Raw genomic sequence first — 121,896 nt, forward strand, 5'->3', positions numbered from 1 at the left:
TTTGTTTTTCTGTGATCAAATATCTGAGAAAAGAGGCTTAAAAGAGGAAAGATGTGTTTGGCTTACAGTTCTAGAGACATCAGTTCTTCATGGTGGGGAGGGTATGGCAGTATAGGACAGTTTATGTCATAGTGGCCAGGAAGCAGAGCCAATGAATGCAGAAAGGGGCCAGGACAAGAAATAGCACAAAAGGGTATACCCCCAGTGACCATTAGGTCCAACTAGGTCCTATCTCCTAGCTGTCAGCAACTACCAGTGATTCCATTACATTATGAATTAATTTGGGGAGCCCTGATCTAACCATCTTCAGAAACTCTCAAAAGCACAGACACTAATCTCTTAGGCACTTCTTAAGCCTACCCAGGTTGGCCATAGTAGCACACCCCTTTAATCCCAGCATTTAGGAGGCAGAGACAGAGGGATCTCTTTGAGTTTGAGGCCAGCCTGGTCTACAGAGTGAGTTCCAAGACAGCTAGGAGAAACCTTGTCTCATAAAACAAAAAGGAAAAAAAAGTCTACTCTAGGTTGACAAAACTATGACATATTAAAAAGGAAGTTAAAGAATCAGAAACCACACAAACTGAACCCCTGAAAAGTTCAATAATAACTTATTAGTGCCAGTCTGCAAAGAAACTCTACCTTGGGAAAACAATTATGACAGAAGATTAGGAATTCAGCAATGTGCAACCCACAGGTAGGACAGCAGAGAAACCTTCCAGAAGCAGTTTCTCTCCAGCTTAAGAAGGAAGAAGACCTATTGCTTTACAAAGCCACTGTGAAGGACCTCTAGTTTTTAAACCAAATGGAAGGGACATACTGCTCTGGTAGTCCTACTACATTCAGATAAAAATACTGGAGCGTCTTCATGAAGCAAATGAAGCAGGTTTGGTAAGATGGAGAAAAGAAAGAAGACTGGCGGGGTGTGTGGAGAGCTGGGGTAATGGGCAGGTTGTAACCCTAACATGGTAACAGACAGACCAAAATATCCCCCTGCAGGAGAGGGCTGGGTTTCAAGTCTCAGCTCCTCACATTAGCTGGGCTGGTGAAGTTGTAAGTGGGACTGTCATTTTCCCTGTGCTAGTTGGCTAGTGGATGGTTGTGTTCCAAGAGGGTTGTGTCACTGTATGCAATCTCTTTTGAGGTCTTTTAGCTAAAGAAAGAAAACGTTTCAAGGCAAATGGTGGTCAACACATGTAACCCTCACATTTAGGCGGCTAAGGCAGAAGGCAGCCTAGACTATAAGTTCAAGGCCAGGCTGCACTATATGTTGAGACCCTGTCTCAAGAAAGTTTTGAAGTTGGGATTTCCTAGTTTAAAAAGACATCTACCAGGCTAGGGAGACAGCTCAGTTGAGAAAACACTTGCCACACCAGCATGAGGACCTGGGTTATATATCCAATGACCATGTACAGAAGCACAGGCCTGGAATCTCAGCACTGAGGAGGGAGAGACAGGTACTCAGTAAGGCTTACTGGCTAGCCAGTCTGGCTGAATTGGTGAGTTCTAGGTTTAGTGAGAGAGATTGCTTCACAAAACAAGATATATGTGGTGAAGAGATGGCTCACCTGTTAAGAGTAATGGCTACTCTTCCAGAGAACACAGGTTTGATTACCAGCGCCCAAATGGCTGGTTTGCAACTATCTGTATCTCCATTTCCAGGGCATACAATGCCCTCTTTTAGCCTCCATGGACATCATGCATGCATGTGGTATACAGACACACATACAGGTAAAACACCTATGTTACTAAAATAAAAATAAATCTTTAGAAATTAAAATAGTAAAATGGAAAATACTTGACATTGACCTCTGGTCTCCATATATCTGCATGCACACCAACCCATATACATACATATGCAAATATGTGAGCATGTACACACAATCAATCAATCAATTTAACAAGCATATATATGCATTTCTTCAAGTGCCTCCCACTTTTTGCTGTTCCCTGGAGCTCCTACCATAGTCTCTCCAGATCGCTGAGCACACAATGCTTGGATGAGCACAGCATTGTTAGATAACAGCTTCTCTTCCTTTACTTATCAGAGGTTGGAAACCTCTTGCCACACTCTGCTCTCCTCATGACCTGGTGTGAACTTTGACGTCTTAGTCTTGTCTGCCTCCCAGTAGACCACATTTGCTTTGGTCCATGGCCCCCTTCCTCCAGGCATCTACCTGGACTCAAATCTTCCTGGGAGGTTCTCTCTGGCTATCTGTGCTCTGGGTCCTGTTGTGCCCTGTCTGTTGCTCCCAGGGCCCACCCAAATGGCGCTTCACTACCTCTGAAGTTGTGATTCCCAGGAAGGTTCCCCAAAAGAATGGGTGGAAGTGATAGGCCAGACCAACTCACCTACAGCATGTGCTTCAGAGGACAAAGATACGTGGTCCACATGAAACTCAAGAAGAACATGATTCCTGAAAATCTTCCGGTATACACTACTAATGATCAAGCAGGAGGACTATCCATTTGCTCTGTGAAACTGTTTCTGCAGTGATGTGTCCTGAACCCTTCCACCAAAATTTCATCTGTACACATCATATGGTTATATATAATTGTTTATACACACTATTTATGTAATTTTGAGAATTGATGTATGAGGTCCTATGATTTCAAACACAAGAAGTTTCACGAAGTAATTAAATAATTGAAAATTATAGCTGCTGGTCCCTTCTGTGCTGACTTAGCAGTAAAGACATCAAAGACTGAGCATGGAATTGACCACATTTAGCACAATCCAGGCATGAGGATGAGAAAATAGACTAGAAGCTAGTATATGTTCAGTCCCTAGAATGTCCCATCTTTTTCTTATGCTGTCTTCAATGTTAATATTAATATTTCAACATAAGCCATTACATAACTTTACAAGTCCCAATCTTTAAAAAGTTCAGTCTCTTTAAATATTTAAAGCCCCTTTCAAAATTCACAACAAGGAAGAGGAGGAGAAAGATTATTTTAGACCAATCTAATCTCCCTGATGAACATAGATTCAAAAACTGTCCATAAAATACAGGCAAACTGAAATCTGAATTCAATAGTACATTAAAAAGATTATTCATCATGATAAAGTTAGTTTCATTCCAGTGATACAGGAATGGTACAGCATATATAAATTAGTAGATGTAATCCACCACACAAGTAGATTCAAAAACAGAAATCACATGATCATTTCATTAGATGCAGAAAGGTTGTTTACAAAACCTACATTCCTTTCCTGATTATTAGAGGTAGAGGGTGCATACAGGCTGTATACAATAAACCTATAGCTAACAGCATGCTAAGTAGAGAAAAACTCAATGTTCCCAAGATGACCAGGAAAGACAAAGGTGTCCACCTTCTTCATTCCTATTCAATAGCTTGAAGTCTTAGCCAGAACAATAATCTTTGTTTATTTATTGTGTACACAGAAGAGGGTGCCAGATCTCATTACAGATGATTGATGAGCCACCATGTGGGTGCTGGGAATTGAACTCAGGACCTTTGGAAGTGCAGTCAGTGCTCTTAACCTCTGAGTCATCTCTCCAGCCCAACATCATTCTATATATAAGAAGCCCTAAAGATAAAGAAACCCTTAGAGCTGATAAATACTTCCAGTAGAGTATGAGGATTCAAAATGAACACACAAAAATCCAGAGATTCCCTATATGCTAATGACAATCATACTGAAAAATACATCAGGTAGATATTCTCTTTCATAATAGATACACAGACAATAAGTAAATAATAAATAAATAGATAAATACTTGGGGGAAATCTAACCAACCCCTCCCCCCCCAAAAAAAAACAAAAAAAGGAAAGGCCTCTACAATGAAAACTTTAAGATACTGAAAAAGAAATAAGGAAGATATTAGAAGATAGAAAGACTTCCCATGCTCACCAAGACTCCTCCAACTGAATGTCTCCCCCGTCTGCTTCCTGTTCGTCCCTCTATCCATCCTCCTGATTCCCTCCTACTTACTATGGTTTTTTCTTAATAATCCTATGTTCACTTCCTGTCAGCTGGTTGATTGCTTCATCTCCTAACCTATAGTTGACTTTATTTAATCCTGCTTACAATATTCAAGCAGAAAGATCTTGGATTAAAAGTGTGTGCTAGGGATGAGCCACACACAGCCAGAAACAGGTTTTTCCAGTAAATGACACAATCTCAGGGTTTAGTGTGATCAAATATTCTGCAACATTTCCCCTTTTTTGGCTAAATGAAAAGGAAAGGTGTTTATTGGTTTTTGTTTTTTCGAGACAGGGTTTCTCTGTGGAGCTTTGCACCTTTCCTGGAACCCACTCTGTAGACCAGGCTGGCCTTGAACTCACAGAGATCAGCCTGGCTCTGCTTCCCGAGTGCTGGGATTAAAGGTATGTGCCACCACCGCCTGGCAAAAGGAAAGGTTTTAACTCTAACACAGTAAAGCTATTTCTGCCAAGCTTTCCACAGTGTCCAGCTTGGTTGTATTTGGCAGTGTTAGGAGTAAGTATTTTTCACTTCAATGTTGTGTAAAATGTTCATGTCTGTCTCATATGAACTAAGCAATTTGAATGTCCTGAGCAGTTTGTAGTCCAAAGTTGAACTTTGGATGGTATTCATCAGCTTAGTAGCAAACCTGGCCAGGTGAAACATAGCAGTCAACCCAAAAGTGTACACCATTTGTGCAGAACCTGGAGGCAGAAAGGGCCTGGGGCAGTTTGCCTAGTGGTTAGTGTTACCACAATCCAGATGGATTCATCCTTGCAGGGCCCCATCATCTTCTTGGAGACCTCAAAGGTTACTGTTAGAAATGGTCATGGTTCATTGTAGAAAACTGAAACTATTTAAATGCCATATTCAGCAGATCTCCAAAAGGTTTGAGGACCACAATCTATTAAGTACATCTGAGGTACACAAACTTAGTTCCTAGTTACCTGCTTCAGTCTCAAACCCAAAAACATGTACAGGAAGCTAGATGAAGCTTATTTCTAGAATTAGGTAGTACTCTTTGTGACTACTAGTATCAGACAGAATGTTTATATATATATATATATATATATATATATATATATATATATATATATATATATATAATCTTATTGATTTTGAGATAATATTTAAACCATAAGAAAAGTTTTAGAGAGTCAACTGAAAACAAAATGATTATGGGATAGTAGCAGTAGACTAGCCTCTTTTTTTATTTTCCTCTGTCCCATACCATGTGGATCTTCCAATATGAGACAGAGATTTTGGATTTTCCTTAACCAGCATGCATAGGTTTAGAGAAGGAAAGGGCCAAACTCCAATCCCAAAGCCAGCTGTAATTTTTAACTGCATTGGGACCACATAAAAACCATTTGCCACTTATATCTGAAGAGGGCACCATTTGGAAACATGAGCCTGGGCTGTCCTGCCCCTGGCCCACATTGGGTGTTTGTCCTGCAGGAAGAGACAGCCACTTGGGCAAGAAGGTGGCATGGGTGCCAGTGTTTGTTGGTGCTCTGAGCTGAGATTTCAGCCTGGTCAGCTGGAGGTGGATCATGCCACTTGGCCAATTTACTCTTTTTCTTGGGACATTTTTCTCTTGATTATCATCCTTTTTCTTCAGATGTTTCACCTTCCCATTGTTCTCTAGATTCCTTAGTTGGATGCTTTTATTCTCCTGGAAAGATAAAAGCAAAACATCACCCTGACCCTAACTCTGGGTTCCTATTTGGGCAGGTTATATCTTTCCTAGGGCAAAATGTTTTTTGTCAACAGAAAAAAGTATTATCTTTCAATTAAAAAATTCTTTTGAAAATTTAAAACTAATATACCTTAGTATGTGTAGATAAATACATCTATATTTCTCTTTATATATAAATTCAAAGTTTACATGTATTTACTTTTAGACTACAAAGTACATTCACTTTTAATTTCAGCCTGCCTTTTGCAAGCAGCTTTTAAATTTAAAATTAAAATTTAAAATTCTTATGTGCCTGCCTCTGCCTCCCAAAGTGCTGGGATTAAAGGCATGTGCTTCCCAAGTGCTGGGAATAAAGGCATGTGCCTCCCAAATGCTGGGATAAGGTGTGAACCACTGCCTGGCTATGGATTCCTTACCATTGTTATTCTCGTGGGGTTATCCTTGTTTAATTTGGTTCTCCTTTTCCCCTTAATTTTTAGTGTGAGGACTAAACTTTCAAGCTTTTAGAATGTGTAATTTATTATTCTTGCTGATTTTATTCTGAATTTGTTCCCAGGCAAATTTTAATATCCTAGTCTTAATTAAACATAATGCCAATTTGTCCATTATTTCATTATTTTCCAATGTTTTGTCTGTCTTGCCTGTATGGGCTACATAAAATTTGATGTCTTTCCTAAGTTTTTCTAGGTTTTACCATTTCCATTCATGCCTCCCATATTTGTCATTTATCTGTCAGTCAATGGTTTTCCATTTTGATGACTACATAACTATACCATTGCACATGTGCCATGAATTGGAGAAGATAGCAAATTTCCTTTTGCTTTCCTGGTTGTTTTTCTTATAGCCAACAGTGCTGCTCTGACTTTGTGGTTCCTTTTGCAGTACTGGCCATTCTATCACCTGCTCTGTAGGCTGCTGCTTTCCATTAGTTTGGGATCTATCAGTGGTTGTTGATGAACCATCAGTAAACCTTGCATTAGCCAAATGTGACCATTCCATTGGTCCTCACAGTTCAATGCATCTCTTGGGGGAAGGGTGAGCAGTTTAGGCAACTGAGCTATTTCCTCAGTGTGGAAAGGCACAGACCCCTTTGCTACCACATCCTGGTCATGAAGGATTTCAGATCAGTACTAGTTCCATTGGAAAACCTTTCCTTCCATGGCTAAGCCTGAAAGGACTCTGCCTTTGAACAGATCCAATCCATCACTGTAAGGGGTGCCCTTATGATCACAGGGTGATTAGTATGTGTTGTTAAAATCATAAATAGTCTTGTAATTAAAAACAAAACAAAACAAAACAAAAAAACAGAGCCAGATATCAGGGTGAAAGCTGAAAGACCAGAGAAGCAGAGCAAGCCACAGCTCGCCAACTCCTTAGCCAATCCTGTTTCCTTAGACTGAAAACCTCTGAGTCCTCACCTGAAAGGGTCTCAGCTGAACTGCTTATTTCCTGTTTCCTCACGCCTTATAATCTCTCCTGATTTGTACCTTCTGTGGTCGAATTTTCTGTAAACCTATCTTATATCCTAGATAGTTGATAGAATATCCTCTTAGTATTTTTTTTATTTTTTCAGGAGCAGTTGTAATCACCAACATGGTAAAATTCTCTTTACTTCATCAAACATTTTTTCTAAAGTATCTGTGTCTGAATCAGCCAGTAAGATATCATCCATTTAATGATGAATTTTAGATTTAGCAAACTATTTACAAATTATTTCTAACATCTGTTGTAGAAAATGTTGACACAAGGTGGGGCTGTTTAACATTACTTGTGGAATAATTTTCCAGTGATACCTTTGAACAGGTTAAGCATTATTATACACAGGCACCATGAAGGCAAATTTTTCTTTATTACATTCTTGTAGAGGTATAGTAAAAAGATAGATTTTTAAATCAATCACTATAATAGACCATTCTCCAAATAATAAAAAAAGCAAGGGAATTCCAGATTGTAAAGAGCCCATTAGCTGAATCACCTTATTTATGGCTCTTAAATCTGTTACCATTCTCCATCTTCTAGATTTATTTATTTATTTGTTTGTTTTAGTTTTTTTGAGACAGGGTTTCTCTGTAGCTTTGGAGGCTGTCCTGGAACTCACTTGGTAGCCCAGGCTGGCTTCGAACTCACAGAGATCCACCTGCCTCTGCCTCCCAAGTGCTGGGATTACAGGCGTGCGCCACCACCGCCCAGCTAGATTTATTTTTAATGACAGATAGGAGACTTCCAAGGGCTGGGCAGTTCTGCAGTATGTTGAGCACTCAGCTGCTCCTGCTCTGGCTGTTCTAGTAGCTGTCATTTGTCTGATGTCAAAGGCCATTGTCCACCCACATGGGTATGTCACTTAACCATTTTTTAGGTAGGGCTGTTGGTAACTTTTAAATACCAACAGCTGTTGTGTCCTGCTTATGTGCAACCTGAACAGTCTGTGTCTTCTCTTGATACTAACTTTTAATATTTTTATCAGAAGTATTCTTTATTTTCTGGTTTGTTTCTGATATTGGAAGAACTTTAATCTCTTTATCCAAATCACATCCCCATAAATTCATGACTATATTAGCCCATATGGTTTTAATCTTCCTATTTGTCCTTATGGCTCTATATACTCTACCCATCTTGAACTTTGTTTTACCTGAGATAAAGTTCCAATCCCTAGAAGCTGAATATTTACCTCTTGAAGATGCCAATCTGGATGCCAAGATTTTGGTGAAATTATTGCTATATATCCTATGTGTACTAAACCTTCAGTTTGACTGCCATTTATTTGTGTTTTTACCTTAGGTCTATGATAATTTATAGCAGTTTGCCCAAATACGTGTTCTCTGGTCTCTCCTGAATTTTTTGTTTTATCTGCAAAGCTGTCTGTCCTTGATTACATCTAGAGGAGTGCTGTTTTTAACAACGGTCATTAAATTTTTTTATTGCTCTCTAACTTGGAGTTTCTCTAACTTGGAGAGGGAATGATCAGACTGAATTTGATATCTGGGTCTGTGGGAGCCCACCTTGGGCATTTCCCAATGCCGAAGGGTTACCTTGACTCTACCTGATTGATCTGCATTAGTCCTGTGTCAGTCTTTGTCACTCCAGAAGGCTGGAGCCTTCTCTTTTGATTATCTCTAGAAAAAACATTGTTTCTAGGAATGTCTTGCCTACAAGCCCTTTTCAAATGACCTTACTTACTGCTGTTAAAACATCCAACATTTTTATTTTTCTTATTTTTAGAATTTACTTCTTTTAGAAATTACTTCTCCTATCAGAGTAACACCATAAATGTGAGATCTAATTTCAGCTGTATTTCTCATCCATTCATCTCTTGGTACTGACCTGGCCTTTAAAGGTCTAATCACACTTTGCATTCTGAATCAGCATTAGTCAGGGTTCTCTAGAGTCACAGAACTTATAGAACTAATATATATATTATACAGATAGATATGGGAAATATATGGAAATTCATTGGAATGACTTACAGGCTGCAGACCAACAATGGCTACCTGTGAATGGAAAGTCCAAGAATCTAGAGTTGCTCAGTCTCATGAGGTTGGGTGTCTCAGCTAGTCTTCTGTATATGCTGGAATCCCAAAGTAGGTTCCAATGCCAGTGAAGGAATGGATGTGTTGACAAGGCGAGGGCAAGCAGGCACAGAACAAAGGAAACTTTCCTTCTTCCACTGTTCTTATATAGGCTTCCAGCAGAAAGTATGGCCCAGACTAAAGGTATGCCTTCCAGCCTGGAGATTTGATCACAGGTGTGCCTTCCATTTCTGGAGTATAGTTCATTCCAGATATAGTCAAGTTGACAACCAAGAATAGCCATCAAATCCCCTAAACTAAAAAAAAAAAAAAAAAAAAAAAAAAAAAAAAAAAAAAAAAAGGAGGACACACTCCAGGAATGGAGGCTGAGTCTGGGGAAAGGAACAGGCTTCTCAAGGTGCTGAGAATAAATGACAGCTCAGTGCTAAGCCATTAACACAACATTTAAACTACCCCTCAAAGACTCAGGAAACATCACAGAAAAATGAGAAGGGTGGTGAAACATTATTTTCTGGGCCTGATACAACCATGTCATAGCATCTATGGCTGTGTGCAATGGGGCCTATACAAGATTGTGTCTATCAATCGTCAATCATGGATCTGGGAGGGGCTTGCTAGGCCCTACCCCTATTTGTTGAAGTAATGGCTACTATTGGATTCTGGGGCAAACAAAGATATTTTCTTTAATTACACACCCACCCATAGGCCTACCAGGCTTTAAAAAAATAACTAGTTACAATCAGTGCCATGATCAGAAATGGCCCTGATTAGCCAGGCAGTGGTGGCGCACACCTTTAATCCCAGCACTCGGGAGGCAGAGCCAGGCAGATCTCTGTGAGTTCGAGGCCAGCCTGATCTCCAAAGCAAGTTCCAGGAAAGGCGCAAAGCTACACAGAGAAACCCTGTCTCAAAAAAAAAAAAAAAGGCCCTGGTTAAATTCAGCAAGACTCAAAAGAAAAGTTATAAATGTAGGAAAGGGAAATGGAGAGGAAGGAATAGAAGATAAGGGGTCAGGAAGGGTAGTGGGTGACAATAATTGGAATGTACTACTTTATACATGTATAAAATTGTCAACAAACAATTAAAAGGAAAAGGTAGCTAATTAAACTATAAGACAGCAATTAAACTTTAAAAGTAAAGGAAAAAGCAAATAGAACAAAATAATTACATTAAAAAAGCGAATTTTAAGGCTGGGCTCATGGGGTCACACATCTTTAATCCCAGCAGGAGGATCTCTGAGTTCCAGACCAGTCTGGTCTTCATAATGAAACGCTGTCTCAAAAGACAAACAAACAAATTAAAAGAAAATCATAAAATAAGAAATCCTAGTCCATTATAAAGAAAAAAAATTGAAAACACCTAAAATATTTACCAAAAACTAAATTTAGGCACTGGTGATGTGGCTTAATGGTAAAATTCTTGCTAAGCATATGCAAGGCCCTAGGTTTAATCACAAGTTAAATTAATAAATAATTTAATTAATCAACGAGTGTTAAAACTGCAAGGGTAGGCTGGGCAGTGGTGGCGCACGCCTTTACTCCCAGAACTCAGGAGACAGAGCCAGGCTGATCTCTGTGAGTTCAAGGCCAGCCTGGTCTACAGAGTGAGTTCCAGGACAAGCTATACAGAAAATACCTGTCTCAAAACAAAACAAAACACACACACACACACACACACACACACACACACGCACACACGCACACGCACACGCACAGAGAAAACTATAAAAATTAATTCAATAAAACAATGGCTGAAAACCTCTTAATCTTGGAAACAATATTGACATACAGGTCCACCAAACCCATCAAGCCATAGCAAAACTGCTGAGCATGTGCAACAGAGAGAAATGTCTCATAGCAAGAATGCTATCCACATTTAAGGCAACTGCCACTACACGAACAGCAAATCTCTCAGCAGACACTTAGACCAGAAAGGAATGGATAGCATATTCAAAAACTCTGAAACAACCCAGCAAAAACCTGCTAGTCCAAAATATACACTTAAAAACTTAAAAACTATTGTGACGAAATAAAAATTTTCAAAATAAAGAGCTTTTCTGCATCTAATGAGATGATCATGCGGTTTCTGTTGTTTAGTCTGTTTGTGTGATAGAGTCATTTATTGACTTATGTGTGTTGATCAATCCCTCTTTCACTGGAATGAAGCCCATTTGTTCATGGTGAATCTTTTTGATGTGTTCCTGGATTGAGTTGGCAAGTATTTTATTGAAAATTTTTGCATCTATGTTCACTGGAGCTATTGGCATATAATTTTGTGTTGGGCTGAGGGCAGGTATTTTTCTGGTTTTGCTATCAGGGTAACCCTAGTGACCAAGCCTTTACATATGGGCCTTTGAGAGAACATGCATCTTGATATGGTTGGTTTTAAAATCTAGTCACCAAAAATTACAATCACCTGAGCAGGGAGCCTCATTTGAAGAACTGTCCTGGCTGCCTTGATTGACATGGGAAGGCCCACCTTCTGTTAGCAGCCCAGATAAAAAGGGTATGTCAGTAGACTGGCCATCTTTTGTTCATTTAGCTTTCCTCTAGCCATGAAGTTGATTTTGTCTTGTTGCTATTGCTGCTGCTGATTTCATCACTGACAGAACCAGCACTTCCAAGCTTCCATCTTGGACTAGGGATCAGCAACTCTCTAAGAAACTTCCAGGCTTCTGGTGCCAGATTAGTACTGAAGCACCCTGCCTTGTGGGTGGAGTAACTATCTGTTGTTACCTTCTCCCCACCCAAATCCCTGGTAACACAGCTATTGTAGGACTACTCTGACTGTCGAGGTGCTCAGCCTCAAGGACCAAGTAACTACAGGTTTCTCAGTGATTTAGCTGTGATCACTTTAAAGCAGACACTACATATATGAATGTGTTTATATATATGTATATATAATATGTTCCTCTACAGAACCCTGATTAAAACACTAATCATAAGACTTCTGTTAGGTTAGTAGGGTGAGGTGAGGTAAAAGGATAAAAATGCATGAGACTGGAAAGAAGTATGGTAAAAATCTTTTGGACAATTCTGGTATTGAGAACTATGTTGACATTCCACACACAAACCCCAAAACAAGATAGTAATCTGTAAGAATGAAGGAAAGAAGTTGAAAAGTAAATGATCAAAAGTAACCCATTGAAGAATTAACCCAGTCCCCGTACTCAACAGCTGTGGGTCTTTATATTCATCTCCATCTACTGTAAAAAGAAGTTTCCCTGACAAGAATTGGGAGATCCAGCCACGGTTTTTTGTTTTGTTTTATTTTCCAAGACAGGGTTTTTCTGTGTAGTTTTGTGCCTTTCCTGGAACTCGCTATGTAGACCAGGCTGGCCTCGAACTCACAGAGATCCACCTGCCTCTGCCTCCCCAGTGCTGGGATTACAGGCGTGCACCACCACCACCTGGCCTTTTTTTTTTTTCCAGCCATGGGGTTTTGACCCAGTTAGTAATTCTAAGCATGAGTTCTATCTTGTGGAGTAGGCTTTAAATCCACACATGAAGTTGTAAAGGAAAAGAGGGAGATGGGAGGTAGGAGAGGACTTAGAAGGAAAGAAGGAAGGAAGGAAGGAAGGAAGGAAGGAAGGAAGGAAGGAAGGAAGGAAGGAAAGGTGGATGTGATCAAACCATATGCAGGTGTGAAAGATTGTTTTTTTGTTTTGTTTTCATCCTGTCGTGATCAGACACAGAACAACCTGGGAATTGAACCCAGTTCCTCTGGAACATCAGTGCTCTTAACCACTGAGCCATCTCTCTCCTCAAGATGAAGTGAAAAACTGTTTTTGCAGGTGTGGAATTCTCAAATAAAAAAATTGAAAATTTTGGGCAATTAATTAACCCAGATAGATTTCTTCGCACAGCACTGAACTATGTTAAAGAGCAAAATCACGGTAAGCCACTAGTGAACTCCAGTTGGAGGCTTTTTACAGAGGCAGATTCCCTATCCGCTGTAAAACCTTCTAGAGTTAGGTAAATAAATGTATCATACTTCATGGCAGCCAGAGCTCTCATCAATACCAGAGATGCAGATCCCGGGTGGTACAATGTCATCTTTAGCTGGTCTGAAGCCAGTCTGTGATGCATGAGGCATTTAAAATAAACAAACAACAAAACAACAACAAAAAATAAGAGTGAAGTAAGTCTTGAGGCAATGTACTAAATCTGGAAGGTATCAGTGTGAACTGATGGTAGCTTTTAATCCACACAAAATAGACATCAATGTGCAGACAAATTTCTAAATGGTCATATTAAATACAAAAACATGAAGTCAAATATAGGGGTGAAAGCCTTAGAGATCAGGGAAATAGGAAAAGCTACCAGCCAACCTTACCTCACCAACTCTGCAGCTTCCAAATGCAAGCTACTTCCTGTCTTACCCACACCATTATATGCCTTGCTTTTCTGCTCTCTCATTGGCTCTTAGCCCAGCTACCTTACTTCCTTGTCACTGTCTGTCTGTACAGACCTCTAGGTCTCTATGGTTGACACTGGGATTAAAGGCATGTGTTACCACGCTTGGCTCTGTTCTTTAGTGTGGCCTTGAACACACAGAGACCCTGCCTGCTAAGTGATCAGAATTAAGGGCGTGTGCTGCCTGATTTTGTTTACTTAAAATGGCTGGCCTTTTCCCCTTGATCTCCAGGCAAAAATATCTCCAAAGCACAAATAAAATATCACATCAATGTATGTAGAAATATGCTTTTTTAAAAATGTATCTCATGTGTGTATGTGTGCACTGTGTTGTCACCTGTCAGCTGAGGCCTAAAAAATGACAGCCCAGTAGCAACAAACATCATGATTTCCAAATGTTACTCTCCAAACAGAATATATATTCTTAGAGAAATGGCTGTTCTCAAGATTGGGATGACTCTAAAATAACATCTTACTATGCTGAAAAGTGAAGAGTTCCCACTGGGAACTTACACAGCAAAAATCTCAGGGATCAGCTCCCAGTGGCTAAACTGACACTTTAGCAGCAATGGTCTCCAAAAGATCCCCAATGATAAAATAGCATAGAGATGAAGAGGCTATTTATAGCAGAAAACCAAGAACAACAGAATCACAAAGTCATTAGGTACCATCCTAGTAACATAGATAAGAACTTCAATTGGCGGCTAACTAATGGCTAAATGTTTAAGGAATAACAAGATCTACAAAACCCCTCAATATAACTTAAAGGAGTTGGTGTAGATGTAACGGTCTTATTAAATAAACACAGAGCCAAATGCAGAGATCAAGAGAGCAGTAGCTAAGAGCTGAGACCAAGACCACCTTCTTACCACCCGCTGCCGCTGCCATCCTTCCCCTGAGAAAGAGACCTACTTCCTGTACGTCTGTCTTTTTATTGACTTCCTGTTCTGCCTTCTCATTGGTTGCAAACCCAACCACATGACCTCCTCATCACTGCTTGTCTATACAGACCTCCAGGTCTTCTATGGTTGGTATTAAGATTAACGGTGTGTGTCTCCATGCTGGTGGTGTCCTTGAACACACAGACTTTGCCTGCCATGTGACTGGATTAAAGGCGTGTGCTACCACTGCCAAAATTCTGCTATGGCTTGCTATTAGCTCTGACCCCCAGGCAACTTTATTTATTAACATACAAATAAAATCACATTTCAGCACAAATGAAATATCACCATAGGCTGGAAAGATGGCTCTGTGGATAGAACACTTGCTTATCAAATATGAAGGCCTGAGTTGAAACCCCCAGCACCCACGTAAAAGTTTGGTATGGCTGGACATGGGTATATGCCTGTAACCCCAGCATTGTGGGGGAAGGGAGATGGTAGTTCCTGGAGTTTGAGTTTCAGTCCACTTAGCCAAAACAGCCAGCAAGCTTCCAGTTCAGTGAGAGACCATGTCTCAAGGGAACGACAAAGAATACTAGAGAAGACAGACTCTGTTTGCATAGGTAAACTTACTTAAACACCCAAGTGCACACACATGCAGACACCAACACACAACACACACCAATTCAAACATAAATAAAAATATAATGTATAAAAGGAAATGTGGCTGGCAGTGGTGGCACATGCCTTTAATCCCAGTACTCTGGAGGCAGAGGCAGGTGGATCTCTGTGAGTTCGAGGCCAGCCTGGTCTACAGAGTGAGATCCAGGAAAGCTACACAGAGAAGCCCTGTCTCGAAAAAACCAAAAAGAAAAAAGGAAATGTGTATCGGAATAACCTGATGAACACACCCTTAGCTAAGGGATCAACATTATTGTGAGAAAGTTGATGGCATATGGCACAAGCATCCTTCCAGTGGAATTTCTGTAAAACAGGTATGAACTGAATAGGAGTATATTAAACACAATGACATTCAACAAAATAACTGGCCTACACTCTTTAAATATGGAGCTCAAGAAAAACAAAACAGAGGGCTGGAAAGCAGACTGTGGCAGAGTGCTTATCCAGCATTCAGGAGGTCTAGACTCAATCCCCATCACCACCAACCTAAAAAAAGAAAGAAAAAGAAAGCTTAAAGGATGAGTCAAGATGGAAGGAGTAGGCAACTAAAGAGATAGGGCAATTCAATCAGGACTTTGTTTTGCTGTAAATAGCTCTAATGGCGCTTGTGGGCAATCAGGATAAGACCTACAGATCAGCTGGCTGAATTTGTTAATGTAAGTTCAATTTTCATAATTGGACTATAGACACATAAAATAGTGATTTTAGGAAACAGACTAAAGTACTTAGGGAAATGGACATATACATTCACTATTTTTCTCACTGCTGTACCCAAAGTACTTAAAGAGAACTGTACAAGAGATGGAAATAAACAGAGGAAAAGCACCTTTATCTCAGGGTAGATGGGAAACAAGTAAGGGGAATACAGAAGTGCTGGAGCAAGTAGATCCCTGAAGGACTTGCCCCCAGAGACCTATTCCTTCCATCTAGACCTCACCTCAAGCTTTTTTGGTTTGTTTTGTTTTTTCCCAGAACTTTCCAATACAATACCATGAGTTAGGGACAAACTTTCAATCCATGACACTTTGGGGAGGTCACTTCTTATCCAGCTATAGCAGCATGACCATAAATGAGTGAAAAACCAAAGGATGTACACGTGCACACACACCACACAGGCACACAGAGATGCAACAACAGACAGAGAGGGACAGAAAACACGGACAGGTGTTACACGTGAGGAGTTGTATATAAAGGAGCTCTGTGCTTGTTTTACAATTTCCCTAGACATCTGAAACTAAAACTAAAACTAGAAGAACAAGTCAGGCAGTGGTGGCACACGCCTGTAATCCCAGCACTCGGGAGGCAGAGGCAGGCGGATCTCTGTGAGTTCAAGGCCAGCCTGGGCTACAAAGCGAGTTCCAGGACAGCCTCCAAAGCTACAGAGAAACCGGGTCTCAAAAAACAAAACAAAACAAAACAAAACAACAATAACAACAACAACAACAACAAAAAAAAAACTAGAAGAACAAACATCTCATAGAAAACCAAATGCTTTATAAAAGTAGAAACAAAGAAATTTGTCTTGCCACTTGAAATAATAAAATACTTTCTGCTGCTTAACTAGCAGCAGAACATGTAAGTGACAGCCTTGGTGACAGAGACCCTGAAAAGCACAGTACCTTCACACTCTGTACTTAAATGATGAACCAGAGTCCACACAGTTGGAGTACAACCACCTGACCATACAGAGTAAGAGCCCCAGGATGTGGAGGCTGCAGTGACCCAGCCCTACAGACCATGTTTACGGCACTATACACAAAGGAGGTCACTGCAGCCTTATTTAAAATACGGCAAACTGGGGAATCTCCAAAATAACACAGGAAGCATTTTAAAAAACTGAGCTCCAAATCTTGGTAATGATATTCCATACACTAGTAAACACCAGCAAGTGCTCACAACAGACTAACATGATAAAGAAAACGTGCGTAAAGAATGATTTAAAAACTGTTATTTAAAAAAGAAAACAAACTGACAAGAGTCCATGGGATGATGACATCAATGAGTGAAGGTTTTCCTTTACCTTTCAATTACTCAATAAAAATGTTATTGTAATAAAGAGGAATATCCAAATACTACAAGACATGCTTAGTTATTGCATTAACATTTATCCTCTCAGAGAAAGGAAAAGGCGTGATGAGTAATATATACAAATAACTTTATTGTTTTTAAAGATATATACTAGCATATCTATGAGTTAGGTGCACTGCCCATGTCCAGTAGAGGCAAGGTTACAAAAGATACATAAGAAATATTCACATAGAAATCATGGTAGGGAGAATGTCCTTTTGTAAGGAACCAGTGCATTCCATACAAACCAGAGGGCTGTGATAGTGTTTTAAGACTCAAGAGCCTCCCACGGTGCTGAGGTATAGTGACTGACAAGGAGCTTGCCGGCTTCTTCTTGTCTACTATTCACTGGAGCCTCATTCGTTTCTCAGGGGGACCTTTAGTGCTCACAGTCTGCTGAACGTTCTTTGCGCTCTCCTTCTCCTCCGATTTCACAGTTTCTGGTAGAGGCTCTGCCTCTTTCTTTGTCTGATCCACTAGACATTAAAAGCAGGTATTTTGTTAAAACAAATGAAGGTAGAAGGAAGACATAAATTTAAACACTGGTTAGTATCAATGGTTGACTCTTTTAAATTCATTTTTAATTGCTTATGAAGTTGAATATTTAGTTGTTTCCCCAGGCAGACATGTTTTAAAATTCATTTATAAACCTAAAAATTTATTAACTCAAAGAAATTTAGGGAAACACATGATATTAAAATAAGACATCCTGTGTGAACAAGCCACAAAAAAAGATCCTACAGTAACTGAGTAGCCAGCTCAACACCTGTTCTCCATGATGAAACCCAGCATCAAGTCACCATGGCTTCTTTGCTCTTCCTGTTCTCTTTACCTAAACCCCACTTTTAAATGCTAGTATCACTACTACAAAAACACTAAGTATTGGCAACTCAAAAGTGTTCAAAGGTTAGGAGTGACAAACTATAATGGGACAGCCTAAAAGGACTAAATAACCACAGTTCATCTCACATGCCGTTGCTTTAGAACATTAAACAGGCTGCTTTATCTGACTTCAAGGTTAATAAGAATAGCAGATGAACCATACCTGGGACAGGCTTTTCTCCAGACTTTTGCTAGGATTTGAAAAACAGGAAGTGGGGGAAGGAAAAGGTAAAGTCAAGTTAATAATGTTTCTTCTGGGTTTCACAGTCTTAAATGACATACTTACATAACTGCATTGTAAAATGACTTCATAAAGGACAATTACCATTCATGTACCATAAAAAGTAAGCTTGTCATTTTCTACTCTTTACACCCTTCATTCCAGGAAAAAAAAAAAGACACAAATCTAAAACCAGAAGTCACCTATAAAAATGCTGTACAGCTAACAAGCTATGTGTTCTCCCACAAAGGCTACAATAAAAAAGCAGGTCATGTGGAGTCCAATGAGAAGAAGGAAGAGAACCACCAGCCTTCAGAGACTTACTTGCTTAGAGGATATGAACCATAAAAAAAGTAGAATGAAGCCAGGAGTGATTTAATCTCAGCACTTGGGAGGTAGAGACAAGTGGTCCTCTGTGAATGAGGCCAGCCTGGTCTACATAGTGAGTTCCATGGATAAATCACCCTTTGATTTTAAGTACGGTAGACATGGGAACTAAGAAAGAAAAAGATTTCTTTCACCCAAAGATTTATTTATTTTTATACGTATGGGTATGTTGCCTGCATATATGTCGGTGTACCGTGTACATGCCTGGTGCCCAAGAAAGCCAGAAGAGGAGGTCAAATCCTTTGGAACTAGAGTTACAGATAGTTGTGAGCTGTTTAAGTGGGTGATGGGAATAAAACCCAGATCCTCTAAAAAACAAGTGTTCTTTTGTTTTTGTTTTTGTTTTTGTTTTTTTGTTTTTTTTCGAGACAGGGTCTCTCTGTAGCTTTGGAGCCTGTTCTAGAACTTGCTCTGTAGCCCAGGCTGGCCTCGAACTCACAGAGATCCACCTGTCTCTGCCTCCAGAGTGCTGGGATTACAGGCATTTGCCACCACTGCCCGGCTGCAACAAGTGTTCTTAACTGCTGGCTCAGTGGTTTCAGATCATGTATTGCCCTTGCCGAGGACCTAAATTTGCCTGGGCGATTTAATGAGACCATGTCACAAAGATTAACAGGGCCAGTAAAACGGCTAAGTGAGTAAAGTAAAACCCACCCACCACCAAGCCTGACCTGAGTTTGACCCCTGTGACCCACATGAGAAAGGGAGAAAAACCCACTCCCCAAGTTCTCCTGTAACTTCCACGTCCATGTATCATGGCACATGCACGTCCCCTTCCCCAAGAACCACCCTGCCAGTAAACTAATACTAACTTTACTCCCCTTAGGAAAATAATGGGGAGGAGATATGCTGAGGATGTAGCACCTCCAAAGCCTTGGGTTCGACCCACAACACTGAAAAAAGAAAAAAAACAAAGAGGCCTATTTTCAAGGTTGGCCCTTGGGTGGCTGGTATACATAAACTTGAATTGTGGGAGGTTTCCACCATTCTGTACCTGATAACACTGATTCACTGTCTCTAGGCTACACAAATAATATGGTTTATAGCAAAGATCTGCTTTCCTTCAGAGATTGTGGGATTTTGTTATGTGCTTAAGAGAAGCATCAATATATGATGAACTACCTCTAAAAGACTTAGTTCGAAATTCTAATAAATTTCCCAGGCAGAAATATTCATATGTTGGTGCATTATTATTGTTATTAGAGGTTAAAATGCATACTCTATATAACCTGTTACAAGGAAGGGAAAAGGACAAGGAAACCTATATGCATACCACAGACCTCTCCAGACTCTGTTGTGTCTTTTCCCCTAGAATCTGACTATATATTCTTTAATGCATAGGAATGTTTTGCCTGAATGTAATCTTTGCACTACATGCATACCTGGTGCCTGAAGAATCAAAAAGAGGACACTGAAGCCTCTGGAACTAGAGTTACAGACAGTTGTGACCTACCACATGGGTACTCGGAATCCAAGCTGATCCTGTGTGAAAGGAGTCAGTACTCTTAACCACTGAGCCATCTCTCCACCCCTTGACTATATATTCTTATTATATCACATAGTAATAAATCTTTACCAAGTAAAACCACATAAATACCTTTCTAACAAATTAGCAAATACAGGGGTAGTCACAGACATCCCCCAACACAGCCATATATCATGAATATATCAAGATTTAAATATGTCTAAAGTAATTATTCCTTATTTTACAACAGAAGGGAGAATAGATAGAGTAACAGTGAGGGGAATGGAATCTTAAGATTTTTGCACTGCTAGTTCTGAACCACTTGAACTGATGTCCCATGTACCAGCACACACTGACTCATCTTTCCTAGTGAATACTGCCAACCAACTAACAGAATGTGCTATGAGATGGGTAAACACAACAGGAATGCCTTTAATCAAATTTAATCAAATAGTCTTAAGGTAAACCTAACTGGAGCCATATCCTATATAGTGCCCTAGCAGCTTCCAGATTAAAAACTAAAACCACCGAAAAGAAATTCATCATAAAAGATATAAGGACCTGAACCACCCAGGCTCACATTAGTATCAGCGTAACATCCAGCAGTAACAAGAATTAAAACATGGAGAAGAGGTTTAAAGACTCATGAAGACTTCTCAAAGATTCTCCTGTGCTAATACTACTACTGAAAAAACACTTAGGCATCAGAAGCCCGAATGTTCAATACTGTCTAAGTAGAAGTACATCCTGAGTTGCAAGCAGCTGAACAACTCTAGGTAGCAGTTCCAGAGAAGCCATTTTTCCTGCATCTACTACAGAGCTAGATGTACTCTCTTGACTATTTACCTTTTGGTCCTTATGGCTAAAGGAAATATTGGGTTCAAAAAACCAGCAATTCTCATGTATCTATTGCTACCTTTAAAAGAAAAACAACACTGAAATTATATGAAGGGTATAGTCATTTTGATCACATACCAGAGAGGTAGGAGATACAAAAGATGAGCACTGGGTTCATGTGTATTTGCTTTTAAATTATTCCATTTTTATGTATTTATTTTAATTGCCATAACTTTCTACAAGGTAAAGTTTTTTTTGTCAAGGCTGTCTTTAAACTTCTACATTGTCTAGCCTCTCTCACTAGATGGCTTAGCAGCTATGACCACTGGCTGCTCTTCCAGAGGACCTGGGTTTGATTCTCAGCACCTACTCAGAGGCTCCAACTGTCTGTACCAGAGCACTCAATGCCCTCTTCTGTCCTCCAAGAAGACATGTGGTACACAGACATATATGCAGGCAAAACCATACACATTAAATAAATAAATATAAATGAATGAATGGTTTTAAAGGGAACCTTCGGGCTTATCTATAGACAATATAATTAATACTTTAAAAATTAATCTTACTTTTTTGGTGCAAGGTTTTTTCTTTTTAATTATATGTGTGTTTTGTCTGCATGTATGTCTATGCACCACATGTATGTATGGTACTTGCAGAGGCCACAAGAGGGTACCGGATATTTGTGAGCTGCCACATGGGTGCTGGGAATCAATCCCAAGTCCTTTGGAAGAGCAGCCAGTACTCTTAACTTTGTTGAGCCATCTCTCTAGCCCTAAGTTTGTTTTAAGATTTATTTTCACTGGAAGCTGGAGAGATGGCTCAGAGGTTAAGAGCACTGGCTGTTCTTCCTGAGGACCTGAGTTCAATTCCCAACAACCACATGACAGCTCACAACCATCTATAATGAGAAGATCTGGTGCCCTGTTCTGGCAAGTGTATATATAATAGTAATAATAATAATTATTATTATTATTAATATATATATATATAAAGATTTATTTTTACTTATGTGTGTATGTACATGTATGGATACTCATGGAGGCCGAAAGATAGTATCTAATAGTATCTAGCCCCATGGGACTGGAGTTACAGGCAGTTATGAACTGCCTGATGTGGGTGTTAGAAACCAAGCTTGGATCATCTGAAAGAGCAGCAAAGACTCTTTAATCATTGAGCCATCTCTCCAATACCTGGTACAAGTTTAAGACTGAGTATGTATTATACACTTACATCACAACTCAGCCTGAATGAGCTGTGTTTGCAGTACCCAAGAGTCATGTGTGTCTCGTGGTTAATGTACAGCACAGATCTAGATGCCCTTCCTCAGGCGATGCAGTAGAGATGGTGTGTACTCACTGAATAAATGACCAGCACACCTCATCTCAAGCAGTCTAGAGCAGTTTCCCAGCACACAGCTCTAACTCATGTTTCCCCTTGTTCTACCTTCAAGAACAGTTCATGAAATTTCTCTAAACTACCTTTCTCATCTCATGTTCCAACCTTCGTCTCTTCACTACCACATAACCATTACAGTAACATCTCTCACTATTTTAGAGTCAGACAGGGGAAGAAGCCTGTTCTAAAGTCATTTTATGGTGTTAAAAACAAAACAAAACAAAACCTCAATTAACTTAAAACTATCTTTAAAATCCCCTCAAATCCTTCCTACAAACCAGAAAAAATGCCTGTGAGAGTACACCAGAATAACTGACACTAACGTGCCACGAACTCCATCTCTCAGCTGCTTCACTTCAAAAGCTCGCTCGTAGGGCAGAATGGTAGGCAGATCTGCTGCTAGACTTCTTCTCAATCACTAGATGGCACCATAACCCTCTAACAGAGTTAATGACACTGCCAAGGAGTCTCTGCTTCCTCTCTTGACCATGCCAAGCCCTCTAGCACTTTCTGTTTGTTAATAGTAGTGACCTGCCCCACAGACGAGCCCACATGGTGCACACCCGGCTGGGAGCGCAGCAGGTGGAACAGAAGAAGGCATGCGCTTCACAGTCTGGGTGTTAGAACCTACTACGCTTTCAGCAGCCTTCCAGGTGAGGACAGTACCCAACACAGAGCTCAGTGTTCACACACTCAATAAGGAACAGAGAGCAATGCTGACTCCATTCTTTTCATTCATTACCTCCATTCAGCCTTTTTAAACCTTTCCTCTCATTCAGGGATAATTCTTCAGCTAAGAAGGAAAACCAGTATTTCTAAATCATACGTAAAAGACTTTCCAATTAAAATGTATCAAATCAAAATTCCCAACATTCTCATTACCTGAACAAACCTGGGTGGGAATTTTTGTCTGAGGTCTATGAGTAAAGCATCCACACGCTGTCTCTGAAAAATAGAGCTTGGTTCTTCTTTCCTTTTGGCTTTAGGTTTGACTTTATCTATTAAAATAAAAAATCCAAATCAACAAGCTGAAATCATTATTTTAATAACATCTTTACTAAGACAATTCTTCAAATAAAACGGCAAATATGAAAAGGAGTTCCTACCTATCCTTCACAAAGGACGTAAAAGTCTAACATTTCAAAAGCTGACATACCTGTCTCTTCAAGATGTTTCAGTTTCAGTGTGGGACCCTGATAGACAGACATTCTAAGACTAACATTCTTCTTAATCACCTAAATCACAGTCCATATTACAGGTCTGAGATTACTTTTGAGTATTTTAAGTGCAATTCAATAGTCCTTTTCTGTACTAAGGACACCTAGAAAAAAAAGGCTTTAGTTACTATGCTGCATTATATAGTAATTAAACCAGGCAAGAAAATCAGGAGTTCAAGGTCATCTTTGGCTACATAGCAAACTCAAGGTTAACCTGCCTAGCCTACACAAGATCGGTCTCAAAAGACTGAAATTAGCTGGGAATGGTGATCCATATCTCTGTTGATCTTAGCATTTGGGAGGATGAGGCCAAGAGAATTAAGGGCACAAGGACAGCCTAGGCTCCATATGGAGAGATTTTCTAAAACACGTTCATTTATTCATTCCCATTCTCTCTCTCTCTCTGAAAAAGGCTAAACATTGTATTGAGGAGGAAAAATACAAAACAAGATCATGAAGGCAAGAATAAAAAAGGATATGAGGGCTGGCTCAGCAGTTAAGAGCACTGGCTGCTCTTCCAGAGGTCCTGAGTTCAATTCCCAGCAACCACATGGTGGCCCACAACCATCTGTAATGAGATCTGACATGTGGTATACATAACAAATAAATAAATCTTTTTAAAAAAGGATATGAAAGGGAAATTCTAAAGTTACTCACATGTAGGATTTGCTCTGGCAGGGGGAACAGAGGTAGGGAATGGGTGTTGGGACTGTCTCTAAATGAAGGATTCCAAGTGATCATGCTCTAGACATCATAAGGTGGGGACAACTGCCCCGGGTCAATTTTACTCCACTAAGGTACACTTTCTGACATCAAACATTACTGCCTGGACCCAATATTAAGAATCAAAGTAAATTTATCTGAAAGGTCATCTTCCCTATGCTTAATTATTCTCAAAAAAATAAAAAGAAAAAAGAAAATACACTGATATAGACACATTTCTGGACATAGGTTTTTGGTAAAACATGCCAAAAGAACAGCCATCAATCAGCATCCATGGAAACTAAAGAACCTAGTGTCATGACAGGTGCTAACAACAGAGAGTTAGAAAGTGACCTAGGTCCAGTGAGAGGTATAGTAGACAAAGCAGTGGCCATGCAAGCCTGGAGAACTGAGTTTAATCCCCAAACACACATTAAAGGTAGATGCAGAAAACCAACTCCAGAGCTGTCCTCTGACATCCACACATATTCTGTGGCACACAAGCTTATATGCACATCACACACACACACACACACACACACACACACACACACACACACACACACACACACTTTCAAAAGACAGCCAGCAAACAACCTAATCTACTAGGGATATAACCTGCGAGTAAAGTGCTTGCCTAGCATGCCTAAGGCCCTGGGCTTAACCCTTAACACAACAGGAGGGGGTGAAAATGAAAATGAAAGGGAGGGAGAGAAAGGAAGGGAACACAGTCTGGCCATCTGAAGAAAGGGCACCAAGAGTATTATATCATCTCCTGACTTTGAAGACTAGAAGGCTGAATGGTTCCAAATTCCAAGATAGCCCAAGAAGTAAGAAATACCTTTGCTCATTCATCGCCAATGTTTCTCCTCTTATGTTCCATCTTTATGTTTACATCTTCTTTACAAAACTTATGGACATGTAACCTCATAGACAAAACTAACAACTGTTCTGATGTTACTATTACTGCACCTATGACATGAACACAGGGGCAGTAATGCCATCATCTGAGAAATTAAAACCTATCTCGGGAACATAACAAGCCTTTGAGCTGCATCTTCAGAGTATCAAACCATTCTGGGAGGGCCTAGGCACTCTACTTACCTTGCTCTTCATGATCTTTAAAGTGCCACCAATACCCTTTGGAAGGATGATATCGACAGTATGACATAGCTTCATCAAAAGCTGACTGAATACCATGCACTGCAGTAAGCTTGCAAAACAAAACAAAAACCAACAAATTATAAATCTCTCATGTCCTAAGTAAATATAAAATATTACATATGCAAAGATAATTTCCTGTTTTCAGAATCTAGATTGTCATTTGACTGGAGTTGTATTCACCGCCAGTATCTGCAAGGGATGAGTTCCACACTCACAACCCTTATATAAAATAATTAGCATTTCTGTGTAACCTATGAATTCTCCAATATTCCTTTAATCATCTCTAAATTACTTGCAAGACCTAACACAATATAAGCACTATATAGACAGACAGCTAATACAATGTATTGTTTAGGGCAACAAAAACACAGTACAGGTACAGTTCTTTTTCCAAGTGCTTTTATGCATATTACTAATGATGTGGAGCCTGTGACTCTTCAGACTCCATTAGCATGGACTTGACCCACAGTAACAGTCAACATTTTACACCAGCTTACACAAAGCAGAAGAGCTCCTACTTGATTCTCAGAGAAGGGGCTCTCAATTAGAAGTTTGCTTTAATGTTCTAAGAATGTAAAAAAAACTAGGTGTAAAAGCACACATCTGGAATCTCAGGACTTGGGAGATGGAGGCAGGAGGACTGGGGTTCAAGGCCATCTTTGGATATGTAATGAGTCCAAGGCTACTGTCTAAAGAAATAAAAAGGGAAGGGAAGGGAGAGGGAGGGAAAGGAAGGAGGGAGGGAGGGAGGGAGGGCGAGCAAGCAGGTAGGCAAGTAGATGTGTAGGTGGGTGAAGAGACGTACCACTCTGGAGTTTATAACTGATCCCAAGTCTGGTGCCTGATAGATGACTCCAGCAATGATATAGTAATCGGCCAGTGGAATAACTAAAGCAGCAGGAAAAAATGCTTATGAACACATTTTGGACACAGACTGCTAAAAAATGACTTTTTCATAGAACAAACAACTAAACTCTGGCACTTTAGTGTATGAAACTTTAAGGGATGGTCTGGCAATTTCTATACATGTAGGCAGTGTGAGAAAGCAGCCACACTGTTCATTTATGCTATCTCGGGTTGTTAACAGCTGAGTAGTTCCATGATTTCAATCCACAAAGCCTGAAGAGTTTACTCTCTGCCCTCCACAGAAAATATACACCAATTCTTACCCACAAGCAAGGCTTCTCAAACACCAGGCACATCTGAATCAAGTGTAATCAATTCAATGCATCTTAAAATTATTAAAATGAGATCTTACTAGGTACATGTATAGGTATATATAGCACATTTCAATAGACTAAACAATGCCAATGCTGTCAATCAACTAAACCGGGAAGTAAGACTGAAGAAAATAAGACACTTAGAGATCAGAGTGAAGAAGATATGTGATGCACTATACTTTCCTCTGAGTCCCAGGACTGAGCCCTCAGGACAAAGATAACTATTATTGAGCCTCAATACCATCTGTGTCATTACTATATCCTGAATGTTCTCAAGCAGCCTTGCTTATTATCTACAATTCTCTTTTTCTCTGCAGAGACTCTAGACCTTCCATTCTGAAATAAGACTTGAATTCCGAGCTATAACTTCTTTAACAAGTGATTTTCTGATATTGAAAGGTTCCAGGGAAAAGAGTGTCGCCAGGTGTCTTTATGTAGAGCATCTATTTGAGATGTGTCTCAGCAATACCATTCTGCTTTTCTACTTTGAATAACCTTTTCTTCAATGAGACTCTACAAAATCTTAGCTTGATCCCACAGTGTCTTGAAGTGCCAGTCATTGCTAAAATATATGCTTTAGCTCTCTGATTCAAAATCAAATCTGAATGCATTTACGCTTCAATGTTGTTTCTTAAGCAAATATTCATTTGATAGTAAAACCCAGGTAAGATTTTTGGTTGAATCATTTGAAGATACTCAGTGGATTCTCTACAAATTTAATAAAAAGCATTAACTCAAAGACTGAGAGGAGATGAATATTATTCAGGAGGCTCAAGGTCCAGTGGGAACTCAACAACTATGCTCATAGGAAGAGGTGAACCATCTGGGTTTTTGATATACTTCTTAAGTGGAGCTATACCTGCCTGCCCAACCGAAATGCATACCGAGAATACGGTGGGAAACTGGTTCCTACTTGGAGCCTTCAATTCTAGTGAATAGAAAATGCCTATGTGACCAGTCCTCAAAAAAAAAAAAAAAAAAAGGAGTGTGTGTGGGTGTGGGTGTGTGTGCGCGCGTGCGCACGCGCGCATGTGTGTTGCTTCATCTTATGCTAACTAGAAAGCACATTTGGTATGGATCCTCAGAAGATGTCGATTCCTACAATGGCTTTTCCTGTTATTTGTCTAGCTGGGTGTCCTTACCAGGCAGCATAACAAATTCTGGCCATGAGTACAGTGGATGCTGACTCTGATGAGTACACCCCTAACAAGTACTGGACATATATGTAGTTTGTGGGGCCTATAGAAACAGAACTCGATGCAAAACAAAACAATCATAACATACCAGTTCCTGAATGGTACACCAAAAAAAAAAAAAAAAAGAATCCCTATTTAAACCAAAAGAGAGCACGCAGATCAAGAAGTCAGCAAACTGTGGTGTTTGGGACATTTCACCTTGTGCAGGGGACTGCCGCTGTTGCTTTCGAATGATGAAAAGGATGGGCTCTTGAGCATGTAAAAGGATGTATTCAACTCCAACCATCTGACTGAAACGGAAACATGGGGAGATCTGTGAATGACTCCTAAAACTCTGTGGGCACTTAAATTACCAAATAAACTGCAACGTTGATTAATGTTAAAAGTTGGCTATTGAATAAACCAGCTATCTTCCCAGACAGTTGGTGCACATATTAAAATGTGGTTTTTAAACAAATTTATGAAAATTCATGAATTTAACCGTAAGTTACCTTAATAGCTAAAATTAACTCATAGCAAAAGCTATTTAAAATACGGAAACTAAACTTTATAAAAACAGTGAGCCATCTCCTCAGCCTAAAGCTCAGGGTTTTCCTTCCAAAGATTCAACTGTATCTGTCACTAATCACCATACATAGGCAAAATGACCAATCACTGCAAAATCTCTAGTTGGCAAAGGTGCTACCTTCTTAAAACAACTTACTTCAAGTGCTCTAATGTTAGCCTCTGCATCTTGACCACTTCATTATTACATGTCCTATCATAAAAAGGATTGCTTCTTTCTGAAAAGTAATCCAGGACACTACCACTGTTCAAAATGGGGATCCAAGAGCTGTCAACCCAAGAGATTCCCAGCAGATTATCTATAGGAAAGAAATAAAAGAATTAAAAACATTAAATAGTCCAACGAATACCTACTATGTGCTGTGAATTAATGACATAGATTCTGCCCTATGTACTCATATTTTGATTCTGAGCCTAGTATTTCCAGCCCAGCCCTATGTACTGTTAACAGTCTAACAGAAGAGAGAAATCTGAAAAAGGAACACAGTAAGGGCTATAGTAAAGTTAGGGATAAATTAGTTATAAAAGCATAAATGGGGTAACAAAACAGTTTACAGAGAAAATGGAAATTATATCTCATGGGGCAAGAGTTAGTTTCTGCATTACTAAAGGAAAGGTCCACCATGAAGAAAAGCAGAGAGAACTCACACACAAAGGTACACAAAGATAAAATACATTGTTTCTGTATTTTGATTTTGAATAGTTTGACTGGGTAAAGAAGTATTAAGATTTGAAATCTAGAAAGATCTTTTTAAAGACTAGAAATCCAAAGTTTTCTGTTTGGTTGGTTGGTTGGTTTTGTTTTGTTTTGTTTTTTTGTTTGTTTGTTTTGTTTTGTTTTTCAAGACAGGGTTTCTCTGTGTAGTTTTGGTGCCTATCCTGGATCTCGCTCTGTAGACCAGGATGACCTCGAACTCACAGAGATCCGCCTGCCTCTGCCTCCCGAGTGCTGGGATCAAAGGCAAAGGTGTGCCCTGCCACTGCCCAGCTGAAATCCAAAGTTTTTTGTTTTGTTTTGTTTTTGTTTTTCGAGGCAGGGTTTCTCTGTGTAGCTTTGGAGCCTGTCCTGGACTAGCTCTGTAGCCCAGGCTGGCCTCGAACTCACAGAGATCCACCCGGCCGTCTGCCTCCCGAAGGTATGCTGACAACTGATTCAAACATTTCCAAACACACCCACAACCACCAGTTTAAAGATCCTGCTATTGGCAGGCAAAGAATATTAGGGAGTCTCTACTACAGACAAGAGAATAGTGATAAAAAGTTAAGGGGCAAATGGTAAGTAAAATCCCCTTTCTACAGCCATAATGTTTCAGATTCAGAGTAGTTTTTTTTTTTTTTTTTTTTTTTTTTTTTTCCCCAGACAGGGTTTCTCTGTGTAGCTTTGCACCTTTCCTGGAACTCACTTTGTAGCCCAGGCTGGCCTCGAACTCACAGAGATCCACCGGCGTCTGCCTCCCGAGTGCTGGGATTAAAGGCGTGTGCCACCACCTGCCAGGCTTAAATCTTAATTTTTAAAAAGACATGGTAAAGCCAGGAACAGTGATCAAGACCTACAGTCCATAGCACCCTGGGAGGTTAAGACAGGAGGATCAAGAGATTGAGGCCAGCTTGAACTACATGTGATCCTGTCTCAAAAACATGGTAAATTAGTTTTCTGTAACTAATGAGTTTCATTGTGCACTGACTATGATGATGATGTTTCATATCAGTGCCTACTAAACACCACTAGAGTTAAGTTATAAATATCATAATGCTAATAGTATATTGATTGAAAAGTTTCACCTCTTCTATACAGCTACTTTGGGCATCTCTGAAGAAGTCAAATCTTGCTGGGTGTTGGTGGCACACACCTTTAATCCCAGCACTTGGGAGGCAGAGGCAGGCAGATCTCTGTGAGTTCGAGGCCAGCCTGGTCTACAGAGTGATATCCAGGACAGGCTCCAAAAATTCAGAGAAACCCTGTCTCGAAAAAAAAAAAAAAAAAAAAATAAAGTCAAATCTAACTCAAGGTAACAAGTAATTTCCAGCAAAAAAAAAAAAGTTATTAAAAAAAAATTATATATATATATATATATATATATATATATATATATATATATATATGGGGCTAGAGATTTAGCTCAGTGGTAGAGCACAAGGCCCTGGGTTCAGTCCTCAGCTCTGACAAAATAATAATAATAATAATAATAAATTGTGCTTTATGTGATCTAAAATAAAGGAGACAAACAGATGAAGTATGTTAACAAAAATAATACCGACCATCTCTCTCTTTGTATGTGTATCCAAAAATATATGGATAAAGTCATAGTCAAAATATTCAAAAACAGGAAATGTTTTCAGAAAAAGATATCTTTTCTAATAAAAAGCAACAAACGGAAACCACAGGCAGGCGGTGGGGCATACGCCTTTAATCCACCACCACCCCAAGAAAGGGAAACCACAGCTAAGATTTAAGTTCTCTAGTCCTACTAACAACCTTATTTACCGAGAGACATGCATTCCTTTCAGCTATTTTAGGAAACTGACGTTTTTCCTTAAAAAATGTTTCTCATGCCTTATCTTTATATCATTTCTCATGCCTTATCTTTATATCATTTACCAGGCATAATCATTTCATGCCCATATCTATTAACTAAAGGTAGGTAGGTAAGATCTTTATTTACATATACAACATTATATGTGTTAAATGCTTGGTAAACTTGTAACCCAATAAATGTTAACTGTGACAGTGGTAGTGGTGGTCTTTTCTCTGCTGTCATGGCAATTTTAATATACTGTTATTACTAATCCTCATATCATAACCAAAAACACAGAAATGTGCTCCCATTAAGTTGTGAGTTTTTATTTGTCAGGAAATTACTCATCAAATGCTTACAATTCATGACTGAAAGCCAAGGCAAGTATGATTTACTCTATTAATCACAGATCTTAATCAATTTAAACAGCCTCATGTATTCAAGGGCATTCATCTACAAAATACTTAACTGGAATGAAAAGTATAGTCTCTGGCTGAAAAAAAAATGTATTTGTCTCACTTCAAGATAACCTCTGGTCTCAACTTCATAACTAGAACCTACCAAATCAAGCAGATTCTCACTAATGTAGTTATCACCCTTTTCCAAGCAATCTGCAATTTCCATCCATTCCAGAAGAGTCCTCCTAGTTTTTCAAACTCTTCCCTTGTCTCCCTACACTATTCTCAGAAGTGAAAATGATCTAATACATAAATATAGAAATTAAAAGAAAGACAGTCAGAACATGCCATCTCCATTGATCAAAACTCTGCAGTGGCTCTCTGTCTTACTCTGAGGAAATAAACTTTACCCTAGCCTACAAGTCTTCTCTAATTTATCTTCCCACATCTTCTCACTCCACTTTTGTCTTCTCTGCCATTCCTCTAAACAGCAAACACATTTACAACGATGCTAACAAATCTAAATAATAAGTAAAACACTGAAAATGCTAAACAATCAAACATGGTATCCTGGACTAAATTTTCCTTTTTACTTATTAGCAAGACTGCATGCTGAACAGCTGTCAGGGTAGCACTCAGCAATCTTCAACTGATGAACTTAGAAACTCCTCACAATGGATGACAGCAGGTAAAAATGTGATCCAGAAATACTGACAACCGATACTTAAGTAACTATACATAAGCTACCTGGAACCTCAATTCACCTAAGATAGCAAAAGATATCTCAAACACTTTAAAAAAAAATATGAAACATGTTCATTCAAGTAACCCTAATTAATTAAACTCAACACACACACACACACACACACACACACACACACACACACACACAATGGAAGTAGGCGGTGAACTTGTTGGGAATAAAGGGTTCACAAGGAGTGGGTAAGATAAAAGAGGGTAATGGGCGGAGTGGGTAAGATAAAAGAGGGTAATGGGCGGTAGATATGATCAAAATGCATTATATGCATGTAAAAAATTGTCAAGAAAAAAGAACTGGAACAGATACAAACAAACATGCTACCCGTGACCAAGAAGCAATGAAGAGGTGGCATCTCCATTTATTTATTCTCTGATTCAACGAAAATGACAATACCGCTACAGCGATAACCTGCCAAAGGTTATGAAAGGCATTATAGACTAAAAATTAAAACATTAATACGAAGACTTAGGGACTTCTGTCCGGGGACCCGTAGGATAGGATCAGTCCTTATTTTATTCTCTCTTCCCAAAAGCCATCCCCTCACCCGGATATAACGCCCCAGCATCGTGGTAGAAAAGGCCAAAACTGCTTCTAACTCTTCCGTTTCGATTTTTTCCCCCGGTTCTTCGAGACAGGGTTTCTCTGTGTAGCTTTGTGCCTTTCCTGGATCTCGCGCTGTAGACCAGGCTGGCCTCGAACTCACAGAGACCCGCCTGCCTCTGCCTCCCGAGTGCTGGGATTAACGGCGTGCGCCACCAACGCCCGGCCCGTTTCGACTCTTTTAAAACGAGACTCGTCAGAATACGGAAAAACTCTACAACTTTTCGTCAAATTGGAGCCTTCGGTTGTCCAGAAGCCACTCAAAAGAGCTTGAGAGAGACCTCACAAAAGGGTATGAGGCTGACCTCGGCGAGCTATAAACCCCTAACAGACCACAATCTGGGGGTGAGCGTAACACACATTACCTCGGATGTCTACCGCCGCCATAATTCTAAAAGCGCCCCGTAGAGCCTCCTTCCGGCGCACAGAGAAGGTAATGACTACCGCGACGGAAGCTGCGGGCTGCCGACCGTACGGGAAGCAAGGAGGGCCAAAGTATTCTGGAGGAGCGCGCGGGGTGGGGAAGGGAGGGAGGCGTAGAGTGTTTGCAGGTGGAGGGATAAAATCGTGGGAACCGGGTTGAATTTTTGCGGTTGGACACCTGCGAAGTGGAAAAAGGCGAGGCACAGGATGGCGAACAGGAGGTCGAAGAGGTGGGACCCGCAGAAGAAAGCCGGGAGGAGGGGACGGGCGGGACCTGTAAACTGTGGTGTAGGAGAAGGGAGGGCCACATCGCAGTGGATTCCGAGCTGGAGCTAGCCGAGGCTGGAGGGACAGAGTCAGAACAACAACAACAAGAAAGCAGGACCGAACAGTAGAAGAAGTTAAGTCTATTTACAGGTAAAGAGGTTGAACAGAGTCCTGCCTCATGCACACCACTGACATTCTAAAATTCTCCTCTAAACCGAGTCTAAGACTCTCACTTGTAATCCCAGCTCTCAGGAGGCAGAACCAAGTGGATAGCGAATTTAGGGCCAGCCTGGATTACATAGAGAGACAGTATTTTCAAAATAATAAAAATACCTCATGAGTATACAAACGAGCTGTTATTTAGCAGAGAATTCAAAAGTCATTGCCTTGCTTGTTGACTGAGCCCATTAAAAACCTTAACCAGGACTGGAGAGATGGCTCAGAGGTTAAGAGCACTGGCTGGTCCTGAGTTCAATTCCCAGTAACCACATGGTGGCTCACAACCATCTGTAATGAGGTCTGGTGCCCTCTTCTGGCCTGTATGTAGTCATACATGCTGTGTACAAAATAAATAAATCTTTTAGCCAGGCGGCGGTGGTGGCGCACGCCTTTAATCCCAGCACTTGGGAGGCAGAGGCAGGCGATCTCTGAGTTCGAGGCCAGCCTGGGCTACAAAGTGAGTTCCAGGAAAGGCTCCAAAGCTACCCAGAGAAACCCTGTCTCAAAAAAAAAAAAAAAAAAAAAAAAAAAAAAAAAAAAAGATGAAGAGATCTATGCTATGCTCAGTGGTAGGTGCTTCCCTAGTGTGCACAAGACCCTGGGCTGCATCTCTAGCATTCGAAAGAAGTTATAGCCAGGTGTGGTGACTCACCTTTGTAATCCCAGCACTTGTGAGACAGAGGCAGGAAGATCATTTCAAGTTCAAAGTCAGTCTGCTTGCTCTACAGAGTGAGTTTCAGGCCAGCCAGGGCCTCATAGTGGGATACTGTATCAACAACCCCCTTCCATGAAACTCCCTAGATTTTATTAATAATACAATCAACTGATCCTGGTTTCTTTTTCTTTTCTTTTCTTTTTTTTTTTTTTTTTTTCTCGAGACAGGGTTTCTCTGTGTAGCTTTGCGCCTTTCCTGGAACTCACTCTGTAGCCCAGGCTGGCCTCGAACTCACAGAGATCCGCCTGCCTCTGCCTCCCGAGTGCTGGGATTAAAGGCGTGCGCCACCACCGCCCGGCGATCCTGGTTTCCTATTGCCATTTTAATCTGATCCTTATCTACATGTGGGTCGCATTGTTAGTAATATTTGTTTCATCTTTTTTTGTGATTAAATCACCAAAGATTTATCCAGTTTGATTGCTTTTCTTTAAAAATCAACTCTTACCTTAATGAATTCTAGTGTGTCTTTTTCACTTTCATTTATTTTTGCTCTTAATCCTGTTCTTTCTTTCTACTTCTTGTGGCTTTCCCCCAATTAAAAAAAAAATAACATTATGCTCTTTTAATCATTTAATGCTATAAATTGTCCTTAAGGGAACACTTTCCATTGAATACCTTGAGTTTCATGCACAGTGTTTTCCTTTTCATTTTCTTCTGAGTGTTTTTTTAAAGTCTTGACTATTTTTAACCCTGAATTATTTGTGTGTTTTTAAAATTTACAAACGTATGTAATTTTTAATTTTATGTTTTTTGTTATTCTACTTGCCTTGCTCTCAGAAAATATCTTCTATGCAATACCTAGCCTTAATATTTGTTAAGCTTTCTTTGCCTCCTACATGATTATGTTACAACCGTGTTTTGAAATAAGGTCTTGCTATATAGCTCAGGCTTGCCTCACACTTGCTGTGTGGACCAGTTTGACATGGCCGAGCCTCCTCACTGCTGTACATCAATGTGTGGCATCATACCCTGAGACATCTAAACTCTGAATGCAATTTTCCTATTCCTGAATTCACACATTCAGCCCAGTACATGGGAGAGCAAACATGTATGTGGATGAGGAGGAGCGCGCGCGCGCGCGCACACACACACACACACACACACACACACACACACACACACAGGAACAAACCACAAACATTTACCTAGAATATTCCACCTGTGGGTAAGAAAGATTAAAACAAAGGCCCAAAACTGAAATGAAAATGTTTACAAGTCTGCAGATGCTGACTAATAAACGTGACTTTAGTCAGAGAAGAAACAGGAAAACAGGAAACAGTGTCTGGGGACAGATTCTCTCCTTAGCATCTCTCCACTGACGTGCGAGGAAATTACAGTATGTTCAAACCCACTACTTCTTAGACATGGAAATGCCCAGGCGTTTTGGTGATTGGACAATTCTATCTCCCAACCCATTTTCAGGTTACTTTCTCTCCGGCTCGGTTGCCTGGTAACTCGGATCCCAGGCCTGCCTTCCTAGTAATTACATTTTTGTGATCTCCAATCACTACCTCCTGCTGAGCTTTCCTGAAGTTCACATTTTATTTCTAAATCAAGGCTATGTAGAGGTAAGAAAATCATTTTCTGTTCTCAGAGCCACACACAGACTATGCTGATATAAGAATATTTACCAAGTATTTACTGGTAGAAGGAAACCTCTGGATTCATATTCAATTTCCTGCTGCTGGAAACAGCCCATCTCCCCCACAGATGTCTGTCTCTATGAATGTGGCTTTATGTGAGCTTGACAAATAATGTAAACTCATTTTATATTTTCTTATAGCTGTCAAGAGTAAGATTCGATGTTATTTCACAGATTTTAGTTAAAGGGAGATTGGCCCTTAATAGAAGAAATAAGTGTTGAAATGATAGCCTTTGTAATGGAGTCCATTTTCTTATCCATCCACATCACACATTATTTCTATGTTAGATACAGATAAAAAGTATCAGTGCATATAATTTTCAGATAAGTAGTGTACTTGTGTGAAATATAAAACCATACTATGTATGTGCTATAACAAGCTGAGAATGCCTATCTGATTCATGGCCTAATCACGGAAAGAAACAGTTGTCTTCCTTGGTCTTTCTTTATTCCCTAAGCTGTTGGTTGTGGTTGGATATAAAATGGCCATGTAAATAAATATTGTAATAAAAAGTAAAAGTGATTTAACAGATGTTATAAGGATACAGGGGACCAGTCAACTATAAAACCCCTGAAGAAGTGTCCTAGTCGTCATTACAAGACCCAGATAGACTCTGACTTTCCAAGAGTCAGCATCTGCCATGGTGGATTTTATCTTCCTCAGTCTGGTCTTTCCTTGTTCTCCTCCTTTCCATCCCTTTTGGGCAAGGAGAGTTTATTCTATACCATTGTATATTTGAAGAGATAACTTTTAAAAACATCTATAGTAGCTCACGGTTAAGAGATTGCCTTGAACCTCAGAAGAGGATTTGAGTTTTGGACTTCTGAACAGCAGGGGAACTTTTAGAGATGGGCTAAGTATATTTTGCATTGTGAGTATGAAACACTAGTGGGTGAAGGTGGAATGTTTTCATTTAGACTAATGTATTTGGGTATCAAGTTGACAAGGGTGGAGTTGCCAACCTGACTGGATTGAGACTCTGTGGAACTATACCTCTGGACATTATTTATGAACGTATCCAGAGAGTTTAACCGAAGAAGAAAGAAAGACCCACCCTGAATATGGGCTACACCATCCAATGGGCAGAAGTCCTGGGCTTTAATAAAACAGAAAACAAACTGAGCACCAGCACTCATCCCTTTCAGCTGCCTGACTCCCAAGCTGTGTAGCCATGTTCCTTATGCACTTGCTGCAATGATTTCTTTGTTGTGGTGTTTTGTACTCTCAAACTGCAAGCCGAAGTAAATCAATCCTTCCTTCCTTCCTTCCTTCCTTCCTTCCTTCCTTCCTTCCTTCCTTCCTTAAGTTGCATTTTTATAGGTATTTTGTCACATGAGCAAGGAAAGTAACCATAGTCATAGCAAAGGTGAGTACAAAGATTTTACAAAGGGAATGTCTTTATCTGCTGATGCTTATATTGGTTGTTATTATTAAAGAAGAACACTAAAAATAGTAGAATAAACTCTAAGAACTCTCTAAATGTAAAAGATTGGTCCTGGGGTTGGTAAGATGACTAGTGGGGAAAACATCTGCTTCAGGGCCTGACAACCTGTATTCAGTCCCTGGAACCCACGTAAAGGTGGAAGGAGAGAACTGACTCCACAAAATTACCATCTGAGTTCCACACATGGACCAACACATTCACATCATACATACATGATGAGAAGAAGAAGAAGAAGAAGAAGAAGAAGAAGAAGAAGAAGAAGAAGAAGAAGAAGGAAGAAGAAGAAGAAGAATTTTTAATTAAAAATCTTGATCCTGATCTAGTAGTTATGTTTGTTTGTTTGTTTGTTTGTTTGTTTGTTTGTTGCATATATCCTAATTGGTTTTAATAAAAACCCAGAGTCAGGTGTCAGGGTGAAAACTGAAAGATCAGAGAAGCAGAGCAAGCCACAACCACCACCTCTTACCTCACCAACTCCTCAGCCTGAAGGAGCCTCTGCAAGAGAGCAAATTTCTGTCTCCTCCCACCTTATATTCCTTCCTCTGCCCAGCCATACCACTCCCTGTTTCAACCTTCCTAGTGCTGGGATTAAAGGTGTGTGCCACTGCCTGGTTCTGTTTCTCTTTTGGAGATTAATCTAGCCCAGCATGGCCTTGAATCACAGAGATCCAAATCTCTGCCTCCTGAGTGCTAGGATTAAAGGTGTGTGCCACCACTGCCTGACCTCTGTGGCTAACTCTGGTCTTCAGGCAAGCTTTATTAAAGTACAACAAAATATTATCACAGTTTGTTTCTTGAGATAGGGTTTCTTTGAGTAGTCTTTGCTGTCCTGGAACTTACTCTATAGACTAGGCTGACCTTGAATTTAGAGATCCACCAGCCTCTGCCTCCCAAGTGCTGGGATTAAAGGCATGTACCATCACTGCCTGGGCATAGTTCTTGATTAAAAAGAATCTCTGGGCGGTGGTGGTGCATGCCTTTAATCCCAGCACTGGGGAGGCAGAGGCAGGCGGATCTCTGTGAGTTCGAGGCCAGCCTGGGCTACAGAGTGAGTTCCAGGACAGGCTCCAAAGCTACACAGAGAAACCCTGTCTCCAAAAAACAAAAGAAGAAGAAGAGGAGGAGGAGGAGAAGGAAGTAGTGTTCAAAGATTGCTGCCACATAGCTTCAATATGTCTTGCTTGATCACACTTCATGAAATGAGGCCATAATAAACACTTAGAAATAAACAGACTAGTGTCAATAATGATGTTTCCCTTATCACTCAGTATGCTCAAGCTAATATAATTTTAGACAAAAGCCAGTTAATATAAGATACAATAATACTAAAATATAACTAAATAGAAAAATATCAGCAAAATTATAAACAATAGTAGATGCTTCAATATTTCATACTTAGGCAAGACACAGTCCTATGTACATAGACAAATTTTTGCATTTAACCTCCCAACAACCTGGTGAGGCAGTCATTTTAAGTGGGCAGCTGACACACAAGGAAACAGAAGTTTAAGAAAGTTACACAAGTCACTCAAGGTCATAAACTTGTATCAAGAATGGAGCCTAAGTCTCCAAAAATCCTAACTCCTTCCAATTCTATTGTTTTGCATTTAGCACATTAAACACAACTGAACATGTATTAAAACTCGAATAGTTAATAAAAACTTGAGTGTGATTTTCCTTGTTGAGTAAAGGGAATGGGCACATTGCTTTAGTTGGGAACATAGTCACAAACATGGGAGGGATTGTGTTCAAAGAGGAATAGGTAAAACTGCCATTCGTAGCAGTGCTGAAAGAGGAGCCTGCAAGGTTCACACAGCCCATGAAAGAACTGACTGGCATAGAAATTTTGACATTTTCCAGAAGGCCCTGGATCATCAGTTATATTACAGAATGAAAATTCAAATGTCAGTATAGAAAATACATTGGATACATATTAACCAAGAGTTCTTAACAATAGAGGTAAGCTGAGACTATCGAAGTGATAAATATGAAGCCCTTGTTGTGGGGCAGGAGGGGATAGCTCCCTTGTGTCAGAACATGATCAAAAGAATGACCCATGGTGAGCAGCGCCTTGGGGAACTGTGAGGCAGGCTCCAGGGAAAAGGCAAAGGGCTTTTACCTCAGGTACGTTTTGTTCCCTGGATTGTTCTCGGACATGATTTCTTGCCTCCTGTGACAAACATTTACATTCAGTTTGTAAGACATGTTCATTCTTGTTGAATGTCACAACATCGGTAGAGAATCCAATCTGGTCAGTGTACCCTGGATCTGGATATGGCCTTCTGCCTGGCTTCCATGCTTTCCCAGATATAATCTATGGTAAATGTCAGGAAATTGTGTTTAAATTGGTCTGTCCTGAGAAAGTTCTGGGAAAGGGCTGCTCTATTAATATTTACTATGTGCTTACTGGTGTCTATTTACATGCTTTTCTGACCATGCCTTTCTGAACTCAGCCTTCCTCGGATCATTGTTTCCTTTGTTCCATTTCTGTATAAAAGTCCACTGAAACTGAAGTAAGGCTGTCAACTGCATTAGACTGTAGTCTGCCCATTCTTTCGGGTCCTCAGATCCCAGGTCTTGCAGACACAGATCTCCCAAGGCCCACAAGTGTCTGTTGGGTGTGTGCAAAAGTGGAAAGGGCTCAGTAAAGGAAGGCTGTCCTAACTTTTTCACCCATAAAATTTCCTCCTCTGGGTTATGCTTCACTAACCCAATTGGGGAATCATCAATTCAGAGGAAAGATTAATGGTAAAATTCATTAGGTTTCCTGAATAAAAAAAAAAAAAAGTGTAATGTCTTCCAAGAAAATAATTAAACCACCATGGGTCTCATCTGTATAATTTAAAATTATGAAGTAGGTCATTACTTGGTGTCCTGAGTCTGGTGTGCATCTAAGTTAGTCCATAATCAGACTCCATCTGTCCAAAATTAGTCTAATTACTCTACATGCCCGGAATGAAAAAATATTCATTTCATTTTAGGGTCGTCAATGTATTGTCAAATGTAATTCATATGTGTCTTGATTATCCATTCTGATTTTCCTAAAGTGCTTGAATCTTGCTTAAATAAAAAGAAAAAGAATAAAAGAGATGTGTAATAAAATCTCTCATTCAAGGGCTCAGAGCCATAGAAAGAGGGAAGTTGGATGGAGCTATGGTTTTGATCTGAAAAGTCTCCCACAGGCTTGTGGGTTTGAACACATGGCCCCAGCCAGTAGCACTATCCTGAAAGGTTGTGACAACTTTAGGAGGTGGGATCTCAAAAGAATGCATGGGTTTGTGTCTCTTGCTGTGCCTCCAGGTCTAGCCACCATGTAAGTATCTCTGCAGCATGCTCCTGTCAACAGGATGCTGCCCCACCATCCCTTACCCACCACGAGGGATGGAAATCCTGTGCCCAAATAAATCCTTCCTTCTTTCAGTTGTTCCCATCAGTTTATCACAACAACCAGACAATTAACCAGTTCAAACAAAATATTGTTATCCCTACTTATAAGACAGGAAAGATAAACAGACATGTGACAAGCTGCCAGGTGTTGAGGAGGTCAATTAAGACAGCAAGCCAAATGGAAAGTAACCATCAAATCTCTTGAATATATTTTCTGCAGTGGTGCAGACAGAGGACAGAAAAGGAAGACACTGGCTCCCCAGGGTTCCATTTTTGGAATGGCAGAGTGAAATGGAAGCACAGATGGGAGAAACTGTCTCACTGCCAAAGGGCTCTAAATAAAAGACTCCTAATGTTTCTTATGGACTTGTGAGGCAGCAGGGAGGAAAAGGGAAGACTAGGAATGAACAAGCACCAAGTTCACTAAAGAAAACTGCCTCCAGGAAGTCCTGGGTAACAAGGTCTTGGCAAAGGTACCTGGGAAGTGTCTCAAACAATGTCCCAGTAGAGACACCTCCAAATGCAGGCACCTGCTCTGGGAAAAGTAGCCATTCACACTTCTTCTACCAATGCCACATTAGAGAATTAAAAAGATGCTTCTTGGAATAGGTTGAACCAAGACCTAACCCAAGTTTGAATTCTCCCCTTCCCTCCCTGTGTCTTCCATCTGTCCTCTGACTGTTGAGTGTGTCTGTCTGTCTGCCTGCCCCTAACAAGGGGCTTTGTGTTGTATTTATTAAATAGCATAGAAAACATGAGTGGGAAAGGAATGAGGAATTTTTTATTTAATTGTTTCGAGACAGGGTTTCTCTGTGTAGCCCTGGCTGTCCTGGATCTCACTCTGTAGACCAGGCTGGCCTCAGACTCACAGAGATCCGCCTGGCTCTGCCTTCCAAGAGCTGGGACTAAAGGTGTGTACTTGTTTATACAGAAAATTTTAAGAGTTTTACAAAGGAAGGAGTTGCTTTCCTGGCACAGAATAGCACGTAAAGCTGCAAGCAGATGTTATCAACCTGTATCTACATGTTGAGTTCAACATTTATGGTAGATATTTGTTTTCTTTAAGATCAGGGTCAATCTACTGGCTGCTTTCAGCAAATGATTGCCACAACACACACACACACACACACACACACACACACACACACACACACACACCATGCATGTGTATACATTGTTCTGGGTTGTACTGTAAAAGAGTACATCATTTTAAGATTAAAGCTATTGGCCAGGCGGTGGTGGTGCACACCATTAATCCCAGCACTTGGGAGGCAGAGCCTGGTGGATCTCTGTGAGTTTGAGGCCAGCCTGGGCTACAGAGCAAGATCTAGGACAGGTACCAAAACTACACAGTGTAGCTGAAGTTTTCTCCCGTCCTGCCTGGCCAATGGTCAGGACAAATCTCTCTCACCCACCAGTCTGGCAGCCACTCAGACCCAACCGAGTAAACACACAGAGACTTATATTGCTTACAAACTGTATGGCCGTGGCAGGCTTCTTGTTATCCAGTTCTTCTATCTTAAATTAACCCATTTCTATAAATCTATACCTTGCCACATGGCTCGTGGCTTACCAGCATCTTACATGTTGCTACTCATGGCAGCGGCTGGCAGCAGCTCCTGACTCAACCTTCCCACCTGTACTTTCTGCCTGGCTACTGGCCAATCAGCATTTTATTTATACAGAGTGATATCCCCAGTAACACAGAGAAACCCTGTCTTGAAAAAAAAAATTAAAGCTATGGGTTTAGCCATTTCTTTCCTGCATTGCTTTTGGTCATGGTCTTTATCATAGCAATAGAAATCAAACGAAGACAGAAAGGCAAGAATAGTTTTTGGAAAGGGTTATTCCCACAAACATTGCTGATCCAAAGGGCCTTAGCTCTTGTCTGCATCTCCCTCCACCATACAACAGGGTTCAGGCTGTGCAAGAAGTCTGATGTGGACAGAGTGACTTCTCCCATACATCTACCAGTTAAAGCCATGTGGTTACCTGTGGCTAGGCCTCAAAGAGGAAAATCCAGATCGGATATTAAATTGAAGTAGACTCAGTTGTCCAATGGGTCAATCTGCCCAAAGCCACAAATTGTGAACAGACATCATAAAATGATTTTTTTTCATGCAATTACTAGGGGCAATTGTTAACTTCATTTATTTGTATTATACTTTAGAAGGACAAAAACTGGACACGGGCCTTGAATAGAGAAAGAAGAAACCTAACTAGTTACCAGCATTACTGACTTCTCACTCAATCAATTTTGAGAAAGGAGGGAAAGGAAAAGAATGGGGATCGGAAAGCTATTTGACCCCCACTCCGTCTTCTGAACATTGATGGGTCTGCTTTGGCCACACCAGACTTGAGCATCTCCTGTCCAATCAGCACTGGGAGAGGCGGCTCTTCCAGGCTGGAATGATACTCATATTCCAGCAATCTTTAACAATGGACTCTCCAGTTTTTGTTCTCAGTGCCTCTCACTCAGAGCATTGTAATAGACTTCCACTTACCTCCTCTGCCCTTGTCCCACTTGACTATCTGGTAAGCAATGAAGAATGCAGCACAGGGCCACATTTGGAAGCTAGATGTGGACAATCAGTAACTGAGCCCACAAGAGAACAAGGTCTAGTGCCATAGCCTTTTTAAATGTTTTATAATAATTCATTTATTTTTATTTTATGTGCATTGGTGTTCGACCTGCATGTATGTCTGTGTGACAGTGTCAGATATTGGAGTAACAGACAGTTGTGAGCTGCCATGTGGGTGCTGGGTCCCCTGAAAAGCAGTCAGTGCTCTTAACCACTGAGCCATCTCTCCAGCCCTGAGATACAGCTTTTTTTTTTTTTTTTTTTTGAGCTGAGGATCGAACCCAGGGCCTTGCGCTTGCTAGGCAAGCGCTCTACCGCTGAGCTAAATCCCCAATCCTGTGATACAGCCTTTTTAAAAGCCAAGCTTATCCATGAATGAATTAGGGGAAAAGAACACTCCACTTCTTTATTCATTTATTCAATAAGTAATTATAATTAATATTTATTAGTATGTATACTTACTATATTCTGGAGGTGAAAATATTCCCCCTAGTAAATAATGGGGGTGTTGAAATAGGAATTTCAGTGAGGGTTTCACATAGATGACGTTCTAGTAATTAGGAAGGGTAAAGAGGTGTTCTCTAGATGCAGGGAGGAGACGGGGGAGGGGGGGAGGGAGAGAGAAGAGAGAAAAGAGGAAAGAGGAAAGGAGAGACATAGGCAAGACATGTCCTGGCACATTCTGTTTGCAAGCATTTCACTCTGTCTGGAGATTAGGGTGACAGAGGTCGTAATGAAGGAGACAGAAGACACAGCAAGAAGCAAATCAGAGCTAAGTAAATGGGGGCTTTGTAAATGGGGTTGAGAAACTGTGGGTTTAATCATGTATGTACTTGTGGTAGCCTTTGTAGAGTTCTACTTAAGTAACAATAGATTTTTGTTGTTGTTGTTGTTGTTGTTTCAAAAAGCCCAACCTGGCAGTTTTCTAAAGGTAGCAGTGAAGGGCATAAGTGACTATAGGCACAACTATCTACAGTCTTAGTGAGAAGGCTGGGGGCCTGAACTGGGAAGAAAAGAAATGAAACAAAGAAGAAAGAGTCAATGTGGTGGGTATGAAGGAATTAGAATGTAAAGGAACTCAGTAGATGTAGGAATTTGTGAGACAATTTAGAACGATTTGCTTGTTTGGCTTTGGTGAAAGATGGATAGGTTCACTGAACTAAAGGGTGAGGGAGAAGAGAAAGTGTTTCAGACATGCTAAGTTTCAGGTGACTATTGAACACCTGAATAGTGAGATCCGGAGGGCAGTTGGAATAAGCTACATTTCAGGGAAAACTGTGGATGACTGTCATGTGCTCCTAGGTAATGTCTGAAGCAATGATAAACCACCTTCCTCTTTGTAGCCTGCCAGTGGCATTGCTGCTGAACTCATCATCTCTTTTGAACTGGGACAATAGTCTCCATATTGATCTTCAGGCTCTACCCTTTCCATTTGTTCTTCATATTTCCATCAGGGTGATATTTCTAAATATAATATATATTATCATCCAAAGTGTGTAGTCTACAAAGTAAAACCTATACCTCTAGCTTTGGGTCTTGTGGCAGATAAACAATAGGACAGCTTCATTGGAAACATCTATTTTTACATCCTGCCTTATAAGACAATCATACTTTAGGATTACTCCAAGGAAATATTGGGAAAGAGGATCCTACATTCTAGCATGGTGGTGCATGCTTTCAATCCTAGCTCTCTGGAGCTTGGGGCAAGAGCATCAAGAGTTTAAGGACAACTCGAGCCACCTAACTGAAAGGCAGACATGAACAGATGGTCTCTAAATTTTTGATAGGTTGTCTGGTACTTCTGCCATAAAGTCCCAGACACATTAGCTATGGCTTTGGCCTCAAACCCCAATTAGAGATCAAGGAAAACACACTGGGGTTTTGAAGTATCTGGATGTGTTACATTCAGGATAGGCAGTTTTGAGAATTCTGCATGCTGATAGAAAGACTCCCTTGACCCCTCACTCCTAGACCTAATTCCTAACTATGACCCACATCCTTACCACTTGAGTGACTTTAACACAAGCTAAAAATTACTCAAAGGAATGGTGGCTCTCCCTCTTCCCTACATCTGTAGGATGGGAGACAGAGTCCAAACTGGCAGCTGCTAGTCCAAATGAAGCTTGCAAACACCTTTTGTAAGTCAATACAGCAATTCCCTATGCAATATTAGTTTTTAAAATCTTTATTCCTTCCTTGCTATTAAAGTGTGAATCTAAACCAGCCTTAGTGGTGAGGTTGACATTTTGGCAGTTGCTAATCAAGTAGAGCTAGAACAGAATTCTTCTTTAGGGAGGGTAATTGATTTACAGTTCATCACTCCTGGCCCAGTTCAATCATGTGGACTTGGAGGGTGCTTCTGATCATTAGCTCACATGCCAATCACCTGAAGAAGCCAGCTAAAATTGAGATTCTGATTCAGTTGGTCTGGGATGAGATTCTAAAATGCCCCAAGATTGGATGTTGCTGAACAAGGAACAGCCTTTCTGTAGCAAGGAACTGTGGAGGTAGCACAGGGGTTTGAATGCTTCCTCTGTCACTAACTCTTTTTTTTGTTTGTTTGTTTGTTTTTTTGTTTTTTAATCCCAGCTCTAACTGTAAGTGGATGTGTTCTCTGGGGACATTTCCAATATGAACTGTATCTCAATGCTGTGGTTTAAATCTGAGATGCCCCCCCCCTAGGATCATGGGGTTGAACACCTGGTCCCCAGGCAATGCTGCTGTTTAGGAAAGTTATGGAACCCTTAGGAGGTGGAGCTTGCTATGGGAAGTTACTCCCTGGGGATGGGCTTTGAGGCTGTTCTTCCTCTGCTTCCTGTGAGCAGATGAAATGTGATCAGCCAGCTCTCCACCCCTACCACCCATGCCTCTTTTTCTTCCACTTTGTGGGCCTTTGCACACTCTTTTTTGCCTAGAAACTTTCATACAAGTGGACAATCACTTTCTCCACCAAGTGGTGATGTGATAGTCCTCAAGAGACTAATAGGCACATAGTTTTTGTTTTCAAATCAGTAAGTGAGAACCATTATTATTCACTTTTGAAGTCCCAGCATGTCACCCTGTGTTCAGGATTGTGAAATGATTTTCTTCTGGAGATACAGGCTCTTCCTGGCTTCCAATTCCCTGCATAGTGAAGCCCCTATTTACCCTTCCCTTCCTTTGCCTGATCAACTCCTAGAAATTCTTCTTAGTTGAAGAACTTAGCTGATAAAATGAGTTTGTTGAACTGGAATTCTTCCCAGACCTTCTCATCACCACTGTGAGTTAGACAGCTCTCTCACATGCTTTTATAGCGTCCTGTGTACATCCTAGAATAATGATTAATAAGTCATTTCTCTTCTTGAGAAACCCTTGTGGCTGGTAAGCTTTCAATAAATTCTGACCGTGGAATAAACAAGTACATGAGGCAATAGAGAAACACCACTTCCAACCTCTGCTGCTCTGAATCTTTTGATGAATACCCCCCCCTCTCATTTTTTGGTTGTTATTGTTGTTAATAGTATCTTAGTGTGAAGCCTAGGCTTCCTTCAAAATTGTTAGCCTCCTGCCTCACCTCCGAAGTAATGGGATAATAGGCATGTGTCCCCATGCCTGACTGACTGGTAAATGTCTTCTGTTATAGGTCCTCGACATTGCATCAGATAAGTTCCTTACCTAAGTTCTGATCTCTAGAGCCTGTAAAAGCCTGACACAGTAGCACAGGTCTATAATCCCAGTGCTCTCCTACCAGGAGATAGAAAAAGGAGATGGGAGAATGGCCAGAAGACCACAGGTTAGCTAGTCTAGTATACAAAGCCTTGAACAAGAGACCCTGCCTCAACCAAAGTAGAAATCAAGAACCATTACCCAAGATTGACTTCTGACCTCCACATAAGTCCCATGACACATGGCATGTATACACACCACACACACACACACACACACACACACACACACACGGCTTCTAAGCATAGGAAGGGATCAGCAGATATGGTCTGAATCTCGAAATGTTACTGAAGTAACTCTTCCTGTGAGGTCTCTGTTTCTTCTCACATTACTATCCCAACTATTTGCCAAGTCAGGAGAGTTCTGACTGCCAGATCTAATCTCCTGCTTCACCAGGTGCTCTGCTAGGAAGGCAGAAAGGCATCTGAAGTTCCTCAGTGGGTCCATTTAAAGGCAAATGCAGGTAAAAGAATCCAGACTGCTCCTTTTTAGGATCAGGTCTTCCCATTTAAAACATTGCACTGGCTGGGAAATTGCATTGCTCCCATTTAAGCTCATGTAGAGTCACTTGTAGCCAATTTCTGGGGGTGGCAGCAGCAATTAAAACCAATTACACAAAGACCTAATTTTGATAATCTTGTATTGTCAACAAATGACTCACAGTTTGGGCATCTGCAGTTGGGTAGGAACAGTTGATGGAGATACTGTCACCTTGGACCATGTGTTCTCATTGGAGGCGATGGAAATTAGCTCTCATGGGTGTGCAAAGGCGGGCAAAATAATTGCGCTCTTGTTATGTTTGAGTCACAGATGTCACGTACTATATTCACAAACATATAGTATATAAATAATGTTAGAGTTTCATGAAAACCACATCATGTGATTCTTTTTATATGAAATATCCATACCCAGGCAAATCTACAGAGGTAGAGGGTAGCCTGGTGATTGTCCTCCTGGGGAAGAGAGCTACTGGCTGTTGGGAATTATTTGCTAATTGATATGTTGTTTACTTGGGGGAGCAGTAGAAATGTTCCAAACTCTTGTTTAAGTCCATACAGCGCTCCCTTGCTGCCAGTTTCTGGGAGTTGGGTAAAGTCTGCACTCTGTAAATATGATAAAAAAAAAAAGCCATTGATTTGCACACTATGGGTGAAGTGAATGGTTTGTGATTTCTCTAAAATTGTCTATTAAAGTGCTTCCCTTCTTTTTCTTGTTTGCTTGTTTGTTTGTTTGGTTTTGAGACAGGGTTTCTCTGTGTAGCCCTGACTGTCCTGAAACTTGCTCTATAGACCAGACTGGCTGAAACTCAGAGAATCACTTGCCTCTGCCTCCCAAATAAAGACATGAGCTACCACTACCCAGCTCTTTCCTTCTTTTGTTTTTTAAAAAAAATTTTTTTGAGATTTTATTTTATGTGTATGCGTGTTTACCTGAATCTACATCTATGCGCTATGAGCACACAGTGTTTTGGTGGGGGGGGGTGCAAAAGAGAGAACTGGATCCCCTGGGACTAGAGTTGTAGCTGGTGGTGAGCAACCAGGTAAGTGCTGGGAATGGAACCAGGGTCCCCTGGAAGAACAGCCAGTGCTCCTAATCATGGAGCCATTTCTCCAGCCCCTTAAAAAAATGTTTCCTTTCTTGAGAGAGAGAGAGAGAGAGAGAGAGAGAGAGAGAGAGAGAACAAAAAAAAAGGCATGGACAATGAAGAACAATTGGGGGAAATACAACTCAAGGGACCAGCAACAATAAAATGAGAAATATTTTCTTGAACTAAAAAAACAAAACAAGACAAAACAAATTTCATTAAAAGCTTTTTTTCATCTATTTGTGTATTTGTTAATTTATGTATGTATGTGTGTATGTATGTAATGTGTTTGTATCTGCGTGCATACATGCATGTGCCATGGTATATGTGTGGAAGTCAGGGTAATTTAGCATTTGGATCCCAGATATCAAACTTAAGGCTCTGTGGCAACTACCATTATTTTCTTACTGGCCTCCAAATTTAATTTTTAACTTTGATATTCCCAGCCCGGATATCAGTGGTGACATCTCACTCCTCAGAATGGTCTACGTTAGTCTTCCCCAAACTAGCCAGTGTCCTAAGGACCTCATCTCTACCAGTAGATGGAATCTGAGTTGGTTTCTCTGCCCAAACCTGGTTGCTATGACTAGGTAGGCATGCTTTATAGAAGTCAGGACTCATAGCAATGAACAACCATATTAGAAACTGTCTCCTAATGCTGGCAGTATAGCTGAGTGGCCCTAGGACTCAATCACCAGTTCACACATTCTTTCATATTCCCCGACCACCACCAATTAGAAACTACCTCCTTATAGCAGGATGCTTGAGGCCACAGAAGGGTCCCTAAGTACAAACTCACCAGCTCAGCCATGTGGGTGAGTTCTCAGGAAGACACACTCTTTGGTGTTCAGCAAGCATGGCCTTATTAGATGCTCTTGCAAGGGAGGGTTAGGGTATGGGGATTCACATAAACTCTTACACCAGACTGACAATATGTTCCACCAACCCCAAGAGAAGCTCTGGAGCTGAGATGGCCCATGTGAATTGTCCCAGTGAAGGGACTAAGTCCTTTATTCTTAAAGGAGTGTCTGTATGATTCATCCTAACATCCATCCTGATCAACATTCCAGAAGTCAGGCCACTATATTGAAATGCACCAACAAAGGCTCATGGGATACTTTGATTGCCGTAACTGGACTGCAGAAATTAGTGTTCCCGGTAGATTCTTTTTTTTTTTTTTTCAATCTCAGAGCCACACAGAATGTGTTTCTACAGAATTATATTGCTTATGGCACTAACACTAATATCACAATTTATATTAATATTATAAGGTAAAATACAGGAGCCAGTCATCATCACATAAGATATACTCATGAAAGTAAAGACATTTAGATAATGGTGCCAATGTCGTGCATTACAATTCCATGTGACTCTGATGGGTTGGGGTGGGGGGGGCGCTCCATGACAGTGTGTCCACCCTGATGCAATCTCTGACAAACAGGGAATTAAAGCCCTGAGGACAAAGGAGCCACAAAAGAACCTAAGACCACAGCTGTAAAAACAAAACAAACAAACAAAAACCTCAGCTTTTGACAGCCAATCCCAAAGAGTTGGCGATTGGGGTAGAAAATAGAAAAGTGGGAGGGGGGAGCAGGCAGTGGCCTACAAAGATCACCTTAGCAACAGGAATAGACAAACTTTTGACAGCTCTTCCCTGATTGGTCCTAATTCTCATCTTATTTGCATACCCACATTCAGTGCACCAGGGTCAGCTGGTGCACCATAAATTGGAATGCTCTTGGGCTGCAGAGACAGAACATGCCAAGAGCTTGATGGAAAAAAGAGAAGGACAACTGCCAGGGACAGATTTAGAAGCTCCCCACACCCGAGGCTCCTTCCCCTGGGCAGAGAGCTTGTTTGAGCTAGCTTCCAGGACTTGACCAGCAGCTGAAAGCAGGAGGACTCATTCCCGCCTCAGCCTCCAAGATCCTTCATCTCGGCTGTGGATGGGAATGCATTCCTGAAGTTGCTTTTAGCTTTCCAGACCTGCCAAAGAGGAGATGAGAGACCAACGACGCCTGTTGCTCCCATCTGTCACCTGCTTTCTGCGGAGTTACTCTGCAGGGGACTGCTCTTGATTGACATGCTGAAGTCCTTCGAGAGCTTCCTGGATCTGTAACACTCCTCAGAGCTGGGCCAGTTCTCTGCTAGCATTTCGCTGCTACAGAGACTTCAGACTTGTTTTATTTGAGTATTTGAGATTCTTCATTCCTGTATAGCAATTTGTTTAAAGTTATCTTGAAAGACCCCCTCACCCCTGGGATACTTTCGTCTGTCTGCGAGAGGGCTCCCCCAGAAACCAAGATTCCAAACCAGCAGATGCAACGCGCAAGAGGAATGTATTCGGCACTGGCGCAAGTGGGCTCTCTGCCCTGGTCAGTAACAAGCATTTTTAAAGGCAGAAACTACAAAATTAGCATAAGATACCAGGTGCCCTGGGTTTGGCCCAATTTAAAAATCATCATATATTTCAGCAATCATTTTGTTAAGCGGGAAATTTTGTAACATTAGTCGTAAACTGGTTGGCTCAGGGGAGGTCTAGGGGGAGCGGTTACTCTGGAGGGGAGTTCGCATAGTTACAGGCTTATGATTGGCTGACATTTGACCTAGTTTGCTGGACTCGCCAGATGGTCCTTATCTTGGGTCCCATTTGGGGAATTTTTTTTAAACAGAGACTTATTATTATTTTAATCTATAATTGCAGACCTTGTCCCAAGGCCTATGGCTGGGCTCTGAAACTTTTTACTTATTTCCAGGGAGAGGATGGGTCAGTGTCTAACACAAGCAAGTTTACAGAAGCAAAGTCAGCAATCTTTGGTGGCTGGAGAGATGGCTCAGCACCTAAGAGCATTTGCTGCTCTTCCAGAGGACTCAGGTTCAGTTCCCAGCACCCACACTGGTCATCTCACACTGCCTGTAACACCCTCCTCTGGCCTGCATGGGTACCTGCACATACATACACAGACGCAAATGAAAATAATAATAAAATAAGCCTTTAAAAATTACCTGGGGCTGGAGAAATGGCTCAGAGGTTAAGAACACTGGCTCCTCTTCCTGAGGACCTGGGTTCAATTCCCAGCAACCACATGATGGCTCACAACCATCTATAATGACATCTGGTGCCCTCTTCTGGCGAGTGTATACATAATAAATAAATTAATTAATTAATAAACAAATAATTAACTAAGTTACCTAACCCATTAAGGTTGTTAATTCCAAGTTAATAATCAAGCATCTCTTGTCACATTGCTCACTGTCTACCCATTCAATTCTTGGAGGGAGGACAGAGAGGAACCCAGTTGAAGACAGGAGAAGGTCTCCACAGACCAGTTCACTGGTGTGAAGGTCATATATTTGACCTGAAACTTGCTGGTGACTTGATCTTGGAATTCCCAGCCTTGAGAACCATGAGAAATACATTTCTGTTCTTCATCAATGACTCAACATGTAGTTACGTCTACCAGAATGGACTCTGATGAAGATTTGCACCAAGGAGCGGGATATTGCTATAACAAATATCTCAGAACACGATTGTGGTTTTGGAACCAGGTAGTAGATGGGTTTAGAGGAGCATTGTAGAAGAGGCCTAAATGCCATGCACAGCCATGTGCCTGATTCTGCTGGGGAGCTCAAAGTACTAGAGAGAAAACCTGAAGCTCCCTGGCTATTACATAAATGATAGTAGACATTCATAATATTATTAGACATATGTGCCATTCTTACGAAGTCTCAGACAGAAATGAGGAGAAAGACATTGGAAACTAGAGGAAAGGCCATCCTGCCACACAGCGGCAAAGAACTCGGCAGAATTGTGTCCGAGTCGTTTGTGGAAGGCAGAACCCGGGAGTGAGGAGTAAAGCAAAATGCTCGGAATGCTGCCTGGCTTCCTCTGGTTACTTAGAGTGAACGAGATGGGGGGAGGGGAAGGGAGAGAAGGAGATGGAAAGGGAGAAGAAGGAGGCAGAGAGGGAGAGCGGATGAAATTTAGAATCAAAAGAGAAATAGAACGTAAAGATCTGGAAATTTTACAACCTGGCAGGAGAATTAAAAATAAAATGCTTGGAAGAAAACACCAAGGGTGTGGCCGGGCAACTTTTTCTGGTATTATTATGGAGCCAGGTGCCATCAGGACAACAGGACAACAGGAGAGTGTCGCCAATGGCTTCCTGGGGACTATCATGGCTGACTCAATTGTCATAGTCCCCAAATGGCAGAGCCTTAAGAACAGACCAGTTTTCAAATGAGAGGCCCCCGGTAGCCATAGGACCTCACTGCTTACTGCCCAGGGCCAGCTGGGGTTTCTGCCTCACACTTCCAGGTGTAGTTCTCTCTGGTCGTGCCAGCTGCACCTCACATGTGACTAGATGCATCTCTGATGCCTTTCTGGAAAGCACCCAAACAGTAAACTTGTCAGTCATGAGGCACCAATTCAGAACCTGTGCACAGCACAAGAACTCCAGACATGGATGCCTCAGCCACCTAGATATCAAAGAATGCCCTGTAGAGTCTTTGGATAGCCTTAGACCCCAAATCTGTAGTGCCATCTGCATGTGGCACCTGTGTGGGAGAGAGACATGCATAGGAATCTAATCATAATGCTTCTGTGTAGGCTGTGCTCAGTGAATCCCCTGGGGTGAGGCAGCCAGGGAATTGGGAGCTCAACCCCACTCTAGTGTATCTGGAAGGCAAGAATGTAGCTGAAGATTATATTAGAGTCTTAATATTAAATGTTGTTTGCCTTGTTGGCTTTGGGACTTGCCTGGGACCCATTAGCCCTGTCTTCCTTCTTTCTCCCACTCACAATAGGAAAGTCTACCCTGTCCTGTCACACCGTCTTACTTTGGGAGTAGATAACTTGTTTGCTTTCACCGGTTCAGAGCCGGAGTACAGTCTGCCTCTGCATGAATCACACCTTGCAGGTCTCTCTAGGCTTTAGACTTCTGAGTCAGGGCTGAATGAGCTGCAGATTTAGTGGCTGTTGGGATGTAAGGAAAGCATTCATCTTCTGAAAAGGATTTGGAGGGTCAGGAACACAATGCTGTGGCCTAAAGATGCCTTCAAAACTGGTATGTTGAATTGACTCACCATTGTGATAGTATTAAGAGGTCTTGAGGTAAGGTACAGCCATTTCCCTTCCCAAGACTCAGGAAATAAATGAAACTTTCATGTCCAGAAAGCTGAAACTTAGAAAATTCACTAGCACAGTCTCTTAAGTTTTTGTTTTGGTTTGGTTATTGTTTTGCCTTTGTTCGTTTGCTTGTTTTAGAGAACCCAGTCTCTCTAAGTAACCCAGTCTCTCTAAGTAGATAGGCCCTAAGCAGAGCAGAGTGGGAACACATCCATTGCCTTGCCATCCATGGGTCAAGGCAGCCTGACCACTATCAAGTTGCATGGGTTACATATTAACTGAGGTTCACTCCCTACCCAGCAAGTGACCCCTGCCAAACAGCCTAAGTAATTTCTCCAGTAGTGGGCGCATAGCACAGCCCACATATTAACCAAGCATGCTTCCTTGCAATGTAAGACCTTCCCTGCCCTCAAAAGCCTTTAAGACGAGAGCCTTGTTTTGTATGGTGGGACTGAAGCTGTGTGCTTCAGATCCTTGCTCTCTGTTGCCTGGAAGATGAGTCGATGTAATAACCCTGTTTCCCTGTCCTCCCAGTCCTTATGTCCACTTCTCCTTCCTCCCCTAAAACAGGTTATATAAACCGTAACGGAAAAGAGACTCTCCTACCAGCTGAGCTGCCTGCAGTAGACTCTCTGGCTGGCCGGGCTGCCTGAAAATTGAGGAAGGAACTCCAGTGAGGCAGCCTTCATGAGTCATCAGCCATGCTGGGGCAGGCTTCTCAGTGATGCAGATGCAGCTGCCTTGAGTCATCCAAACTTCCTGTAAGTAACTTCAATCAACTCACTCGTTCACTTAAGCTAGCCTTGTATGGAATCCTTTCTCAGTCTTAGTGCCCTATCTGGGGCAGTAGATTTTTGTTTGGCTCTCCACGGGAAAAGACACACAGCAGAAGGTGGTTAAGTCATGGGCAGAGCCCTCATTAGAAGGATTGATGAAAAGCCTTCAGAGTGCTGTTGGACACATTTTTTTGTCATGTAGAGGTGCCCAGGCAAGGCACAATCTTAGCTGCAAGGGAGCAGATCTTCACCACCACATGCCAAACCTTGAGGTATCTTGATCTTAGAACTCCAGCCTGCAGAACTGTGGGAATTTGGAGTTTATAAGTTATGCAATCTATGATTTCTTTTTAAGATTTTGGTGATAGCAACAGATAACTTTACAGTGTAAGGAAGTATCAGAATGAAAACAAACGAACCAAAATGACAAGTATCTCAAAAGTGGGAATGACAAGAATTGGTGAGGAACATGCAGCATATCTAGTTTGTTAGCTGCAGGACTGATTTGCTGAGATGCAAAGAACAAGTGTGTGAAAACACAGTGGTAGGGTCAGGTCTTGTTTTACTGTGCAGTGTTTGAAGTGGAAGTGGATCATTTACACGAAGATGTCAGCAGCCGGACACATCAGTCTAGGAAAACACCACTCATGTCTCACATCAACTTCATGCCCTAGCAGCCCTGGACCATCCAATGGAGCACCAGAGCCATGAAAAAACACAAGAGAAAAATTGGTTGGATGGATATTTTTTATCATCCTGCAACGAGTGTGAGCTGATTGAGTATATTAGCCCAACATGCCAACACAGAGCTCCTCAAGCTGAGGGTGTTTGCTATAGAGTAAATTACATTTTCTAACCCATGCTGGATCTTTTTCATTCACTGTACCCCAAAGAATCATCAGTACAATCACTACATAGGCTGCGTTCGGGAGAGTTGACTCCTTTAGGTTGATATGAAAAAAAAAAAGTATTTGGACTAGAGTGGTACATCAGTCCTTCCTTTCTTTCCAGTTGCCTCAGCCACATTCACATTCCCCTGCATTTCCTCTTCATCACTGTGAAAATGAAGTCATCCCCCAGGACAGATGACTAGAATGATGGTAATCCTTTGCCTGAATGTGATAGGTTGACCTGGCATTTAAAATTGTGTTAGACACTGAAATTCAAACTTTAGCGGTTGTCCTTCAAATTTAACCACTATGAAAAAGGGTTCTTTAGGGGGCAACAAACCTCTTCATATCACAATTATGACTACATTACAGCCACACACTTGACAGACATAAGTTCCGACAGTGTTTTTCATGCAGGCCTCATCATGACCCTGTTAGAGGATACTAGAGCATAAGGCATCAGCACTAACTTGTATTGTATATTTACCATGCCCCAGAAATTCAATAAATAAAATTCACTAACATTTTATTCAACATTATATCTTCCCTCAGTGTACCAAGCTTTTTTTTTTTTTTTTTTCTTTAGACAGGGTTCTCTGTGTAGCTTTGCGCCTTTCCTGGAACTCGATCTGTAGCCCAGGCTGGCCTCGAACTCACAGAGATCCACCTGCCTCTGCCTCCCTAGTGCTGGGTTTAAAGGTGTGTGCCACTATCCAGCTTACCAAGCTTTTTCTTCGGGCCACCAGCCAGCTCCCAAATCATGACATGGAAACTTAGCTTAGGCTCATTTCTTGCTAGCTTTTAGAACTTGATCTGCCTCTCTTCTTCTACAGTTTGCCTCGGGGCTGTTTATCTTTTCTTTCTGCATGGTCTACTTTCTCTGCTTCTTCTGTGTCTGGCTGCCTGGCTGCTGTGCCCGGGCATGTCCCTCTCCTTCTCCTTCATTCTCTTCTTCTTCTCTCTCAAACCTAGATTTCTCCTATTTATTCTCTCTCCCTGCCAGCCCCACCTATCCCTCTCCTGCCCAGGTATTTATTAGACCAATCAGGTGCCTTAGGCAGACAAGGTGAAACAGCAACATAATTAAACAAACGCCGAAGAAACAAATGTAACAATCTTTAAAATATTTAAAATTAGTTAAAATAATACTCCATAAACAACAGTTTTATGGATTAATTACTATTGGCTTTGTGTGTGTGTGTGTGTGTGTGTGTGTGTGTGTGTGTGTGTGTGTGTGTATGTGTGTGTGTATGTATGTATGTATTATGTATGTATGCATACAGGCGTATTGGTGAAATTATTAAGGTCACTCCACATATTTAAAAGGGAGGTTTATTTTGTGGGGTAACTTACAAGTGAAGGGATAGGTAACAGGGTCTGGGAAAGGTATGGCGCAGTCCGGGGGTGTTCTCTGGAGAACTCTGCTCAGTCTACCTCCAGTGTCCAGGGTCCAAGAACCAAGAGAGCTGGCGCATCCGGATCTCAGGTCTTCAGGGTCCTCTCTCGGCCCTGCCTTGCAGGTGTGACAGTTACCAAAGCCTCAGTGGGGTTGGAACTTCCAGATCAAAGCCGGAATGGCTACCCACTACACAGGTGGGTATGATGTGTATATGTATGGGTTTGGGAGTGGAGGTGAGAAGTTGGCACTGGGTGCCTTCTTTAGTCACTCTCCACCTTATTTTTTTGAGACAGGGTCTCTCACTGAACCTGAAGCTGACTGATTTGGTAGTGAGCTGGCCAGTGAGCTCCCACGATCCACCTGTCTCCGTGCCATATGCCCTTGAATGTTGGGTTACCCCTAGGTTTTTTCGAATCCTGAGGATCCTGCCTCAGGTCATCATGTTTGCACAGCAAACACTGTACTACTTGAGCCATCACACCCCCTCCACCCCCTCTCTGCCTCCCCCACTCACTTTTAGCACAGGAAACGGAACCATAGAGATAGATGCACACAGGTGATTAGTGGTGCGGCCGGGATTTGAACATGAGAAACCCCACTTGTAGAGACCTCAGCATTAATCTTTATGCTTCACGTGGTGACCTCTGCAGGCCTTCTTCCACTCATCCAAAGATTCACCCGTTGTACCTGGTCCATGGACTTACCACATTTCACTACTTATAAACTATTAAAATTATGGGGCTGGGAGATGGTTGGGGAAGTGTACCAGACAAGCATGAGGACCATAGTTCAGATCCCTAGACCCCGTGCAAATGCTGTTGTGTGTGGTGACCCCTGTGTAATCCTAGCCATCCGGAGATGGAGACAGAATCCTGGTTGATGAAACCAGTAGGATCATTGAGTCCCAGAACCAGTGAGAGAACCTTCCTCAATAAGCAAGGTGGAGGGTGATTGAACAAGACACCTGGCATCAACCTCTGGCCTCCATAAGCATGTACACATGCACATACATCCTTACACACACACACACACACACACACACACACACACACACACTATATATATATATACATATATATATACAGTTTCAAATGCTTATGCTGCATTTTTCATTAGGATATTTAATCTTGGAAACTTCTATTATCTACCAAGTTTCTTGTCTAGGTGCGACATTGTAAGCAGGTGGAGAGAGGAGGTAAACACAAGCAGCTGCAGGCTGGGGCCAGGCTCCCACTGCATATGCTAGAGACTCCCCGAGTAGCAGAAGATGCTTTTCTCAGGGGCTTCGGATGCATCGGGCAATAACTTATTTGTTCCGTTTTTGGGCTCTCAGAAACATGATGATAACTGGACCTTCATCTTAGGGCTCAGGACGTGTTGTAGAATATTATTTTAAGATGTGTTACTTTTGTTTATGCTGCGGAACATTTGTTTTAATGATGCAAAGATGTGTTGCATTCCTTTATGTTGCATTTGTTTAATTCTGTGAAGCTGTGTTACTGTGCCTGTCTAAAATACCTGATTGGTCTAGTAAAGAGCTGAAAGGCCAATAGTGAGGCAGGAGAAAAGATAGACTAGGCTGGCAGACAGAGAGAATAAATAGAAGGAGAAATCTGGGAGAAAGAAGAAAGAACAAGAGAACAAGGAGAGGCGAGATCAATTAATGAGAGAAGAAGGAGGATGGCATCAGGGGCCAGCCACGGAGTAAGAGTGAAAGTAAGATTACAGAAGTAAGAAAAGGAGAAAGTCCAGAGGCAAAAGGTAGGTGGGATAATTCAAGTTAAGAAAAGCTGGCTAGAAACAAGCCAAGCTAAGGCCAAGCATTTATAATTAAGAAAAAGCCTGTGGTTTATTTGGGAGCTGGATGGTGGCCACCCCCCAAAAGAGTAAAAAGACAAACAACAACAAAGAGGAACTTAAGATTTACCAGGAGAAAACCCAAAATAGTTCACCCTCCCTTGGTTGGATCACAAATGAGACAACTACAGTGAAATAATAAGATGAAGACATTTTAATAAATCCTAAACACACTGCCTACCCAGTGAGTCTCCTTGCTAGCAGGCAAGAGACTCAGAGAATAACACACTTGCTTTTCTTTTTTAACTTGTCCCTTTCTTATAGGCCTATTATTTCTCACAATAACTTTGAGCTTTGGACCTTTCCATTCATTCAGAGTCTGAACTCTGCTCTGAGCCTCCCCCGCTGTTTTGCACTAGGCTGGGCCTATTAATGTGGCACTTTAAATAACAGCCAGCTCAAAACAAGGCAGGACCTTGACTTCCCAGCATAGATGGTATTTGGTGAAGAAAGAACGAATCTACCAACTCCAATGTGAATTACTTACTGGGAAATGGAAAGCAAAGAAAGATCAGAAGGAAAGAGCAAGGACAGATGTGAAAAGAGAAGGGAAATGACTGGTAAATTCTACTTAGGGCTTTGGGGTGTGAAAACGTGTGGCCAGAGACCATGTGGTAGAATGCATACTTTCATGTATTTCTTTTTTAATATTAGCCGTAGGAGCCTTATCAGAGAGCCTTGAAGGCTGCTTTATCGGAGAAGTTCAGAGAACCCTAGAGTTCAGTCTTGACAAGTCAAGTATTTTACATCCCCAATGTAAAATTGTCTGGTCCATGTGCATTCATTCCCAAGTCCTTGTCCCTGTTCTTCCACCCCCAGATCCCACCATCTCTCTCTCTCAGATGTATTCTGCAGTGCTGGGTTTATAAACAGAACCTCAGCAGCCTAGATAGGGGTTGGCCCTGGTTGAATATAAGGGAAGGAAATGAATAATGGGTGATAGACTTGGCCAGGGGCCGTGCAGCAGCAGAGTCTGCAGGAGTCCAGATGTGCTTCTGCAGCTCTGAAGAGATATTTGATTCAAGAGGCAAATAAAATCCACCCTTCTCCAGGAGCACCAGGATTAGGATATCACATACTCTTGTCATCTCAGGACAACCAAAACGATCCATGTGATCCAAATATTTCTGGCCAGAGCAATATTTGAGGCAGAGTCTCTCTCACCGAGTCTGAAACACTACATCGGTGCCCTGGCTTGCCAGTTCCAATTTCATGCCACCAAAGGAAGCACACTGTACCTACCAGGCACTCAAATCCAAAGGGATTTACTATTGAAATTTAGGAACTACTAGGATTGAGGATTGGCTATTGGTGATATCAGCAAATGATACACTGGTAAACTGTCTTCCTTTCTTCACAGATGCACTGACATGACAGTCCATGAGGCAGAATAATACCACAGTGAGAATATTAGAGGCAGACTGAGAAGCTACACACACACACACACACACACACACACACACACACACACACACACCACATCACACACATATCCTAGTCATCATAAAACCAAGAAGAGATTCCAGCAAAAACTGCGGCAGTTTGGCACATCTACCTGCCTGTCCTTCCCTCTCTATGGTACAGTGCTAAGTAGATGGGAAGAAACCTGCACACCAAAGCTCTTCATAATGGAAACAAGAAGACAGCCCATGCATTCAGTGTCCTACTTTATCTGGAGGCTATCCAGGAGCCTGGTTGCTGTCACATCTGCCTCCAAGTGCTGCAATTGGACCACCAGAACCTAGTCAGTGAACGGAAGGAGAGTCGCAGACCAAAGCTGCAGTTCTCCTAATCAACACCAGGGGGAGCAAAAGAACAGAAAAGGTTTAAGAAGTCCTTGAACCTCCAGGGCTATCTATCTGAAGGTCTTCTGGTGCATAAAACCAAAGATTAGAACACATCGCTCCTCTTCAAATGTCCAAATATGGACCCAAAACTTATAAGGCATACAAAGATATATGGAAATATGGCTCAGTCAAAAGATACAAAGAAAACTCTGGAAATCAATTCTACAAAATTATTTGAGTTGACCGATAAAGTAAAACGTCTGACATAAATTCGTCCCATGAACCAGGCGGTGGTGGTGCATGCCTGTAATCCCAACGCTCGAGAGGCAGAGGCAGGTGGATCTCTGTGAGTTAGAGGCCAGCCTTGTCTCCAAAGCGAGTTCCAGGACAGGCACCAAAGCTACAGAGAGAAACCCTGTCTCGAAAGCCAAAAAACAAAAAACAAAACAAAACAAAAAACACCTACCTGAGCTACATGGCAAGACCCTACCTGAAAAAAAAACACACACACACACACACACAACAAAAAAACAAAAAAACAAAACCTGCCACACGTACCCTCCCACCATACTCTCTTGCCACAGACTCACGGTCATTGCAGTGAAGGACCACGGACCAAAAGCTCAGAAACCCTGAGCCAAATAAATCCTGTGTTCTATTGTTTGTATCAGTTTGTATCAGACACAAATGCCACAGAGATGAAAAAAGCTTTTAATGCTACCAACAATTATATGTTGGCAAATTACATGACCAGAGAAACTGGCAAGTCCCTGGAAACAAGCACTGCATTAACCCTAAATCTCCAATCAAGAAAAGCAGAAAGACCAATAATGAAAAAGAAAGGATCAAGACCAGATGATGTCCCTAGAGACCCCCAATATACATGTAAAGAATGACCAGTCTTCTGAAAATTATGGAAAACTCAAGATCACTCTATGAGGTTAGCATTACCCTGTCACTTATTAGAAGACTATACAGCCTGATATTAAACGGGAAGAGTCATGCCAAATTTCTCAATGAAATGGTACAATGTGAATCCCACAGCACATTTAAAAGATTATACACCACAACCAAGCAGGATTTAATCCTGGAACAGGACAGTTCAACCTATCAGAAATAAAGCCAGTACAGAGCCCAGTGTGATAGATAGCTCATGGTTGTAATCCTAGTACTGGAGGAGCAGAGCTGGAGCCATGTGAGTTCCAGGCTAGCCTAGGTCACAGTGACATAATGGACTACAAATTGGAATTGTGAGCCAATATATATTAAATAATATTAATATATATTAATCTTAAGTTATTTTTGTTGGGGCACTGTGGTGATTTGAAAATGGTCCCCATAGGCTCAGAGAAAGTGAAAATATTAGGAGGTATAGCCTTTTTGGAATAGGTGTGGCCTTGTTGGAGGGAGTGTATCACTGGGGGTGTGCTTTGAGGTTTCAAATGCTCAAGCCATACCCAATGTCAATGTCTCACTCTCTTCCTGTTGCTTACCAATCCAGATGTAGAACTTTCATCTCCTCTCCAGCACCATGTCTGCCTGTACACCTCCATGCTTCCTGCCATGATGATGATGGACTAAACCTCTGAACCTGTAAGCCATCCCAATTAAATCTTTTCCTTCATAATGGTTGCTATGGTCCTAGTGTCTCTTTATAGCAATAGAAACTCTAACTAAGACACTTCGTCATAGAACAGGAAAAGAAACCAAGACACCCAAGAACCTATGGTGAGGTAGCAATATGTTAAATCAACGGCCAGTGGGAAACAGAGATCTGCTGCTAATGATGGAGTGGCAGGGGAATTAGGCCAGAATCTTTTCCAGCAGAGCCTTGATATAACTTCAGTCCCAGGGAGTAGGTCCCCTGTAGCTCCTTACAAGCACCTTGGGGGGGGGGGGATGCAGTTCAGTGGAAGAACATTTGTCTAGCATATATGAGACCTCAGATTCACTCTCCTACATGGCAAAACACAAAATGAAAAAAAAAAAAGATTTAATCAGAATTATCTAAATAAAAATCTTTTACAGAAACTGTGGGGTTGCATCAAAATAATAAATGATAATTTTAAGCCTAATTTGGGGACAATGTGTTATATGGCTACAAACAACGGCTCTAGCCTTCTTAGGGAAATGAAGTGTGTGTGTGTGTGTGTGTGTGTGTGTGTGTGTGTGTGTGTGTGTGTGTGTGTTATGTATCTGTGCTGTGCATGTGGTTCAGAAAAGGCTATAAAAGTTAAATGTCTACTGGTGGGAACTGTTGACTGTAGTGTCAGAGTTTCACATAAAATTGTAAAACATGAAACAACAAAGGCATCTATGCATGAGCTGATGCGAACAGCACAGAAGGCCACCTAGGGTGCTGCCAGGTATAGGATTTGAGAGTAAAAAGTCCCAATTAGCAGTACATTCGTCTGACATTTACCTTTACAGATTAATTACATCTGATCGTGTAGCATCAAGTCATCAAAACTCTCCCGGAAAGCACAATATCTTAAAATAGTTTTCTTCCTTCCTTCCTTCCTTCCTTCCTTCCTTCCTTCCTTCCTTCCTTCCTTCCTTCCTCCCTCCCTCCCTCCCTCCCTCCCTCTCTCCCTCCCTCCCTCCCTCTCTCCCTCTCTCTCTCTCTCTCTCTCTCTCTCTCTCTCTCTCTGTCTCCCTCTCTCTCTCTCTCTCTTTCTTTTTTGGCTTTTTCTCCGCGTAGTTTTGGAGCCTGTCCCGGATCTCACTCTGTAGACCAGGCTGGCGCTGAACTCACAAAGATCGGCCTGGCTCTGCCTCCCGAGTGCTGGGATTAAGGCACTGCCCGGCATTTAATGTAGTTTTCATAGCAGGGTCATTACCGAGGAAAATCTAACTCTAGGAGTCCACTTGAGCAGGCAGGTGTGCAGTCGGGAGACTGACTATAGGCGTGTGGCCACAGAAGAACCCAGGAGGAAGCACCCAGAGACCAGCGAGAGGAAGAAGATGCTGGCGAGGAAAAGAACGAATAATTTCTGAGCCCCTGAGACATACATCCAAACATGCGGGGGGACTCCCCATCTTAACTATAATAGAGATGAAGCATTGCACAAATAACTGGGTCAAAGCAGGAAGAGCATGGGAAAATTTGTCAGTCCCTCTCATCCCTATCTTCCAAGCTCATAGTGATGCATCCTCTTTGCCAAAGTCCACCATCAGCCAAGAGGGAGAGGGGTCCTGCAGAGCAGGGGGCAGGGCAGACACTGGAGGATGGAGGGTAACACAGTGCTTTGTGATGGCCAATACTGATTGCCAGCTTGACAGGGTAAACCTTTGGGCATGCCTGGGAGGGAGTCTCTATATTGGGTTAACTGAGAGAGAAGAAGGTCTACCCTATGGGCAGCACTGTTCTATGGGCTGGCGTCCTAGATTAAAAACCAAGAAAGGGAGCTGGGCACCAGCCTCCGCCACTGTTTGCTCCCTGATTGAGAATACAATGTGAGCAGCCATCTTCATCTCTGGTGGCCTCCGCACCTTCCCTGCCTTGTGCGATGGGACCCTCCCCCAAGCTGTGAAACAAGACAAACTCTTTCTTCCTCCGCCAAGTCCCTTTTTTCACATATTCATCACAGCAGCAGGACAAGTGTCTGATCCAGGGCTGAAGCATGTTCAAAGGGGAAGAGATCTTGCTTGACTCACATCCAGGACAGTCCACCAAGCAGCATTTCTGTGTTGGAAGTGACAACTCAAGGTAGCTTAAGTATAAATTCATTGGTTTGCTTCCCTGAGAAGCCCATGGAGGGGATACAGCACTTCACACAGTGGGATCTTAGCACTCAGCTGATATCCCATGAGCCCTGCCTCTCCCCATCTCTCCTTTGCCTCTTCGTTTTTCAGGCAGCGAGGCAAGATGAGCATGAGCAGTCCTCAGCCTCCTACAATATTCCAAGTGGAAAATGAACTTCCTCTCAGCACCTAAGGCGTGGGGAACTAACTTATCTCTACTCGGCCTGTGTGCCCTCCCTGAACTGCAGGAAGATGAAGTAACCAGTTACTGGCTCCACCTAGAATAGGTGTCAGCAATGAGGATGGGGTAGGTAGTGAGAGGGTACCAGGGATTGACAGTTCTCCCAGACCCACAGCATAGGGGAAGGAAGAGTCTCCTAAGGACAGTTGTTAGTGGGTCTAAATAATGAATATCATGGCCCCCAAGGGGGCGTATAATTGACACTGGAGACAAGGAGCCTGGAGAGTGGATTGTGAGAGAGGCAGGAAGGAGGGCAGAGAGATCTTACTTGTCAAAATATAGCTAGGTGAAGGAACTATGAAGTTATAGAGAGATGTGTTGTTAGTTTGGGAAAGGGAGAAGATAACGAGTTAAAATATGAAACACACAGTAACTACACGTAGACACGAAATAATTTTAAATATTCACATTTTCCTATAGAAGAATATTTGAAGAGTATTGGGAGAAACAATGACCCTCACTTCAGAATAAGAGTCCTGGGAACTCAGAGCAGTGAAAAGGAGATTTATTTTCAGTTCTTCAGATGCTGGGCATCAGCCTGGATAAAAGGCAAAATATCTGGTGCATCCATTTGGCTTAAAGAGTTGTTTTTCTATTCCCAATTGTGTTTCTCTGCCTCCTGAATTCCTCATTGATGAAGCTCTTCATGGAGGTACAGTCTTCTTTGCATGGCTCCCTCTCCAAATTCCCCATCCTATTGGTTCAGGAGGCAAGGCCTTATCTAGTGTATAATATCCTGGGGCTCAAGATTCCCTACTTTTCTAATACATGGGCTGAGTCATATGACAGACTGTCTGTCACTTTTCAACCCTGGGATGAACTGACAGTACAGGTACCAGCTGCCAACTAGGGAAGACAGGGGTCCAGTGCCTCCTGCTTCTCTGTGACTCTCTGATGATCTCTAGATGTACCTCATACAGAAAATGGAACATAATGATTTATTTCTTACATATGGATGCAAACAGATGATGGAAATGCTGTAATTCTTCTCAGGTAAATTGTGGAGTTCCGTGCAATTAGCAAAACATCCTCAAAATAGCTTTGGTTTGGTTAGCATGTGACCAAACCCTGAAAAGCTTCGATTTGAGTGAACAAGATTCAAATATATGTCTGCTCAAGAAGCAGAGCTGAAGGAAGAGGCCACAGAGCAGCAGCCATCTCCATAGGAGGTATGCAAGCTCCAGAACGAGTCTGCAAAAAGAGGGGGCTTTGAAGATCAGTGGACAGCAAAAGAGTCAGAGACTCCAAGGAGCAGAATCAATATTGAGACCAGAGACACAGGGCTGAAACTCATATGGAGCAGGAGCACCATGCTACCACAGTTCTTTGTTCTGAGTACTCTACCTCCCATGTCTGCCTTGGCAGTAATGAGTTATGCCCGGAGAGGTATGGCTGCCCGTGGGATTCTGAGGAGAGTGCTCATGGCCGAACCATCATGGATGAAAGGTGAAGTTCTGAAACTGGTGGATCAAAGGTCTATGATCACTGGAAACCTACTATGCCTCAGCCATCCTTCTCTGTAAGGTTCCTGAAGAAGCAGTATACTCAAGGGCCACTGATGGGGGAGAAAACAAAATGCCCCTTTACATGCATCTGAGTAAATGCCAAATTTGTTAGTTCAGGACTCTCCTTCTAGGGCCAGCCGCCTATACCAAAGGCTTCCAAGGGACTTTCGCTCTTGAATGAGGCATCAACATCACCTCATGTTTGGTGAGAAATGCAAGCAATAAAAAGTATGTGTGGTTGTGTACTTGATGAGGAGAAAGCAAGGTAGTCAGATCCCAAAAGGAATTCCTGACTCAGTTTACCTGTGCCAGCCAAATGAAGTGGAAGAAAGAGCTAAACTAAGTGGGGGCTGATGCCTCTGCTCTTATTAAATGTGGACCAGTTCATTTCCTGGAATCTGACCACCCCCACTCCCACCCCCCCCCCCCCGGAAAGGTAAAGCTAGGAGAGAAGGGGGAATCTTGGGCTTCCCCTTCCTCCAGCACCTGCCCTCTCTAGGGTACATCATAAACAAGCAGAATTAATACATATGAGAACTTACTAGAAACATGGAATTTGACCCCACCCTAAATGAACAGAATCGGAGAGGCTCATTCATGAGCTCATCAGGCACTTCAAATATGTGTCAAAGTCTGAGAAACATTGAATTCCCAGCTCCTAAATTCACTCTTTGCTCATTTCCTAAAATAATGCTCGGCATATGGTCAATAATTAATGAAAGAATATTTGAGACATTCTCCTTGGCACTTCTTTAATTCCCTCTGAGGGGAAACAAGCATTTCTGGGAAGCTAGAACACACTACAAATGGGTGGCTTAGCCAGACAGAAACATACTGAAAACAAGCAAATAATTCCAGGCAGGCACCCCCATTCAGCACTGCCAGATGGGACAGATGGGCATAGTAACTCCTTCCTTACTCCCTCCCTCACGCTCTTCCCCCTCTTCCTCTCTGGTGCTCCCCTTCATTCCTAGGAGTACTAAGGTCCTGCGGTAAATTCTGCATCAGAGGCAAGGAAATGTCACCTGGGTTATCTGCTTCTTAAAGCCCTGTTCTTAAGTCCAAAATTGAAGACAAGATATAGTGCCAGGGAAGGGGGGGGAAGCACTTTGTCACGTCGTTATTCTTAGCTTTTAATTTAATTTTATTATTTTATTCTCTCTCTCTCTCTCTCTCTCTCTCTCTCTCTCTCTCTCTCTGTATGTGTGTGTGTGGTTATGGGTATACATATGGTGTGTGTGCGCAGGCATGTGCACACATATATGTGGAAGACAGACGTCAACACGGATCACTCTCCACCTTATTTCTTGAGACAGAGTCTCTCACTGATTGAACCAGACTGGCTAGCCAGTGGGCTCCAGGGATCCTCCCAACTTCCCTCCTCAGCACTGGGGGTTATGCAGGCTCGCTTGCAAAGCCAATACATTACTGACTAAGACATCTCCCCAGCCCCAACCTTACCTTTAAGTGATTGATGTGACCCAATTTATGTCTTTTTGTTGAGACATTACCAAGTCCAAGGATCTTTATGCAATATTTGTCATCGACAGCTCTTCCTGCCTTTTTTATAGGGCTAGCAATAGAATCTCAGAGCACCCACTGTCAGCCTCGTCCTCCTGCTCAACCTGATATACCGCTTGAAAATCAAAAGGGCCAGGAGCTGGCAGATAATTATGAATTATTGGAGTTCTGCCACAACATTGTTATGGAATCCAGCCATGGTAGGTTTTAAGGCATAACACAGTTACCATCTGCCAAGCACTTATACTGTGCTTCCCAACAAGCCGGTGGGGTCATATCCCCACCCCCGTGTAATGAGTGAGGGAATCTGAGGTTGTCCAGAGTTGAATAACTTGCCCAGGAAACAGCCAGGATAGAATTCCAGCCCACACCGGCCTGAGTTCAAAGCTGCTTCTTCTTCTTCTTCTTCTTCTTCTTCTTCTTCTTCTTCTTCTTCTTCTTCTTCTTCTTCTTCTTCTTCTCCTCCTCCTCCTCCTCCTCCTCCTCCTCCTCCTCCTCCTCCTCCTCCTCCTCCTTCTTGTTTTTCAAGACAGGGTTTCTCTGTGTAGCTTTGCATCTTTCCTGGAACTTGCTTTGGAGACCAGGCTGGCCTCAAACTCACAGAGATCCACCTGCCTCTGTCTCCTGAGTGCTGGGATTAAAGGCGTGTGCTACCAGTGCCCGGCGAGTTCTAAGCTTCTTAGCCACTGAGCAAACAGAGTTCCTCACTTGAGGAACAACTGTAGACAAGTTGTGCAAGCGAAGACTCTACCCCCTGTGGTGCTAGCGTGAGGCTCATGCAGGGTTAAAGATGATAGAGCACTTACAAAAGGAACGTTCTGTGAAATACAAGGTATAATTTAGTCTACCCGACTTCAGATCCAGTTAAAAGGCTTTAGTTCTGTACAAATGGTAACTATACATGTGAAAACACTCATCCTTAGCATGAAATATATCCCAGTTAAGTTGATGTATGTTTTTCATTCACCATGTTCAAAAATATTTATACAAATTTTATTCTTGTTAGTAAGGATGATGGTTGTTTTTTTTAAAAAAAGATTTATTTATTTATTGTGTATACAGTGTTCTGCCTACATGCATGCTTGCAGGCCAGAAGAGGGCGCCAGATCTCATTACAGATGGCTGTGAGCTACCATGTGGTTGCTGGGAATTGAACTTAGGACCTCTGGAAGAGCAGTCAGTGCTCTTAACCACTAAGCCATCTCTCCAGCCCTAGGATGATGTTCAATGATGATATTTGTGCTAGGAGCACAGGTTTGTCCCATCTTTTAAATTGGAATTATATATATATATATATAAATTATATAAATTAAAATTAAAGACAAGGTCTCCCTCTGTGGCCCAGGCTGGCCTGGAATTCACTATGTATACTTAGGCTCATCTTGAATTTGAAGCCCACTTACTATCTCGCCCTCTTGAGTGCTGGGATTACAAGCAGGAGCCACCACATCCAGCTGTGCCACATTTTTAAAAACAAACTGGGTGCTGGGGAGGTGGCTTTGGTGATTAAAGCACTGTAAACACCAGGTTGGCTTGGAGGGGGGCCACCTTTAGTGCCAGCAGCTGGAAGGTGGAGACAGGGGATCCCCAGAGCAAGCTGGCTAGCCAGACTGACTGCTTCCTAAGCCCTGGGTGCAACTGGGAAACCTGCCTCAAGGAGAAAGGGGGCAAGCAATCAATGAAGACTCCCCACATCAAACTCAGGCCTCCACATGCATGGGCACCTGCATCCCACACCCATGTGTTCACACACACCGGCACTCACATATACTCATGTATACCACTCCTGAGGGAGAAAAAACAAATTGACAGTATGTTTCAAGACTTCCTTGAGCTGGGTGTGTAGTTCAGTGGCAGAATGTTTACGTAGCACAAATGAGGCCCTGGCTTTGACCCAAAGCACTTTAAAATTGTCTTAATTTTGTTGAGAGAAAAAATAAATAAGAACAAGAGATTTTGGATCAGGATTGTATGGGTTTAAATATCAGATTTTTGGCTGTACGTGGTGGCACATGCCTTTAATCCCAGCACTCAGGAGGCAGAGGCAGGAGGATCTCTGTGAGTTCAAAACCAGCTTGGTCCACAAAGTGAGTTCCAGAGAAACCCTGTCTCAAAAAACCACACACACACACACACACACACACACACACACACACACACACACACACACACACACACACACACACACACACACACACACGAACAACAACAAAAAAACAAATAAAAACAGATTTGCTACTTACTGGGAGTAGAATTTCTACAAGTCTCTGTGGCATGATTTTCAAAATTAGCAGAACAGTACTTATTTCACTAGATTGGTATAAAGGTTAAATGATTTATATATAAAGTGCTTAATACAGCATCTGGCAAAATGTACAGTAAAAAGCTCTCTGGCTACAAAAACAATTGGCTCCATACCCTATGCTACAGACATACAATAAACTATTATATAGTCATGAATATAAGGCATAGGGGCCCAGCCTAGTGGTAGGGCACTTGTTAGAATGCATGAAGTCCCAGGTTCAACCCCCAGAACTGCAAGAGGGAAGCAGTAAAAGAATATTCAGTCACATAAAACAACCTAGAGTCTCGGGGTAACAGTAGAAGCTTGGGAGGGTGGGGAGGGAGAGTTGTTGACAGTTTTCTGTAAATCCCTAAACTTCTAGTGCAGAGTAGCAGGTCAGTCTGGTAGCCATACATATCACTGCCAATCTTGTTAAAGTGCACCTTTTGGGTCAGTGGGTTGAGAATTGTGCATACCCAGCACTTCCCACAGGGTCATGAGCGATGCTGATACTGCCAGTCCAAGGCCTGAACTTTTGAGCAGAAAGCTTTCATAGCAGCGGCTTTCACAGCAAAGTCTCTGAGCCTGTCTTGGAGCTTCAAAAGCACAGGTTAATACTTACCTGGCAGGGGAGATACCATGATCACGAAGGTGGTTTTCCCAGGGCGAGGCTTATCCATTGCACGCCGGATGTGCTGACCCCTGCGATTTCCCCAAATGCAACCGCATAATTTGTGGTAGTGGGGGACTGCTGTGCTCTCCCCTGTAATAAAACAAAACAAAACAAACAAACAAACAAACAAAAACAACAACACAGGTTACTGGACCCAAAGCTGAGGTTCTGCTTTAGAAGGCCTGGACTCTGACCTTAGAATTAGCATATAATAGCTTCCCAGGAGATGCTGATGCTGCAGGAGGATGTGCTGGAAAGCACGCTTTGACAATCACACTGGAGCATCGTTTTTTCTTAAATGGCATGAAGACCCTAAAAACGAGTCTCTTCTTTACTGCCTATAAATCAAACCCAAACGCTTCATCCAGAAGCCTCTGGAATTCTTCCTGGGTATTTCTCACTCCCACTGCCACAAATCAAATCATTATGCCCCGAATACACCTTGAAATGTCAAACACCACAGCTTTATGAGCTTTCCCAGCTTTAGTTGATATGTTACTTCCTCCTCATGCCTACATCCTGCCTATCCTTCAGGGTCCTCAAGTGCTATTATCCCCATAAGGCCTCCCCAGAGCTCCACAGCACTTTCTGTTCCTCCCCAGTGACATTTTCCCAATCGATGTGCCTGGTCCAGTGATTGCTAGTGTGTCCTCCTGCAGTAAACTGGGCACTTCTTAGGTGCAGGGGGAGGAGAGTAACTTGCCTATTTTCATCTGCCTATGGGCCTTAGCCAGTCTCCAGCTGAGTGAAAGAATGAAGGAAAGGAGCCTCCCCAGGAAGGGCGCGGGACTGTCTAGTAATGGAAACTGGAACCCTGTGCCCGCCAAGCCTGATGACCAACAGTAACAGGTGTTTCCATGCCCAGTTCTGTGATTCATTCTGCATAGCTGCGCACGCACGTAGCGTAAGCACACACAGGCTCCTGGAATACACAACGCCCGGCACGCCAATGTGCACCCTGGGCGCCCGGGAGACACACCTCAGCGACAACCTAGACCCACAAAGGGAGCCACCTAAGATAGTAACGTCTTGCTGCAAACAAAACAAGCAATGGCTCCTGCCTATTTTTCATTGCTCCCGGTCGTACCCCTTTCTCTTTAGTTCTAAAGAAAGCTATTGGGATGCCCCCCCCCCCGCCCCCCCCCCACGCACCCCTCCCCCACTGCCTCTTTCGGCCGCGGCGCGCCTCGGAAGGCTGGTTGAATGAGAACCAGGGGGCCCTCTTTGTCGTTAATCCTCCCCTCCGTTGAGCAAGCCCAGCTTCTTCCGGGTCAGCGACAATCCCCACCACCCTAGTCAGGCCCGCTGTCCCCTGCACCACGGCCTGGCGCGCACAGGGTCCGGTAGCCAGCGGCGGCAGGTTGCGGGAGCAGAGAAGGGCGGGGACGAGGGCGGGCGCCGCGGGAGTGGGGGAGGGACCTGGGAGGGGAGCGATCGCAGGAGGAGGGAGCAGCCTCGGGCGGCTGGCGACGAGGATGGGAGTGCGGGGCAAGCGCGCGGCGCCCAGGGTCACCGCGGCGGCGGAGTCTGCGGGGCGCGAAGCCAGCGCCCGGCGCTTTTAAAGCCGGGATCGCGGCGCGCTCCAGGCGCGGGCGGCGGCCGGATGGAGAGGAAGGGTTTGGCGGCCCGAGCCTTGGGGAACCCTAGCCCGCCCGTGCTGGGCGAGGGGCCGCGGGCCGCGCCACCACCGTGCGTCCCGGGCGGCGGAGGGGCCCCGGAGCGGGGCCAGGCTGGGGCAGCGGCCGAGCCCGCGGAGCTCATCCGGCGCGCGCACGAGTTCAAGAGCCAAGGGGCGCAGTGCTACAAGGACAAGAAATTCCGCGAAGCCATCGGAAAATACCACCGGGCGTTGCTGGAGCTGAAGGGGCTGCTGCCTCCTCCAGGGGAGCGGGAGCGGGACGCGAGGCCAGCTTCCCCGGCCGGGGTACCCAAACCTAGTCGTCTCTCCGAGGAACAGAGCAAGACGGTTGAAGCCATCGAGATCGACTGCTACAACAGCCTGGCAGGTGAGCCGCGCCCCGCCGCGCCCCCCCCCCCGCCCCTCCTTTCCCCGGCCTCTAGGGGCCCCGCCCGACCACGCGCCCCCTGTTCTTCCGACCTAGTCCCTCTGGGTCCCTGAGCGCCGGTGAGGCACACCGCGGCGCTGACTCCCTCCTGTGACAGCGGTGCTCTAGGGAGGAGACCTGGAAGGGAGGCGCTTGAGAAAAAGTGTGACTTTCAAGATGATGCCTTCCAAAGGCCATAGTCATCTCGAGTCTCTTCCCTTACATAGTAAATCTTAACTTTAAATGGCTGGACAGACAGGGGGCAACCCAGCGGGTCTGGCAGCGAAAGCTACTGCTCCCTGGGTTCAAAATATAGAGGCAGCACCCAGGTGTGCCCCACAAGCCATGGGTTCAAAGTGCCCCACTCAGGTATCACTGGCTCCAAACTTGGCCTCTGCCTACCCTTAGGTATGCATCTCGGTGAGAACCGGCCTTCCCCCAAGTTCTCCTGCCCCAATAGCAAAGGAGATTTTTCCAGGATGCCCTCAACATCCTGAGCAAAATGGATTCCCCAAATGCCCCTTTCTTTTCTCTGGGTATTGCTGGTTACTCCAGCAATCTCAAAAGCCCCAGGTACATGGTATAGGTCTCCAGCCCTGCTGAATTCTTGGTCTTCTACATGAGGCTCTTCTGTTGAGCCTAAAGGTACACACGGCACAGTGCACTTTAGGGATGAGGTTAATTTATATACGGTGCAAAATATTTAGAGTCAGTAAAAGAAAAGGAAAACTCTGGGTCTTTCCAAGGACTTCCTGTGAAATGTGGGAAACAGTGGCATAAGCCACAGTGACAAAACCACTCTCCTCTTCTCCAACCCAGTGTGTTGGGACTTGGGCAGAGTCAAGCCTCTCTGGTAGAATAAAAGGACATGTCTTCCTTTCCAACCTTGGAAGTTGCCTGAACTAACTGTGGCCTGGTCCAGCAAGGGGGTAGGGGGAGGCCAGGGTGGATGTGTCTACTAGAGAAATACTACAACTGTGCTCTTTTTAAGACGCTTTGAGCTTTGAGGACCAGCCTTCTGCCTTCACATTATACCATGTTTGAGGTCATCTTTGGGCAAGCGCTCTACTGCTGTGCTACCATGCCCCCATCAGGGGTCCTCTGAGAGTACTAGGATGAAACTCAGCCTGGGGAGACACTTTTATCCGTTGTGAAGTAGCTTACAAACATAACGAATTTTATACTAAGGGGACCAGTAGTGTAGCCGTAGACTAGTAGTACAGATGGTGATATTGGCCCCAGTATTGCAAATAATGGCACCAGAGAAAAAAACGGTGCTGAAAGATGGGATATGTAAATCCATAAAAGGATACTTGACTCCTCCGATTTCCTGTAAGTATCTGGCATACTGGCCGCTGCCCCATGAATAGTTAAAGGGCAAAGCAGCAGTGGGTGGAGGCAGAGGCACTCTGGATGGCTAATGCAGTGATTCTGGAGGGGTAATGGAGCCTGCCTCCAGTATTATCCACAGGCCTTCTAGAGCCACATTCACCCCACGCTGCTGGCTACTGGCCAGTGAGGAGCTAACACTGCCTGCCCGCCACCCCACAAGTGGCCACATTTCCATGGTGAAACCCAAGATGTGTCCTTGGTCAGGCCAGCCCAGTCAGGGCAGGGCTGAGGTCTGGACAACCAGCAGCTCCTCCACTTCTGTCCCCTGCACCCAAACACTTTGGATGGAAGGAGACCCTCACAGACTTCCCCTGCTGCTGCCTTCTCTAGGGTCCATCACTTATTAATATTAATGATTTATATGATTTATCCTGTATAGTACTTTTTGTTTGTTTGTTTTTTGGTTGTTTTTTTTTTTTCCGAGACAGGGTTTCTCTGTAGCTTTGGAGCCTGTCCTGGACTAGCTCTGTATACCAGGCTGGCCTTGAACTCACAGGGATCCACCTGCCTCTGCCTCCCAAGTGCTGGGATTACAGGCGTGTGCCACCACCGCCCAGCCTTTTTTTTTTTTTTTTTTTTTAAGACAGGGTTCACTATGTACCCCTGGCTGGCCTGGAACTATGTAGATCAGGCTGGCCTAGAATTCAGAGGTCCTTTTGCTTCAGAAGGTTGAGATTACAGGCATGCAGCAACACCACACACACACACACACACACACACACACACACACACACACACACCACACCACACATGTGACATGTGCTACTAAAAGAAATATGGCCATCTGCCTTGCAGAGGGGTATCCCAAGGCTCCAGAGCTATCCATCTCCAAATACAATGCCCCTACCACCACAATTTGATGCAGAAAGTCAGCATCTTCTGGACTTTCCCTGATACCTGGTACCCAGACTCAGGTGTGCTCTCAAAGCGCGCATTTCAAAGTTCTTTGGGGGAGCCCTCAGTCCTGGTAATCAGGGAAGAAAAATATACAGTACATTGATTCAAGGCTCTGAGAGGACCACTTGATGTCTTCAGATCTCACATAATGATGTGAGTGATGACAAGATGAACAGTTTTGTCAGAGTCTATACCCTGTGTGGAAAATTCATCATCTAGCAGGAAGGCTCTGCACAGAAATCACTTTGATGAGAAGCTTGACGTTGCTCTCCTTTGGGATGGTACAGTTCCCAGTCTCTCCGAAGTTCTAGATAGCAGCAAATAACCCTGTATCACAGGATTATCAAAGTAGTAGATACCTATATAGATGATTTCTTCTAGAAAACAGCAAAATGTTTAAATAAATTAAGAATGACCTCTAACTCTACCACCTAAAAGAAAGCTGTGTTTAGTCAGATGGTGGTGGCAAACACCATAATCCCAGCACTTGGGAGGCAGAGGCAGGTGGATCTCTGAATTCAAGGCCAGCCTGGTCTGCAGAGTGAGTTTAGAACAGCCAGGGCTGTTCTGTTTAGATACAGAGAAACTGTATCTAAAAAAACAAAAACCAAAAAAGGAAATCTGTGTTGAATGTGTGTGTGTTTATAAATCAAGGCTCCTTGTCCTCCTGTGTACACAGTCACACATCCTGCTCTTGACCCCGCTTACCACTGTGTCAGAAACATTTTTATACTTCATTAAATTAGTTTCATGAAGATTATTTTCAACACAAAATAAAACATTTAAGTGTATTTTCAGTTATCTTTGGATAGAAAGAAAAGAAGAAAGACTTGTGTTATTTTAGCTACAGCTAGCACAGTGCAGCCTGGCCCATGAGACAGCCTTTACCCTGAGTCCTGGCTAACAGGAAGGAGGTGGGCAAGAGCAGCTTCATCCTGGCAGAAAAGCAGCTAACCCTTCCATCCGGGGTTTTGTGGCCCCTGGGCAACCTGGTGATGTGATTCTTAAGGCACTGTCCTTGACATAGAGCCATATGTAAAGATAGAGGCTTGGCATTGGGAAGGAACTTAGAATAGCCTAGAAATACCTAGAGAATTAGGTTGTGTTACTAAGGGCTGCTCTCTCCAAACAAGAGGCTGGGGTGAGGCTTCTGGAGAAAACTTAAGCCTACGAACCCCCATACTTTGTCTATAGAACCCTGAAGAATAATAGCAAGAGAGATTCTAGGATACAGTAAGAGGTGTTAGTCTAACACCCATTTGAATGTCCCTGGGGGCCCAAGAAGGGTGTGCAGGCAGTCTGCAAATGGCTCCAAATTATTGCCAGTTCTGACTCAGATTTCATTTTTGGTGGGAGGACTCTGGCTAGCTGTGCATGGTCAATAGATAGGGTTTTGCATGCCTTGTTCTCTGGGAAACTCAAGGGTATAGTATTTTCTTCTTTCAGAATTTCAATAGACAAGCTAATCTAACCCACCCAGGAAGACTGAAGAATCTGAGCCTTACTGAGGCCACAGAGCAAGCATGCATTGGACAGCCGATTGAGTCTTGTTGACCTGAACAAGATACATGATTCTCCTGGGGCCTTGGAACCTCATGAAGGGTAGAGCATTTCCTCTTGGGGCTCTGGAGGCTGTATCTGGGTTATGGCTACAGAGATGCACCACACATTGCTTTATTGATATTTTCAAGTGATGCCCAAGATTTAAACGGCAGCTGTGGAGATAGGTGCCATTGGATCCAAGCGACAGCTAGAAATTTGTGCCCTATATTCCTCATGACCTGTAATAAACACTTGCCATTTTGTTCTATTGCTATTTTTCTATCTATTTAGAGCTATGTTTGGGAGATTTGTTTTGTCTTACCAAAGGGTAGACAGTATCATATTAGTCTCACCTGAAGACCCCAATATAAAAGTATGACAAAGCCTAGGAGCAAGTTCATACCAAGAGAAATCCTGGGATAGTGTCTCTGAAACTAATTTTATTGGTGCTAGTAGACATGTCTTGAAGTCATGAGGTCAGGGCTGGGCACATAATTTTCAGAGCTGTCTTAGGTTTTTTTTTGTGTGTCAACTTGACACAAGCCAAGATCGTTTTTTTCCAAAGAGGGAACTTCTATTGAGCAAATGCCCCCCATCTGATTGGCCTATAGGCAAATCTGTGAGATATTTTCTTGCTTATGCTTGATGTGGAATGGCCTAGCCCATAGTGGGCTGGTGGTCCTGGGTTGTATAAGAATGTAGGATGAGCAAACCACAAAGAGGAAGCCAGTAAGCAGCACCCCTCCATGGCCTCTGCTTCAGCTCCTGCCCTAGCAACTCCCCTGCATGATGAATTGTAACTGAGATGAGTAAGTCCAAATGAACCCCCTCCTTCCGAGTTGTGTTTGGTCATGGTGTTCTGTCACAGCAATAGGAACCTAATTATGGCAAGAGTCTAGCACAACATGGAACTTAAGTGGTGGTGGCACATGTCTTAAATCCCAGCACTCAAGAGGCAGAGGCAGGAGAATCTCTGAGTTCAAGGCCAGCCTGGTCTACAGAGTGAGTTCCAGGACAGCCAGGGCTACACAGAGAAACCCTGTCTTGAAAAAAAACAAAAGAAAAGAAAATATGGAACTTGTTCAAAAAGCAGAGAAATCAAATCACTAACGATCCTAAAAGATAAAATTTTTACCTGGGACATGACTGCAACCCAGTACTTGGAAGGTTAAGGCAAGAGGGTCATGAGTTCAAGGATAGCTTTCCTGGTCTAGCCTGGTCTATATAGTAAGTTCAGGGCTAGCCAGCCTGGTCTACATAAGCATTCAGAATTAGCCAGTCTGGTCTACATAGTGAGTTCAGGACTAGTTGGTCTGGTCTACATAGTTAGTCCAAGGCCAGCCAGCCTGGTCTACACAGTGAGTTCATGACTAACCCATCTGGTCTACATAGTGAATTCAAGCTGGACTGTCTCAAAAACACTAACCAAACAAGGTGAAAGATAAAACTTTTCTTTTTTGGTTTCTCTCTCTTGAAATGGTGGTTTTTAAATTTGCTATTTAATGTCATTACAAGTAAAGAAAGTTAAATTTTTATATTGGAATGAATTTTACTGTTCATCTGTGTTTTGTACAATGTCAGTTTTAAATGAGAATATGACTATTTAACTTGTATGTGGAATCAAAAATTACACAATTCGTATTTTGTAGTTCCTACATGCATGCATAATTCATTCCTACTGGAAAAGTAGAATTGCAACACATATGAACTGTTTTTATTTAACTTCCTTATATGCATATTTTATATGCAGATGCCATATGCACACTTCCCACAGGGTTTTCTGATAAGTAAGGAAAGAGGAAGTAACCATGGGTTACTCTGTCCTTTTGTTTGTGCCATTTCCAGCATAAGTGGTTGGCTAAGCCAGAGATTCAAAAGAAATAAGAAAGGATACAACAGGGTTCTATAGGACATTTGTGTTACTTAGAACATCCCCCCCTCCGCCCCGCCCACTAATTTTGAAGAAGTTTCTGGTTTAAGGAAGAGTGTGGTCTCTTGGGTTTGCCAACATGTCTACTTAATTAAAGACATGACACCTTTACCCACTCACATTGAACTCTGTGTCATGGATCTGCCAGAAGTCTGTGCTTGTGGGGTATTATGAATTCATATGTGAATGAGGCTTCCAAGAACAGTACTGTACGGTATATGGTGTCATCAAACCTCCTCTACAAAACACAGGTTCAAAATTTGAAGAAGGCATCAGAAAAATATAAAACCAAGCACTGGATACTGGATGCTTCTGAACAAGGGCCCCAGGCAGCTTCATAAGTGGTTTGCTTTTGAAGTCAATCCTCAACGAGACTGTAGGAGATGGCTGAATGGATACATCTAAAATATACAAAACTGGGTGTAGATTCTGAGATGAAGTCTAAAAAGAAAAAGAGTATTCGGCAAAAACAGACATGGAACCAGATAGCCTAGCATAGGGGTGATTGAATTACAAAAATGATTGAAAGATGAGAGGATTTCAGAGACTAGTAATAAACAATTACCTGGTGGCCAAAAGATGAGATTTGGGGTAAGAATTAAAAAGGAGGAAGAGAGCCTCAAAGCTGCTGTTATCTGGAACTGTCACGTAGGTAGCATTTGGACAATATGTCTTAAAGACCTTATAAATGTAGTTCTAAAACCATCTTCTAAAGAAAGATGGAAGGATTAAATGTGTAGAACATGTTCAGGGAAGACACTGGGAAGAACAGTCTGACCTCGGACTTTGGGCTGAGTCTCTAACGTGGACTCTGAAGCTCCTTACTTGGCCTCCAAGGGACATCCATCATGTAGCCTCTAGCCAGAAACTCTTGAAGGGATCTTAAGACCAGATTCCCCACAACCCAGATACTCAAGAATGTCTGTGCAAGATGCAAAGATCTGGCTGCTGTCCAGACAGGAAGAAATATCAAGATGCGGAAAAGCCAATAGGGTGTTAAAGGTTAGGCACCAGGCTGTACCTGTTCCAAACGGTGAGGATGGGAACTGGATGTTGCAACCAACCAACCCAGGACTTCCTGTTTCCTTTGGAGACAGATGTATGTTTGAAATGGTTTTATATTTCTGTCCAGATAATGGGTGTGGCTGAGTCTCAATCACAACACAGTAATGTGCCCTAGCCCAGACAGCAGCATGAGACATAAAAAGACCAAAGATGGGGGCGGAGAGATGGCTCTGCTGTCAAGAGCGTGTCCTACTCTTGAAAAGGATCTGAGTTTGGTTCCCAGCACCCACTTTGGGTCGCTCACAGCTGCCTGTAACTTCAGCTCTGCCGGGATCTGACATTTTTTACCTCTTCGGGCACTGATACCATGTGCCATACCCACACAGAGACACATAATTAGAAACATAAATAAACAAAATTAAATTTTTTTAAGGCCAAAGACAATCTGATATCTCTAACTTCTGCAGGCATTGGCTTGGGTACTAAAAGGTGCCTTCTTGAATTTTCTATTGGTTCATCTGCTTTCTTCTTTTGCAACAGCATCTCATCGCTGTTAGAAGGATGCACTTTGACATTTCTAGGGCAACTCCCTTGTTCATCTTTCCGTCATTTCTTCTAGAACGTATGCATCCCTTTCTGTGCTTGTGTCTCATGGGACTAGCTTTCTCATCTTGTGGTGATCCTTAGAGACCAACTTCTGTGACTTCTGTCCTGGCTTCTGTGACCAGGCAGAGCTGGCGTGTTGGTGACTTTTCATGCTGTGACAAAGTCTATGACAGAAACAAATGAAGAGAGGAAGAATTGGTTGGGGCTCACATTCCATCATGCTGGGAAGGCGCAACTGTGGGCGTGGATCTGTGGCTGAGGCGTGGAGAGCCTGCCTGCGGTGACTGGTTACATGAGCTGCTCAGGCAGAAAGCAGGGCTATATCCCACAAGCCTGCTGCCCTGTCTGCCAGCTACTTCCCAACCCTCACCCAAAACAGAGCCACTAAATAGAGACAAACTGTTCAAACAGTTGAGCTTGTGGGGACATTCCACATTCAAACCGTAAGCCTAAACACCCTCCCGTGTCAGTGGAAAGATGACCTGAGTTTGTGTAGTCAGAGAAGGAGCCTGTGGTTGGATGTTTTCACCCTTTGCTCTTTGGGGGCCCGCCACTCAGCTCTCAAATAAATACACACAGAGAGACTTATTACTTATAAATGCCCAGCCTTAGCTTGGCTTGTTTCTAGCCAGTTTTTCTTAAATTATCCCATCTATCTTTTACCTCTGGGCTTTTACCTTTCTATATACTTTTCTTTACTTCTTACTCCATGGCTGGCTGTGTAGCTGGGTGGCTGGCCCCTCAAGTCCTCCTCTCCTTCTCTTGCTCCTCTATCTCCTCTTCCCAGATTTTTCCTCCTATTTACTCTCTCTGCCTGCTAGCCCCACCTGTCCTTTCTCCTGCCTACCTATTAGACCAATCAGATGTTGTAGACAGGCAAAGTAACACAGCTTCACAGAGTTAAACAAATGCAGCATAAAAGAATGCAATACAGCCAGGTGGTGGTGGCACACACCTTTAATCCCAGCACTCGGGAGGCTGAGGCAGGTGGATCTCTGGGAATTTGAGGCCAGCCTGGTCTACAGAGCAAGTTCCAGGATAGGCTCCAAAGCTTCACAGAGAAACCATGCCTTGAAACACACCCCCCCCCACTCACACACACACAAAAAGAATGTAATACATCTTTGCATCATTAGAACAAATGTCTCACAGTGTAAACAAATGTAATACATCTTAAAATAATATTCCATAATATAATCCAATATTTGAAACTATTCAATGAGCATAGAGACTCAGAAGCCCACCCTGTTGCCTCCTCTTGGTGTCCTGCCTGCTCCAGAGTTTGTGGCTCCAGCCACAAGTTTTGAGAAGTCTAAGTAGGAGTGGTAAGAGTAGGTGTTGACTTCAAACAGAAGAAATCACCTCCTGGGGAAGGTGCAGTGGGTGTGTTCTCTGGAAGCTGACCTGTGGCTGCTCTCTTCACACAAGCCCATCCTTAGGAATATAGCAGAAGCCTTGCCTGATGTGAGGGACCTGGACTACAATTCTGTCTCCTTTTGGCTGTGTGCCTCGAGCCAAGGAATTTTACCTCATGAGTTATGGGGTTTCTAGTTTATAAAAATGAAGGGTTGGATTCTGGGACCTCTAAAGTCCTATCTCGACTCTTAAAGATAAATTCCCCATGTCCTTCGCTTCTGAACCACAAGCCATCACACAGAACAGCATGCTTCTGTGTGTCCTCATAGAGACCAGTCTCCACAATTTATTATGCAAAAAGGCAGAATGCAGAACAGCATTTAATATAACTTCCCTTACTTGAATATTTAAGAGCATTTGAGATTATGTGAAACCACAGAGAAGCAGTCAGTTGTCACCTTTGAAAACAGAGGTTAGTTGAGGAACTTCAGACAGAAGAAAGGCAGACTGACACAGGAGCTGAGCTCTTTATTTGAAATCTTTCTGTAATATTGGCTTGTCTAACTGTATGCATCATAACGTTTTTTGTTTTTTTTAAAGAAAAATGATGACATTAGTTTTCTGTGTAGAGAAATTATGAGCTCTCTCACTTTCCTTACATTTACCCCAAGATAACCCAACACACAAACATATTTCTCAGTATCACTCTGGGAATCAACTATGTCTTGTCTGTCTTTGTCAGACAGTAACATCAAAGATATCAAACAAATTATCCCAGACCCCATGTTTTCTCTTTATGCCCCCTGATAGGATCCAGTCCACATACAGAGCTCGATCCTGGCAGCATGGTAGCTCACAGAGTAGGGAGAATGTCGCACATTAGCATAAATTGGATCTGGTAGTGAGACGGGGAAGGATAGGAACACCGCTTGTGACTCAGGTTGGTCCTGAACATTACTGATGTGTCTCTAGCATTTGGGAAGGGGAAGGATGAGTGTTCAGGATTCTTGTCTAGGGAATCCTGTCTGCTGCTGGCTCCAACAGAGTACCAGAAGGAAGCCTACTCATTCATCTGATCTTCACTGGACACCTGCCATGGCTCTTCACCACCCAAATTTGAACCACTCTGTTTTCAGAATGCCAAGTGGGGGCCAGACTTTAAGACCAGGCTCTGCTGAAACCTTGCTCTGCAACTTCAGGCAGATCCCATCCTTCAGAGGCTCGGTTTCCCCCGTATATAAACAGTGGGGCAGCTTCTCTCCAAACCCCCTTGAAGGAGCACCAAGCCACTAGGAATCTGAAGGGTTTGTAGCCATCCTCCTGTTTTATCCTTTGTCTCTGGGGACTGCCAGATCTGGGGAGGGAAATGGGAAACAATCTCTCTTTTATTCCAGTTGACTCATCTGTGCTGACAGCTACGCAGTCAGAGAACTTGGCTGAGATTGCCAGGCAACCCCTGCAACTCAGAGAAGAGGCCAAGGGATTTCATTGTCTCCCCGGACGTTAGGGATATGGGGTGTCTGAGAGGATGGTGGATTGAGGAGGGGTTAAAGCCAAGCTAAATTTCTGTATGGATCCCGGCATCCGTTGTTGACCGGAAATAGCACCTATTGATGCTGTATCTGCCCTGATTCGTCAAAAATTCTGATTTTGACTCTAGCCTTGCAGTCAGTACCAGAAATGACCCCAGGGAGGCAGGGAGAGAAACAAAAAAAAGCTTTTGAGACACAGGCTGGCAAGGGCAAGATTTTCGGGGAATAAATGCCGGCCACATTGTAGCATCTCACCAAAAAAAAAAAAAAAAAAAAGGCTACCCGTGGTAAGGCTATCTTGGGGAGTCTGGCCAGATCTGAAAGTTTTAGTCAAAACTGAGCACTTAGCACACTTTTCTCCGATAGGCATGCCACCTCCAGATTGTAGAGACCACAGAACTATTAAAAATTTGAGTAGACTCTTCTCTGACACCTCTATAGGGAAGGCTAGATGCCTGCGTTCAGGGATGAGGAGGGGCACAAAACACCGAGGAAAGCCTGAGCCTCACAGCAGGACCCCAGAAATGCACAAGGCAGAGTAATGGAGAAAGATCCCTGTTTAGCATAAGGATCTGGATTTGAATCTTGGCTTTTCTGTTAACTCCAGACAGAACTTAACCCCTGGGAACCACTTTGTTCGTTCCTGCATGGGAGTAAGATAGGCACCACATGGGGATGCCATGTGGTTAAACGATGCAGGCGTCTGCACCCCACACCGTGCCTGACACGGAGAAGCTGGTTAAGATGAGGGCTATGTGCAGAGGTGGCTATATTAATGTCAGTAGGGGGAAGTATACGTGAGGAGGTGAGGAGGATGTGGCAAAGGAGGCTAGGCACTAGGGGCATGGAGAAGGGGATGAGAAAACTCTGAGGACAAGGGAGGGGTCATGGAAGTTTCCCCCACCAAGCAGCCACAGGGTAGGAAAGGTGAGCAAGACGTATCCAACACCTTTGGTGTCCGTGTGGGGAGTGTGAGTGAAGGAAAAACTGACCAGATGTTCTCTGAGAGTCAGCTGAATCCCATCAGGACCCCCTTTTCTGGCCTCAGAGAGTCAAAAGCCTGTACCCGCTTCCGGCTTCTCAGGAGTGAGGGATCCATTCAGGAAACACATAGAAACTGCTTGGTGGGCATTGGAGAGACAGGGCAATGGGTAGAGTACTTGCTAACAGCTTGAATACCAGAGTTCAGATCACCCAGCACCCGCGTAAGCTCTTGGCAGGAGTGGTGGCCCACCTGTAAGCCCAGCACTTGGGAAGTAAAGACAAGAGTATCCCCAGAGCAAGACTCCTACCTAGACTAGCTGAATCACGAGCTCTGGGTTCAAGTAAGAGACGTCGTCTCAATATATATGGTGGAAAGTGACAGAGGGAGACACCAAAGTTAGCCTCTGGCCTCTATAACCCATGTACACCCCCCCCACACACACACACACACAAAGGAAAGAAACTGCTGGCTTCTAGGCTGTCATGGGCTCCAGGCTGACATCTTGTAAGTGAATGAGGCTCAGTTAGATGTGTCTGGATGTGTCTGTTCTCCATAGTTTATCCTCTGTCCCAGGGTTCCCCCGCTTCTTTCTTTGAACTGAACCAGCAGGGAAAGAGCTACAGGCAGGCGGGTGCTCTCCCAAATCAAACCTGTCTCCAGCTGTCTGACAGCAGGCCTTGATGAGATGAGAAGATACATTCTGCAATCATTCAGGTCCCTGTCGGTCACCATGGAGCTTAACAAGAAAGCAAGTGGGATGATGGAGTGAGTGGGATGTGGCAGGTGACCATGGGACAAGTCACAGACAGGTGCTGCCCATCTTCTGCATGTCATTCAGGCACCTGGAGGCCAGAACTGCCTCCTAGGCTGAGGATGGAGACAGCTCTGGCCTGGCTGGGTATCCTGGGAGTGAGAAAGAGTAGTGGATGTGTGTCCCTTGGATCTCCTCTCAGGTGTTTGAAGACCAGGATGTCCCCAGTCCTCTCAACCCCAGACAACCCTGAGGTACTGCCCTATAACCAGGCAGCACTGTCTGTGTAGAAACCCTTCTCTCTTCAACAGAATAGAAACCCACATTTGGTCTTTCTTCATATTTTGATTTAATAGTTTCTAATTAAAAAATAAAACACAGTAGTAATTGAAGTTGTTGAAAGTATAAGAAGTTATGACAACAATAAATAATAGTCACCAGCCACCTCACTTCAAGATTTACCTTTCTCCAGTTTGTTTAAGAATGAAGTTGGAAGCTAGGCAGCAGTGGTGCATGCCTTTAATGCCAGCACTCGGGAGGCACAGCCAGGCGGATCTCTGTGAGTTCGAGGCCAGCCTGGGCTACAGAGCGAGATCCAGGACAGGCACCAAAGCTACACAGAGAAACACTGTCTGGAAAAAAGAATGAAGTTGGTCTCTTTTGACTCTTTCAGTTCCACAAGGTGCTGCTCAGTCCCCCTAGATGTCACCAAAAGCAGCCCAGGCCTCCCTGCCATCTCTTTGCATACCACTACACCAGTCTGTTGAGTTACTCCAGGTTTTTACTGGAGGTTATGAGATGCACGAAACATTTCTGTCTCTTGGAAATTCTTATTATTAGAACTTATCAGCCATCGCACTATCAGGAATGAATTACTAAACCCTTACTTGTCTGGCAGGTTCCTTCTACCTGCTCTGTTTATCACTTATTCCTCATTCCCATGCCTTCCCAGCGCCTGTCATTACATATGCAGAGCAGTTTGGTTGTATTCTGTCTCCTCGAATTACCCAGTACCTGCCTCTAAGATTCCCCACACTTATCTTCATCAGCTGCCTCAGATAATCCTTGAGAGCGTGGGGGATGGGGGTGGGGGTGGAGGGTGGGGAGGTTGTGTTTTTTTAAACAGCATTCAATGCACAAATTTTTTTTTTGCATTCTCCGTTTTCCACCAGTATTTTCCATTGAGAATATTTTTGGTGCCATTAAATATTCTTATTCTCTACAGTGTGCCCAGTTGCATCCATGTGCCACCGTTCATTTAGCTAGAGTCCTACTAGTCAATGTCTTGGTTACCTTAACAATCTGATCTGATACTGTGGCTCTTCCCGTTTCATTTGTGCCTGTTAACTTACCCCCAAGCATCTGATAACATGATGGAAGGCCAGTGGGAGAGACAACAGGGGCAGAAGAGGCGTCACTGGAGTCACTCAAGAATGACAGGAAAGGTTATCAGAACAGAAAGGTTTGGTTTGGTTGCTGTTGTTTTGATTTGTCTTGGTTACTGTTCTATTGCTGTGAAGAGACACCGTGACCAAGGAAACTCTTATAAGGAAAGCATTTAATTGGGGGCTCACTTACAGTTTCAGAGGATTAGTCCATTGCCATCATGTGAGGAGTATGGTGTCAGGCAGCAGGCAGGCAGACGTGGTGCTGGAGCAGTAGCCGAGAACTTTACATCCTGATCCGAAGGCAGCCGGCAGAGAGCTTTTCTTTGTCTTTTCTGTAGGTTGCCACGGGCAGGTGTGGCCAGATTAAAGGTAGGTGGGTCTTCTGGTGATATGGGTGTGAGGTGGGTGCAATCATTCCCATTCAGACCACCACACGGTCAAAAAAAGAACAGGGTGAAAATCTCGCTTCTGATTTCTCCCCATCCCTGGCTCAAGGCCAGACCAAGATATGTCCTGGGACAGAACTGACAGGGCAAAGATAGGACCAGGTGGGCTTCTCCTGGGTATTTCTAGTGATTGCACATGTCATCCATCACTTAGCAAATAGCCAAACTGACCCTACCCAAAGGGTAGGCTGTATTTCGTCCACTTGAACTCACCCAGTATCCCTGCAAGCTTCCAGAAAGAAGAGTGAGGATTAATATAGACTCAGCAAACACTGTCCTGTCATCCCTCATCTCCCCCACTGCCTTCTCTATCACATCAAGATCAAGAGTGAGGTTTGGGGACCGAGGTTGTGATAACATGGGAGAGAGCTGCCATAGCAGCCAGGTAGGGACCTCCTTCTTGGAAGTGACATGAGACAGTCACCAAAGGCTGAACTGACCTTGGGACTCGGTGCTACAGCTCTCTTTAGTGGATTCCAAAGTCCCGTAAAGGACTGTTACTATAGTCTTTGCTGAGAGGGTTCTAAACTGGCTTTCAGTCTTGGCTCCATCACCAGCCATTCATCGGTTATTCCATCATCTTCCAAATCTACATGGGCGTTGGTTCCAGGAGCCCTACTAGACAGCAAAGATCTCCAGATCCTCTTGTTCCTTATGTATGTAACCTCCACACATACTCCTGTGTACTTTAAATCACCCCTGATTACTTACATGACCTAAAAATGCAATTGCCATGTGGACAGCTGTAATGCTGTCTTAGGAAATAATGACCATACAGTCTGTACATAACAGACTTTTTACAAGAAATTTACAATTTTTACCATTTCTTGTAAAAAGTCTGTTCAATATGGGTGCAGTTTTTTTCTTTTATTTCCCCCAAATATGTTTGACTGACAGTTGACTCTACACATGCAGGACCATCAGTGTGAAGGGATGGCTTGCCAACAGAGTTGAATATGAATTAAAACTTGAAGAAAGCAGTATCTTTTGAGTGCTTTCCTTATGAAGTCCCGGCAGAGGCCACAGGGAAGTTTGTCCTTATTGAATAGCTTTACCAAGGACATCTGACCAGGATCCACAGTGATAGTGAGAGAAAAACAGGTACCAAACGCACTGGGCCACCCAGCTGGAGGCTTCAGAGATGGGAAAATGGCAGCTTGGTAATGGCAAAGGAGTCCTAAGAGCCTGTCCCAGAAACAAGAGAAACAGCAGACATGTTCGACAGTATTCGCATTGAATCTAAGAGGGAACCTGTGATCGTCTGTAAAAGTAGGAGGTCTGAAATTTGTGGGATGGAATAAAAATGTACCCCCTCGAGATGAATCTGCCAAGTGGGACCTGAGTGTGGGGGTGGCAGCAGCGTGGTGGGAGACTCCTCTGTCTGGTTGGCAGGAAGGGAACATATTTCTGAGAACAAAGACACAGCTACTTGGAGGGTACTGGCTTCCATCTGGCCACCCTCCTGCTCACAACCATTTCCCACTCTCTGGTCTTGGAAGAAGCCATTGGAGAATAGCAACACCAAGTTCTGCTTCCGTGGGTGTGACTTGGGAGTCAGTGATCCTGGCTATCTCCCTGCTAGTTGAGTGTAAAGCATAGAAAGTCACTTAGTGCCCTGAGCCCTAGCTTCTGGAAGCAGAGCCAACAATACCTTCTAGGTAATACTACTTACTAATCATGAGCATTACCATGACGGGTGCTGGGTGAGGATTTAAAAAGCCTTGATGCTTGTCTGGAAAAGCAAAGGAAACATATGTCGTAAACAACTGCAACGATGGGCATCTCCTTACTTAAGTATGTGATTATGAAAAGTAAAATCTTAATAACTAAAAGAATCCACTTGATGGTCACATCTGTAGGCACAATTTCATTAGTAAGGGATTCCCCCAATGCATTCTATACAAGCCTTACCTGTAGGCAAGAGGGTGCTATAACCGATAGACCTTTTCAAAGCCATACTTTCTCAGTAAGTTACTAATAGAAATGGAAGGGAAGGGGTACCTGATCTTTAAAAAGCTACCTACAAGAAACTAAGACTCACCGGCGGTGGGGGCTCATGCCTTTAATCCCAGCACTCGGGAGGCAGAGCCAGGTGGATCTTTTTGAGTTCGAGGCTAGCCTGAGCTACAGAGTGAGTTCTAGGACAGGCGCAAAGCTACACAGAGAAACCCTGTCTCAAAAAACCAAAAAAGAAAGAAAGAAAGAGGAGGGAAGGAAGGAAGGAAGGAAGGAAGGAAGGAAGGAAGGAAGGAAGGAAGAGAGAAAGAAACTAAAACTCACTTTATATTTAGTAGCAAGAGACTGAAGGGCTGTTCTCCCTTATGACCTAGGAATTGAACTCTTAGGTATTTTCAAGAGAAATACAGGAGAAATAACTGTTCCTATCAGTTTTATCCATAATAACTCACAATTCATAAACCTTATGGTGGCAGAACCATTCTGTAACTTAATTTTAACAGAGGAAAAATATAGCTCAGGTGTGCCTCAGTAGATACATGATTAACTGTGGTACATCCACACCATAGAATACTATTCAGGCACGAGAGAGAGCGGATCGTTGATACGTGTGACAGCTTAGAGCTCAAGGGAATTACGTTGACTAAAAATAATTCTAAAAAACTTAATATTATTTCCTTTTCTCCCCTCCCCTTCTCTTTCTTCCTCTCTTTCTGTTGATTAGTTTATTTGTTTTATAAGAAAGAATTTTGGTAGGTATCCGGGCTGCCTTTGAACTCGCTATGTATCCTAGGTTGGCCTGGAACTCACATCCCTCTTACCACTGAATCCTGAATCCTAGGACTATAGCATGCACCACCATGCCCAGCCCATATAACAGTTTTGAAATGACCACATTTAAAACATGGAGACCAGATTGACAGCTGCTGGGGAGAGACGGCGTGAGGAAGGTAGATAGATGTATGAAAGGTGACTGACAGGAAGGCCTAGAGTTTAATCCTGGACCGACAGATGTCTTCAAGTCTAACCCTGGCTCCGACACTTCACTTGGTGGCCTTTGGCAAGTGACTCAACCTCCTTGTGTCTCTGATTCCTGAAAAATGGACAAAATACTAGAACATGCCTGGGAAGGGGATATCAAGAGTAACTCAGGTCAGTGCTTAGAAAGCTGGTCTAGCCCTTTGCTTACTCCGGATCCTAATATCTTAGATAGAATATATTAAATATTAGACTAAGGTTCTTTAGGATAGGATACCTTTTGGAATGATCTATGTAACATGCCACCTACCCATGCTCTAGACTTCCCTCCTCTCTGAAGTAAATCAGTGCTGCCAGGAGCAGACATGCCTCACTGTCCAGAGTTACAAATTTATAACTATAACTGGATTTTAGTATGTGTTTTTTGCTTGATATTGTTTCCATTGATTGTAGTTCCAACTTATCTAGGTCATTATCCCTCATTACTCCTGGACAATATTTGATAACCATCTCTTTGTATATGGTCTTGTATTAGGTTAGAACCTTCTTATTTAGACAAAAGGGGGAGATGTAGTGGGGAGCCATTCCAGACTTGGCCTGGAAGTTCCAACCCCCATTGAGGCTTTGGTAATGGTCACGCCTACAAGGCGGGGGCGGAGGAGGAAGCTGAAGACCCAAGATCAGGAGGAGAGGCCTCTCTTGGTTCCAGGACCCTGGACTCTGGAGGGAGACCAAGCAGAGTTCTCCAGGGAACACCGCCAGACTGCGCCATACCTTTCCCAGACCCTGCAACCTATCCCTTCATTTGTAAGCTACCCCACAAAATAAACCTCCCTTTAAACTACGTGGAGTGGCCTTAATAATTTAACCAATAACCAAGAGAAATAACCAGGATTTGACAGTCTGTCTGAGAACACTTGTCTCCACATGCAGATTTCTCAGCTCTAGAACTTGGCCATCTGATATCTCCTCCCCTTAGCTAGTCCTGGAGTTCCTAATGACTGTCCCGGGCTTAACAGCTGGATGTTTCTGAAGAAACACAGATCTGGGGCCTGGAGAGATGGCTCAGCATCTTCTGCTCCTCCAGAGAACTCAAGTCTAGTTTCCTACCCATGTAGGTGGCTCACAATGGCTTACAGTTCCATATCCATGTGATCAAATGCCCTTTTCTGACCTCCATAGGTCCCTACACACATATGGTGTAAATACAACACACAGAACACACACACACACACACACACACACACACACACACACACACACGAAAATAAGTCTTTTATGAAAAAGAAAAGAAAACAAATTTGTGATCTCAGTTATTCCGGAGCCTAACATAGATTCTTTTTCACGGGTTCAAGGCAAGCCTGGGCAATTTAGTAAGATTCTGTCTCACAATAAAGATTAAAACAATGACAACAAATGTTGGCATGGATGTGGAGAAAGGGAACACCTCTTCACTGTTGCAAACTGGCGTGCAAACTGGTGTGCAAACTGGTGCAGCCACTGTGGAAATCAGTCTTGGAGGTTCCTCAAAAAGCTAGAAATAGAAATAGAATAGTTCTCCTGTATGGCCTAGCTTTAGCACTCTTGGTTATACAACTAAAGGATGCTCTATCCTGCTGTAGAAATACCTGCACATCCATGATCATTGCTGCTCCAGTCACAATGGCCAGGAAATGGAAACAGCCTAGAATGTCTATCCTCTGATGAATGGATAATGAAAATATGGTACATTTACACAATGGGATTTTTTCAGCTATTAAGAAGAACAAAATTATGAAATCCACAGGTACGTGGATGGAGCTGGAAACAATCATTCTGAGTGAGGGAACCCAGACCCAGAAAGGCACATGTTGCATGTTTTCTGTCCTTGTGAGTGTTAGCTTGGACTCCAGATACATGATTTCATTTGGAATACCTATAGCGGTCAGGAAATATGGAGGCCTGGGGAGGGTGGTTCAAGGGAAAGGACATAGAACATCGTGCTATAAAGGGTTAGAGAAGAAGAGCAGAACAGGAAGGATTAAACTGGAGTGGGGGACAGAGGGCATAGTAAAGGAGGGAATGTGGGGAGGAGTAAGTAACCCCAAAGACCTTAAGAAAAAGTCATGTGGAAACCTACTACTGTAATGCTTCTTAAAATATATACATACATTAAATGTTTAAGTGGAGTTGCCCTATAGCAGGTCAACAATTCCCCTACTAGATACAACAGGCTAACAGCTAAAAAGCTCAGTGCCAGAGATAGAGTTACCTCTTTTGAAGTTGTTGGCCAGTGGGGTCCCATATACCCCCCCCCCAACATAGGCTAATGTCATCGCTCATGGTCGCCATCCTCCTGAACTTGCCATTAAGACCTTGTTGTCACTGAAGACACCACATACTTGAGTCACAGAGCATGGCGAAATCAAGATGATACTCACCTGCAAAATGCATACCCACTGGCTGGTTTTTATAGTTCTGGAAGGTGTTATGCACATTACCAGAAGAATAATCATCAGTCTCACCCAGATGTGAACCTTGAAAGCTACAATAATAACCAGCCTGGCAAGACACGCTCACTGGTTCAGTAGTGGCAGGAATACCATGGGAGTAACCAACTATTTTCTGATTTGACTAAAAGCTTAACTCCGCAAGATGAAACCCATACCTGGCACTTTATCTGGGCCAAGAACCTTGGGTAAACATGTCATAGGTCCTAGGGGAGAATCTACTACTATTATTCTGCAAAACGGACAGAGTATTAAGCCAACCCCTGATGCTTTATCAGTACGCCCATAGATTGGTACATTTCTCAACTCTCATCAGAGGTGTTTCTTTATGCAGCAGACGGTGATGAACGAAGAGAGCCCCACAGCTGGACTAGGTGCAGAGAATGAGATACTGAGGAATATTCAGCCCTAAATGGGACAGCCAGAACCCTTCCTCCCAGGACTCATTAGTCATTGTAGGGGTGGGGGGTGGGGGCAGAAGGATTGTAGAAGCCGGAGGTGGTGGATGACTCCAAGGCACCCGTGCTTTCCAGACACTTCAGGGCAGCTGCATATAGGAACTCACTGTAGTTAGGAGAACATGCACAAGACCTATGCACATTCAAGCCAGACAAAACTCCAGCATGGGGAGGGGAGGTGTGTATAAGTACCACCCTTAGCTGACAAACTATTGGAAAAGGATAGCTGCTGGGGTGGGGGTCAGTTTTCTTTAAGGGTATGGCCCCTAGTAGACTGACTACTTGAGAGTGGAAGGTCACATATCCTAGAGTAAATGGGCAACACAAACTGTACTTGATGGATAGGAAAAAAAAGACACAAAGATGGGTGAGTAGGGAAGGAGGTGTAGATATGGGATGAGTTTGGGGGATAGGAGTGAATATTACCAAAATACATTGTGTGACCTCAGAAAAAACTAATAAAAGAAAAAAGAAATGGAAGGGGGTAGGCATATGGCTCAGTAGTAAAATACTTTCTTAGCACATCTGAGGTTCCGTTCCCAGTACTGCAAAAAATAAACATCAAGAGAGAAGTGCAATTCTTTTTTTTTTTTTTGGTTTTTCGAGACAGGGTTTCTGTGTGTAGCTTTGTGCCTTTCCTGGAACTCACTCTGTAGACCAGGCTGGCCTCGAACTCACAGAGATCTGCCTGCCTCTGCCTCCTGAGTGCTGGGATTAAAGGCATGTGCCACCACCCGCCCAGTGAGAAGTGCAATTCTTTTTTTTTTTTTGAGCTGAGGACCGAACCCAGGGCCTTGCACTTACTAGGCAAGCGCTCTACCACCGAGCTAAGTCCCTAACTGGAGAAGTGCAATTCTTAAGTGCTAAACTTTGGGGAGGGGACTCACATGCAAGAGGTCCCCATAGTCCTTGGAGTCCTGAGTCTGTGGACATATGGGATCCCCACATCAAATAAACCTGATTTTAGGAGACACACTCTCAGGACTGTGGGTTTCTCTGCATTTCAGAGCTTGCACTTCAGTGCCCGTTTTCCACCCTGTTAAGAAGCCCACAAGGGAAACAGCTAGTGACTGCGACTACCTCCTTATTTACCGTTTTTCCAGCACTGGCAAGAGGTGTTTGAACCCAGTGCGCAAAATGAATCATGCTGGGGACATTGTAGTCACTGACTCAGAGGCTACCAAACTGACCTGGCAACTGAATGGGAAAAAAAAAAAAGAAAAGAAAGATGAAAGGAAGGAAGGGAGGGAGGGAGGGAAGGAGGGAGGGAGGGAGAGAGGGAGGGAGGAAGGATGAAAGGAAGGAAGGAAGGAAGGAAGGAAGGAAGGAAGGAAGAATGGAAAGAACATGACTCCTCCTAGGTATGGTGGAGGAGAACATTTTTATTATAGATATGTGAAAGAGCATAGTCAGAGGTGTGGACATGTGGGAGAGTCCTGAGTGGACAGGACCCTGAGCCACGTGAGGAAGGGGAGAGGAGAGGAGAGGGAAGGGAGCCAGGTGCAGCAGCCAGGAAGCCCAAGAGAGAGCGAGTAACAAAAGTGGCTGGATTATATAGCAAAGGGCAGCTGGGGCAAGGGAAGCCCAGCCCCTGGGCTGGAGAAGTTTAGGGTAGGGGGCGGGGTATGCCAGCCAGGAGGGCCTTGTTGTAGGGAGGGATGAGGGACCTGGCTGCCAGTGTCTGCTTTGATGTGCTAACAGCAATTTACCTCCTGCTAAGATTGCCCTCTGCCTTCCTAGGCTCTCTTGTGCCTTACAGAGCCGGGACCAACCTATTCAAACTCATTCTAGTAGCCACAGCATTTTAGGCTCCAAGCTCTTGTGTTACTGGGACTCCAGTAATTTGTGGTCCTTTGCTTGCTCCAGTCATAAAGCTGTCAGTCATTTATGACAAGGAAAGCGACTGAGGGCCAGCTGTAGAGTCTGAGGTTGCCCCAGGCTGATCCGTAAAAGAGAAAATAGGCCCAGAACTCGCTAGCCCACTCCCCAGCCCCACCTCCTCTTTCCGGCTTCACAGCTCCTTTTTAAAATATTTTCTGTATTTATCAAACCCGATGTGGAAAACACATCTCTGGGAAGAAAACTGCATCCAGCCTAGACTTGGGGAGTAGCTGGAGTAAGGGGGTCCCTGTCTACACTAGACCTTGAAACAAAAACAAGAAATCAAAACTGAGCGGGACATTTGTATATGCAGAAGATCAGCACTTTTGTGGCTAGGTGACACTGCGCTTTCTGACCTGTTCTCAAGAATGCACTGTTGTAACCTTGCAGGGTTGTGGGGAGAGGGGGTGTGACGACACTCAAGATGGAAATTTTCTGCAATCCATGTGTGCAGTTGCTGGGTAGACCATGTTCCTGAGTGGCTCCCTTAAGAAACAGCGTTAATGAGAATCCGTGTTTATCCCAGCACTATGAAATACATAGACACATACCAGTGATGTCGTTTTTTGTTTTTTGTTTTTTTTTATCACAAGAGTGCCCCCAGGCATCATTATCCTGTTGAACACAGAAGGTGGGTACTCAGCCAGTGTGCCCCAGAGTGTCTGTCATCTCATGCCGTCATCCTGAGATAATGCTCATAATGTCACCTGTCTGGATCCTTCACTCCCTCCACTTTACTACTGTGCCACTATTCCTTGAAATAACTTTAAAAGCAGATCACACGAGTTTGGCAAAGTGGGTAAAAATTTCCTCCCTGACTATGTAAAGGGTGCTCCTGGGCTATCTTCAGAAGAGAAACAAGGGAAGGTCCATTGGTTTCCTAGGGCCGTAATAAATTACCTTGACTTGGAGGTCTTAAAGTCAAGGAAACAGATTACCACACTACTCGGGAGCCTGAGGGTCCCAGGTAGGTGTAGCTCCTTCTGAAGGTTGAGAAAGGATGTTTATCCAAATACACGATCGCCTCAGGCAGCACTGGGGATCTCTTCCTATTATTTATGGCTCAGTGTCTGTCCATGTTTCTTTTTATAAAGGCATTTGGATTGAGACCTGTTCCAACACCTCCTCTTTTTAAAAAAAAATATTAATATTACATTATTTCCCCTCCCCCTCTTCCCTCTATTGCCTTCTCCCAAATTCATGGCCTCTTTGTCTTTAATTAGTATTGTTATGTGTGTGTGTGTGAATAAATACATAGACACAGCCTGTATGTCTATGTTTTTTAGGGTTCGCTACTTAATACTGGATAACCAATTAGAAGGCTCATCCCTGGGGATGACTAACTTCCTGTCTCAGCAGTCCTTAGCTGCTAGTCTCTCTTCACTGAGGGGTGGACCCTTGAGGAACCCCCACCCCCATGTTAGGATGTTAGCTAGTGTTGGAATTGGTCAGATCCTGTTTAGGCAGCCATACTGTTGAGATTTCATGAATGTAGCTTCCCAGTTACATCAATACACACTCTTTCAGCAGACTTCCTGGTCCTCTAGCTCTTAGAATCTCTCTGTTCTTTCTTCCTTGATGACCCCCAGAGCCTTAGAGATGGGGTAGTGTTGTGGATGTATCAGCTGGGGTTGGGTACCACATGATCAGTTGTTTTCTGCATTTTTACCAGTTGTGACTTTCTGTAATGGTCTCCAATGACCTTCCCTCAATTAAATTGACACTTTTTTTTAAACCTCTAAATAAGATCACATTTGCAGGTATTGAGGACTGGGGGAGCATATAAGACAACTCAAGAATCATGGAGCCGATTTGTAGAATGGGTTCCTTTTCCCTCCCAACCCCAGGAGCGCTCTTTCCTTTCCATCCGGTTCCTGCTTCCCTTCAGTTCTTCAGGTGAGAGCATATTAGTGAGTCAGCCGTACGAAACAAGTCAGTGTGTGCATGAACTTGTTCTTCCTCTTCATCTCAAGCCAGTCAGTGGCATCCTGCCCAGGCAGTCACCGTGCCCCGAATGCCCCGGGAAGAACAACAGAAGACAGGTGCCACAGTGAGAAGATCCTCGGAGGCTGTAGCCTGCGGTCGCAGTGTGGCTGCTTTGGGGGATGTCCGAACTTAAGGTTTTCTGTGTTCGTGGGCGTGCTTAAAGCGCCTTAAGTCACTAGTTCTCTTGTTTTTATGAGCATAGATGTCTTCATGGAGCTGAAATACCCTGCCAGCTCCTTTCAGAAAACCGTACCCCAGCCACCCAAGTAGGCAGAGCAGGAGGACTCTGTGAATGGAGTGGTTGGAAGTTTACAGCCTTCACATTCACTCTGTCAATCATACTGGCTGCTGCCAGCATCACCAATTAGACTCGATGGAGTGTCCTTTCTGGTTCTTCTGAAAGATGGGCGAAACATATCTTTATTTCTTATTTTCTGTTGCCTAACCAACTCCAGATGTGTTCATTCAGACTTCTCAGAGGACTTAGAAATCAAAAAGCTAGTGATGTGTTTTCAGGGTGGCTTTAGAGATGGTTGTTGCAGATCTTACACCCTCAAGACACACACAGAGAATATCCACTCAGGGGTGGGGGTGTAAGTCATCTTACCTCTTGACCATTACCTTCTTATTCTGACCGTAGTTGCCTAAAGAAGATATCTCACTCCACAGGAAAGATGGAGTTCCTTTGGACAAGGATCCAGACAAACAATTCTGTTCTGCCGTGAAGAGACCATTGTTCCCCACCACCACCACAGGCTGCTAGTTCTAAAAGGCTGCTAGAAGGTAGAAACTATTTAGTAGAGTGTAGGCCCCTTGGTTAGCAGATAGGAAATCAAAGCCTACAAAGAGAAAATGATTTTTGTCCTACTGACTAGAGGCAAAGGCGGGCCAGCCCAGGGAATATTCCAACTTTAATTCAAACAGAGAGACTGCAGCAGAGTGAGAGGATTCTTCTTCTTCCGCAGAAATTTCCCTGTAGCTCAGACTTGCAAAGGAACAGCAGGGGAATAACAGGGATTTCCCAGTGCCAGCTAGTTCCACCCACTGGATGTCACGAATTGACCCAGGCCTCCCTCCTGTCCCTTTCCATTTTAATTGAATATCCTGAAAATCCACACTTACCCCCAAAATGGAAAAGACGTCTGGGTGTCCTGGTTTCTTGCTTTTCTGGCTTCATTTTCCCCCCAGGCTTCCCACTGGGCTCTCTGCTCCAGCCTGATGTGGCTTCCTGGAATCCCTAAGACAGTCTCTGCTGGTGTGCCTGTGTGTCCACTCTCAAGGCGCATCTGTCTCCCCTACCCCAACCTCTCTCTCTGTCTTCCCACCTGACTAAAAAGTCCCCTTAGTTTGGTTAGACCAGTCATCCTCCAACAAGAGTATTTTACCTCTCCAGGGAACATTTATCAATGTCTGGGGGGTATTTGTCAATTGCCACAATTTGTGCCTAGTGAAGAGAAGCCAGAGATGATAACCATCCCACAATACCCAAGACTTTATCCTAAATCAAAAAGTTATCTGGCCGGGCGGTGGTGACACACACCTTTAATCCCAGCACTCGGGAGGCAGAGGCAGGCGGATCTCTGTGAGTTCGAGGCCAGCCTGGTCTACAGAGTGAGTTCCAGGAAAGCTACACAGAGAGACCCTGTCTCAAAAAACCAATATATATCTGGCTCCCAATGCTCATAATGGTGAGATTAGAAACTCCCAATATTCCACTTTCAATTTAAAGGTCCCTTTTCCAGGAAGGCCTCTCCTGGTGCTTTAGGTTGGGTGGAGGCCCCTCCCATCATCCAGGGGTGTTTCCATTCTGCCCTTGCCCTTATAATGTAACACCTGCCTTCTTAGCAGTCTCTCAACCCCCAGAGGTGCCCAAAGCGTGACACTGTAATATGACACTGCTATCTACAGATGTGTCGGGGCCCAGCCATAGCTACCCAGAGACTTATGTGGCTCATCCCCACACCCACACCTGTCGGTGTTCCACAAAACACACTTTTACCTGTTGCCCTTGGACACAGTAGCTTGCAAGGTGTTCTTTCTTCCCAAGAGTGGTATAGGTTTCTGAGGGCCTCAACTGCAGGTACTCCGGTATTCTGGCACACTCTTGGGTCTGGCAGAAATGTCTGGTATCCCATTTCTACCCCCTTCTAGACGAGTGACCTTCAGCAAGTTGCTTAATTTCTCTGAACTCAATTTCATCGTTTATGAAAGAGCATAAAAATAGAGCCTGTTCCATAGAGCTGTGGAGATTTAAAGACATGCACAGTATGTGTGAAGTACTGAGCCCAGCTCTGACAGCGAGCCAGCGGATGCATTACTGTGGGAAGGGGGAGATGGTTGAGTGTGTAAGAGTGTTTGCTGTACAAGTGTGAGGACCTGAGTTCAGATCTCAGAACCTATACAGAGCCAGGTGTGCTCAGATGCATGTCTGTAATCATAGCACATATGAAACCGTGACAGAGACAGGAAGATTGCTGGTCACCAGCCCGGCTTCAGGTTCAGTGAGAAACCCTGTATCAAGGGAATGAGATGGAAAAAGTGCTAGACCACGACACCCTACATTCTCTTCTGCCTTCTGCACACACACATACAGGTGCTTCTATCTCTACACGTGTGTGTCCGTATGTCACACACACACACACACACACACACACACACGCACGCACGCACGCACGCACGCACGCACGCACGCACAAGCATGCACCCTTGCTGTGAAGTGGGTCCCCTTGCAAACTCCCAGCCTACAGAAGAAGGATGAATGGTCGGAAGCAGCCTGTCACTTTATTCTTAAGTTCCTCAACACTCAAAGCTACCTACAAATGTCTTGTCTTACTATAGATTTATTACATGTGCCTGGAGCATTCCCCAGCCCAAGCAGAAGGGTGCCTCTATATCACCAGCAGGTAGGGCTCAGGTCACCTCCAGCCTCTCACCCTCTCCACCTGCGTCCTCTTTCAAACCCTGGCCTGGCACCCTGGCTCCTTATCTGGATTCGACTTCTCAGGTTCCACTTCTGCTTCGGCCTTTCTCTGGAAGGCTGCCTACTTCTTGGTCTCCCTGGGCGCTGCCTCCAGTGTGAGCAGGGGTTCCACACCCTGTGACCAGCTTAGTCCTGTTTCCTACCAAGTCTGAACCCTGTCCACAATCAGGTGCCCCAGTTCCCATAGGATGCCCTACAAGGGAATTAGGAACACTTTTATGAGCTCAGGGCCAAAATGAAGCACTGTACTTGCTTTGCTGGCAGAGGGTGAGGCTTTCCTATTTCCAGCCTCCTGTTTCCTTTCTCTGCTGCTTTAGATATCCAAAAAGACTATTTTTAAAGAAGCAGAGGTCCTTCCTAGACTTCCCAGGTCAGTAAACAGAAGTGTGTGTTTAGAGATAGAGGGTGAGACCACAAGAAGACACTGTGCCTGGTCAGAGAGGATGTCAGACACAGCACGGGGAAGCTACCCAGGAGAAATCCTTCTGCTCTGCGGGCAGGTGTAGGAGCCACATCCCACACGGGTAGCTGTCAGTGGGATCAGCCCCTCCCTGTCAGCATAGCCTGGGACGGGGAGAGGACGGAGGAGTCCAGGACCTACTGCTGAAGGTGGAGGGGGAGGTTGTGGCATTAGCTTCTGGTGAAGGAGCCTCCGGTGCACACCAAGAGCTTGTGACTCTGGGTGAACAGCCACCCTGAGGGTGAGCAGCCGTCTGGCCCTGCTGACTGGCTCTTGGCTTTCTGCCTAGCAGCTAGGAAAACCTGGTGGGTTGGTTTCTAGATCTCATTCACTTCCTGGTTCTCATACCCTCGGGTTGAGAGTTTGGATGGTTCACCTGTGAGTCTGCAAAAGGATGGGGTTCGGGTTCAGAACGGGTGATGGAGGATTACTAAAAGGGTGGAAGTGAGTGGGGTCAGAACTCTTAAGATTAAAGCCGGGTGTGGTGGCACACGGCTCTAATACACTCAGGAGGCAAAGGCAAGTAGACCTCTGTGCGTTTGAGGCCAGCCTAGTCTGCATAGAGAGTTCCAGGCCACCCAGGACTACACAGTGAGATCTGTCTAAAAAAAAAGCCTGTGTTGTGAAGATACCAGGAGACAGCCACACATTGGCCAGCAGTCCTTCCTGCTCTCTGCCCAGGCTGGCCACGGGCCATGGGTGGTCCAGTGTCTCTCTTTTGCTTTGGTTTGTTGAAACAGACAGGCACCTTCCCACCCTCCCCTATCTGCATTCCTTTCAATGTGCACAGTAAACCTCTTTGCTTAGTCAGTGCTTACTAAATATGGTGGAAGTGTCTCAGCAGGCCCCCAGTGAAGTGCCCAGGGCCCCGAGATGGTTCAGCCTCCCTCCAGGAACATTCTCACTCTGTTCCAGCCCTGTAGCTCAGGCCAATGAGAAAATCCTTCAAGGCGAGATGCTTTATTCAAATATGGCTGATTATGGAAAGAGCACCTGTCACCCTTAGCTTCCTCTTGCCGGGAGCACCTTGGGTTCCATGTCCGGAATGGGTGCTGTATGAGCTGGTCACTAGCCCATCCGAAAGCTCCCCCTCTCAGGAACTGTAGAGACAAGCAAGAAAGAAGAAGAGAGACAAAGACCTATCTTGATGGAGGTCGGGGGCCCATGTCCCAGGAACAAGTGAACAGAGTTATAGCAAAGTTAACAAACCTCACTTGAATGCTCCTTGCATGCCAAGCCACGTATTAAGTACTTTATGGTCCTTATGTTGTACCCCACACCCACTGACCTGATAACAAAGAATCTAGGCCGTGGAGCCAGCCAGTAGTTTAAACCTATCCCTGCCTCTTGACAATTCTTACATTCTTAAAGGCTCAATTTGCTTATCTGTAAAATGGGGTAATAATAGTGCCTACGCCATAATATTCTGAGGATCACATCAGATAATGCCTATAAAATGGTGAGGCATGCCTCCGGTACAAGGTAGGCAGTCAACAAGCATTAGCTAGCCTTACTGCTACTGCCTTTGATAGCTTCTTTCTTGGGCTTCTGTAACGAAGCCCCACAAACTAGATGGCTTCAGGTCACACAGATGTGTTGTCGTACGGTTCTAGAGGGGTAAGAGTCCAAATTCAAGGTGTTGGTGGGTTGGTTCCTTTGGAAGACTGGGAGGGATAGTCTGTTCCATTTTCAGGAGTTCCCCTGCTGGCCTAGCCAGATGCTCTTTCCTGCCTTCTGGGAGCCTCAGGCATTCCTTGGGACCATCACAGCTGGCTGTCTTCTGTCTATGTCCCTTCCTACTGTTTTTCCCTGTGTCCACACTCCCCTTTTATAAGGAAACCAGGCACATCATTGGGGCTCACTCTGATGACATGCTTTTAACATGATTGCCTCTATAGAGATCCTGTCTCCATATCAGGTCACATTCTCAGGTACTGACTGTTGATAGTACCCACGTATCTTTTAGGGGAGACATAATTTGACGTATGATACAAGGCTACATAACACGTTCAGTCATGGGGATTTGTTGATGATGAAACTGGTCCTGTAGCCATTGATTTTTCAATCACAGAAAGAATGAGGCAGGGGTGACTAGCACTGTGACATGACGGTGTTGTCATCTACACATGGATTGGGCCGCACTCAAAGCTATCCTGGGACCCATGTCGGCTGTGGGCCACAAGCTAGACTAGCAAGAGGTAGTCAGAGCCTGCCAGTTTGGGTGATGGCGTTTTCTCTGTATTTTTCCTTCTTCCACAGCTTGCCTGCTCCAGGCTGAGCTGGTAAATTATGAGAGAGTCAAGGAATATTGCCTCAAGGTCCTGAAGAAGGAAGGAGAGAACTTCAAGGCCCTTTACAGGTCTGGTGTGGCCTTCTATCATCTTGGGGACTATGACAAAGCTCTCTACTACCTAAAAGAAGCAAGGACCCGACAACCAACAGGTGAGACAGCTGTCCCTGCGTTCTCATCACAGACACCCCTGACAATTCATAGGGCCTGCTCGTTGCAGAAGATGGCATCTGTAGCTGGCGGGGCAAGGTGGGCCCAGTAACGGCTCAGGCATAGATAAGACCTGGAATAAGGAGAGCACATGGTCCATGCCTTCACCTGAGGTCTGGTTCCTAGGGACCCTGGGCACCTCTTCTCTTCAGATATACTTGGGTTTTGCCTTTTATAATTGGGTTTTGCCTTTCCCAACTCAAAGCTAGGTCTTTTCACTCATTCAGTAAATAGATCATTTGTACCAGGTACCAGGGATGTAGATGAGAAGGTGTTGCCCCTTTCCCATGAGTCCACAGTTGGCTGACAAGACAGATGTGAACAGAAACTTTTGATGCTAATAAGCTCAGCATCTTTCAGGAAGCATACACCGACTACTCCAATCAGACTGCATTCCTTTACATTGTGTGTATTAGCTCTCCCATCATCCACTCATTCCCTGGGTATTTGCTGAGGTAGTGCAATGGGAACTATTCTAGGTGGTGAGTACATTAGCAGAGAGCAAAGAAGGCTTCTGTGCCCAGTGCCCCGTGCTTTAGTCCTAGAGTTCAGGAAGCCACCGCCTTGCTTAAGCCTAGGAGTTCAAGACCAACCTGGACCAAGACAAGGGAAAGTTATTTGTTTTATTTGGGTTTGTGTTTTGGTTTGGGTGTTTTTGTTGTTGTTGTTTTTGTTTTGAGACAAGGTCTTGTTGTATCAACCAGACTGTACTCAAAACTCCCCATCCTCCTGCTCAGCCTCTTGGGTGCTGGGATTACAAGTGTACGAGATCACACCCAGCAAGGAACGTTCATTACAAGGGAGGAAGTACACGGACAAGTAGTTGGTGCATTCTTTAGCAGTAGCAAATGCCACGAAATAAAGCAGAGTAGAGGGAACGCTGTTTTAGAGCAGGTGGTCAGAAGCCTCTCTGATGGGGTGAACTGTAGGCAATGACTTTGGCCCATCGTTATTGTTAATGTAGTTGATTCCTTAAGGTAGCAAGATTTCCTCCAAACCGTATCTTTAAGACCTTCTCAAGTTGCAAGCATCCAAGCATATTCTTCCCTTGTCTTTTTAAAGAATACCTCTCTGTTTTTACGTGTGGCTTGTTTGTTTTCTGTATATGAAGTGTGGTCAGCCAACCATACTATAAGCAACTTTGGAACTAAAAGCAGGCTCCTCCAACCGAGTTTTCTTGAGCTAGATGCCGGTACAAGACGTTATGCCTGGCGCTTTTAAGCATGGTGCTGTGATGCTTCTACTCACACAAGAGGGTGTCCCAGGCAGCAGTGTGGCACATGTGTTGTGGCCAGTGTAGAGCGAGCTCAACAATCTAGCATGCCATGCACCACTCAATTTAAGGACTGGAATCAGGAGAAAATGCTTCAGTTGAGAAGTGGTTATCTGGCTGTACTTACAAAGACAAAAATAAGTATGGAGCAAAGTCATTTTAAGCTCCTAAGTTAAGTCAAACGACACATTCGACTAATGTCCATTGATCGCTACGTTAAGCACTTTGAGATTTCCCCCTTCTGGCCCTCACAGCACTCTATGAGAAGGGTATTATGATATCCAAGAGAATTAGGCTTGGGCAGACATGCCAATCACTATATGTCTCCTTGAGCATTTTTCTTTTTCTTTTTTCTTTTTTCTTTTCTTTTCTTTTTTTTTTTTTTTTCAAGACAGGGTTTCTCTGTATAGCCTTGGCTGTCCTTGAACTCACTTTGTAGACCAGGTTGGCCTCAAATTCACATAGATCCACCTGCCTCTGCCTCCTGATTGCTGGGATTAAAGGCATGTGCCACCACTGCCTGGTTTCCTTGAGCATTTTTTTAAAAACAATTTTTTTTTTTTTTTTTTTTTTTTTTTTTTGCCACAGGGTCTCCACATAGCCCTGGCTGTCCCGTAACTCACTCTGTAGACCAGACTGGCTTCCAACTCACAGAGATCTTCCTGTCTCTGCCTCCCAAGTGCTGGGATTAAAAGGGTGTGCCACAATGCCTGACTCCCTGAGCATCTTAATTTTTCCAATCTTCCTTTTGCCATAGTGAGCGCTCGGGATACATACCTTGCAGGTTGCAATAAGAACTAGATGAGGCCGGGCGGTGGTGGCGCACGCCTTTAATCCCAGCACTTGGGAGGCAGAGCCAGGCGGATCTCTGTGAGTTCAAGGCCAGCCTGGTCTACCAAGTGAGTTCCAGGAAAGGCGCAAAGCTACACAGAGAAACCCTGTCTCGAAAAACAAAACAAACAAACAAACAAACAAACAAACAAAAAACCTAGGTGAGATAATGAGATAATGAAGGCTAAAAACCCTGTGCAACCAGGCACAGTGGTGCACACCTGTAGTCCCAGGTGCCTGGGAATCTGAGGCAAGAATATCACTTGATTCCAGGAGTTCGTGGCCAGCCTGGGCAACCCCCTCCATTAAAAATGTTTCGTTTGCTTAGGTTTTTGAGATAGGATTTTGTGTAGCCCAGGCTAACCTCAAACTGGATATGTAATCAAGGATGACCTTGAACTGTTCGTCATGTTTCTACCTCCCAGGTGCTGGGATTTACAGGCACAAGCCACTACCTCCAGCTGTAAGCAACATTTTTTTAACTAAAAAAAAAAAAAATCACAAGTAAATAATTAATTGTTTCTTACAAATGAGACCCAAGGGTAGAGAAATTGGTGGCTTACCTGAGGGTTAATGCCAAGCAGACTCTCTGCTAACTGCTGACACAGGGACCCCTGAGATTACTTCCTGCACACCCGGTCACATAGGCTGGTCACATTTGCTAGGGAGAAGCAGTGAGGAAAAGTCTGGCATCTGGCTACCACTTAGGGCAAGGCAGAAGGGACCTTGGTTGAATGAGTCTAGTCTGTCCCCAAGTATCAGGCCCAGCTCTTGCCCATTTCTTTGAAGACACCACCATAGTCCGGGCTGTGTAGACCCTGAGTCCTGTTTTCTGTCTCCCCACAGACACCAATGTGATTCGGTACATCCAGCTGACGGAGATGAAGCTTAGCAGATGCTCCCAAAGGGACAAAGAAGCCATGTAATGAAGAGGCCTCTATCGAGCCACACCCGTACCTGACTAGGGACTTCCAGGCACCCTTGGTGGAGAGTCCCAGTGTGGGTTCTCTCCCCGGTTCTTCCTATACCTCTTCTCCTTCCTGTTGCTCCCCAACTCCGTCTACGCTCAGTGTGAGAAGGTGAGAGGCACTCCTGGACCTTGGTGGGTGGCCCAAACACAGACTTGTCCCCATCCCTAGCAGGCCAGCAAGTGGGACGGCTGGGGAAGAGTCCCATGGACTGGGGACGGTACTGTGGCTTCGACTTGGGCCAGTGTTTCTGAGCCTGGCAAGGTGTGTGGAGCCGACAGTCTGGACCCTTCTGTACCTTCTTGATGAACCAGAGCATCTTGAGGAAACTGAAAGAAAATCTGGGGCTGACGAACGGGGAGTAGCGTGGTTTGAAGCGATGCTGAGATTGTGAATTTTCGCCCCCTCAGTCACCTGAGCCCCTGCCACACCCCCTTCCTTGTCTAGGCCTGTCCTTTCTTCTCTCCCATCGGGAGGTCAGGTCTTTGCCAGGATTCACATGCCATTAAGGCCCACTCTCAGTGCCCTCTGGTGACCCCACATACCATTCCCCTGCCGCCCAGCCAGCTGGCAGCTGTGATAGCAGAAAGGCAGGGTGACATGGGCCAAATGTTGGGGGCAGAGCAGACTGTGTAGGTGACAGAGGAGGGTAAGATGGTGCGAAGGGAAAGAAAGAGCCTGGGGTGGGTTGAGGGACTGGTCTAATTAATGGGAATAAAAGCTAATTGACAGGCATCAGTTCCTGTCATTTCTATTGAAAGCAGTCCACTCCCCCACTTCCCTTCCTGTCCCTCAGGCAGAGTAGCCTACAGTGGCCCTAAAGCCAATGACCATTGGTCCAGGACTAAACATGTTGGCCTCAGCCTTTGTGCTTCTAGGGGTAGGCTGGGATTATGGAGACTGCTCCAGGACTTGGCTTGGTGAGAATTTGTACAGCCCCCTGTTTTGACAAAAGTACCTGAACTCAATGTCTAGCACATAGCGAATTCTTGTTGAATGAATACATTTCAACTGCAGATTGACTCTCCTGCCTTAAACTAATGGGATCCCAGCCTGGTCTCCTGACGCCCATGCTTCCCCTGCCGTGCCGTGTTGAAACATTTCCCGGGGGCTTACTGTTCCCCCACCATGTGCAACCTAGGATGTAGTCCCAGTCTTCACGGAGATAGGAAAGCTGAGAAATCCATATGAGATTATTACCAATGACACCACTAATATATATGATGCTTAAACATTTTCAAGGCACTTTCATGTATTTTTCGTGTGACTTAGTGAGACTTCATTGTATAAAATTAAAATATATACAGATGCAATAATGTTAATAGTTAGGATTTATTAAATGCTCTATCTTCAGATCTTTACCATGGACAATCTCATTTCTTTCATATAATCACTCTGAGATATTATTCCCAGGTGATGGAGAAGAAAACAGAAAGCCAGAAAAACTAACTTTCTTGAGGTTGCATGGCCTTACTGGACATGGATAGGATTGAACCAGATCTGTCTGACTCCAGATCTTTGGCTACTAACTGCCCTATACTTAGTTGCCTCTTTGTTGGACAGTAACAACTATTTGAGCAGAAAAATTTGCATTAAGTTGGAAAATGCTCAACATGTCAGTGCCCTGCCCGCCTTATATTTACATACGCAAGACAGAAAGAGACCAGAAGCCAGAAGCCTGAGCAGTGACCAGCCAGAAGAAGACAGGTAGGACCCAGCAGTAATGTCTGTTTGCTGGTCGTTCTACTTGCTGATGGGGCAGCGTGAATCTGAACAGCCCACCTGGCATTCCTCACTGTATGGCCAGCAGTGGGAAAGGATCACAATTATAGGCAAACACTGAAGAGAAACGTGAAGTTAATGATGAGTTATTTGTTTTGACACTGCAAGACCCAATCACTGCTGAGGGGCCCAGAAGCCAACAGCACAGGTTTTATCCACACAGCTCCCCAAATAATTTCAATGGGGGCTGCAGGAAGGTGCTAGAAATATCCAGAGGTCCACGGTGACACTGGAGAAAAAAGAAAAGGAAAAAGCCATCCCAGGTACCATATTCCCTGCTTCCGTCCCCATCTCCGAACCATATTCTGTCTTCTTTCCCCAAATTGACTTCACACGACCCTAACCCAAAACTGCTTTCCACCCTGGCGTATGCTTCTGCCCATTCCCTCAGCCCCCAATGCCATCCCCAAGCTCAGAGTTTATAAGTTGACAAACTATTAGAACCTGAAGGATGAAAATGAGGTCCGAGGTGGTCTACAGAATGAGTTCCAACAGGCAGGCTCCCCGTTTTGTTCTTCAATGTGTTAGGAATGATTGATGTACTAACTCCCAACAAAGGGGCCAGAGAGAAGGCTTGCTTGAATGAATGCATTGGGTCAGGGCTATACTCAGAGGGATAAAATCATTGTCACCCCAAAGAGAATGCCTGGACAGCACAGTGAGGTGAGGACAAGTGTATAGCCAGTGATTCATTTACATATGCTCATGGGAATTCCATTCACTGTGACCCAGACTTAAGTGATGCCCCCCCACACACATACACACAAAGGAAGCTGCTTGGGGTGTTAACACTAAGGGGTGGCAGGGCTGATTTTTCTGTGCATTTGTCTTCAGAGGGCTGTTCAATCTTCCTTCTTCCACATTTCCCAAAATCAAGGACTGCACTCGAATTCCAGACTTGGTGGGTGTCATTGTTGAACTATGTAGACAGCACTCCTCATGAATCTGACCTGCATTGTCATCTGCCTGGGCCTTTGTGAGAGACCCTTTGACATGAAACTTACACTTTTTGTTGCGTTACAAAACCCTCCCATAAGTCTTGTAAAACATTTAAGGAAAGTTAAGGATGAAACTCAGCCCATCACACAACCACATTTTTACCCTTTTGGTACATTTCTCATTCTCCTTGGTATAAATGTGGACACACACTCTCACTGGTTTTTGTTTGTTTTTTAATGAAGAAAACTGGATCGTGCTGTATATACTCTTTAATAACTTACTTTTCAAATGTGTATTTATATTTTAGAATATGTGATATATGCACAGATAGACAAAATTCAAATAGTACGCAAAGTCTGTAGTTGAAAGTAACTCTTTCTCCCTTGTCCGCTCACAGCTGGTTTCCCTCTGGTTTCTTGTGTACCCTCCTAAAGATACGCGTTTATTTCAAAGCTATGTATATATATTCTTTTATTACTCACGTGCGGAAGCACATCAGATACTTTCTCCTCTGTTGCCTTGTGCACTACATCATGGGCATTTCGGCATGTCTTTTGGGTTTTTCTGCCAGTATCTTCATGATATGGGTGGATCTTTATTCTGTAACCTGTCCACGAACACAGATGATCTCACTTGGTCCCAATCTATATTGTAAATAACGTCGTGACTGACATTCTTGTCGCTAAATTTTGCACATGTCTATGACGAGTTCCTTAGGATATAATCCAAGAAGGAAATTGCTTGGCTATTTTCAAGGGTTTTGATACATGTTGCCAATGCCCTGTAGAAAGTTTGTACTGTGGGGTTGGGGTTTTAGCTCAGTGGTAGAGCGCTTGCCTAGCAAGCGCAAGGCCCTGGGTTTGGTCCTCAGCTCTGGGGGAAAAAAAAAAAAGACAAAATAACAAGAAAGTTTGTACCAAAACACTGTCCTGTTTGCGGCCCCCAGAGTGCCCTGCTCTCTGGGCCCTAACAAGCACTAGGTATTATCACTTACCACATCTTTGCCAATTTGATAGGCAAATGACAGTATGTCATCGGTATTTCAACTTACTGCTTTAACTTTCTTTGATAATCGGTGAAGAACATTTTCATATGCTTATTGGCCATTTGTATTTCCTTCCTTGTAAATTTTCTATTTATTTGTATTGGTATGTTTATCTTTATCTATGTTTATCTTTAGTATCTGTTTGTAACTTTAAGAATATTATTTTCATCAAGAAATGCTGCGGATATGCTTTCCAAGTGCTTTGCTTTCATTTATGGTGCTTTTTGACATACATAAATTCCTAATTCTGCAATTAATCTGTTCTCTATTGCTAGCTTTTCTTGCCTGTGTCTTAGACCCTTGTGTCTAAGAGGCAATCCGAGCAGATGTTCCCACAGCTTCAAAATGCTTCATCATGTCCCTTCGATCCTAAGATAAAAGTCAAGCAGGGTGGTGGTGGCGAACGCCTTTAATCCCAGCACTCAGGAGGCAGAAGCAGGCTGATCTCTGGGAGTTCAAGGCCAGCCTGGGTTACAGAGTGAGTTCTAGGACAGGCTCCAAAGCTACACAGAGAAACCCTGTCTCAAAAAACCGAAACAACAACAACAAAAAATCAAACCTCTTAACTTAACACTACCATCCCGCTCTAACTTTAGCAGGCTCACCTCTGGCCCTCTAAAAGTGTCCGCCCTTCTGTAGCTATGTAGTCCTGAGCCACTAAGCTGGGTCTGTGGGACTTTCCATCATGGCCCCTGTGCCTTGTTGGACATTCCTCACACTTCACCCCATCTTTGCCTTGTCAGTCTTGTAAGCGCTAACCCAGGGTCACTCTCCAAACCTTAGTCTGTGTTCCTAAAGCAAGGCCTCCCTACCTCTGCCCAGTGTTTGCCACAACTGGTCAGAATGTCCTCTTTACATTCACCTCTCCCCCTGCCTGGGTGTTCATTCCCCAAAGTAGGCACTCAGCTTCTTTGCACCTAGAATGTCTGACAATTGTGGAGGTTTGGAAGCTGCTGAGCACAGGACCTGCCGTGGACAGTGGATTTGGCCGTCGATGTTGCTTGTGGTGTAATGCAGGGCTGGGCTAGATCTGTGCTTCTGAGAAGTGAGAACTTCCCATAAGACTTGAGTTGGCAAGGAGGGCGAGTACTCCAGCCCTTGCTCTCGAAAACACCATAATCACTTAAGCTTTTTTAAAGCACATGCTCTCAGCTTCAGCCTCAGACCTGATGAATCAGACTTCCAGGGATAATGCCCCAGCCATTAGAGTGTTTAGAAAGTTCTGATGACCAGGTGTGTTAAGGGGCCAGCAAACTCATTCCATTGGCTCCATCACTTCAAACCACGTGAGGTCTTACAGTGGACAGGTGAAGTTTAATCAGAGGTAGTTGCTTAACTTTCTGACTCTCATTTTCCTAACCTACGTAGAAGGTTGTTGTGAGGATTAAGAAATAACTGGCTCCCAGCTAGTGTCTGCAACAGAGCGCAGAATAAACAATCATTTCTTCCCCTACCCTATTCTGTCTCAATTTTCCTCATTTACAGTGTGACGATACCTCTATGCCTGCCCTCCCTATTCTTACACTCAGCACTCCAAAAGCCCTTGTGTAAATCTGGGCAAAGAGGTGGTAGGAAACAGAGTGAGCCCCATATGGAGTCTTCAAACCCTCTCCACAGCAGCCTATGGGAAACATTCCAATGACTTTCAGAACCCGACGCCCTCAGGCCATTATCCAAAGAGCAACACCGTTTTCTTCCTGACAATCCACACAAGAGAACAAGCAGCCTCTGCACTTCAAGGAGAAAGCAACTATTAGGAAATAGAAGGGAAATTGCCCACTCTCCTTCCGGTGCCCTTGGCATCCACATCACGTGACCATTGTGCAGTCGAACCACTGATCGGGCAGCTGCTTTGGGTAAGACGTTCCCCCCTCTACATCCAGCACCAGGCAGCCCGAGGCAGGTGGTGGAGGCAGAGAAAATGCACTCTGTCCATCAGGCATGGCATAGTTCAAATTACAGAGTCAGCATGAAAAGCCCCACTCTAAATGGACTGAAATTGGATTCTATTAAAAACCGCATGAAGCAATGCCTTTGGCTATTAATATTTGCTAAGACATAGAAGAGGGAGAGGAGGGTGGAGGCCTCTGAAGAAGGTTGGGACTCAGCTGCTGCTGAATAGCTTCTCCGGTAGGAGACCTACACTGGTCTGTTTTTAAAGTCTCAGAGAAGGTGAGGCAGGGAAGGAAGTGGGAAGTGAAATCGCTGTACCCTCATATATATGCGACTGGTCAAATCCAGTCTGATGAACCTCTCCAAGGTCACACAGCTTGTAAGTAGTTCAGTCAGAACTGGAACTTGGGCCAGTTTCCTGATGGCAGACAATCCTCTTTCCCCTAAACCAGAATGTACTCACAACGCCCCTAACGTAAAAACCGTGTGTTTTAACGTTGTGAATGGTTTTGCTGGAAAGAAGGTAGAGACGGAGTACTCACTGGTTTATTCCTCCACTAGGCGCTGTCCCTGCCTGCTCGTCAGAAGGTCCAGAGGTTAGCAAGGAGCTGCTTCGGCCTGCAAGACTCGCAGGACAGTGGCCAGAAGGAAGTAAGCAGTGCCAGGTCCACGTGGGCAGTGTCACCAGAGACAATGGGGCGCACATAGAAAGGGACATTGGGACCAATCCCGAGGGGCAGGGAGGTTTTCCTGGGACAGCCTAGATGGTAAAGGAGAGATGTATGAAGTTCAGACACGGCTCGGTGACGATCTCCGTTCTCCTCTCCAGGCTATCACACTAAAGAGGTGTCAGAGAGTTTGCAGGCTGGTGCTTTGCTACCTTTTTAGGTCCAAAGACTAAGAAATCACAGAAGATGGCAGTTTTAGCTGGTCAGGTCCCTCGGGCAGCTGTTCGTGTTCTCTGAATATAGTTAGACATTAAGACAAGTGCTTCCCACAGCTGGGAAGATGGCTCTACCAACCAACCAACCAACCAACCAACCAACCAACAAACAAACACATAAATGAATGAATGAATGAATGAATGAATGAATGAATGAATAAATGAATGAATAAATGAATGAATGAACAAACGAACAAACAAATAAATAATAAATAATAAATAAATAAATAAAAATGCTGACTGAGTTCAGATCCTCAGGTGCATATCTGTAATCCCAGCACTCAGGAGGTGGAGACAAGAGGATCCCTGGGGCTTACTGGCCTGTCAGTCTAGCTAAACCAGTGACTGTGGCCCTTTGAATGGGCCCCCCATAGGCTCCTAGGAAGTGGCACTATTAGGAGGTGTGGCTTTGTTGGTGTGGGTGTGGCCTTGTTGGACAAAGTGTGTCACTGCGGGCGGACTTTGAGATTTCAAAAGCTTAAGCCAGGCCCAATGGCTCACTTTTTCTTCCTGCTGCCTATGGATCCAGATGTAGAACTCTCAGCTACCTCTCCAGCGCCATGTCTGCCTGCACGCTGCCTTGCTTCCCACCACAACGATAGTGGACTAAACCTCTGGACAGTAAGCCTTCCTAAGAGTTGCTGTGATGAGACACCTGGCCACGGCAACTCTAAAGGCTTCCAAGTAGTCTTTCCAACCATAACAACCCTCACTCCACACGTCAGAGAACCTATGTGAGAATTGTGCCACCTTCTAAGTGTATCTATCCCAATTATACATTCTGGGACTGGGGAAATAGCTACAGGATGAGTTTGGGGGCCCAATGGACCTACTGTGAGTCAGACTTCAGCTAATATTCCATTAACCACCTGGCCTCCATAAGCCCATATTTCATTCAAAGATACCTTGTGCCAGGAAATGATGTGAGACCATCACACTACACACAGGAATCCACTCAACATGGACTGCTGTCTTGAATGTAAGTGCTAGCATTAGAAAATCCTTTGTGACTAGGGTTAGGTAATGTCTCAAAAACACAAGAAACAAACAAACTGGAGGACCACAGTGTTTCTTGGGATCCCCTGTAGTCAGTGTCAATTCAGAAGCAGTATCCAGCAGACCTGGGCAAGTCTGGCTGTTTCCATTCTCCCAACATACAGTTAAGTCCTGGTTCAGCGAGAGAGAGTCTGTCTCAAAGAATAAGGGAGAGCTTGTTAAAAGACACCCAATGTTGACCTCTGCATTCCACATGCACATGTACACACATGTGTACACAAACACAGAAGTTTTTAAAGACCTGATTTCCCTGAGGGGGAAATCCTATAACAGGTTTCATACACTGTAGCTCCCATAAGCACCTTGGATGGATCCTGACATTGCTAGTTCTCACATCTCAGCCTCTTCACACTATCTAAAGTGGTACTATGCATTAGATACGTAATGTGACCGTCTTCTTTCTAGTAGTCCCAGATTAAAAAGTAAAAGCGAAAGCAACCTTCAATAATAGAGTCTGTTAATAAAATCAAAGCTAAGAAAACTGCCAAAAATATTGAGAAGCAAATTCCACAAAAGAAGTACAGAATTAATATTCCAAATACTGCCAAACATTGCTGGAAGGAGATGGAAGACGCCTAAATGAGTGGGAATATATCTCCTGTTGATGACATGGAAGACTCAAGCTTGTCCGATGCCAATCCTTCCAGACAGATCTGGAGATTCAACACTGCTCCTATGATTGACACAATGATCATAAATTTGCTATAGAGAGTCAAAGAATCCAGAATGACCAATCTAAAAGCAGAAACAAAAGAGCATCAGGGACTAAAGGGGTGACTTAGTGGTTAAGAGCACTCACTGCTTTTTCTGGGAACCTAAGGGTGGTTCTCAGCACCCACATCAGGTGGTTCACAACTACCTATGACTTCAGTTCCAGAAGATCCAATACCTTCTTCTGGCCTCTGAAGACACCTGCACAGATGCCTCACACACACACACACACACACACACACACACACACACACACACACACATCCTCTCTTAAATAAACTCAAGATTGCATCTCCTGCTATCAAAACTTACCATGGAGCTGTAGTAATGAAGACAAGGTGATATTAAAAGAAAGAGGGTCAGTAGACCAATAGAACAACAGAATAGAATGAGAATTCAAAAACAAGCCCTGACATTTACAGTAACTCGATTTTCTACAAGGGTACCAAGACACGAGTGAGGAAAAAACTATCTTCTCAACAAATGGTGTTGAGTTGACAAGATACCCTGCACCAGGAAATGATGTGAGACCATCACACACAGGAATCCACTCAACATGGACTGCTGTCTTGAATGTAAGTGCCAGCGTTAGAAAATCCTTTGTGACTAGGGTTAGGTGATGTCTCCAAAACACAAGCAACAAACAAACAAAAATGATAACCCAAACTTCACTGAAAATGGAAAATGTACTTCAAAGGACACTTTCCAGAAGTGATAGCCCACAGAAGTTGGTGGGGAGGGGCTGCAATTAGTGTGTCAAAAAAAAAAAAAAAAAAAAAACTAATCCAGAACGTATAAAGAACTATTACAACTCGGCAGTGAGCACAACCTGATTTAAAAAGGGGTAAGGAATCTGAATACACAGTACTCCAAAGAAAATAGGCAACTGCCAACACCCACATCAGCAGAAGATCAATAACACCAGGGAAGTGCATATAAAAAGCACAGTGGGTGACCACTTTGTGCCCTTAGGACTGGCCTATCACATTGTTAACCAAAGGCACTGCAGGGAACAGATTTCCCCTGGTACCAGTTACATCCCTTTGCTTTCCTTATCACTGTGACCAAATATCCATCAGAAGCAACTCGAGGGAAGAAGGGCTTCTTTTGATCTCTAGTCAGTCCATCATGACAAGAGAGACATGATGGCAGGGCTGGCTTCTTCCATCTGTGGTACCAGGAGCTTTTGGAGTGCATTATTACATTTGGCAGATCAGGAAGCGGAGAGCTAGACCAACCTCTACCCTCAAAGCCCACCCCTATGGTTCTGCACCATCCAGCTAGGCTCTACATCCAAACCTTTCTGTAATTCCCCTGCCTTACTTACTTAGGGTTTCTGTTGCTGAGAAGAAACACCATGACCACAGCAACTCTTAGAAATGAAAATATTTCATTGGAGCTAGCTTTATAGTTTCAGAGGTTTCGTCCATTATCATCATAGCGGGAAGCTTGTCAGGGTGCAGGCAGACACAGTGCTGGAGAAGTAGCTGAGAGTTCTACATTTGGATCCACAAGCAGCGGGAAGAGAGTGACACTTGGCCTGGGTTGAGCTTCTGAAACTCCAAAGCCCCCTGCCCTGTCAGTGACACTTTCTCTAATAAGGCCACACCTACTTCAACAAGGCCACACCTCCCAACAGTGCTACTCCCTATGAGTTTAGGGGAGCCATTTTCTCTCAAACCACCACCTCTCCCCAAAAGACGTGAGACGTTTACAAGCTTTCTTCAGATCTTCCCCCTAGTTTTTCAAGCCTGGGCTCAAATAAAGCCATGTCTGTGACCTCTGTGGGCCCAATGGTTGAACAACTACAGTGGACACTGAATTTGGGTCTGGTTAAGCCCTTCAGGTGACTGACTACTGGTGTGCTCTCTGAATGTAGTCAGAGGATCAGCATGACCTGTCTGTGATCCTGACTTCTTCAAGCACAACTCACTGGTGACCAAATGTTCAAAACATAAGCCTGTGGGGACACTTCCCATGTATCTTAGCCACAGTTCTATTACTGTGAGGAGACACTATGACCAAGGCAACTTATAAAATAAAGCACTTAATTTGGGGCTTGCTTATAGTTTCAGAGGGTTAGTCCACGGCCATCAGGGCAGGGAGTGTGGAAACAGGCAGGCAGGCACGGTGCTGGAGCAGTAGCTGGGGGTTCACATCTGATCTGGAAGTTGCAGGCACAGAGAGAATGGGGCTGGTTTAGGATTTTGAAATCTCAAAGCTCATCCCCAGTAACATAGCTCCTCCAACAAGGCCACACCCCCTAATCCTTCTTAAAGAGTCTCATGGGAAGCCAGGTGGTGGTGGCACATGCCTTTAATCCCAGCACTTGGGAGGCAGAGGCAGGCGGATCTCTGAGAGTTCGAGGTCAGCCTGGTCTACAGAGCAAGATCCAGGAAAGGTGCAAAGCTACACAGAGAAACCCTGTCTCAAAAAAAAAAAAAAAAAAAAAAAAAAAGGAGTCTCATGGGGAACCAAACATTTTAACATAGGAGACCATTCTTAGGGTCTGAGAGAAGCCCCCAAGAAAGACAACAGTCATGTATGCAATTTAGCAAGAGTGTTTATTTCCAGCCTGATGGGGTGGTGAATAGCTACCCCAAAGGAGGGTCGCAAGCTCCTTTTAAGCAGAGTTAGGGGAATTCCAGGGAAGAAAGATTAACCTGGTGTTGATTGATGGAGGGAAGATTAGTCTGGGAGCTTATTGGTGGGAAGCTGTAGTGGTTAGGGGCCCCTTGGTGGTGGTGGGGACTAGTGTCTAGAGCTTGTTGATGAGAGGGTAGAGAAAGCTGTCTTTAGCTAGCAGAAGTCTGGGGGACACCTGCTGAGCCTGCAGAAGGGGCTTCGGGGTGCCTGCTGAGCTGACAGGAGGCTGGGGGGCACCTGTTAATTGGTTGCCCCTAAGTTGTGATTTTCCTGAGAATTGCTTGCTCAGCTCCAGTTTGTTCTAGTGAACCAGAACTAAGGCCTGGTTCATGTCAGGGCTGCTAGGGGAGCGTGTTATGGCCCTGGCTTGGCCATCCAGTCCTTTCAACTATAATACCCAGCAGTTCCTGTAGAAGTTCATGTCCAAGATACCTGAATGCTTATATCCACATAAAAGTCTATACACAAATGGCCATAGCAATATTATTTATAGGGGCCAAAAAGTGAAAACAACCCAAATTCCCATAAACTTGCCAATGATCAATAAAATGTGGTCAAGTCACACATGACTCAGAGAGTAAAAAGTAATGAGGTACTGACATGCTACAGAATGAACTTGACAAGGTACCGAATGAAAGGCATTGTGAGATAATCTTTTTGTACACTGTGAAGATGTGTCTCTGCCAAGGCTCCTTGGTTTAATAAAGAACTGAATAGCCAATAGCTAGGCCAGAGAGGACAGGCAGGACTTCCGGGTAGAGACAGAAACTCTGGAAAGAAGAGATGCAGGATTCATTCGCTAGACACAGAGGAAAGTCAGATGCATGGTAGTGAGCAGAGGTAACAAGCCACGTGGCAGAATGTAGATTAATATGAACAGGTTAATTTAAGTTTTAAGAGCTGGTTTGGAACAAGCCAAAGCTAAGGCCAATCTTCCATAATTAATTCTTATTATAATAATTATTAACAATGGTAGTGGTTATTAATAATTAATATGTGTTAGTAATAATGAGTCTCCATGTTATTATTTGGGAGCTGGTGGTCCAAAGAAAGTCCAACTACAGAAAGGACCTGGTCACAACATACTCCATATTATATGATTTCCAACTTACATGAAATTTCCAGAATAGGTAAATGACAAAGACAAAAAAAAAAATGTAGCCAGGCCATGGTGGTGTATACCTTTAATCCCAGCACTCAGGAGCCAGAGCCAGGCAGATCTCTGTGAGTTCAAGGCCAGCCTGGTCTACAGAGTGAGATCCAGGACAAGCACCAAAACTACACAGAAAAACCTTGTCTTGGAACCCCCCCCCCAAAAAAGGTCACAATTTCTTAGGGGACAGAGTTAAGGGGTTGAAAGGAAAGGATTTATATCCGAGGGTTGTGGGGCTTTTTATTGAGGTAATCAAAATGTCGTACAACTGATTGTGTTGATGGACACACAACACAATTAGCCATTGAAATGTGTACTTTAAATAGGCACATTCTATTTTTGTGGTTGTCATTGTTTTTGAGACAGAGTTTCACAATGCAGTTCCTGTTGGCCTGGAATTTGCTATGTAGACCAGCCTGGCTCTTGAACTCACCAAGATCTGCCTTCCAAGTACTAGGACTAAAGGTGTGCACCACCACGCCCAACAGTACATTTTATCTTGATAAGACTCCTACGATCATTTATCTAGCACAACAGATCTAAAATGTTACCATTTCATCAAAAAATACTTGGAAGATGAAGCAGTCAGTAGACTGCAGGGACCTTCTTGTGGCTTTAATCCTGATCCTTCATGGAGTTCCCAATGCCATCATTCCCAGGCTCTTCTGCAAGCTTCTGCTGAGCCAAGACTGCTTGCTGCAGGTGAGAAGAGGCCCCGTTCCATGAGCCTCCCTCTGTTGGCTTTGTGTTGAGCCACACAGCCTTGATAAGGTACCGTTGCAGATGCCCAAACTTACCAGGTGCATATCTCTTTTAAGAAGATGGGGTTTATCATAACCCCATCCTCACAGAATCTCCTTGAGGATTGCATGTGATAATACACACAAAATGCTGTGTAGAGAGTACAAAGTCAGCACACTTTAGAATTAGCTAATCAAAAACAACAAACATAGTCATTATTCTGTCTCCCAGTTTTAACAGAAAGCCGATTCTTGGGAAACATCCTTCTCCAGAAGGGACCTTTATGCCCCTGAGCTGATTCCGGAATCCTAACTCCAACATGGTCAGTTCACTTCCACTGACTGGAATTCACCCTCCTACACCTGCAGGCATCCTCAGGAGCTTCCACTCACAGCCTGCCTTTGGCGCTGTTCAGAGCAAGTTCTTCAGTGTGGCATCATTCCAAACAGTTAAAGACAGACTCTGAGCTCTCTCACAGTCTCCTGTTTCCCTAACCTATATATCCTCGGTTTCTTCAACTCTTCTTCATTTCACAGATTTTCCCACTCTAAGCCTTATTTTTCAGTTCTTAAACTCAACAGACTGAACTGGAAAGAGATTTCCTGACACTGGGACTGTTTACATGCCTGGCTTTGTTATCAGATCATCTGGCAGTGGGCAGTGTGCTCCTGCCTGCCATATCTTATATTTGTATCACTGACTTTTAATTATTGTTGTAAGTATGTTTACAGTATCGCTACCACTATCCAGGCTTTCACTTTGTGTTTATTTTGGTTACCAGTGGTCACTGGGTCTGAAAATACTAAATGGAAAAGTCCATTTTTAAAAAAAATCCATAAATTCTAAGCTAGACAGTAGTGGCGCACACCTTTAATCCCAGCACTCAAAAGGCAGAGGCAGGCAGATCTCTGTGAGTTTGAGGACAGCCTGATCTAGAGTGAGTTCTAGGACAGCCAAGGCTACACAGAGAAACCCTGTCTCTCAAAACAAAAGGAAACAAACAAATTAAAAAAAGAAGGAATATAGAAAAGAAAAGAAAGGAAAGGAAAGGAAAGGAAAGGAAAGGAAAGGAAAGGAAAGGAAAGGAAATCCATAAATTCAAAACGGCGCACTGTTCTGAGAAGTATGATAAAAATCTCACATCATCCTGTACCAACCTGCATGGGGCATGAATCATCCTTTATTCAACATATCCACACTGTATACACTACCCACCCAATAGTCATTAGCAGGTACCTCAGTTATCAGCTGTCATGGTGTCACGGCAATTGTGTTCAAGTGCCCATATCATCCTTAATAATGGCTCTCAAGGTGAGGGACCAGTGACCTAGAATTTGGATATGCCCAAGAGATCCTTTAAAATGCCTCCTCTGAGTGAAAAGTCCAGTAAGAGATCTTGGAAGAGACCAAGAGAGACAACTCATGTAACTTCCACTGCAATGTGTTTATAGTAAATTTATTGCTGATTATGATTGTTGTTATTGGTTATTTTTGAAAATCTCTTCCTTTGCCTAATTTGTAAATTAGACCGTATTACCTGTTTATTGGGACAAAACAGAATATAGAGAGAGTTCAGCTAGATATAATTTCAACGTTAGACATCCCGTAGGGTCTTGAAACATATCCCCTGAGAAGGAAGACTATAGGACTCCCAAATGCCCGACTCTCAGGTGTAAAGAAAGTCTGTCCAGCATTAACAGTCCAGCGAAGCATCATCCTTATCCTAGGACGTCCTCATGCTGTCTCCTTAGACAATCCTCCCGAAGCTTCCAAAGAGCGAGTACTATGCTGATTTCCAGCCTCACAGATTCTTTTTCACAAACAGAAATTCCTGTGAGTAGAATAACACAGCGTGAGATCTTAGTCTGCAATTTTATTCCTAGTAAATTGCTCATATAGATCCCAGTCCTTCTTCACGGTCTGTTAAAGGCATTTTGGTTTCATCTCCCCAACCCACACCTAGCAGTCGATTGCCTCAGCTCTGTGCTACCTTCAGATTTGGTGATAGTTCTTTCTGTCCTTAACCTAACAGCAGATAGGAACCACAAAGGAGCCCACGGGTACTTAACTAGACAGTCTGCAGTCTGCAGCTTAGCAATGAGAAGCCCTGGACCAAGGAGGCACAGGAAGACAAGCCTCCTTGATAGACAGAATCCAGATCTATTCAGATTCATTTATAGTGGAAAAGAAATGGCTTTCTCCCACTCTCCCAGGTTCTTGGGCTGAATCAAACTGACAAAAATCATATTGGCTAACAGGAGAAAGCTCACTTTAATCATGCACCACAGTGCCACAAAAAAATATGAGACTCGAGCTGGGCGGTGGTGGCGCACACCTTTAATCCCAGCACTCGGGAGGCAGAGGCAGGCGGATCTCTGTGAATTGGAGGCCAGCCTGGGCTACCAAGTGAGTTCCATGAAAGGCGCAAAGCTACACAGAGAAACCCTGTCTCGAAAAACAAAAACAAAAAAAATTAAAAATTAATAATAATAATAATAAGAGACTCTAGGAGAGCCAGATGATTAGAGTTTATATAGCATCCTGGGCCACAGAAAGGAACAGAGATTGGAGACTGGGGGCTGTGGGGCTAGTTGAGAGGATGAAAAGAAGAAACTTGGTGAAAAAAATGTTGGTTTGTTATGTAAGTAAGAGTCTCTCAGGCCTGAGCAGTGGCGGCGCACGCCTTTAATCCCAGCACTGGGGAGGCAGAGGCAGACAGATCTCTAAGTTCAAGGCCAGCCTGGTCTACAGAGCAAGTTCCAGGACAGTCAGAGCCACACAGAGAAACCCTGTCTCAAAAAGGAAAGAAAGAAAGGAAGGGAGGGAGGGAGGAAGGAAAAGAAAAAAGTCTTTCAGAGAATCTAGGAACATCCCCTTTGTGATCTATAAAATTATTTTTGAGACAGTCACTATATGTAGACCAGACTGGCCTCAAATTCACAGAACTCTACCTAGATTTATCTCCCAAGTGTTGAGACTAAAGGCTTGTGACACCACAAGCCTTTAAATATATATATGTGTGTGTGTGTGTGTGTGTGTGTGTGTGTGTGTGTGTGTGTTTGTAGACACAAGTACAGTACCCAAGGAGGCCAGAAGAGAACATCAGACCCCTTGGAGTTGGGGTTACAGGCAATCATGAGCAGCCAATAGCAGGTGCTGGGAACTGAACTCACGTGGTACTACTTAGATGGTATTACTCTACCATCCCTCCTGCCCTCAATACACAGGTTTAACTAATGAAAAGTTAGATGCAAATCTCTTTTTTAGAAATTTTTATTTCAGTGTGTGTGTGTGTGTGTGTGTGGTCAGAGAACAACTTTTGGAAGCTAATTCTCTCCTTTGCCACCTGGATTCTAGAGATCAAACCCAAGTTGCCAGACAAGGGCTTTTACCTGCTGAGCTATCTCGCCAGCCCCAGATGCCAAAATCTTTAAAGACAACTTCTCAGAGATACCTGGTGTGTGTGGTTTCTCAAAATAACCATCCAATAGCCAGTTTGGCAGAGATGGGTGTTCTGGGGTGACCTAGCTTGCTCACTGATGGTCTTATTCCAGGATGCTCTATCCTGAGAGACGGAGTATTGGAAGAGGGAAGTTGGGAGTGAGGTGTGTGCTGGGAGAGGACAGGGCTCAGGAGAGGGATCGAGAGCCACACCCATGGAAGACAGGTCTCAGTGGAAGGTGGAAGGAGGTCCCAAGGGAGAGAACTGAGCACAGGGGAAGGCCCCAGGTTTCCAAGGTTCCCTCCCTGAGGAGTCCTGAGCTAAAGCTATTGTCTGCATTTAATATTATGCTTTGTTTCATTTTGTTTGTTTTGCTAAGTCCTAAATAGAGCCTGG

General features: G+C 43.7%; 2 protein-coding genes and 1 pseudogene across 2 annotated transcripts; 2 read left to right on the plus strand and 1 right to left on the minus strand.

The window, feature by feature from the left end:
• Positions 1–17,287: 17,287 nt before the first annotated feature.
• Positions 17,288–33,167, minus strand: Med6 (mediator complex subunit 6). The gene is made up of 8 exons (XM_036206602.1): positions 33,105–33,167; positions 28,605–28,764; positions 28,100–28,191; positions 26,291–26,373; positions 25,426–25,534; positions 23,285–23,400; positions 18,262–18,289; positions 17,288–17,692 (listed from the first exon to the last, which is right to left on the minus strand). Exons 1-8 carry the CDS (start codon positions 33,124–33,126, stop codon positions 17,562–17,564), a joined length of 741 nt encoding a protein of 246 aa, XP_036062495.1. The 5' UTR covers positions 33,127–33,167; the 3' UTR covers positions 17,288–17,561.
• A 37,288-nt stretch (positions 33,168–70,455) lies between these two features.
• On the plus strand, positions 70,456–70,607 carry LOC118595956 (annotated as a pseudogene).
• A 1,334-nt stretch (positions 70,608–71,941) lies between these two features.
• On the plus strand, positions 71,942–108,722 carry Ttc9 (tetratricopeptide repeat domain 9). Its single transcript, XM_036206358.1, has 3 exons — positions 71,942–72,520; positions 101,837–102,019; positions 105,028–108,722. Exons 1-3 carry the CDS (start codon positions 72,118–72,120, stop codon positions 105,105–105,107), a joined length of 666 nt encoding a protein of 221 aa, XP_036062251.1. The 5' UTR covers positions 71,942–72,117; the 3' UTR covers positions 105,108–108,722.
• The last annotated feature ends 13,174 nt before the right edge of the window (positions 108,723–121,896 follow it).

Source organism: Onychomys torridus, chromosome 14 (genome assembly GCF_903995425.1).
Source record: "Onychomys torridus chromosome 14, mOncTor1.1, whole genome shotgun sequence".
In the NCBI taxonomy this organism is placed as follows: Eukaryota; Metazoa; Chordata; class Mammalia; order Rodentia; family Cricetidae; genus Onychomys; species Onychomys torridus.

Bases quoted from the DNA above. Each gene is read 5' to 3' on its own strand.
- Med6 (XM_036206602.1), bottom strand. From the start codon at position 33,126: ATGGCGGCGGTAGACATCCGAG. The intron at 18,290-23,284 runs GTAATGAGAATG...TTCAAATCCTAG, and splicing joins TCCCACCCAGGTTTGTTCAG to CAAAAGTCTGGAGAAAAGCC. The intron at 17,693-18,261 runs GTATGGTTCATC...TTTAATGTCTAG, and splicing joins TGGAGAAAAGCCTGTCCCAG to TGGATCAGACAAAGAAAGAG.
- Ttc9 (XM_036206358.1), top strand. From the start codon at position 72,118: ATGGAGAGGAAGGGTTTGGCGGCCCGAGCCTTGGGGAACCCTAGCCCG. The intron at 72,521-101,836 runs GTGAGCCGCGCC...CTTCTTCCACAG, and splicing joins CTGCTACAACAGCCTGGCAG to CTTGCCTGCTCCAGGCTGAG. The intron at 102,020-105,027 runs GTGAGACAGCTG...GTCTCCCCACAG, and splicing joins AAGGACCCGACAACCAACAG to ACACCAATGTGATTCGGTAC.